At 36.1% G+C, this 144,179-nt stretch overlaps 4 protein-coding genes across 4 annotated transcripts; 1 reads left to right on the top strand and 3 right to left on the bottom strand.

Moving 5' to 3' along the window:
* Nucleotides 1-50,374: 50,374 nt before the first annotated feature.
* Nucleotides 50,375-78,977, bottom strand: LOC131636428 (uncharacterized). The gene is made up of 3 exons (XM_058907039.1): nt 78,524-78,977; nt 50,514-50,672; nt 50,375-50,421 (listed from the first exon to the last, which is right to left on the bottom strand). Exons 1-3 carry the CDS (start codon nt 78,975-78,977, stop codon nt 50,375-50,377), a joined length of 660 nt encoding a protein of 219 aa, XP_058763022.1.
* Nucleotides 78,978-90,306: 11,329 nt separating this feature from the next.
* On the bottom strand, nt 90,307-95,080 carry LOC131636426 (uncharacterized). Its single transcript, XM_058907037.1, has 4 exons — nt 94,674-95,080; nt 93,239-93,514; nt 92,784-92,921; nt 90,307-92,305 (listed from the first exon to the last, which is right to left on the bottom strand). Exons 1-4 carry the CDS (start codon nt 94,965-94,967, stop codon nt 90,749-90,751), a joined length of 2,265 nt encoding a protein of 754 aa, XP_058763020.1. The 5' UTR covers nt 94,968-95,080; the 3' UTR covers nt 90,307-90,748.
* Nucleotides 95,081-101,608: 6,528 nt separating this feature from the next.
* LOC131636425 (protoporphyrinogen oxidase 2-like) lies at nt 101,609-110,130 on the top strand. Its single transcript, XM_058907036.1, has 18 exons — nt 101,609-101,761; nt 101,991-102,030; nt 102,199-102,334; nt 102,984-103,049; nt 103,337-103,387; nt 103,530-103,586; nt 104,444-104,520; nt 104,670-104,706; nt 106,471-106,536; nt 106,685-106,725; nt 107,113-107,245; nt 107,385-107,552; nt 108,265-108,339; nt 108,501-108,624; nt 108,714-108,822; nt 109,124-109,198; nt 109,266-109,372; nt 109,771-110,130. Exons 1-18 carry the CDS (start codon nt 101,731-101,733, stop codon nt 109,884-109,886), a joined length of 1,509 nt encoding a protein of 502 aa, XP_058763019.1. The 5' UTR covers nt 101,609-101,730; the 3' UTR covers nt 109,887-110,130.
* Nucleotides 110,131-113,962: 3,832 nt separating this feature from the next.
* Nucleotides 113,963-119,416, bottom strand: LOC131636427 (uncharacterized). Its single transcript, XM_058907038.1, has 4 exons — nt 119,183-119,416; nt 115,121-115,194; nt 115,011-115,049; nt 113,963-114,107 (listed from the first exon to the last, which is right to left on the bottom strand). The coding sequence occupies exons 1-4, from the start codon at nt 119,414-119,416 to the stop codon at nt 113,963-113,965; spliced, it is 492 nt and encodes a 163-aa protein (XP_058763021.1).
* Nucleotides 119,417-144,179: the final 24,763 nt, after the last annotated feature.

Here is a 144,179-nt window from a genome sequence, read left to right as displayed (position 1 = left end):
TCACACACCACAGGTAATTCGCTACTCGCCACCTTTTCTTTCACATTCATCAATGCGAACAACATAAACACTGTTGCACCATCCTTGATAGCTTCACCCACTTGTCTAGCCGTCATCTCCAGATCATCAGAATGAACTTCTTCAGGAAAGATTACTGTCTTCGAAAAACAGTTGATGTGAACACGGTTAAATTCTAACCAGTTCATCTCCAGGATTACATCGAGTTGTTTCAATGGAAGGCACACTAAGTCCATCCCGAATTCCCTACCAAAAATATCAACCGGACAATTCAAGCATGCAGATGAAGTAGTTACTGACCCCGACGCTGGAGTATCAATAACCATACTTCCATTTATTTCAGATATTTCCAAATTCAACCTCTCAGCACAATCCAAAGAAATAAAAGAATGAGTTGCTCCAGTATCAATAATCGCAACTAAAGGTGTGCCATGAATAAAACACGTACCTTTAATTAGTCTATCCTCCGGAGTGGTTTCCGATCCAGACAAAGCAAATACCTTCCCTCCAGCTTGGTTCTTCTTCGGTTTAGGACACTGTGGGCTAATGTGACCCTCCTCACCACAATTGTAACAAGTCACAATCTTCTTCTTACAATCAGCGGCAACATGCCCCACCTCTTCACACTTGAAGCACTTCTTCTGATTCAGCTTGCACTCATTCCTACGGTGCCCGACCTCACCACAGTTATATCACCTGACAAAAGCACTGGAGTCTCCCCCACTAGGCTTCTTCCAACCACCAGTCTTTGGATTACCTCTACCATATGGCTTACCCTTATCCATAGGCTTCTTCCCTTTCCTGTCAACTAACTCGCGAGAGTGAGATGACTTCAGCTTGAGATTATCTTCCTCGAAGATCCTACTACAGTCCACCAAGTCTACAAATCTCCGGATTCTCTGATATCTGATACCCTGCTTAATCTCATCGCGGAGACCGTTCTCAAACTTGACGCACTTCGAGAATTCACTAGCTTCATCATTGTTGTAGTGGACGTAGTACTTTGCCAACTCAACGAACTTCGAAGCGTACTCTGGTACTGTCATGCTACCTTGAACTAGTTCCAGAAATTCAATTTCCTTTCGACCCCTTACGTCTTCAGGAAAGTACCTTCTCAAAAACTCTCTCTTGAACACAGCCCAAGAAATAGCCACACCATCAGCTTCCAGTTCAGTCCTGGTAGTCAGCCACCAGTCGTCAGCCTCTTCAGACAGCATGTGAGTCCCATACCTCACCTTCAGATTTTCAGCACAATCGATCACTCTGAAGATCCTTTCGATTTCCTTCAGCCACCTCTGAGCTCCTTCGGGATCGTGCGTGCCCTTGAACAACGGAGGATTGTTCCTCTGAAAGCTATTCAGCTGCCTGTCAGCACCAATACCAGCTCCATTGGCATTCCCTCCTAATACACCAGCAATCATGCCCAGAGCCTCAGCAATCGCGTCGTCATTTCTTCCTCCTCTTCCGGTCATTGTTCTGCTAAATATCAGACAATATTCATTAGAACAAGAAGTATCGACAGTGTCAACTTTACACTAATCGTATACGAAGGATTAACCGACACTAAGACTTTGACTCAAACGACCGACTATGCTCTGATACCACTATTGTAACACCCCTTACTAACCCCGCGGCAATTTAAAACAATTATTCAGAGTACATGAAATAAGGGTGCCACAATTCATAATATATAAACATCATTCAGTCATGTCATGCATTCACTGAGGTAATCATCATAAATTAAAACGGTTCATGTTAACACAGCGGAAATTTATCAAAACGGACTAAGTTTAACATCTTCAAAACTTATCCTTCAAAACATCAAAACATAACTAGAGTCATAATCATAAACTCTAAACAATCGCGTCCCCAGTGTTACAACTATCAGAGCATGACACCTGACGCTACTAAAACACTGACTCATGAGCTAATCCTCACCGAGTCGAACAGCCGCTATCCTCAATCTGAAAATGACAACATGTAAGGGTGAGTCTCATCATAATTAACAAATGTTATAAGGTTATAAAGCCATAACACATCACAGTTGTATCATTCACCCAATTGTTTCATAAACAAACATTCACAACAAGCAAACCAAAATCAATACATCATTAATATTTACAACACTGGAATACATCCAATCATGTTATAAATTATGCATATGTATGAACTGACACTATGCATGTGGTACCAATCATCATCAAATGGGGATAACCCATGACCGATCCAACATCGTCCAAGATACGGCCCTGCCAGCACAGATTCCACACGATGGGAATCATGCCCTTCACTGATCCAACACACCCTTATGGATACAGTATCATCAATGAACATGAATGAATGCAACATATACAACATACTTATACCATCATCATCATCATCATCAACATCATCATCATCATGCAAGTATGTTCATATATATTCACATCATTCAATCACAATTCTATCATCATCATATAGAAAACATACACGTATTTGCACCAATCATCATACTCAATAAGAATAGCATACATGTATTTTCATCATTCTAAAAACCAATCAATCATCATCATATAGATTATCCTACAAGGTTCGTTTAGCTCAAAACGGCGCATCAAACGGACCAACGGTTAAAAAGTTATGCATCTTTGAACTTTTAAAATATCTCAAAACACCAACAGCACGCGGCGCCATCACCCATTCGCGGCGCGCACTGAGCGTCCCAAAATTCATTGGCTCTCTGCCAAGCTGTTCGCGGCGCAAACATCCACACGCGGCGCGAAACGAGAAAAAAGGTACGCCTTCACGGCGCGAACACAAGTACGCGGCGCGACCTGAGCGTATCACAACTTCCTGGCATTCTGGCCACCTGTTCGCGGCGCAAACCCTATGCACGCGGCGCGAATCGGTAAATTCAGAAACCCCAACCTGCAGAAAACAGCATTCTATGCATTCCAAACACACCCAAACCATACCAGTACGAACCTAGAGAAATAGAATGCACAAACAACACAAAATACGTCTCATTATACACCAATTACACATCAATTGAGACCATAGCAACGCAGACATCATAGATTCAAACATAGAGATCAAACATCATACAATTGACTCAATCCCTAAACCTATCATATGACTCAATCGACCCGAATTCCACATCTATTCAGTATTATCAACCCCTAACCCGATAATAGATGATAATCAGATAAGTCCCCCCTTACCTTAGACAAATTCTTGATTCTTGGTCTCTCCCTCTACCGTTCTCCTTCACGTTCCTCGTTCCTCAGACTTCTGTTCTTTCACGTTCTTTCTTTCTTCCCAATTCCAATTATTTTATGAAAATAATAATAAGATTAGTAAAGGGCCTTCCTATATCACACCCCCCCTTTTACTATTTCTCACATGGCCCAAATGCCATAAACCATTATTTATTTATTATTTTTCACAAAATCCTTAATAATTCTAATTATTAATTCAATATTCTTAATTAAATTAATATTAAAATTATACGGGCGTTACACTATCAACTAGAATGTCAATATGTGGTAGGGGAAAATCATCTTTAGGACTTGCTCGATTAGAATCTCTATAGTCTACACACATTCTGACCTTGCCGTCCTTCTTGGGTACCGGTACTATATTGGCGATCCATGGTGGATAACTCACAACTTTCAAGAAACCGGCATTGAACTGTTTCTCAACCTCTTCTTTGATCTTCTGAGCCATGTCAGGTCTGCTTCTTCGTAACTTCTACTTAACCGGAGGACTGTTTTCTTTGATAGGTAGACGATGAACCACAATATCAGTATCGAGCCCAGGCATATCTTCGTAGGACCAAGCAAAGATCTCAACATTGTCTCGTAACATCTGAATTAACCTATATTTGACAACATCCTCTAATTCGGCCCCTATCTTGATTTCTTTCTTTTCTTCATCAGTACCTATATTAACAACCTCAATTGGCTCTTCGTGCGGCTGTATAGTCTTTTCTTCTTGCTCTAGTAATCTGGCAAGTTCTCTAGGAATCTTCCTCACCTTCATCCTCAGCTTGGTAGATCGGATTTTCAAAGTCATATTTAACAATAACAGAGTTGTTATCAATAGGATCCAGGGTGGATATGGATCTGCAGTGCATTATGTGGGTGTGTGTAAGAACACATAGCTATAGAAAAGTAAAGAAAAAATAAAATCGAACACACAATTTTGAATACGAAACGTCCAATGCTTTATTGAATGAAAATATGCTTATGAAATGACAAGCCCTAACAATGGACCATTGTGCCTCGGGCAAGACACATGGTTTTAAAGTTTATTGTTTATTGAAATACATAAATTAAAATTGGAAAACATAAAGGAAAATAAACAAAACTAAGAACGGAAATTACTCCTGACTATAGGAGATAGAGACAATGTCTTCAGTCTTCCAGTTGTTCAGCTCTTTGTCTGATGTAGGGAAGATCCACTTGTCTAGGTTGCAATTATCTTCATCTTCTCCAATGGCATTGACTCCTTTGCTGATGAAATGATACTTCAAACCTTCTAGACGAGGATGTCTTTCTCCACTTTGATCCTTAGCAGTGCAGCCTAAACCCCATTTGTTGGATTTGTACGGAATATCAAGGAGTTGCCCCCAGATAGTACAACCACCTTCTTCTACCACAGCCCTAGCGTCTTTCAGAGAAGCCATTGTAGGAGGAACTCTAGTAACTTTAGGAACAACATTGATGGGTTTAGTCTCAGGAACCACTTGAGGGACCAATTCAAACGCCTGACGGGGAGATTCAAAGGCTTCTCCAGTGAATTCAACATATTTGGTCTCATCTATGAAGCTCACCACATATTCTTCCTCGCCATACACAGTGACAATCTTGCCTTTCGCCGAATATTTCAATTTCTGATGGAGAGTTGATGTCACAGCATTTGCCCCATGTATCCAAGGACGCCCAAGTAGACAGGAATAAGCGGGATGAATGTCCATCACATAGAACACAGTGTTGAAAGTCTGGGAACCTACTCTGATCGGGAGCTCAACTTCGCCATGTACAGTACTCATTGAACCATCGAAAGCTTTTACTATCACATCACTGGATTTCAGCATGATTCCTTCAAGGTTGAGTTTGTCCCACACCAACTTAGGTAGCACATTCAGAGACGAGCCATTATCAACCAGTACATGGGCCAGAGTGGTGCCTCCACATTCGATGGATATATGTAGAGCTTTGTTATGATTCTTTCCACTAGGACTTAGATCAGCATCATAAAACCCAAGGTAATTGTCTGTCGTCAGGTTTGCAATACAATACTCGAGTTGAGTGACGGAAATCTCTTGTGGCACATGGGCAGCCTCTAGAAACTTCATCATGGCTTTGGCGTGAGTCTTGGAACAACTCAAAAGTGACAGCATAGAGATCTTGGAAGGAGTATGCCCCATTACTTCAACAATGTCGTAATCACTCTTGTGGATGATCTTCAGGAACTCATTTGCTTCCTCAGAAGATGGATTTTCAGTAACGGTCTCAACTGGTATCTGGACAGGTTCATGCAATGGTCCTTTACCTCGAGTATCAGCATTAGGAGTATTTGTAACAGTAGGTGAAGCAGTGTTTGGAGAGATCTCTGGAGAAAACACTCTTCCACTTCTTGTCACTTTACTAGTCCCGGAAATATTACCCACATCGGAATTGGCGTCTTCAAAAACTTTTTCAGCTATGAGTTCTTGCTTTTGTCAGAAGAATACGGAATTGGACCAGGCTTAGTGATGATAATGGGAGCCACACGGGGTTCAGCAAAAATCTTGAAAGGAGCCTTAGTAGGAATCTTCAGCGGAGCTTTGGAAATTACGGATACATCTTCGATCTTCAAGCCACGGGAGAAACCTTCGCACAAATTCTCAATAGAAGGAATCTTCTCAAATCTGATAGTGCCACGATCCATCCAGCCTTGAATACCTCTTTTCAGATTCTCACAACCATTGGGTTGGGATGCACAGTAATAACAGCCTGGGTCGCAACCTAGAAATAAACCAGCTTGCAGCAGCTTTCTCTTGATGTCAAGGAGAGGAGTTGACATATCTCTCACATCATAGACATGGACTGTGTCTATGATAGCGTTAACAGTCTGGTCGTGTTTCGGCATAGGGGCAGTGATGACATTAGGAGTCTCTAGAGCATCGAACTCGATTTCACCAGCTTCTATCATGTCTTGGACTTTGTTCCTCAGGGCCTAACAATTGTCTGCATGGTGCCCAAGAGCATTGGAATGATAAGCACATGTGGCTTTGGGATCATAAGTTGGATTTGTAGTGTTGACAAACTTTGGAGGGTCCTTCGGGGTGACCAAGTTAGCCTTCAATAGATGTTGTAGGGCTTGAGACAAAGGCATGTTGATCGGAGTGAATTGTCTTCTCGGTCTGTCTGTCTTGCGCTGATACCCTTGTTTAGGAGCTTGTTAAGGTGTTGGTGTAGATATGAGAACAGCTCCAACAGACTGATTCTGATCATTCTTATTACGGCCCCTCTGACTATGAATAGCATTAGACTCATTTCTTCCATGATATGGCTTCTTTGCAGTACCAGAAGATGCACCTACTTGAATCTTCCCACTTCGAATACCACTCTCCACGCGTTCTCTAGTCAATATGAGATCAGTGAAACCAGATGAGAAACTACCCAGCAAGTGACTATAGAACGGCCTAAGTAGCGTACCCATGAACATGTCCACCAACTCCCTATCAGTCAAGGAAGGTTGGACTCTTCCAGCTAGGTCTCTCCACTTTTGAGCATACTCCTTGAAACTTTCCTTAGGTCCCATAGACATGATTTGTAGTTGCATGCGAGTTGGTGCGAGGTCAGAATTATATTGATATTGTTTGTAGAAAGCAGCAGCCATGTCCTCCCATGTGCGAATGTTACCGCTCTCCAACTGATAGTACCATTCCAATTGAGTTCCAGAAAAACTCTCTTGAAAGAAATGAATCCATAGTCTTTTGTCTTCAGTATGAGTTTAGATCATCCTCACATACGATCTCAGATGCATCTTGGGGCAAGATACTCCATCGTATTTAGAAAAGGTTGGAGTCTTAAACTTTGGAGGAATGACGACTCCGGGAATGAGTCCCAGCTCTTCAAAATCCAGCCCAGGTACTTTCTGAATTTCCATGTTTCTTAGACGCATTTCTAGTAGCCTGTACTTCTCATCAGCATAGTCTTCTTCATGGAAATAGTCTCCCTCGTCATCATCTTGATTAGCAGAACCTACATTGCTTCCGGCGTTGGTCTTGATACTAGCATCATCATCTTCTTCTTCCTCTTTGGGAGTTTCAGCTTCTTCAGCCTTTTTGAGAGGGCCTTTGAATCTTCTTCCCAGATTGAGAACACCTTTGGGTTTCTTAGCTTTCGTCTTCTTAGTCAAGAGGGCTTTCAACTCGTCTTGCCCCTTGGACAAGTTCAGGATCAAAGCTTGAAATTCAGCATTCTGAGCTTGGAGATTCTTGACGGATTGTTCAAGATCCATTTTCTCACTGAAATAAACAGCGGAAAGATGAGGTATTTTATAAAACTTGTGAGGTAATGTTTATGAATGGTATGATTATGAATATGCAATGTTTTCAAGGACCTTGAAATTTAAATTTGTTTAAACAAAGAAAAGAAACAAATTTTATTAGTAATAATTAAATTGTAATTATGGTTCTTTGCCATTTTTAGGCTTACAAAAAAAACAACTAAATAATAAACAACTAGAAATAATAATAAAATAAAATAAAACTTCTTCAAGTCTCCCATGGACGCTTTCTCTTTGATCCGATGAAGTTGTTGATGCCTTGCTCCGCATGAAGTAGTTTCGTGAGCTCCAACACTTGCTTTTCTTTTGCACAGAATTGGGCTTCAAAAGTATCTCTTTCTTCTTTCAACTGAACCCATGACCTTTGTAGCTCTTCTAAATCAGTAGGCATGTCCGGATGGAGGATAACCAGAGGAACCTTTTCTTCACACTCTGGTTCCACAATCACAGGTATAACATAGGGATATGGCATGACAAAACGCTGAGCGCGAGTGTGCACCCATCTGAGATAAGGCTCTGAAGGAAGGGAGTTATTTTGACCCCAACTCTTGCTATCAACCTTGTACACTTTGTTCCAAGCGCGTATGAACTCTCGATGTTGGTTTTGAATATCTTCTTCGTAGCTAAAAATAACCCCTTCAATAATCATGTGATGAAGACCATCTCTGCGAGCATAACCAAACTGTCGTAGAGCTAATGAAGGGTTGTAGGTGATTCCCCCTCTAATGCCAAGGAGCGGCACATTAGGGAATTTCCCACAATGATCAATAATAGTGACGTACTCCTGAGATATAACGTGCCAACGGATATCTGAATGAGAAAGTGACATAATCCTTCGGGACCATTGCATCTTTTGATCATTTCTTAACACTGAACGAGGAAGGTGCGAAATAAACCACCTAGCTAGCAGAGGTGTGCAACACATAAGGGTTCCTCGCTTCTTCATGATACGAGAGTGAAGAGAGTGTAGAGTATCTCCGAGTAATGTAGGCACCAGATTGTGAGTCAAAAAGATCTTAATTGCATGCACATCAATGAACTGATCAGGATTAGGAAACAATACCAAACTATATATCAATAAAGCTAAAATATCTTCAAAGGCATGGTAACTCATGGCTTTCAGGAATTGTCGAGCTTTCCCAAATAAGAATTTGGCTGAGAGACCTTCGACCCCATTCTTGGTGTCCCAGTTGGAAGCAATGTCTGATCTCCTTAGGTGTAGCGCAGCAGCAATAGTCTCGGGTTTTGGAGTGTCCTCCAAACCAGTGAAGGGCAACTGATCAGAGATAGGTATACCAAGTAAATCCGAGAACACCTCCAAGGTAGGTACCAATTGGTAATCCGGGAACGTGAAACAATGATGCTCAGGATCAAAGAATTAGCATAAGACTCTCATCATATCTTCTTCAAATTGAGAGGTGACCAGTCGGAGTAGATAACCATGTCTTTCAACAAACTTGGAATCTCCAGGAACCTTTAAGACAAGCTCCTTAAGCTCAGAAGGTATCCCCACGAAGTTGAGACAAACATAATCCCTAGTAATAAAAGCCATGTCCTACAAAACAGTACAAAGGTAAATTTCTTGGTCCTTGAAATCGTTAGTGGATATGGTATGCCATGATGTCATGATGCCAAGTAAATAATAAACACAAAAAAGTCACACAATTGCCTTAAGGGTAGGCTTGCATGAAGTCCATAGGTATATACCCTCCTTCCTTTTGTTTAGTTGGTTCAACCTGTCCTAAAAAGTAACCGGGTTCTATGGTGCTCATATCCCTGATCTTTCTCGCGGGCATTGTCTCAACATAGCGCTCAATCAGCCAGCCAAAAGCATCCCTAGAGTCCAATCTCAATGAGTGTAGCATCGAGTATCAACCGACTTCAGTCAGGAATCCAAAGCCAGCCATCTCGCTACTTCTTATAAGTCAAAGTCAAGTTCAACTAAGGTTCTAAAGGCGAATTAGTGCTCATGACACCACGCGGTAGCCAAACGTCTCCTCGATCAGATTCAAGGGCAATCAGGACAAACCAAAGCATCGCACTAACAGTGGCCACCAGTTCAACCATAACGATACATGTCGTATAGCCTCCCTGGTCTATGGCCACATACTTAAGGTACACTAGATCCGGGTGTAGGATCTTTCACACAGCAGAATACCCAAAACAATCTTTAAATATAAAGCAAACAAATCAAACAATTAAAAACATTTAAGTGAATCCTAAGCTTTTAAGGTAACCCCTCTTTTATTAGAAAATTCTCCCCAGCAGAGTCGCCAGTTTTGTAATACGGTGAACTGAATTTATCGAAATGTCGCGGTAAGCAAGAGTCACCACCGACTTTTATTTTATCCAAATTAATTAAAGGCTAAAAGAACAGAAAAAACCTTTTTAAAAGAAAACCGAGTTCGGGGGGTAATTTATACAAAGGGGAGGTGTAAGGCACCCTTTGCATCCATCGTTTTCCATGGGCTCTTAATTGCTTTGCTCTTTTTGAAACCAAAAGTTTAAAAATGTAGAAGAAGAAAATAAGGACTTTAGCTCGTAAATGAGCGTAGCCTTATTGAAGTTTTTAAGAAAAAGGGTAGAAAAAAGAATTTAAACCAGAGCATGCAATTAAGGGCAAATTACCTTGATATTTGTAAAAGTGTTCTTTTAGCCTTTCAGGGCTATCCATACCATAAGAGGGTAGGAAGTCCTTTTATTTGGAGGTTGAAGGGTCGTCGCAATTATCGTTCACCATAAGACTGTCCCTGCCATAGCGGGGCAGGTAGTCTAAGGGAAGGATCAGAATAGCCATCATTTTTTAGGCAACCAGAGGACACCTCAGCATTTCGTAGGCAACTTCGAGGGATGATATCATATTAGCGAATCGAAGGCAGCATCATTGGGACTTATGATCTTAAGAATGAACCGAGGGCAACATTGCTGAGGTATCCTCGTATTCGAGGGACTTGGCTATTCTGCACTGAAAAACACAAGGCAACAAGGCAACAGGCAACCGGCAACGAGAGAGGTTACCATAAAAGGTGTGTGGGTGCACAATCACGTGATCAATTCAAATAATTATCTTGTAAAAATTAATGATTCTACATTCAGTTCATAAGTTATCACTCCCTATAATTACTAACCACGCAGTAATATAATGCATACAGTTTTAAGTGTCTTCAAGGCCACACAATACAACCCAGGAGCAGTTACATAATAAACCATGGGGATGGGGGGAAAAGTAATAAGAATAAAAAACCCAACAAGGCAAATGGTTTGACATAAGTAATAATTAAAAGAGAAAATAAAAAAAAAATGAATTTTAGGGTTACCGAACATTCGAGTTTTGACCGGTTGGCTAACCTTAAAAATTGAAAAAGGAAAAATAAACAACAAAGGGTGAGTGTAGGAGGAGCTCATTGTCATTTGAAAGTAAACCCTAATTTATTTTATAAGGCAAAAAATAAATGAATAAATAAATAATAATAAAATCAGGGACTTAGCTTTTGATCTGATACGGCGCGTAGTCGGACGAACCCTGATGGTAACTCTGAAAAACTGCACAAAGAAAAAAAGGAAAATTCAGTGTAGGCACGATCTTCGTAAACCCTGATTAGGGCGCAAGTTAACTATAGTTAATAGAATAAATAAATACCAGATTAATTAATTATTGGTTTTCAACCTAATTAATTAAATCGGCAAAAATAAAAGTTCGATTAAATCGGTTAATTCTAATAAATATTTTAGTTATCGGAAATGTTGATAATTATTTAAACAATTAAACAGATAAATTTTAAAAAAAGAAATATTATCAAAATTATAATTTTGTAAAAAAAGGAAAAGAAATAATAGAAGTTTATTAAATAAATAACATGAAAAATAGTTATTGGTCAAATAGAAATTGATAAATAATTTAAATATTAAAAAAAAGAGTAAAAAGAAACAATAGGTAAAAATATTTATGTATTTAAAAAAATTTTAGAAAGAAGACTTAGTTGATCATGTGTGATGCGCACCTGAGAGTCCATGGTATGCCTACAGGCTTGTGGACATTGGATCAATCCAGGTGGTGATCTGATGGTTGTGGTGAAGGACCTCATGATGCACGCGCACAACGCCTCCATATTGAATCACTGTATGAATGCTAACAAAGAAATTCAACAAAATATATGACCCCAGTGAGGATCGAACCAGCGTTTCATGCCTCCAACGCCTTTGGACACACCCTTCCACCACTCGGCCACTGCTTGTTTGTTGATTAACACACCCGTTCTAATAATAATATATATAACAATGGTGCCAGATTGGGAAAACGCGCCAATTTTTGAACGATCCAATGACATAGTGCCACCACATCATCTTCTTCATGGAAACCTGTAAACAGCCTTTTACAACGCTCTTTTACAGAGTGTTATGAAAACGCAAACTTATAACACCTGCCAAACGCTAGATCACACATATGTGCACAAAAATAAAAAATAAGGCCACTGTTGGCTTCGTCTTGGCCATGCGATCGTACCTATACCAAAATCAAGACCTGATTCTTACTGAAATGAAAAGCCCTAATCGGAAACCCTAATATTCGTCCATGGCTAACATCATCAAACAAGCATAATAATGTAATTAAAGTTCCAGATAGTATCAGCACATCCTCATGAACACATATATGCAACTAATTTTCATAAACAATGCATGAATGATCCTAATCGAACTCAGGTTTAAGAGCTACTTACCATGGCTTACAGGAGAGATTTCTGGGGGTATTGATGTCACGTAATGATCCACACAGGTTCAGTGAACTCCAAGGAATGTGATGGAACCCTTGAATCTCTTTGAAATCTCCTCTAATGCCAAAACCGATTTTGAGTTTTTGTTGAATTTTGAGAGCTTTGAAGATCACTTTTTGGTTGCAGAATTTTCGTCCTCTCTTCATCAAGGTTTGTTAAGTATATATAATGGATGGATTTTAGGTCATAACTTGAATCAAATATCTACTAAATCATGAAATTGGATTTTGAGAAATTTTATTGCAAATTTGTATTGAATCTTTCTATTTTTGGCCTATATTTGATTCCCTTTATTCCAATCATCACTTGGCTAATTAAGAGAATATATTTGATTGATTTCTTGACTTAAAATCAAAGCAAATAATATTTCTCATTCATTTTACTTATTTTATATAATTTATTAATGATTTAAAATGATAAAAAAACCATAAAATAATTAATAAAATAATAAAAATAACAAGACTCTTGTTTTGGGGCGTGCATGGGCTTAAGATGAAGATTGGATGAAAAGAATATAGGCCCATTTGGAAATATTTGGAGTTTTGGACCTTTTCTCTTCATGCATACCCTTGAAAATAAGTGAACTTGTGCACCTTGCCATTTCCTCATCTTTCAACATTTTTTCAAGTTCTTGGACTTTTTAGAAACCTTGAAGAGTCCTCTAACCAATGCTTTTGGTCCCATGTCAAAATAATTTTCCATGCTCCTTGTGTGCTCTTTTGAAAAAGATGACTCTTGGTTGACTTTCAAAAGGGACCTTATCTCCCAAATGAAGCATTTTTAGACTTGACATGTGAGAGACAAAGTTGTATAGAATTCAATTTCCTTCAAAATGAGCTTTGGATGGGAAGTTTCTGATGTTCCATGTGGGAGTTATGGCTGGTCAAAGTTCAGTTGACTTTCTCCTATGAAAACCCTAATTTAGAAACTTTTGGATTTATTGATTTCTGATCTTTTCTTGATGAACCATGATCAATCCTTGATCAAATGGTGAATGATACTTCAAAATGAGGTTGTTGACGAAAAATCAAGAGTTCTGACTGTACTTTGACCACAATTGACTTTTAGGTCAAATTAGTCGACTGTTGACTTTCTAAGCAACTGAGTGACCAATCCTTTGAATTGAGGCCTGAATTTTGTCATGGAGATATTTTGAAACCTCATAAGCCATATGAAATGCCTTGGGACCTTTGATTCATTGATTCTCTTCAGAGAAACAAAAACCCTGACACTTTGAATCATTGTTTAGGAGGGATGTCTTTGAGTCTTGAACTTTGATAGGAGTTTGATTTAAGAGAAATAAGATGGGCAAATTTTGGGGTATGACACCTATCTTCAACAAGGGGTTTTGTAAAGATATCAGCCCACTGATGTTCTGTATCAACAAAGTTTAAAGAAAGAACACCCTTCTGAACATAGTCCCTAATAAAGTGATGTTTAATCTCTATATGTTTGGCTTTAGAATGTAAAATAGGATTCTTAGATAAACAGATAGCAGAAGTATTATCACAGAATATAGTAATGTTACTCTTATATATCTGATAGCCTTCTAGTTGACTTTTCATCTAGAGCATATGTGTACTACATCCAGCAGCAGCTACGTATTCTGCTTCTGTAGTTGATAAAGCTATTGTGGCTTGCTTCTTGTTGTATCAGGAGATCAGATTACTTCCCAGAAACTGACAGCTTCCAGAAGTACTTTTTCTTTCAACTCTATCTCCAGCGTAATCAGCATCACAATATCCTATTAAATTGTATTCTTCAGATCTTCTGTAGACTAAACCAACATTAGTAGTACCTTTCAGATACCTAAGAATTCTCTTAACAGCAGTTAAATGAGATTCTCTAGGATCTGATTAGAATCTAGCACACAAGCATACACTGAATAAAATATCAAGTCTAGAAGCAGTTAGATATAGAAGAGATCCTACCATACCTCTGTAAATCTTCTGATCTACCTTCTCGCTTACCTCATCCTTACCTAATACACAAGTTGGATGCATTGGAGTCTTTGCTTTTTTGCTTTCAGTCAGATTGAACTTCTTCAGAAGCTCTTTGACATACTTGGTCTGATGAACATAAGTTCCTACAGAAGTTTGATTGATCTGAATGCCTAGGAAGTACTTTAGTTCTCCCATCATGCTCATCTCAAATTATGTCTGCATAGACTTAGCAAACTCCTTTCCAAGTGTAGCATTAGATGTTCCAAAGATAATATCATCTACATAAATTTTAAAAATTAAAATATCCTTTTTAAAAGTTTTACAGAAGAGAGTTGTGTCTACTTTTCCTCTTGTGAAACCATTATTCAGAAGGAGAGAACTTAATCTTTCATACCAAGCTCTGGGAGCTTACTTCAAAACGTATAATGATTTCTTTAATTTAAAAACATGTTCTAGAGACTTAGAGTCTTCAAAACCAGAAGGTTGGTGGACATAAACTTCTTCATCTATATAACCATTTAAAAAGGCACTCTTAACATCCATCTGATACATAGTGATGTTATTCTGAGTGGCAAAAGAAATTAATAAACGAATAGATTCTAACCTGGCCACTGGTGCAAAGGTTTCTGTATAGTCAATACCTTCTTGCTGACTATAGCCCTGAGCAACCAGTCTGGCTTTGTTTTTGATGACTTCACCTTTCTCACTCCGCTTGTTTCTGAAAACCCATTTTGTTCCAATGATATTAAATCCCTTAGGTCTTGGAACTAAATCCCAAACATCATTCCTCGTAAACTGATTTAACTCTTCTTGCATGGCAATTATCCTGTCAGCATCTTCTAGAGCTTGATCAACAGAAGTTGTCTCATTCAAAGATACTAGACCAAATTGACATTTTGCATTGTTCTTCAGGAATGCTCTTGTTCTAATGGGATCATCTTTCTTTCCAATGATAACATCTTCTGGATGAGCAGAGTCTAGAAGATCTTCTGAGTGTTGGCTCTTCAGATATTCTGAGATTTTCTAAAGACGCTGCAACTTGATCTTCTGCATCATCATTTCCCTTGGGTTCTTCATGATCTGAGTTAGATATATCTATATCTGCAAAATTCTCAAACTGCTTTGGCTTTTCATTGCCAAGCTTATCATCAAATCTGATATTGATTGATTCTTCAACTACCAGAGTTTCAGTATTGTATACTCTGTAGCCTTTTGAGCGTTCAGAATATCCAAGTAGAAAACACTTCTGAGCTTTAGAATCAAACTTCTTCAGATGATCTTTAGTATTCAGAATATAACAAATACATCCAAAAGGATGGAAATATGAAATGTTAGGCTTTCTGTTCTTCCACAATTCATAAGGAGTCTTATTTAGAATAGGTCTTATGGAGATTCTATTATGAATATAACAAGCTGTGTTAATTGCTTCTGCCCAGAAATGCTTAGCCATATTAGTCTCATTGATCATGGTTCTGGCCATTTCTTGTAGAGTCCTAGTCTTTCGTTCTATAACTCCATTTTGTTGTGGAGTTCTAGGACAAGAGAAATCATGGGCAATACCATTTTATCTGAAATAAATTTCAAAGAATCTGTTCTCAAATTCACCACTATGATCACTTCTGACTTTTATGATTTTACATTCCTTTTCAGATTGAATCTGATTACCGAAGTCAAAGAACATAGAATGTGACTCATCCTTGTGTTTTAAGAACTTTACCTAAGTCCATCTGCTATAGTCGTCTATGAGGACCAATCCATATTTCTTGCCTCTGATTGATGCTGTTTTGACTGGGCCAAAAAGATCAATGTGCAGAAGTTCTAGCGGCCTTAAGGAAGAGACAACATTTTTAGACTTGAACGCAGGTTTTGAAAACTTCCCTTTCTGACAAGCTTCACAAAGAGCATCTGATTTATGTTTCAGATTAGGGAGTCCTCTGACCATATTAAGTTTGTTAATTTGAGAAATCTTTCTCAAACTAGCATGACCTAATCTTCTGTGCCAGACCCACTGCTCTTCGTTAACAGACAGAAGGCAAGTAACCTTTTGATTCTTAAGATCTGAAAGATCAATCTTATAAATGTTGTTCTTTCTCTTGCCTGTAAATAGGATTGAGCCATCCTTCTGACTAATAGCTTTACAAGACTTTTGATTAAAGATTATGTCATAACCATTGTCACTTAATTGACTTATGGACAATAAGTTATAAGCTATTCCATCTACTAAAAGAACATTAGTTATAGAGGGAGAGTTACCAATACGTATGGTTCCAGAGCCAAGGATTTTGCCCTTCTGATTCCCTCCAAACTTTACTTCTCCAGCAGACTTAAGTTGAAGATCTTGGAACATAGACCTTCTTCCCGTCATGTGTCATGAGCACCCAGAACCCAGGTACCATGACATGTTTGTCTTTTGAGCTTTGAAGGAGATCTGCAACAGGAATTATCTTATCCTTAGGTACCCACATTCTTTTGGGTCCTTTGAGGTTAGTCCTTCTCAAGTTCTCATCAGAGTCTGAATCTGAAGTAGACTCTTCACCAGCATCAACTGTTGCTATGAGTGCTATGTTGGCTTGCTCATCTTCAGAGTCTGACTCTTGATCTGATGAATCTGAGTCATCCCATGTCGCCATTAGACCTTTCTTCTTTTCAAATCTTTTCTTGGGATTTTCCCTCTGAAGCTTTGGACATTCATTCTTGTAATGTCCAGGTTCCTTGCATTCATAGCACACCACTTTCTTCTTGCCAGATCTTCTGTGTTCAGAAGATTCTCCCTTTTCAGGCCTCTTGAAGTTCTTGAATCTTCTATGCTTTCTCTTCCAGGCTTGATTTACTCTTCTGGATGAGAGAGATAATTCATCTTCTTCTTCTGACTCTGACTCGTCAGATTCTTCTTCTTCTTCCTGAAAAGCGTTAGTGCATTTTTTATTAATAGATTTTAATGCAATGGACTTACCTTTATCACCATATATATATCGAATACTTAACGATGACTCGTATATTCATGTCAAATTAATTAAATAAATAATTATTCTAGAACTGGGGGTGTTACAATATGCACAAACAAAGGTAACCACCTGAATATTGTGAATACAAGACCACACTCACAAAGATGTTTTTGATTCATGGCAAACTCCACAAGCAAACAAGCAATAAGGCATCAGCAGAAGAAAGCAAGGAAAAGCAAGTATTGGCCACTCAAGACAAAGCAGGTCGACCTGCTCTGTATCTAGGTCGACTCAGTATACGCAAAACAAGAAGGATTCAGAAAAACAACAGATAGGTCGACCTACTCACAACCCAGGTCGACCTAAACTGGTGAAATTTACACATCCTACTGTTAGGTCGACCCACACAACAACTAGGTCGACCTAAACTGAAGAAATGTCTCCAAAACGTATCTCAACAAGATTCTGGTCGACCTAAGCCTTCAATAGGTCGACCTAACTGGAAGCAAATTTTTCCAGAATTAATTCAGCTCTGTTAGGTCGACCTAAGCACTACAAGAGGTCGACCTAGTTGATCAAAAGTGCCAAAATTTGCTGATCTGATATGCTCCAACTGATCAGCTCTCATATATATCATCTAAGGTTCATTATTGCAGTTCTCAACACCAACAACTGAAAGATACACAAAGGCTTCTCATCTTCGATCATCGACACAACTCCAACACAACTACACACAATCATTTTTGCGTTGAGGGTTTGCGTTCAAGATCGATAACATCCATGGAACGGAATTGAAGATTCCTAGTGGGTGAAGATTTGTGGGGTTTTTTGGTGAATAAAATCTGAGGGTTTTGTCCTCCAAGATTGGTGAATTTTGGGGGTTTTTATCAAGAGGCTTCATCAAGGATCCAGCTGAGTGTGAAGATTGAAGAACAAGTGTTCAAGCAATTCAAGACACTGCAGAAAGGGATCAAAGTGAAGCTCTTGGAAGACATTGATCTGGCTCAAGATTAAGGGGGAAGAAGATTCAAAGGATCGACAAATTTGGTTTATTGTTTATCGCTTTGTTATCTTCTTTGTATAAACTGCTTTCAACATTAATGGAAGATTTCCCAATTTCAGTTTGGAATTGGGGGCAGACGTAGTCGTAGCGAGGACGATCGACGAACTACCTAAACAAATATCGTGTTCTTGTCGCTTTTATCTTTTCATTTACGTTCTGTTCATATTTGGTTATAATTGCAAATTGATCAACGATTCGAGTGTTAAAATTGTGAATTAAGAACTTGTATAAACATCACAATTCATCACACATTGAATCACCATCAATTTGATCATTATCACCAAGTGTTTGTGCTTTTGCTTCTTTCATTATTACTGCATTGCAAATCAAAGTTTATCAAATCAGAAGTTAATCGATTTTCCATAGTGAAACATATTTATTCGATAACATATCATTTCATCGTTAATCTCAATTATCTTGTGGTTTTGTCACATATACGACCCTTGCAATAACGGTCCGGAATAGATGCAAGTCGATTCATAACCGCTTTCGCTTTAGTTCGAAATAATTCCGAAAAACTCTGTGAGATCTATTCACCCCCCCTCTAGATCCTTGGGCCAGCGTCTAACAAGTGGCATCAAGAGCTCTGGTTTATTCCGTGCTACGTGAAACACTTATTGGAAAGATGGCTTCCGGACCTAAAGGGGCTCACAATAGAGCTCCAGTTTTCAACGGTGAAAACTATGGCTATTGGAAGGATTGTATGTGTGTCCATATCAATGCAATTGATAGGAACATTTGGACAGCTATTGTCAATGGTCCCTTTCAGATCACCATGACAAATGCAGCTGGTGCAGTTGTTCCAAAACCAGAAAATACTTGGGATGCTGAAGATGAAAAGAGATATGGATACGATTGGAAAGCGAGAAACATTCTAATCTCAGCTCTAGGAGTTGATGAATACTATCGCGTTTCCCATTGTAGATCCGCTAAAGCTATGTGGGACACATTGCAAGTTGCCCATGAGGGAACGGATAATGTCAAACTACCTAGAATCAATACGTTAACTCAAGAGTTCGAACTCTTCCACATGGAAGATGGTGAATCCATCGAAAACATGCAGAAGAGATTCATTCACCTGAAAAATCGTTTAAATTCTCTTGATAGACCCGTTTCCAATGCAGTTGCTACTAACAAAATCTTAAGATGTTTGAACAGGGAATGGCAACCCAAGGTTACAGCAATAAAGGAAGCAAATGATCTAAACACCTTAGACATTACCACTCTTTTTGGTAAACCAGAGGAACATGAACAACATCTTAAATGCCTTGACATGCATGAGAAAAGGGCAAAGAAAGAGAAGAACATGGAGAAAGAGGTAGAGAAGAAGTCAATAGCTCTAAAAGCTTCAAGCTCCAAGACCTCAAGACAAGAGCTAGAGGATAGTGATACAAGTGATGATGAAGACTCCGATGATGAGGAAATGGGACTGTTTCTGCGAAGATACAACAAATACCTAAAGAAAAATGGAGCAAAACATTCCGACAAAGGCTTGATCAACTATAGAAAGCAATCAAACAAGCTCAAACAAGATGACAACAACAAAGGAAAAATCAAAGGTCCTTGCTTTAATTGTGGCAAAGTCGGTCACTACAAACCGGATTGTCCATACCTTAAGAAGGAAAAAGAGAAGAACCAAAGCAAAGGTCATAACAAATCTAGAAGAGCCTACATAGCATGGGAAAGTGATTCATCTAGTGAAAACTCATCAAGCGATGAAGAAGAATCAGCAAACTTATGCCTTATGGCTCATCAACACAAGAAAAAGAAACTTGTAAGTCATCTTAAACCTGAACTCATAGATAAGGTATCTCGTTCTCAACTAAAACTTGCTTTTGAAGAATTACATAGAGATGCAATTGAAGCTTTCAAACTTTTGGCCTCAAATAAGAAAATCTTTTCATATCTTGAATCAAAAGTTGAGAAAACCGAAAAGGATATGGAAGCTTTAAAACAATCTATGCTAGACATTCAAAAGGATAAAGTTGAGATAGATCCTACATCATGGTTTGGTTGTGAGACATGTCATATTTGGCAAAAAGAAGTAAGAGATCTAAAAGCCAAATTAGACAAGGCTCTACAACCAAAAGTGACTTTTGCGGTTGATCCAAATAAGTTCAAAAGGTCGTATACTCCTTTATATAGCAAATACACTTTTGTACCAAAAGTATCAACTAGCAAAACAGCATATTCTCATCATATTACCTGTCACTATTGTTGCAAAAAGGGTCATACCATTGAGAAATGCAAATTTAGGAGGATTTTGGTTCCTAAAGGAGTATTTCAATGGTTGCCTAAGTGCAACAAATTATGTACTCACTACCAAGGACCCAATGAAAATTGGGGACCTCCCTCTCTAAATTAATTTTGCAGGAAAAGCGTCTTGACATTGTCGAAAGGTTGTGGTTCCTTGATAGCGGATGTTCAAGACACATGACTGGAGACATATCTCTTTTCGTTGAGTTTCACGCAAAGAAAAAGGGGTATGTCACCTATGGAGATAACAATCGGGGAGCCATACTTGGTAAAGGAAGTGTAGGTAACCCTTCTACCACAACTATAACTGATGTACTGCTAGTAGAAGGTCTTAAGCATAATCTCTTAAGTATAAGTCAATTGTGCGACAAAGATTTTAAAGTAACATTTACAAATTCTGGCTGCACAATAGAACATACTAAGAAAAGAGACATTATGTTTAATGGCTTAAGAGTAAACAACATCTATATGCTAAACTTGGATGAGGTATCCAAGTCTAGTACCAAGTGTCTAATGGCTCTAGGCGAAGACTCATGGCTTTGGCATAGACGTCTCGCCCACATAAATTTTGACTTACTTAACAAGGTTGTCACAAAAGACTTAGTAATCGGTTTACCTAAAATGAAGTTTTCAAAAGATCATCTATGTGATGCTTGTCAAAAGGGAAAGCAAACAAAAATCTCTTTTAAATCAAAGAACGTGGTTTCAACATCACGCCCTCTTGAACTCCTTCACATGGATCTCTTTGGCCCTTCAAGGACTAAAAGCATAGGTGGAAACATCTATGGTTTTGTCATTGTCGATGATTACTCTAGATTTTGTTGGACAATCTTTCTACCTAGTAAGGATCAAACTTTTCCAGCTTTCACGCAATTTGCAAGATTATGTCAGAACAAAATGAGCACCAAAATAGTTGCAATTTGAAGTGATCACGGTGGAGAGTTTGAAAACTATCTTTTTGAAAAATACTGTGATAAACATGGAATTGAGCATAACTTTTCAGCTCCTAGAACACCACAATAAAACGGAATGGTTGAACGTAAAAATCGTGTTCTAGAGGAGTTGGCAAGAACAATGCTGAATGAGGGTAGTCTACCTAAGTATTTCTGGGCTGACGCGATTAGCACCGCGTGTTATGTTTTGAATAGGATAACAATACGTCCTATACTAAACAAAACTCCATATGAATTACTAAAGGGTAGAAAACCAAATGTATCTCATCTCCATGTATTTGGTTGCAAGTGTTTTGTTTTGAACAATGGTAAGGATAATCTTGGTAAATTCGATGCTAAAGCTAACGAGGGCATCTTCCTTGGTTACTCACAATCTAGCAAAGCATATCGGGTATATAATAAAAGATTACTTATAGTAGAAGAGTCAGTACACGTGTCTTTTGATGAATCTTATACAAAATATGTCGAGAAAGGTCTTTCATTTAATGGTGCAGGTCCATCCACTGAAGACATTGTCAAAGATAAGGAAGACGAGAATGAAAATATTGTAAAGAAAGATGCTGAGAAAGAGAAAGATGAGTCTCATGATGAAAATGAAAAAGAGAGCATCTCAAACAATGAAGAACTTCCTAAGGCCTGGACAAATGTGAAAGACCATCCAATTGACAACATAATAGGGTGTTAGAACAAGATTTGTTCTGATCAATTATCTTAGTTTTGATGATAACAATAATATGAATTTTGCTTAAGATAATATGGTACTCTAATCCAATGCAATTTCCTTTTCAGGAAATATATAAAGAGTACGCATAATTCAGCGCTCAGAAGCTTTGTCTCAAAGGGTTCAGCATGCAACATCAGAACATGGTCTGGCAAGACATCAGAAGATGGTCGAAGCAGAATCAGAACATGGGTCTATGGAAGCATCAGAAGAACAAGAGAACAGAAGCACTGAAGTTCTGATGGTATCACGCTCAGAAGCACTTCAAGGTCAGAAGATCAGAAGATGCTTTGCACCAAGCTGTTTGACTCTGATGATATTCAAACGTTGTATTCACAAACATCAGATCAGAAGAAAGTACAAGTGGCAAGCTACGCTGACTGACAAAAGGAACGTTAAAAGCTACTAAAGGCTACGTCAGTAGACACAGCGTGAACAAGGCTCGAGGTAGTTGACAAAAGCGTATAACATTAAATGCGATGCTGTACGGAACACGCAAAGCATTAAATGCACTCAACGGTCATCTTCTCCAACGCCTATAAATATGAAGTTCTGATGAGAAGCAAGGTTAACGAATTCTACATCTATTCTGTGAATATCAACTTGCTGAAACGCTGTTCAAATTCAAAGCTCAGAATCTTCATCTTCATCAAAGCTCACTACATTGCTGTTGTAATATATTAGTGAGATTAAGCTTAAACGTTAAGAGAAATATCACAGTTTGTGATTATCGCTTTTAAGAAGCATTTGTAATACTCTTAGATTTGATTACATTAAGTTGTAAGGAACTAGAGTGATCGTGTGGATCAGTATACTCTAGAAAAGTCTTAGAGGGTATCTAAGCAGTTGTTCCTGGAGTGATCAGTGTGTGATCAGAAGACTCTGGAAGACTTAGTTGCTGACTAAGTGGAGAACCATTGTAATCCGTGCGATTAGTGGATTAAATCCTCAGTTGAGGTAAATCATCTCTGCGGGGGTGGACTGGAGTAGTTTAGTTAACAACGAACCAGGATAAAAATATCTGTGCAATTTATTTTTATCTGTCAAGTTTTTAAAGCTACACTTATTCAAACCCCCCCTTTCTAAGTGTTTTTCTATCCTTCAATTGGCATCAGAGCGCCGGTTCTAAGGTGCAAGCACTTAACCGTGTTTAGAAAAGATTCAGGAAGAGAAAAACGCTTCAGTAAAAGATGGTTGATGAAAGTGAAAAGTCTACACCTGCATCTACATCTGGCTCTGCTGAGCAATACAACGGTAACAATGGTTATACTAGACCGCCGGTATTTGATAGTGAAAACTTTGAATACTGGAAAGATAAACTGGAAAGTTACTTTCTTGGTCTAGATGGTGATCTATGGGATCTTCTGATGGATGGTTACAAACATCCAGTAAATGCCAGAGGCGTAAAGCTGACAAGGCAAGAAATGAATGATGATCAGAAGAAGCTTTTCAGGAATCATCATAAATGCAGAACTGTTTTGCTGAATGCTATCTCTCATGCTGAGTATGAGAAGATATCTAACAGGGAAACGGCCTATGACATATATGAGTCCTTGAAAATGACTCATGAAGGAAATGCTCAAGTCAAGGAGACTAAAGCTCTAGCTTTAATCCAGAAGTATGAAGCCTTCAAGATGGAGGATGATGAAGACATTGAAAAGATGTTTTCAAGATTTCAAACTCTTACTGCTGGATTGAGAGTTCTTGACAAGGGATACACCAAGGCTGATCACGTAAAGAAGATCATCAGAAGCTTACCCAGAAGATGGGGTCCTATGGTGACTGCATTCAAGATTGCAAAGAATCTGAATGAAGTTTCTCTGGAAGAGCTTATCAGTGCCTTGAGAAGTCATGAAATAGAGCTGGACGCAAATGAGCCTCAAAAGAAAGGTAAGTCTATTGCATTAAAATCCAATATCAAGAAATGCACTAACGCTTTTCAGGCTAGAGAAGAGGATCCTGAAGAATCAGAATCTGAAGAAGAAGATGAACTGTCTTTGATCTCCAGAAGGCTAAATCAACTCTGGAAGACCAAGCAAAGGAAGTTCAGAGGCTTCAGAAGTTCAAAGAAATTTGAACGTGGAGAATCTTCTGATGACAGAAGATTTGACAAGAAGAAGGTCATGTGCTATGAATGCAATGAGCCTGGACACTTCAAGAATGAATGTCCAAAACTTCAGAAGGAAAATCCCAAGAAGAAGTTTCATAAGAAGAAAGGTCTTATGGCAACCTGGGATGAGTCAGAAGATGATTCAGACTCTGAAGATGAGCAGGCCAACTGTGCGCTGATGGCGACAGAAGATGACGGATCAGAATCTACATCAGAATCAGATTCTGAAGAGGTATTTTCTGAACTTACTAGAGATGAGTTAGTTTCCGGTCTAACTGAACTTCTGGAACTCAAGTCTCAGATCAGTCTCAAATACAAAAAGCTGAAAAAGCTATTTGAATTTGAAACAAAGAAGCTTGAGTTGGAGAATTCTGAATTAAAAGAAAAACTTTTAAAATTATCCAATAATGTTGGATCTCCTTCTGATTCAGAAAAATCCACTCCTAGTCTAAACCATATTCTGAAAGAATATGATTTAAGTTTCAGGAAGTTCTTATCTAGAAGTATTGGCAGAAGTCAGCTAGCTTCTATGATATATGCTGTGTCTGGAAACAAAAGAGTCGGCATTGGTTTTGAGGGTGAAACCCCATACAAACTTGAACCTGTTGATGAAATGAAATTCACATACAAGCCATTGTATGATCAGTTCAAGTATGGCCACTCCCATGATATTAGGCACACTTCACATGCTCAAAGTTTTCACATAACACACACCAAAAGGCATGTGACACAACCTAGGCAATATCATGAAACTCACATTAAAAATTATCATGCTGTTTCTCCTATTGCTTACAATGTTAAACCCAAGTTCAATCAGAACTTGAGAAAATCTAACAAGAAAGGACCCAAGAAAATGTGGGTACCTAAGGATAAGATTATTCCTATTGCAGATATCCTTGACTGCAAAAAGGACAAAGCACAACATGTCATGGTACCTGGACTCTGGATGCTCACGACACATGACAGGAAGAAGGTCTATGTTCCAAGACCTGGTGCTTAAGTCTGGAGGAGAAGTCAAGTTTGGAGGAGATCAGAAGGGCAAGATAATTGGCTCTGGAACTATAAAGTCTGGTAACTCTCCTTCCATTTCTAATGTACTTCTTGTAGAAGGTTTAACACATAACCTCTTATCTATCAGTCAATTGAGTGACAATGGTTATGATATAATCTTTAATCAAGAGTCTTGCAAGGCTGTAAATCAGAAGGATGGCTCAATCCTATTTACAGGCAAGAGGAAGAACAACATTTATAAGACAGATCTGCAAGATCTTATGAGTCAGAAGGTGACTTGTCTTATGTCTGTTTCTGAAGAGCAGTGGGTCTGGCACAGAAGATTAGGTCATGCTAGTTTGAGAAAGATTTCTCAGATTAACAAACTGAATCTGGTCAGAGGACTCCCTAATCTGAAATTCAAATCGGATGCTCTTTGTGAAGCATGTCAGAAGGGCAAGTTCTCCAAACCTGCATTCAAGTCCAAGAATGTTGTTTCTACCTCAAGGCCATTAGAACTCTTGCACATTGATCTGTTTGGCCCAGTCAAAACAGCATCTGTCAGAGGGAAGAAATATGGATTAGTCATCGTAGATGATTATAGCCGCTGGACATGGGTAAAATTCTTGAAACACAAGGATGAGTCTCATTCAGTGTTCTTTGATTTCTGCATTCAGATTCAATCTGAAAAAGAGTGTAAAATCATAAAGGTCAGAAGTGATCATGGTGGTGAATTTGAGAACAGATCCTTTGAAGAATTCTTCAAAGAAAATGGTATTGCCCATGATTTCTCTTGTCCTAGAACTCCACAGCAAAATGGAGTTGTAGAACGAAAGAATAGGACTCTGCAAGAAATGGCCAGAACCATGATCAATGAAACCAATATGGCTAAGCATTTCTGGGCAGAAGCAATAAACACTGCATGCTATATTCAGAATAGAATCTCTATCAGACCTATTCTAAATAAGACTCCTTATGAATTGTGGAAGAATAGAAAGCCCAACATTTCATATTTCCATCCTTTTGGATGTGTATGCTTTATTCTGAACACTAAAGATCATCTTGGTAAGTTTGATTCCAAAGCACAAAAATGTTTCCTTCTTGGATATTCTGAACGCTCAAAAGGCTACAGAGTATACAATACTGAAACATTGATTGTAGAAGAATCAATCAATATCAGGTTTGATGATAAGCTTGGTTCTGAAAAACCAAAGCAGTTTGATAATTTTGCAGATTGGGATATTGATATATCAGAAGTTGTTGAGCCAAGAAGCAACGCATCAGAAGTAGAGCTTCTCAGAAGCAAAGAATCTGAAGATCAAGTATCAGCTTCTCTGGAGAATCTAAGCATTTCTGAAGAACCATCTGTCAGAAGATCATCCAGACTCATCTCTGGTCATTCAGAAGATGTCATTCTTGGAAAGAAGGATGATCCAATCAGAACAAGAGCATTCCTTAAGAACAATGCAGACTGTCAATTAGGTCTTGTGTCTTTGATCGAGCCAACTTCTGTTGATCATGCTCTAGAAGATCCAGACTGGATAATTGCTATGCAAGAAGAACTGAATCAGTTTACAAGGAATGATGTTTGGGATCTTGTTCCTAGACCAGATGGATTCAATATAATCGGTACAAGATGGGGCTTCAGAAATAAGCCCAGAATGAGAAGATGAGAAGTTCTTATGAATGGGTATCTTCTGAAATGAAATTGTTTTTAAGAAGTTCTGATTGAAATCAATTAGAATTGTGATTCAGTTTTTACTAACGTTTCATTGTCTAAGCTGATTCAGAATCTCTTTAAAAACAAAACAGTTGTAACTGGCTATCCAGATGGTAAACACGTGTTCACTACTCCTGGACAAGCGTGCGTGCAGTTGAGGGGACGTCTACTTAGGTAACTGTGCAAATCACGTCCTTTGTCATTATTATCTCTCCTCACGTCACGTAACATTAAATGCTTTTCATCATTAACTCTCTTTCAGTTTTCTTTTTATATTCTTCAAACGTTTCTTTTCCCTCCTATATTTCTCTCACTTTGCATACAGTTTCTTTTTCGTTCTCTCTCTTTACATTCATATCATAAACCCTAGCAGTTTCCAATATCTGCAACTTCATCATGAATCCATCGTCAAGCTCTGGGAATCAAGATAATGATCGGAAACAAAAGAGAAAGGCAACTGCTGATCCAGAAACCAAACCGAAAAGAGTAAGGATCACCTCCCTTGACGGTACCCCTCATTCACCTCCCTCTTCAAAGACCTTCACCACCTCTTCCTCCTCATTCATCCTCTCGGAACCACTCTCTTCACCATCTGATATCTCCTCTCCTTCAACCCATCCATCAGATATTTCTTCATCTCTCTCACACCCCTTTCCCACCAGAACACCTAATCCCTATAGTGTTGTTCTTCCCAATTCCAGGTTCACTGTCAACCCTCCAACCCCTACCACTCAATCATATCTGGAGCTTTTACATTCTGATGTAAATGGCTGGTTGGAGATTCTGGGTGCTGCTCACCTTAACCATCTGGATGAGTATGCTACAAGCAACCTTTGGGATACCTTTCGTCAGGATTTTCTGGTTAGGGCTACAGACACTCAGAGAAGGATCATGTCTGAAGCTCCTGGTATTCGTGGTCTTCGGTTGGAAATTGGTGAAAGCAGCTGTCACCATCTCATCAGGAACAGAAGTGTTCTTGAGAAGAAGATACCTGCAGATAAGTTGGAAGAAGGAAATCTCTGCAGAGACATCGTGGTGTGGAAACCATGGTTTCCTGTGCTGACTGGAGATTTTCAGTGGCTGTTCAACTGGTTCAGAATGAACCCTTCTGAAAAAGCACCTCACATGGTCTTTCCAGTAGTGGTGTATCCTGCTGAAGTTGCTGGTCCTACTCCTCCAACAAACCTAGCAGCTATTCTTCAAGCATTGGAAGATGGAACTTCTGAGCTGCCTGAACCAGAATATGCTAAGGCTACTTCTGAGTCAGACTCAGATGAGGAAATGGAAGATGCACAAGCTGAAGATCTCCCAGAAGATCACCCTGCTGAGATTGCTGTCCCTTTTGGCAGAAATTCAGGTGCCTCTTCTTCTGGTGAAACCTCAGCTCTGATGGAGACCTTGGAAACTCTTCATCAGAATCAAGCTATGCTGGCTTCTCGTTTGGACGCGCAAGAAGCAGCCAATGCTGATTTTCGCTCCTTCATGGCAAGGCAAGCTACAAGCACTGACGGGATTCATGATGTTCTGGCGCGGATTTTGCGTAGGCTAGGATCTTAGTCCTTTGGTCTTTGTAGTTTTCTTTCCTTGTTGCATCTGTTTTCCTGCATTCCTCTCCTGTAATCCTTCTTGTTGATTATCAATGAAAAATTTTTTTTCATTCCAGTGATTTTATTTGTCGTTTTATTCATCTGAATCTTTTGAAATATTCTTTTTGATGTTATGACAAAAAGGGGGAGAAGATAAATGATAAATGATTTGATTAATCTATCAGTTGCTGGGTAAAGCTCCCACACATTCACTAACAAGAACTGCAAGTTCTATATAGTTTAAGTGTTTTGCAGGTATAAAGAAGTGAAGAGAATCTTCAAAGCAAACACAAGAAGCAAAACCATGGAAACTGAAGCAAGCTGAGTGCTATCAAGCTTCAGAAATCAGAAGCAAGAAAGAAGAATGAATCAGAAGCATTGATAATAGAATTTGATCCATATTTGTCTATTTGATCTGACAAAATTCTATTTGCTCTGATACATTATTTTAGCCTATATGGCTCTGATACATATAATGTGTTCGAATATATATTTTATGTTCTAACTCGTTCATGCTGACTTTTGTCGTTTAGTTTTTGTTCTGTAACATTTCAGGATGTAGAGATGCTCTGATGATGCTCTGGTACATTCAACAATGTTCTGATACAAATCTAGCATGAAGTGATGTTGGTAGAAATTCAAAGCTCTGAAGCTATCCGAGGGAAGCAGAAATCAGAAGCTGCGAATGTTCTAAAGATCCAGAAAACTCAAGTTCTGAAGCTGTCCTAAATGGAAGCAGAAATCAGAAGCTGTGAATGTTCTGAAGATCAAAGAAATTCAAGTTCTGAAGCTGTCCTAGATGGAAGCAGAAGTCAGAAGCTGTGAATGTTCAGAAGATCAAAGAAATTCAAGTTCTGAAGCTGTCCCAGATGGAAGCAGGAATCAGAAGCTGTGAGTGTTCTAGGGATCTAAAGAAATTCTAGTTCTGAAGCTGTCCAATGGAAGCAGAAGTCAGAAGCTATGAATTCTCTGAAGACAGAAGCTTATATGATCGTCTCTACCGAAATAATCAGGGAAGTCTTTTATTAAAGTTCTTCGAGTATTTATTTCAGGGGGAGATTATTTATCTCAGGGGGAGATTGTTAATCTCAAGGGGAGACATATTCATATGCTTATGCTATAGCTGTGTAATTTGTCTTTTGCCGTCTATTCTTTCTGATCGCAAATTCATATCATTTATATATGTTTTTGTCATCATCAAAAAGGGGGAGATTGTTAGAACAAGATTTGTTCTGATCAATTATCTTAGTTTTGATGATAACAATAATATGAATTTTGCTTAAGATAATATGGTACTCTAATCCAATGCAATTTCCTTTTCAGGAAATATATAAAGAGTACGCATAATTCAGCGCTCAGAAGCTTTGTCTCAAAGGGTTCAACATGCAACATCAGAACATGGTCTGGCAAGACATCAGAAGATGGTCGAAGCAGAATCAGAACATGGGTCTATGGAAGCATCAGAAGAACAAGAGAACAGAAGCACTGAAGTTCTGATGGTATCACGCTCAGAAGCACTTCAAGGTCAGAAGATCAGAAGATGCTTTGCACCAAGCTGTTTGACTCTGATGATATTCAAACGTTGTATTCACAAACATCAGATCAGAAGAAAGTACAAGTGGCAAGCTACGCTGACTGACAAAAGGAACGTTAAAAGCTACTAAAGGCTACGTCAGTAGACACAGCGTGAACAAGGCTCGAGGTAGTTGACAAAAGCGTATAACATTAAATGCGATGCTGTACGGAACACGCAAAGCATTAAATGCACTCAACGGTCATCTTCTCCAACGCCTATAAATATGAAGTTCTGATGAGAAGCAAGGTTAACGAATTCTACATCTATTCTGTGAATATCAACTTGCTGAAACGCTGTTCAAATTCAAAGCTCAGAATCTTCATCTTCATCAAAGCTCACTACATTGCTGTTGTAATATATTAGTGAGATTAAGCTTAAACGTTAAGAGAAATATCACAGTTTGTGATTATCGCTTTTAAGAAGCATTTGTAATACTCTTAGATTTGATTACATTAAGTTGTAAGGAACTAGAGTGATCGTGTGGATCAGTATACTCTAGAAAAGTCTTAGAGGGTATCTAAGCAGTTGTTCCTGGAGTGATCAGTGTGTGATCAGAAGACTCTGGAAGACTTAGTTGCTGACTAAGTGGAGAACCATTGTAATCCGTGCAATTAGTGGATTAAATCCTCAGTTGAGGTAAATCATCTCTGCGGGGGTGGACTGGAGTAGTTTAGTTAACAACGAACCAGGATAAAAATATCTGTGCAATTTATTTTTATCTGTCAAGTTTTTAAAGCTACACTTATTCAAACCCCCCCTTTCTAAGTGTTTTTCTATCCTTCATAGGGGACATCTCAAAGGGTGTTACAACACGCTCAAAGATAAGTAACTTCTGTCATCATTTTGCTTTCGTTTCACAAGTTGAGCCGAAAAACGCTAAGGACGCATTACTTGATGAGCATTGGCTAATGGCCATGCAAGAAGAATTAAACCAATTTAAACGGAATGATGTTTGGGACCTAGTTCCTCATCCGGGAGATCATCAAGTAATCGGCACTAGATGGGTTTTTCGTAACAAACTTGATGAAAACGGCGTTATTACTAGAAACAAAGCTAGATTAGTTGCCCAAGGTTACAATCAAGAGGAAGGTATTGATTATGAAGAGACATACGCTCCTGTAGCACGTCTCGAAGCTATTCGCCTCTTACTTGCCTATGCTTGTTCAAAAGACTTCAAACTATTCCAAATGGATGTTAAAAGTGCCTTTCTAAATGGCTATATAAATGAAGAAGTCTATGTTGCTCAGCCAGCCGGCTTTGAGAATTACATGTATCCAACTCATGTTTATAAGCTGAAACGTGCTCTATACGGTCTTAAACAAGCCCCTCGGGCTTGGTACGAACGTTTGAGCAAATTTCTTCTTAGCCAAGGGTACTCTAGGGGTAAAGTTGATACTACTCTCTTTATTAAAAGAAAAGATAAAGATGTACTCTTAGTCCAAGTTTATGTAGATGATATTATATTTGGGTCGACTAATGCAAAACTTGTCAAAGAATTTTCTAAGCTTATGCAGAGTGAATTTGAGATGAGTCTCATGGGTGAGCTAAATTTCTTCCTTGTCCTACAAATCAAGCAACTCAGTCATGGAACGTTTGTAAGTCAAACTAAATACTGTACAAAGCTGCTCAAAAGATTTGGAATGAGTGAAGCGAAGGAGATTGACACACCTATGGCAACAAATACTAACCTAGACAAAGATGAGAAAGGTAAAGAGGTTGATGTGAAATTGTACCGAGGTATGATAGGTTCACTATTGTATCTTACTGCCTCAAGACCAGATATCATGTTTAGTGTGTGTATGTGTGCAAGATATCAATCTTGTCCAAAGGAATCTCACTTAAAAGCTGTCAAAAGAATTCTGCGATATTTACGTGGAACTACTACATATGGCCTATGGTATCCAAAGGGAAATGAGTGTTATTTGGTAGGATTCTCCGACTCAGATTTTGCTGGCTGCAAATCCGATAGAAAGAGCACCAGTGGAACATGTCATCTATTCTCAAATTCATTAATAAGTTGGCATAGCAAGAAACAAGTATCGGTTGCATTATCTACTGCTGAGGCAGAATATGTAGCTGCCGGAAGCTGTTGTGCTCAGATATTATGGCTCAAGCAACAACTTCTTGACTTTGGTATTAAACTTGATCGTATACCTATCATGTGTGACAACACAAGTGCCATAAACTTGAGTAAGAATCCTGTCTTACACTCACGAACCAAGCATATTGAAATAAGGCATCACTTCCTAAGAGATCATGTAGAGAAAGGAGACGTTATATTTGAACATGTAGAGAGCGAGAAGCAACTAGCTGACATCTTCACCAAACCTCTAACAACGGAGCAATACTTCAACATTCGTAGGGAATTAGGGATACTCGATATCTCTAATTTGGGCTAATTACATTTGTTTCTCTTAAGGTTATTCCTTTAATTATATATATATATATATACATATATATATATATATATATATATATATATATTGATTATTCTCAAGCTAACATTTCTCTTAGTGTAAAGGTAGTTCATCATCAAGCCAGGAATCATTCCACATTGACTAAAGGCTTCCATTAAACGGTGACACCTACATATTGAGAAGGCGATAACATGGTTGTTGTTCACTTCCAAAAATATCATTGATGCTATAATATGCTATCAATTAACATGCTTATAGTGACTTCATACATATATCTTTCTTACTCATGTATGTGTTTCATCTTTAATCATAGCATACATATTCTAAACATACAAACAAATAACTAGGCATAAACACATCATATATAGAGCATTTTCACAAATATTTGGAATTTAGGTCGACCTAATCTGCCTCTGAGTCGACCTACACAAGTCATTTTTCAACATCTAAACTAAAATGCCCAGTTACGTCGACCTACCCATCTTTTAGGTCGACCTAATCTGCATTTTTTTTAAAGGCTTTTCTGTTAGGTCGACCCAGCCCTAAATTAGGTCGACCTACTGCTACAAATATTTCCCAAATTGGGTCTGTTGGTCGACCCGACCCATACCCACTCATACATAATCATCTCTTTTACCTCTTTTGCTCATTTGCATACCATTTGTATGGCCAACCCTAATTCCTCAAGTGCAAACTCTGTCACAAATCATCTCTCTCACTCTCCTACTCAACAAACATGCCTCCAAAATCAAGAAAGGGAAAGGAAGTTGCTACTAGTTCATCTTCTCAACCGGTAAGTGCTCTTGTTCATCCTGACTGTAGGGGAAATTTTGAGAAGTGGCAGATGAAACAAAAAATTGTTCGGCAATATATCTATAATCCAAATGTTGTCAAACGTATGCATATCCCCGATGTCGCTATGTGATATGTGCAATGTGATACTCCGTACTGTGAAAATACTGTCAGGGCCTTCTATGCAGGATTTATAAAAGGGGATGGTTGTAATTTCCGATTCAAAATGGGCTATAGGTCGCATGTTGTTGACAAACGGGCTTGGATAAGCATCTTTGGTCTCAAAATTGTAGGCGATGAATTTTGTATGGAGGACGGGGATGTACCGGGAAACTATGACCATGTGGCCTACATGAAATCTATCCTCAAAGACCCTTCCGTCTTTGACAAACCAAATGAAGCAATAACAGCCGGTCACCTAAAGCGAGATCCTAGGATCCTAAATTGGGTCATCTCAAGAGTCATTCGACCAAGAGCAGGAGGGTACTCAAGAATTGAACGAAATGAAGTTGTGCTCATGTATCTGCTGCAAAACAGAACGCGTACACATTGGCCTCACTTTCTAGCTGCCAAGTTTCATGAGGTACAACAGAAAACTACAGCCCTGTGTTATGGTTCAATAATTCAAACAATCGTCAACCATTTCGGCATGAGACTTGATCATTTGCCCTACATCCATATGCAACAGTCTCAAGACTTCTCACAAACAACTTTAACCCTCATGGGATATCATTGGGATCCAAATAGGAAAACCTACTATCTCATTCAAAAGGGAACCGGCAAGATTATATACAACTATGACGATCCCACGGAATTTGGAAATCTTGCAGGCAATGAAGAAGAAGGAAATGATCAAGACATCACAAATGATGATGATCACCCTATGGAAGATGTTCCACAAGATGCGGATGCAAATTGGAGATATGTTCCTCCTCAAGAAGAGGAAATCCCTTGGGGATACACAGCTCCTCCTCCGCCAGATCAAACCAACATCATTTCCATGTTAGAGAATATGCAACTCCTACAACAACAGCACTTCGACACACAGCAGCTCCAATTCCAACAAATGCAACAGCTTCAACAAGATCGCTATGACGAACAACAACGACAATATCAATTGCTATACAGCTTGGTTCAAGACCATAAAAGCGATTTTGAGACGTTTGCATCCAACTCGACCCTAAGACAGAATCAGTTTGAGGAAACTGCATTCCATCGTCATGCCAACATAAGCCAAAGCTTCAACACTCTCAACATATCTGTGCTTGATCTGTTGGAACAAGTTGAAGAAGATCGTCCTCATACATTTCAAAGAGGAAGAGGAAGAAGGGGCAGGCGTTAGGATGCATTCTCATTACATCATCTCATTGCATTTCATTTCTCTATCATTATGATCATTTGCTACATGCTCTAAGCACTTAGTGTTTTTTTTGGAATATTATGTATGCTGAAATGTAATTTTATCCCTGCTTGGTTCTTATGCTATAACTATCTACCTTTTATCTATTATACTATGAATGCTAGCGTTTTATCTATTTTTATCTCGTTACTCGCCTCTTCTGTTCTGTTGTATTTCTTTTGATGTTGTCAAAGGGGGAGATAGGTGCTGAGTGTACGGGGGAGCTCAGTATGAAGCAACTTAAGCTTACGCATACAAGTCCGGGGGAGCTTTTACCACTTATTGCTCAATACTCTGAATTATTAACTAATTAAAATAATTCTACTTATTATTCTAATTATTCTAAATTATTCTAAAATACTCTGAAATCGCTCAATACATATAAGCATCACAAAAATCACCACAACATCACATGAATCATCAAAACATCACATAAGTCATCATAATCTAAAACATCACAGATTATCACATTTTCAAATACTTCACAAAAATCACTAAAACATCATATATATCAAATTCTTCACGATAACTCACATAACCATCATATTCATCAAAACACATGAATCACCATAAAGTCTCGCATAAAAACACCAAAACATCATATATATATATATATATATATATATATATATATATATATATATATATATATATATATATCGAATACTTAACGATGACTCGTATATTCATGTCAAATTAATTAAATAAATAATTATTCTAGAACTGGGGGTGTTACAATATGCACAAACAAAGGTAACCACCTGAATATTGTGAATACAAGACCACACTCACAAAGATGTTTTTGATTCATGGCAAACTCCACAAGCAAACAAGCAATAAGGCATCAGCAGAAGAAAGCAAGGAAAAGCAAGTATTGGCCACTCAAGACAAAGCAGGTCGACCTGCTCTGTATCTAGGTCGACTCAGTATACGCAAAACAAGAAGGATTCAGAAAAACAACAGATAGGTCGACCTACTCCCAACCCAGGTCGACCTAAACTGGTGAAATTTACACATCCTACTGTTAGGTCGACCCACACAACAACTAGGTCGACCTAAACTGAAGAAATGTCTCCAAAACGTATCTCAACAAGATTCTGGTCGACCTAAGCCTTCAATAGGTCGACCTAACTGGAAGCAAATTTTTCCAGAATTAATTCAGCTCTGTTAGGTCGACCTAAGCACTACAAGAGGTCGACCTAGTTGATCAAAAGTGCCAAAATTTGCTGATCTGATATGCTCCAACTGATCAGCTCTCATATATATCATCTAAGGTTCATTATTGCAGTTCTCAACACCAACAACTGAAAGATACACAAAGGCTTCTCATCTTCGATCATCGACACAACTCCAACACAACTACACACAATCATTTTTGCGTTGAGGGTTTGCGTTCAAGATCGATAACATCCATGGAACAGAATTGAAGATTCCTAGTGGGTGAAGATTTGTGGGGTTTTTTGGTGAATAAAATCTGAGGGTTTTGTCCTCCAAGATTGGTGAATTTTGGGGGTTTTTATCAAGAGGCTTCATCAAGGATCCAGCTGAGTGTGAAGATTGAAGAACAAGTGTTCAAGCAATTCAAGACACTGCAGAAAGGGATCAAAGTGAAGCTCTTGGAAGACATTGATCTGGCTCAAGATTAAGGGGGAAGAAGATTCAAAGGATCGACAAATTTGGTTTATTGTTTATCGCTTTGTTATCTTCTTTGTATAAACTGCTTTCAACATTAATGGAAGATTTCCCAATTTCAGTTTGGAATTGGGGGCAGACGTAGTCGTAGCGAGGACGATCGACGAACTGCCTAAACAAATATCGTGTTCTTGTCGCTTTTATCTTTTCATTTACGTTCTGTTCATATTTGGTTATAATTGCAAATTGATCAACGATTCGAGTGTTAAAATTATGAATTAAGAACTTGTATAAACATCACAATTCATCACACATTGAATCACCATCAATTTGATCATTATCACCAAGTGTTTGTGCTTTTGCTTCTTTCATTATTACTGCATTGCAAATCAAAGTTTATCAAATCAGAAGTTAATCGATTTTCCATAGTGAAACATATTGATTCGATAACATATCATTTCATCGTTAATCTCAATTATCTTGTGGTTTTGTCACATATACGACCCTTGCAATAACGGTCCGGAATAGACGCAAGTCGATTCAGAACCGCTTTCGCTTTAGTTCGAAATAATTCCGAAAAACTCTGTGAGATCTATTCACCCCCCTCTAGATCCTTGGGCCAGCGTCTAACAAATATGTGATTGGTCTAACAAACATCATGATTGCTCTCATCAATCATTAGGAGATCTCTTTCACTAATACACTAGCTAGTCACTCTAACAATTCTCATAACATTGTCTCATATTGTTCCCTCGTGTTTCATATAAAGCTAATCTATTCATAATCCAACGATTACTTGACCATGATACACACCGAGGTATCATTACGTCCAACATATACTACCTAAATTATCTTCATAACCTAAGTTATCTTCCTAATTCTTTCACCTAGTTATACTCCTAGGTTTTTCTCACTTATTCTCATAAGATTTTAATCATGTTAATTCACAATCAACATATTCAATTAAATCGTGGCATACATAATATCATATCATATGTATTACATGGAAAACATATAATAACATAACATATACAAGAAAACACATGGTAGCACAATGAGTCACAAAACCCTAGAGAAAGCTTTTACACAACTAGCCTTATCCAACCCTATTCCACTTTAACTCCAAAAAGATAAGCGTTCGCCTAATCATCCTATGATCGGGTTAACCAGACTCAAAGGGGAGGGTATAGTGGAATAACTCACAAAAACATCTCTATATATCATAATTCTTAACGTTAGCTTCTTAACACTTTTGACTGCATCCAAAACGGAGTTACAAAATTCACTTAATTAATCATTCTGACCTAATCGAGATTTTAGATGAAAACATATTCATTATAAGTATTCAACAACAAGAGTTTTGGGCTAGTGGTAAGGCATGCACCATAACAGGGAGGTCTTTGGTTCAACTCCTACTAGTGGCATACTTTTCATTTTTCAAAGAATTAAAAACAAGGAAAGTACCAATCGATGGATTGTTTCAAGCTTCTGTTTGATAATTTCCCAAAACAATAAAGGAACCAATTGATTGATTGGTGATAGCAATCGATTGATCAAGCTATTCTATTACAATATTTCTAAATTTGGAAGAACCATCGATTGTCACCTGGGTAAAAATTATTTTTTCTTCACAATACATAACATAGTCCTTTGGTTACTCATGTTTCCATGCTCTTCTTCCTAAGACTTCTAATTTAAACTCACATCATCCTAAAATAAGTCAAAAAATTCATCAACAAGAACACATGAAATAAATCAACAAGGATTCAAGAATCAACCACTACCAACATATTATCAAGAGCTCAAACAATAACATAATCATGGTTTTTATCATAAATCAAGAGTTACTGTATGTTTATAACTCTATCAAACATACAAACACTGACTTTTTTTCTAGTAAAGATTCTAACCAGAACCCACCTCGTGAAGATGAAGATGATGAGATTGATGATTAAGATGTAGTGAAATGGTGGTGGTGGTGATGGTGTTTCCATGGTTATCTCCTTCAACCTTGAGCTTCCGTCTACTTCTTTTCTTTTCTTTCATCTCTCTTCCTCTATTCTCTTGTTTCTTTCTTATATTTGTTTTCTAATAAAGAGAAAGAATGGAAAGGTATGGTTGGAATAAGTAGCAAAGAAAATAAATGGACAATAAGAAAAGGTGAAAATGAATGGTTGGAGACAAAATTTGGGAAATGAAATATCTCCTTTGATATTTATTTGGAACATTTTTACTACTAGACCAATTGACCAATTATTAATGTTACCAAAATATCCCATCTTGTATTAATTCATCAAGGCCAATCTCTTTTAATAAGAATTGATCTCTTATAAGTCCACTGATTACTCTATTGGTCCCAATTGACAACATTTAGAGTACTTGAGGGTATACGGGGTATTATAGTTTGTATACCTTGCTGTCCAGGATTGTTAGAAGCAAGGGAGTGAAAAGGAGATGATTATTCTCTTTTCACTTGGTTGAATCATAAGGTGATTTGCCTTAGAGATTTGATTAGTAACTTGTGTATAGAGACTAGGATTAGGCTTGTAAAAGTTTCTAACACTATTGAAATCTCTTACATGTTGGAAGGGGACTATGCGTACTCTCGAACTGCGAGAGGAATTATAATTCCTCCGTGTTCTTTATTTTTCTGCCTTTACTGCCTTAATCACATACCCATAAACTAGAAAAATAATAACACTTGTCTCTAAAGACAATAAAAAATTTAAAGTACCTAATTCACCCCCCCTCTTATGTGCATTTCATACTTACAATAATAAGAATATATTCATAAGTAAGGAACGATATTTTGTAGAATAGAAATATAATTTTTTTCAAATATATTTTACAATTAAAGAACAATGCATTCATACACTGAATCCTAAATTAACTTAAATTTAAGAATTATAAATACTTATATGAGTTTTGCATAAGTATTTTAAATAACATGATTAAGAAACAAGACAAATTCTTTGGTACGTGGGAGTTTTGGTTGGATACCAATACCTTTATACAAATAAATTTAGAATTTTAGTTTATTTTAAAATAAAAAATATTAAAACATGACATAACATTGTTTAATTTGGAAGGTATTCGTACTTTCCTTTTATAACAATCCTTTGATCTTGATGTAACATTGAATATATGTAACACCCTGTATAATATATATCTAGAAAATGCATTATACATAGTATTAATTGGTATTGATACAATACAAGTGCCTAACGAAATCATTATATATACATATCCAAATATAAATACAAAATTATGGCACATGATATACAATAGTTCCTAATTAAAAACTATTATCTAAGTACAATATCAACAATTGTACAAAACCGACAACGGAAGATCGTGATCACACTAGTCTTAGAAATATCATCAGACAACTTCTCCTTGCCTTTAACCTGCTGCATTTTTTCATTATCAAAGCAAACACATAAATCCAAAAAGTAGAACCAGTATCAACATCAATTTACATGATCAAAGCAAACAAATAAATCCTAATTTTCCCATTTCATGAAAATTCCCCCAAAAGCTAAATCTATCTAGGAACTCACCTTAAAAAATTGATTAATGATGAAAAGAAGGAGTGTTTTGGTTTATTCTTCATACTATTCCAAAAAGATATCACACACTTCGTATAAGATTGTCTCACTTTCATTTCTACGGGAAGTTATCTCTCTAATCCTCCTTGAAACTGCATTGTACTCTTACGCACATCACTCTCTACTATGCAATCCAGACTTGAACACCGTGGAATTCATAGGTACTATTGTTAGCTGAAGATTTCGTTTTGCAAATATGATCCTTCGAAGGGTGAAGACTCGAAGGAGGATGGTTCCTGATGACCGTCTTTGAAGATAAAATGGCTCCTGATGGCCATGTTTCGAGGATGAAGAATTTTAAAGTCATAACGGAGATAGTGAATGTTGAAGCTAGTAGGAGTGTATATCTTCGAGACTTAGACAAATTTTACGAAATATGTTAAGTACTGGTGCTTAGTGTATTTTCGTGGTATTTTAATGTTAAGTTATATTGCCACGCGTCGAAGGAGGATTCAGGCGGGAGGATTTGAAATTCGAAGAAGTTTTCATAACTGTCCAGAGACAGGTGGCTTTCCGAGGATTCTCATGAGAAACGTGGCATTAGATTAGCGTAGGACCGTTAAGGTCGAAACTAGTATAAATAAGGGTTCTAATGTTAGGATTCAGTGTGTTCATTTTGTACAAATCACTCACATATTACTCAAGTATCAAGTGTTAAGAGAAAGAGTTTGCTGAGAAATGTACGTATGACACCACCACCATTTTAATACGTGTGTATTTTCCTTTATTTTCAAGTATCTTTCGATATTATTGCATTTCGTTTACTTCTTGCCATTTACATTCCTGCATTCTTTATTTTCATGTTATTTATCTTTGAAGTATTTAACATTTCTGCACTTTAAGATTCTTGCACTTTTACAGTTTTTGTCCTATGTTTTATCTTGACTTACTTTTCGCTGGAGTTATATTTACGCGTATAACTAAGTGATTTCTAACCTTTATCATTTTGATTGAGTAATTCTTATTTTCAAGACAAATCATAAACATGGATCGAATAACAATCTTTTTGACTATGTCCTAGGATCAATCTAGTCGATCCTGCGAGTAACCAAATCATATTTATTATAGTTTGGAAGACTAGCGGTTGTTTACCGGAAATCACCGTAAACAACTATTTAATAACTTATGAGCCTTCATAGAAGATATGTATTTTCCTTTGAGCACCTACCGTCCCAAAATAGTACTAGAACCTTGTCGGCACCCACCAGTATAAAACTTTCTTGCCGACACACAAAGGTTAAGGATAAAACCAACAGTTGACAGAAGATGGACACATAAAAGTCACACGACTACGACCATAAGAACTTAAAACATTCAGGATTACCCTGTGCTGGTTTCAATTAATCCAACTTAGCCTGACAATATATAGTTCTTGTTGCTATATTCCAATTCAAATACTCTATAGTGTTCTGACCCACTCTCTGCTTTTGCTGACACGAGATCTCTATTAATTGACAAAATAATACCATTAGGAAACTTCAAGTGATTGACGAGATAATGCTCCTAAGAAACTTTAACCAATCTAGGATGCAATTGTGAGTTTTCCAATACTACTCACAGAGTCACACAACTCGGTCACACTTCTGAAGGTGACATGACACTTTCTAACCAAAATCATTCATCTCGTTCGTCCTGCTCCATCATACAAAAAAATAATTCTAGCTCACGTTATCACACATACACAATTTGAAAACACCAAGCGGGAAAATGAATTTTGTTAATGATGAGATTTAGAATACATGGAAATTTAATTATTTTAATTGAATTCATCCTTTTTTTTAAATTATTTATTATTCGAAAATAGTAATAAGATTATTTATTATTTTTAACTTATTGGAGCTATAAAATTAGGGGTGTTTGCGTTGTGGTTTGGGCGGTTTTGACTTAAAATGTCATCTGAACCGCAAGAGAAAAAAGTGCGCGGTTTGGTTTGGTTTGGTTGGTTTTAGAAATAAAACCAAACCAACGCGATTTGGGTTTGTTTGGTTGGTTCAGTTTTTTACAAAAAAATTATTGAGCGATACATACACATATAGATGACAACATAAATTTGTATTTAGTTATTTATGAGTTATCAAATAACAACAAATTTTATCATATTTGGAGAACACCTTTACATTTAATAAATAAAAATAAAATTAGACAAAAGTGGAATAAAAAAATTATAATGAAATAGAAAAAACGGAGATGAAATATTAGAGAAAAAGCAACAGAAAGAGCATAAGATATGAGAGATTAGAGAAGAAGAGGTGCATTAAAATATAATTAGAAGAGAGAATAGTAGAATAAAATTAATAAGATGAATTTTGTTAATGATGAGATTTAGAATACATGAAAATTTAATTATTTTAATTGAATTCATCCTTTTTTTTTTTAAAATTATTCATTATTCAAAAATAGTAATAAGATTATTTATTTTTAACTTATTGGAGCTATAAAATTAGGGGTGTTTGCGGTGTGGTTTGGGCGGTTTTGACGTAAAAAGTCATCTGAACCGCAAGAGAAAAAAGTGTGTGTAACACCCCAATTCTACCCAGGCATATAGGTACAAATATCAGAGTATAAAAATTAAATTCATAAAAACAATTAGGGCGTTACACTTAAGTAACCACATAACCAAACATAACATACTCGCAAAAGATGCGTAACACAAATAATCAAAGAGGACGGATACACATAAACACCTGAATGTATTCATACTTATATATATGCATCGGTAAACAAAATATCCACAACATTCTTCCAAAATACATCGCATGAGAAGGTGTCCAAAATACATAATACGAATGCATCTAAAGGATCAAATATACATCAAAAGGATCCTATAAGCATTATCTACAAAATAAGTGTTCGATCCCCCCCTAGGTGTTACGTATCACGAGCGGACGACACCAAAACGGACGACTACAAAGAGAGCACCTACACTTGCGGATCACCTGCACATTGCCCACGAGTAGGTAACATTAAGGCAGAAGGGTGAGAATATAATTCATAATGAAAGCATGATCAATATAGTAATGCCCACAAATATCATTAAGAATCATATAACAAGATAATCCAATAAGTCAACCACAGTCAATATATAAGTAATGCGGTACATGAATGATAACATAAATTATAAAGACCGACGATGATGAATGAGACTCGACTATGCGTATGCATGTGGTACCAAATCCGGAGTAAAACTCCTCCTTGTCATTATGACAAATACACCTGCCAAGCATTATGCTGGGACTTTATTCCACTCAGGAAGCCCGCAGGCTGTCGTCATCGAGCATTTAGCTCCCACTGATGACCTCTTGCCACTCAGGCTAATATACCGTTACCGAGCATTAAGCCCCTACTGGTAACCAATGCCCGCAGGCCATCTGTTAACAGCATTCCGCCATTAACGTATTGAAATGTGATGCTGTGCATACAAACGACTCGATTACATAACAACAACAACAATAATATAACTCGGTCACATATCCACATCACACCAGTTATATTAATCCACACGGATACATCATCAAAATTGCCACTCAGGCGTTCATATTCACACAGCACACATATATCGTCAAAACATACTTGATTAGCAAATATCATTTCACAAAATACATTTATGAAAAATCATTCAACCACCAACACACTCCTCTTTATCATAAAGCATACTCAAGGGTTCTCATAATACTTCAAACGGCGCGTAGAAACGACCTACGGTTCAAAAGATACAACAAAACAAAGTTTGGAAAACAAAATTTCGCACAGTCCGCTTGAGCTCCGCTCAGCGGACCCAGACAGGAAATCATCAAAAAAAAATACAGAACCTCCGCTCAGCGGACCCTCACAGAGATTTTTCTGCAAAAGGACCTCCGCTCAGCGGACCCCCTCCGCTCAGCGGACCCCCTCCGCTCAGCGGACCTGCGTAAACCTAGAAAAATCAGTTCTGCTACAGACCTGCAAAACCCCATCCAATCCTCTCAAAACCTCAAATAAGCTTCCCTACACATCCTACACAATCCATACATGCCATATATTCACTCTATCAATCAATGATCCATGGCTCACTCACTAAATGTCAATTAACCTAACAATTTCTTCATGAGCAAGAAAACATGGAGAAATGAAAAACAAACATGATCCATGGGAATATCTATCATCATAGTACACATACACACCACAAAATCAAGTTTATAACTTCAAAGCTCACAAAACACCCAATTTACCATTGTTGATCAAGCTTAGAAAAGAGCAAGAACAAGAACAAAACACACAAAACTATAAGAACCATACAATCAAGATAAACTAGATTCATCCCCCTTACCTCGGTTAGATTCTTGGCTCTAGCTTGGTTTGGATTCCTACACTTCTCTTCTTCTCTTTGTTTTTCTCTTCTTTCTCTTCTCTTCACAAGCTCTCTTTCTTTCTATCTCAAAATATCTCTTTTTCTCTCTATATCTCTTTCTATTTCTCTACTTCTCATTTTCCCCCTCTTAACTCTCATTAATTCTAATTTTGGCCCAAATGTTACTAAACATTAATTCTAACCAATTAACACCCAAAACATAATAATTACACACATGGAAAGTAATAAGTAAAATATTAGCATAATTAATATTTACCGACTGACTCGACTCAAAAACGGTAAAATTTAGGAAAATGTAGCAAACATCACAATTAATCAGAAAAACACATTTATGGGCGTTACAGTGTGCGGTTTGGTTTGATTTGGTTGGTTTTAGAAATAAAACCAAACCAACGCTATTTGGGTTTGTTTGGTTGGTTCAGTATTTTACAAAAAAATTATTGAGCGATACATACACATATAGATGACAACATAACTTTATATTCAGTTATTTATGAGTTATCAAATAACAACAAATTTTATCATATTTGGATAACACCTTTACATTTAATAAATAAAAATAAAATTAGACAAAAGTGGAATAAAAAACATTATAATGAAATAGAAAAAACGGAGATGACATATTAGAGAAGAAGCAACAGAAAGAGCATAAGATATGAGAGATTAGAAAAGAAGAGGTGCATTAAAATATAATTAGAAGAGAGAATAGTAGAATAAAATTAATAAGATGAAAAAGAAAGAACATAAGAGATGAGAGACAAAATAAGAGGATACGAGATGTACTTCGAAAAGAAGATGAGAAAAATGCGTGATACACTAGGAAAGATTTGAGAAGACTTAAACCGAGACCTTACGCGTGAGGAAGAGAAAATCAGTCGTAATTGTAAGGCTAAGGCATAATAGGTTTGAGTTTAGGTTGGATGTGGGTTAAGTGAAGTTTGGTTTGTAACATGATGTAGTTTGGTTTGGTTTGTAAAATACAAACCGCAAACCGACCGAACCGCACGATTTTGTTAAAGAATGACCCAAATACATCCGAACTATTTACGATTTTTTGCAGTTTCAGTTTGGTTTGGTTCAGCTTTACAATTTTCTATTGGGCCGGTTCGATTTTGAACACTTCTAAATAAAATTTTAATAGGTTTGAGATAAAAGTATAAATATAAAAAGCAAAGTTATTTAAAATGATATTTTTAGTTTTGTATCATATTTAAATTTTCAAAAATTTGAAAAAAAAATCAAAATAAAAAATAGGGACTACAAGATATAAAGTCATTTAGACCATTTTATAAAATTATAAAAATTTATTAAGTAATTTAATATGACATATATGTAAAATGTTCAAAGATTGGACTGATAAGCGTAATTTGAAATAATTATATATAAAGACTAATTCGAGATTTACATTGGAAATGATAAAAAGAAGTAATTTCATTTTCTTATTTTATTAGGCAGAATTCAAAATTTCATAAACTTCACATTGATAAAAATTTCATAAAATGCAATATAATTTATATTTAAAAAGTTGAATTACCAATTTAAAATTACATTATTTCAAACAATTTATCTTTCATAGCATACTATTGGAGTAAGATTTTATAAGAAGGGTGAAGAAAAAAATTCCATGGTGGTTTTAACAATGACAATATTTTTGGCAATGAGTGAGTATACTTCGGCATGTTAATAAGGATTTTGAACTTAAATGAAGAGACTATTGTTTACCCTACCCACCCTTAATTTCTAATCCTTCATATAAAGGAGAATAACTATATTTCTCCAATTAAAAATACATAATTTTCCTCAAATCTAATATAAGGTCTTTCACCTAATATAAAATATTATACAAAAATATTCCAACAACTGACTTTTTAAAATTATTTAAAATATTAAATATTAAATGTAGATGTTACAATAAGGTGCATATCCTAACTTTATAATATTTGAATTATGTACTTACCTTATAAGAGTTTAATAAAAATTCTATGTATAAATCTACAAATTTGACTATAAATATGCCTGTTGTATATGTACTCTCTCTGGCTTGAATTATAAGCAAATTTTTTTTTTAGATTCATTGAGTAACGAATGTCTTTGGTCTACATAAAAGACCAGATACATTCATTATTCAATGAATCTAAAAAAAATATTTGCTTTTAATAATGGCTAGAGGGAGTATTTTGTTATATCTTACATACATATGTGTCTCTTCTTCTTCTTCTTCTTCTTCTTTTTCATCTCTTTTTTTTTTTATTTCATCATGGATATTTCTGTGTTGCTCAATTTCCTCCAAGATAATCCAGATTCTTCTGTTCCTTCTCCATGGCAACAAGTTTTTGATGTTGAGGTATATTATCCGTGTTTACTTTTTCTCTTTTCTATTATTAATAGATGAAATGAAACTGATCTATGTGTTTTGTTTGTTTTTGGATTTCCCTTATCATAGACTGGGCTAGTTTTCTACAAGCATAGCGAAAATGGATTCTTAATATATGATTTCAGGCCACTAGTCAATATTCGAAGAGGAATCTTCTGGGATAATTCTTTATGGTCTGCATCCATAGATTGTTCTAATACTCGACAATTGATAACAAATTTTCAAAATTCATACGGTTTCTCAAGGGTTTATCTTTTTCGCATTACTTGTTGCACTGAAATCACTATTTATTGTATCGTGGACCAACCAGTGTTTCAATGCATGTTATGTGGCTGTATAGTTGGGCAACTTCCATGATTTAGGCTATGTTTGGATATCACCAAATGAACGAAACGAAATGGAGCGGAGTGGAGTGGGATGAAGCGGAACGGAACGGAGCAGAATGAAGATTCCATTCCATTGTTTAGAAAATTTAGGACAGAATAAGATAAATTGTTCATTCTATCCAAATCGGAGGGGAAGGAATATGGTGGTAAGTGATGGAATGGAATCTGTATCACTCCTTTCCGCTCCGCTTTGCTCTACCCGTTTTTAAATTATCCAAACAATGGAATATCATTTTATTCCACTCTATTCCGCTCCTCTCCATCTGATTCCATCAATCCAAACAAAATCTTAATCATATAGTGTGAAAATGAATGAAAACTTGTTTTCGAAAACAATCATAACTTTTCATAGTTATCAATTATAGTGATTGGTTAAAGAGATGGAATATCAACATCTACATTGTAATATATTTGTAGTTTTAGAGAATAGATGTAGAATTTCTTAAAAAATAATTGAAGTTTTAAATTATTATCACATTTTGTGTTTCGTTTATATTTTTACATATTGAAATGTAAGTTGAAGTAAATATTTTGTATAAAAATTTATTTCAACAATTAAAATGTATAGAATTTAAAGTTTTAGATGCATATAAATATACAATTTTTGAAATCTTTTTTAACAATTTTTTAAATCCATAGTTAGCCTCTTAGAAGTTTTTCTATCATCAAATTTAGTCGTCACTTTAAAATTTTCACATAAGATATTATTCAGATAGACTAAAAAAAAAATTAATATATTAATAAATACCAAAATACATGTTAAAATATAATTATATTACTTATAAACATTTCATTTTATTTTTAACCCTCTATAGAGTGTTACTTTAATTTATTTAAACAATAAAAACTGAATTTGTTAATGGAAAATATTTTGAAAGTCATGTTTCAAAAATTTTTGTAGAGAGAATGAAACTTAATGGTACATATAAGAATATATTTTGAATACCAAGATTAAATATTAAATTATTTTAAGGAATTACATAGTAAAAAATAAGAATACATTCACAAGTAATGAATTGTATTTTGTAGAATATAAATATAACTTTTTCAAATATATTTTACAATTAAAGAACAATGCATTCATACATTGAATCCTAAATAACTTACATGAAAGAATTATTAATATTTATATGGGTTTTGGATTAGTATTGTAAAAACATAATTAAGAAACAACGTAAATTCTTTGTTACCTGTAAATTTAAACTTGTTTTGAGATACATCTTTTTTTAAAATTGTAAATTTTATTAAGTTTTAACTTCAATAATATATATATATATATATATATATATATATATATATATATATATATATATATATATATATATATATATATAATGTCATAATTAGTTTTTCAATTTATGATAAATAAATTTAATAACACAAATATATCAAGTTAAAGTATCCTATACCCTCCCTTTATTTTTAATCCTTCATATAAAGGAGAATAACTAAATTTCTCTAATTCAAGGTACATAATTTTACTCAAATCTAATCTAAGGTCTTTCACCTAATATATAGTATTACACAAAAAAATACTCCAACAATTGACTTTTTTTTAATTATTTTAAATATTAAATGTAGATGTTACTATAACGTTCATACACTAACTTTATAATATTTGACTTATGCATTTACCTTATAAGAAAATAATAATAAAAATTTATAAATCTCAAATTTTGACTATAAGTTTGCCAACAAAATATGTATTTTGTCATATCTTAAATATATATGTGTTTCTTCTTTTTCATCTTTATTTTTTTATCATGGATATTTCTAAATCGTTCAATTTTCTCCAAGATAATCTAAATTCTTCTGTTCTCCATGGCAACAAATTTTTTAGGGTTAAAAGTAATTCTCCCCCCTGTAATGTTAGCGAATTTTGCTTTTCCCCCTCCCTACTTTTAGGCAACGGTTTTTTCAAAAAATCGTTGCCAAAACCTGCCTTTGGCAACAGTAGGGGGTAAACCGAAACACGCTCATATTACAGGGGGATAAACTACTATTAATCCAATTTTTTATGTTGAGGTATATCATCCATGTTTAATTTTTCTCTTTTCTCTTATTAATAGATAACTAGTGGAAGACCCGCGCGTCCGCACGGATAAGACCATTATGAGCCATTAAGTTAAATGATTTTTATTAGCAAATGTAAAAAAAAAAAAACAATTACATTAGTCATAGTATAAAATAAATGACATAAATAAAAATGAAGACATAGTTGATTATATTCATACATTGTGCATAGATTAGTTTAGGAAAAAAGGACCATGGTAAATATTGTTGTTTCAATAGTAAAGTAACATTATTACACTGACATTGAAATAGCTTGTAGGAAATAGTGATGGAACAATGGTTGTACATAATAAAACAACAATAGTAATAATCAAAATAGTAATGAAAACTTAGACAGCATTATGAAAAACTTATTTGAATATCACATTAGTTGTTTGAGAAAATGGAACTTTGTCTTTGTCATGAATTAAGATCTTCAAACCATCCTTACTCTTGACTCTTAACATTGCGACATAAAGTTGACCATGACTGAAAACATCTTTTGGCAAATATAAACCAACAAAGTATAATGACTGACCTTGAGATTTGTTTATTGTCATTGCAAATGAAATAATAATGGGGAATTGTCTTCTAATAAGTTTGAAGGGCCAAGGAGATTGAGAAGGAGATAGAGACATCCTATGAATGTAAATAGTATTTCTAGTATGGATACCTGATAAAAATGTCGTAGAAAAAATTTAACTCTTGACTATTAAATATATATTGGTAATTTTCAAATATGGTCGCAAAAATATAACTCAACTTCTTTTACTATAAACCAAGCAATTGGAATCATTTTAAAGATGTGTCGCCTAATGTGTGTGTCTGTGTGTGTGTGTATATATATGTATACATACATATATATATATATACATACATATATATATACATACATATATATATATATATATATATATATATATATATATATATATCAAACTATCTAAGATATGTATCACTTACCTGATATAATTTTGGCTTCAATCACATGATTTTCTAGTCTCGTTACCGTCAATCTTGTACCATTACAAAGTCCTTCGCATTGATCCAAATTCCTTATCCACATGACACATGTCCCAATTTTTAGCTTCAATGAATAATTTGGCAACCCAGAAGTTTTCAAACAACTTAAGAATTCAGGAGTTAAATGCTTAAAACCATCATTGTCGTTAGCTTATGATCTGTCAATAGAGTCACTACTCAAAAATTCTTTTGCATCACCTAAAAGATCGAAATTAAGTATTTAGCATAAATGGATGAAATTAAGACATCATAAAAAGAAATGGAGTAAATAATGTAAAACCTGATATTACCTGGTAGAAGATTTATGATGTAATCATTGATTTCATCCACAATCTCAATGGTTGATGCCAATATAGCTCTACTTTGAAGGAAAGTACTATTTGTGTAATTTTCAAGAATATTAGGATAAGTACTTTTAACAATCATCTCTATTGGGTCATCAAATTTTGCTAGAAGTAACTCATGTGGAATACAAATTTCAGCATATCCAGCATTTGGTTCAGATATCTTTCCATCTTTGTCATACCCCAAAATTTTTCCACCATATTTCAAAATAAATTGGCTCAGGCACTGAGATCTCCAATTGTTCAAAGTGGTACAATAAACAATCACATTTATCCTTCTCCTAAGCCAGGGTCTCCTAAATTAGGGTTGCCATGTAATCAAGGAAAATTGAACCTATAAGGCCTCAAGTGGATTTCATGGTATCTCATATGATTCAAAGTATCTTCATACCAAGTTTCAAGCCTTGATTCACATGATGGCCTAGTCAATTGCTCAGATGATCAACAGTCGACTAATTTGACCTAAAAGTCAATTGTGGTCAACATACAATCAAAAGTCAAGATTTTTGGTCAACATCCTTCATTTGAAGTGACATTCATCATTTTATCAAGGGTTGATCATGATTCATCAAGAAAAGTTCAGAAATCAACAAAACTCAAAGTTTCTAAATTAGGGTTTTTTAACTAAAAGTCAACTGAACTTTGACTGGTCATAACTTTCACATGCTTCATCAGAAAATTTTCAACCAAAGCTCATTTTGAAGGAAATTAAATTCTCTACAACTCTGTGTCTCACATGACTTGGCAAAAAATGCATCATTTGGAAGATATGAGTTCAAACATTACAGGTCCTTTTGAAAGTCAACAAAAAGCTGTCTTTTGTCAAAGCCAATATCATCAAGATAAAATATCCAAATGCAAAAAATGCTCCAAAGTGGGTTATAGAGGACATCTTGTACTTTCCAAAAAGTCCTAGAACACTTCCATACCACAATAATTGAAGGAGTTATGCATTGATGATATTGGCCAATTTTTGAAGGAGTGCATGAAGCAAATAAGGTCCAAAATTGATTTTCTTGCAAATAGGCCTTTTCTTTTATGACTCAAACTTGCTTATAAGGTTATCAAGAGTGTCGAAGCCCAATCCCACGATTATTTGATTTTTATTCTATTTTTATTCATTTAAAATGCAATTTAAATCAAATAATTGAAGAAAATATAAAAGATTTGATTTGGCTTTTGTTTCCAATCAGAATCAATCATCAAACGTCATATGTTTGATACAAATTTCATGATAAACAAGATTGGAAAGAGATGGAATGAGATTGAGCCAAATTTAGAAAGATCGAAAATCAATTTTCAATCAAATTCCAATTCTATGATTCAAAGAGATTTGATGCAAATTTGTTAACCTAAACTCTTCTATTATATAAGCATAACAATGCCAGATGCCTAGGGGATGAAAATTTGGCAGCCTCCTGAACCGATTCAAGAAGAAAAAATGCGGGACACAAGGAGTTGGCAACCAAGGTTAGAGACCAATTCAAGCCACCACAAGTATCCAAGAAGGTTCCTCGCCCTCTTCTGAAGCTAATTGCATCACCACCGTTGATCGTAGCACTCGAAATCACCAAAAACGTTCACGGTTTGAGCCTCCAAACTTTACAATCGATTTCGTTCATTCTTGCATTATAAATAAGATTTGAATGTATGTTCATGTTTGTGATGATGTTTGCAAAGTTTCTGGACCGTTTAATTTGAGTTTAGTCGCAAGTACATGGATATGCCATTGTTAGGGTTCATAAACTCTAAATTGGGGGATGTTAGTTAGAGACCGAATTAACCCAAATTGATTGCATTTTTGTGCTCAGGGGTGAGGTTTATTGAAACTGGGCTAATGTTTGTGATTTATTCTATTTATATGGTGAGTATGAAACTTGCAGGATTTAGCTATGGTAAAAATCATAGCTAAATGGAGGTTGAGTCGTAGCAAAATTCAGAAAATTCAAACGAAGAAGATGATAGGGGCTGCGCGTGCGTTTCGTTTGAATTCCATTTTGTTTGTTTGTTTATATTGCATGTGTGATGTTTATTTGACAGCGAAGGAAAAGTGGCCTGGTGGTTAGCGTATCAATCTTAAGTGCTTGGCATGCAAGGGCAGGGGTTCGATCCCTACCTCTTTTGCGTTATTTTTAAATTATTTCTTAACATAACCCTACAGACAGATCCAGTGCGCGCGTTCTCATCAGGCGCACGGTACACCCTCGCGAATCCACCTTCAGAGCCTCCCCAATCTAGATTCCAGCCTTTGCCTTTTTGGTTTTCCTTTGTTTTTTTTTTTGTTTTCCTTTTCTTTTTTTTTAAGTAATTAACCATCTTTTATTATTAATCACTAATTTAATTAAAATCTAACACCTAATTTTTTGACCATTGGCTAAATAAAAAGTAATTTGTTTTAATATTAGGTTTTAACTAATTAGGGTTTTATTTAGGTGAATTTAATTAATTTAGTTTTAGGGTTTATTAAATCAATCTTTGATTAATTTTAATTAGGACTAACCTTTAATTTTAGGGTTTGTAATATAGACCTTAGGTTAATTAATTAGATAATTTGTACATAATAATTAATTTAATTAGTTAATTAATTTATAATTAGTTAATTAGGATTATTTTTTAGTTTAGTTAATAATTATAATTAGGTTAAAAAATAATTGTCTAACCCTGTTTTTTTCCCTTTAAATCCTAAATTTAATCTTCTCTCCTCTCATCTCCTTTACTTCTCGACTTCTCGATTTTATTTTTGGTTAATTATTTTTATGTAATTGTTTCAAGGTTGTAATAGTAATTAGGCTTTTATTTTCCGCATATTCTTATTATTATGTAACTGCTAATGGTTTGTAATAGTTTTAACTAGGACTTTTACTCTTCCGCACTCCCCATTTTTGGATATGTAACCCTCCATCCCGAAGCCTTGTAATAGCGTAGATTTACTTTTTGCATTTTTATTTTCCGTAAATATTAACTGCTAGATGTATGCATAGGATTGTATGGCAAGATAAAATAAATTGCTAGCTAATCTTAATTCAAGATAATATATCTGAATCTAACACACTTCGCACACACTCACCTTTAGGGTAACCCACTCTTGTTGCCTTACGAATAAAATGGTCAAGTCCCTCGAGTGTCGGGATACTCTTAACAAGGTTGCCTACGAATTAAAATAATCATAAAATATCATAAGACCCTTCGAGTTTCCTATGATAAAATGATCTTGTCTCTCGATGTTGCCTTCGGTTAAAAGATGATCGTCCCTTCGAAATGCTAAGGTATCCTCACATGTTGCCTTCTATGGCCATACGACGACCCTCGATGTCCCTTAACGTCCAATGAAAGGACTTCCCACTAACTAATGGTGCGGATAGTCTCTTTCCCTTAACGAAAGGAGAAGAACAAGAAAGACCGACTTAGGGTAGGTAGTTCCTAATTGCTTGCTCAACTAAAAAACTTCAAATGCTTTTTACACCTCCTTTTTCAAAAAAATCTTTTCAAGACAAGTACTTTGTATATATTCGAATGATGAATCATTACAAAGTCAAGTTCTTTCACAAACTGTTTCTCTAAACACACACCACACTTTCAAACAATTCAAAACCAATCAAAGTGAGCTAAGCAATTAAGAGCCCATGGATAACCATGGATAAAAAGGGTGCTCATACCTTCCCTTTGTATAACCTACCCCCCGAACCCAAGTCTTTTCAAAAAGTTCTTTCCTGTTCTTTTAGCCTTTCCTGAATTGGATAAAATAAAAGTCGGTGGCGACTCTAACTCACCGCAACATTTGTTTGCGAAACATTTAAAAAGTCAGTTCTCCCACCGTATTACAATCTCCAAATTGTAAAATCCATTCAGAAAACCAGTGTATCTTTGCCGCATTGGTTGGATTTGTCCCAACTCTCAAACGCGTATTTTTGGTTAGTTTTAGAACTTTGTAATGATCCCAAATATATGATGCATTTATTGTGGAATGCACAATGTCAGACCTGGTGTGGGCCTCCGTTTTCGGCCATACCTCTCGCGGAGAGATACGTGAACTGACTCTTTTTATTGTTTCTGCTTTCGCATTTTTGAAAATTCAGAGAGTCGCCACCGACCTTTTATTTTATCCAATTAAGGAAAGGTTTATAAAAGAAACAGAAAAAAGACCTTTAAGAAATTCTGGGTAAGGGGGTAGGTTATACAAAGGGAAGGTGTTAGCACCCTTTGTATCCATGGTTATCCATGGGCTCTTTAGTTTGCTTAGCTCACTTGTTTTCGATCACTTTTCAATTACTTTAAAATGCTCATATGTGGTTTCAAATACCTTTGTAAATTGAATTTGTAATGATCCTTGTGCGGATGTATACAAAGTGTTTTTTATCTTTCAAAGATGTTTTTTTTTTAAAAAAGAACGTTAACTTCGTAATGATCCTTGTTTGGATATATACAAAGTATTGTCTTTTTGGAAAGTTTTATTTTGAAAAACAACAGTGTATGAGAATTTTGTTTGTTTTGATTTGAGCAAGCAAATTAGGAGGTCTACCCTGAGTTGTAAGGTCTTTATCCTATTTCCTTTAAAAATCTATCCTTTCACCGGATACAAACAAAAGGTTCGATTTTGTACTCGAAACAGTAGAATTTTGACTTTGATTTTGAAAAGAATGAGAAGGGATTACCTTAGGAGGTGCAAGTGTGATTGTGTTTGAATTCAGATATTTTATCTTTTGGAGTTAGTGATCTAACGGTTCAATTTTATCTTTGACATACACGCAGTTTATATGTGCTGGAATTTAAAATGCGGAAATGTAAAATGCGGAAAGTAAATCTACGCTATTACATCGATTTGTAGGAAATGTAAACTACGCCTATTTACATAGATTTGACAACCTATACATTTATCTAGGAATTTAAATAGCAAGAAAATAAAGAAATGTTTTTGGATTTTTTATGATTTATTTTAATTATGATTAATGCATGATTAATTTAATTAAAATGAGGAAAAGGTGGAAATAAAATTTAAACCTAAAAATTAAGTTCAAAATATGTTCAAAATGTTTGCGAATTAATTTTAAAACAAAACTAATTTTTTTTGAATTTTTGAAATTGATTTGAAATTTATTAAGTTAATTAACACATAATTATGCAAATAATTACACAAATAATTAAAACTTAAAGATAAAATTATTCAAAATATGTACAAAATTAGCTTATAATATATAAACAATATTTAATATGAAGAACAAATTTTTTATGATTTTTTGATTAGTTAAAATAATTAAAAAGCAAATATATAAATATAAACTAATTAATTATGCAAAATATTGAAATTATGAAGAAAAATAAAATATTTTTATGTTAGAAAATAAAATATTATTTTAGAAACTTAAAAATATTTTTTGGGTTTTTTTTGGATTTTTGAAACTATTTTTAATTAATTTTGCAAGAAAATTAAAATAAAATAGAAAAATAAATAAGCAGTGATCAGATGTGGTGGGTTATAGAGTCTATAGCATGGACTGGCAAGGCTAGAGCGTTGGATGAGGAGATTAATGAGATCAGATGGTGGAAGGCCTGAAGGCGTGTGACACGTGATACACCTGCAGCACACTGGATTAGAAAAATTAAATTTAAAAAAGCGCGCGCGTGTGAACCAATGGGGTGAGGACACGTCTTCGTCTTCAACCTCCAGACACCACTTTTAACAGCGCTTTTATGCAAAAGCGCTGTAATTGATGAACCCTAAATCTGCAAAAATAGCGAACAGGGGTAAACGTGCATAGAAATTAGGCGCGATAGGTCCATTCAATTCGTCTTGTTCCACTGAATTCAACCATGCCCTTAATTTGTTCTAATTTTGGCTCTAACTAAAAACCCTAAATTTGAACTAGAAAACCCTAAAATGGTAGATTCGTGTGCAAGCATCCAAAACTCAATTAAACTTCCAGAAATGATCTACACATCAAACTAAGTTCAAATATATGTCTACATCTTGCTAAGCATGCGTGGATTATGAGATACAAGTTGATTTTAGTTCGAACCAATCGTGACCTGTAGTACTTGGTTCAGTGAGTTTCAAGACTTGGAAATGATTGGAATATGTTCAGTGATGCTTAAGGAAGGTGTTTGAATGCTTAGTTTGTATTGAAAATGACTTAAACTTAAAATTCGAATTTCAAGTTTCTTTGAAACATTTAAGTGATTACAAGTGTGTTACAAGCAGAAGTTTGGCTCTAATTTCGTGCTCTTTCATTTGTGAAGTGTTATAGCCTTTATATAGGCTATGTTGTGCTTAGAATTGAAGCCAAGAAGCCTTTAGTTGCCTTTGTTGAATTCTTGATTTTTTTATATTAAAACCTTTGAATTGTTGACCAAGTCTTGCTTCTCTTCAATGCTCTTGCCTTGTACCTCAATCTTCTGCAGAAAATTGAAGATTCTTGGATGACTCATGCTTAGAAACTAAGCTATCCATTATCCTTCCATTTTCTTTTTTCATTTAATCTTAAAATAAGATAAAATTAAGCCAAAAATGGATAAAAATGGTGTGGGCTTTGTCTTGGTCGTGGGAGGCCCATAATATCATGGCAAACATGTTTGAACCATGAAAACTTGGCCCCATTTGGAAAAAATACATTTTTGAGCAATGTTGGTTTTATGCATTTTCCCAAAATTTAGCCAACTTCAACAAGGTGTAAATCCCTTAATTTTTGTCATATGAAGGAGATCTTGCACTTTTTGGAAACCTAAAAGAGTCCTCTAACCAATGTCTTTGGTCTCATGTCAAAATGATTTTTGATGCTCCTTGTGTGTCCTTTTGAAAAAAGTGTCTTTTGTTGACTTTGAAAATGACCTGTAATGTCTTTGTTCATATTTTTCAAATGGTGAATGTAATGACCATGGGATCAATTGAATTTGAAAGATAATTGAATTTCCTTAAAAATGAGCTTTGGTTTGAATTTTTTGGATGAAGGATGAGAGAGTTATGGCCAGTCAAAGTTCAGTTGACTTTTTAGGAGAAAACCCTAATTTTGAATCTTAGGGTTTTGTTGATTTTTGATCTTTCCTTGATGAATTATGATCATCCAATGATCAAATGATGAATCTTTTGACAAAATATGGATGTTGACAAAAAATTTCATTTTTGACTGTCTGTTGACTTTTTTGGTCAAACGGGTCGTCTGTTGTCTGTTTAAGCTGCTGACGGTGCGTCTGAGTGAATTGAAGTCTGAAAATTTGTGTGATGGTACTTTGAGATATATGGATGTCCATGAAATCCATTTGAGGTCTCAAAAACTTGTTTCTCCTGTAAAAACAAGAAAACCCTAGTCAGGGACTGTTTGTGTAGGAGACAGTTAAGCGTACCTGATTTTTGTGCAGTGTTGAGCCTCTGCTAATCATGTGATATTCAGAAGACTTCTAGGACAAAAATCTTGGAATTTTGAATTGTAAAAGATTGATTTGATTGATGGTACAAAACACTGAGAATTGTACTGCCAGCAGTTTGACTGTCAACTGACTGTTCAGGTATTAATGTAGCAGTTAGAGTGAAAAATCAACAGTCAAAGTTAATTTTCTTTTTGTTGTTTTTTGTTTTATGTGAAAAATTAAAGTTTATTTACATGACTTGTTAAAAACACAGACATAATAAATAACTAATATTTACTGTACGCGAGCAAAATTACCGATAACAACCCTGAAAATCATTTAATGCACAGAAAAATGAATATTTGACTGGCATAAAACACACAAAATATTATCTGAATAATTAAGCAACATTATGACAAATAGTACAACATTTAATACTGATAGTACAAATATTACATACTATATTGAACAGTACGACGAATAAACGGTACATTTAAGAAATAAGAAATACGGTAAATTTTAAGAATGACGATTAATAACCCATGCTACAAATAATAACATGTAGATGATTGGGAGTGCAAGCATCCCAGGTCCACAGTGTTCCGGGCTATGTAGACAGAAAAAAGACATGATCACCGTAGCAATGGTGATGACCATAAGAAAACACGTTTCCCACCACTTCGCCATTTTGTCGGGGAAGAAGAAAGGATGGATATGAAGTAGAAATTTGAGAGATGAGTTAGAATTTGATGTGAGATTTTTATGGAAAAATGAGAGGTATTTATAGAATGGAAAGAAGGATAGAGACGTTGGGGAATGAAGTGATTCCGTACAAAAGGAAAATTTGAGTGGAAGTAAGATTTGAAAGAAAGTGTATGATAGTGTTGGGAAAAAGAGAGATGTATAGAATAATGTTAGGATTTGATTTTTTGAAAAAGAGATTTGAAAAGATTTTGAAAATAATGGAATATAGTACAAAAATTAATGGGAAACAAAAGATAATAATAATCTACTTGTTACCAGTACAGTCTGAGTTTCCTGATTCTGCGCCTGCAAAAGATTTAACTCTGTACCAATTGTGTCAGTATTATTTATCTGTAAATAAATAAATAGCATGTGTGAAGTAATAAACAGTATTTGGCGTTTGCGTAAGAATAAATTCAACTGCAAGCCAAAATACTGTATAAGAAAAATTCTAAAAACTAAGTATTTCACATGTCAGGATATTTATTGAAATAAAAATCCATGATTATATGAGACTCTTAATTTTTAGATTGGAGTTTTCTTGAAAAAAGATGCGGGCAAATTTTGGGGTATAACAGTTGCCCCTATTCAATCTTCTTAAACCTGAAGAGATTGTCTGAAATCTGAAGGTAGAAGATGATTGAATATTTAGATGCCCTGAAAATTTGCACTTACCTTGACCAGAAGAGATGTTGGAAGTTGCATTTGAATGTCGTCTGCGAAATGTTGTTGGCAGATTGAAACATTACCTGAGATGGGCTTTCAGATGCCACCTGCCAATTGTATTTGATGGTTCGTTCATCAGAATGAATCCATTGATTATATCTTGATGAAGGATTTGAAAGTCTTTGTGTTGACTGTTTCGGAACCGTCCAAGGTTACCGCTTTAAGTCTAGGAGGATGATCGTTACGGAACTTGTCCAAAGTTTTTCCGCTTTAGATTTTGAAAGTTGATCATTGTGGAACCGTCTGAGGTATCAGCTTTAGATCTTCGATGTTAGATCGTTCTGGAACCGTCTGAGGTATCAGCTTTAGATCTTCGATGTTAGATCGTTCTGGAACCGTCTGAGGTATCAGCTTTAGATCTTCGATGTTAGATCGTTCTGGAACCGTCTGAGGTATCAGCTTTAGATCTTCGATGTTAGATCGTTCTGGAACCGTCTGAGGTATCAGCTTTAGATCTTCGATGTTTGTTTTTGAGTTGATAAGTGATCAGAATGAATCTTCAGCTTGATTATATCTGAGAGAACCGTTCATGGAATTCAGGTGAACACTGCATGTGATTGAGAACATCTTTGTTGAAGATATCCGTCTGCCTGAAAAAATCAAGTTAGTGATATGCAATGTTTATGATGCATGTAATGTGAGCTAAAGGAGAAATATGCATGTTATGTTGTGTATGAATATGTGTATGAATATGCGCATGATGCATGATGTATGATGTATGATGTATGATGTATGATGTATGATGTATGATGTCAAGCTTCTATTTGGGAAAATAAATTTCCGCCAGTCATCTGGATATGACTATATTGTGATTGTTGATGATCTTTTGTCTTGTTTGAGTACCCTCGGCTGGGGAACTTCTTTGAGAACCATGGTACTCTGTTGAAGGATCTTTGACTACCGCTTGGGAATGAAAGGTAGTTGGAAGTTCTGATTTTGATGCCCTTTTAAGTGGGAATGAGGAAGATGCATAATCCTCCGATGCACTATCTGACCAAGTCCGGGTGTGGAGATCACACCTTCTGAGGATAGTAATCTGGAACAACCCTGCTGGGGGATAAGACTTCTTTTGGAGGGAAAATCTTATTGAGGAATTTGCTGAGAAATGTGTTTCTCTTGGGGATTTTTCTTCTGATGGGATGATGTCCAGATAATTGGGACATTACCTGAATGCTATTCCTGTTTTTCCTGGTAAACATCAATCATATTCAAATGCACATGTTCATTCAGAATTATCATTGGGACGTTTACGTATTCAAAACAGAAAAAGTGAAAATAGTGATTTTGAGCCTAAACTGCATTGATTTTTTGAAAAAGAGCCATGATAGGCTGATTAGCACAGGGAGACAACAATCCTAGAAGTAGGAAATTGTCATAAAGCTTTGGAAAATATTTATAAAGATAAATAGCTATGTGAAAACAATCCAGTCAAGTTTCAATTCTGCTATGGCCAATCTGTCTTCGAGCATCTCATCCCTCACTTGTTGGAAGAAAGTGATTGGACTGATCGGTGTCTTTGATGTGTTGAATCTTGACGGTGAGTAGGCAGCTGAACGGAACACAGTTGTAAGCTTTATTCCCTAACTTTTGCCTAGGCTGCCTTTTCAGGTTTTCAGCCTACCGGGATAGTATTTGTATAGTCTCTAATTTTTGCCTGGATCGCCCTTTCGGGTTTTCAATCCACCGAGATGCTCATTTTTTGCCTAAGTTGCCCTTTCACGTTTTCAACTTAGCGAGCTGTTTTTTTTTAAGCGAAGTATTTTTTGACTATGTCAGCATTCACAGGGTGTGGGAAATCCTCGCCATCCATGGTGGTAAGCAACATGGCGCCGCCGGAGAATATTTTCTTGATTATGAATGGTCCCTCGTAGGTGGGAGTCCATTTGCCTCTGGGATCACCTTGTGGTAAGATGATGCATTTGACAACCAAGCCACCAGTTTGGTATGCTTGACTTTTGACTTTTTTGTTGAAGGCATTGATCATACGCTTTTGGTATAGCTGACCATGACAAATAGCTGCGAGCCTCTTCTCATCAATCAAGTTTATCTGGTCCAACCGTGTTTGAATCCAATCGTCTTCATCTAGATTGGCTTCTTTCATAATCCTTAGGGAAGGAATCTGAATTTCAATTGGAAGAACTGCCTCCATACCATAGACTAAGGAGAATGGAGTTGTCCCTGTTGAAGTACGCGCAGATGTGCGATAACCATGAAGAGCAAAATGTAACATCTCATGCCAGTCTTTGTAGGTTACTGTCATTTTTTGTATGATTTTCTTGATGTTCTTGTTGGCAGCTTCCACCGCGCCGTTCATCTTTGGTCGATATGGAGAGGAATTATGATGCTTGATCTTGAACTGTGTGCAAAGTTCAGTAATCATTCTGTTGTTTAAATTTGTGCCATTGTCCGTGATAATCCGTTCAGGGATGCCATACCGACAAATGAGATTGTATTTGATGAACCGGGCCACCCATTCTTGGTGACAGAAGCAAATGAAGCTGCTTCTACCCACTTTGTGAAGTAGTCAATAGCGACCAGGATAAAGCGATGTCCGTTGGAGGCAGTAGGTTTGATTTCTCCAATCATATCAATACCCCACATTGCAAAAGGCCAAGGAGCCGTCAGGACGCTTAATGGAACTGGAGGTACATGTACTTTGTCAGCATATATCTAGCATTTGTGACAGGTTCGGGAGTGATGATGGCAGTCTGTTTCCATGGTAGACCAGTAATAACCTGCTCTTAGGATCTTTTTAGCCATTGTATGTCCACTTGAATGAGTACCGAAGGCACCATCGTGTATGTCTCCCATGATCTGTTCTGCTTCCTTCTTGTTTACACAACGAAGTAAAGTCGAGTCATGGTTGCGTTTGTATAGGGTTCCATTACTTAGAAAGAATTTGGCTGCAAATCTCCTTAGAAATTTTCTATCGTTAATGGATGCCCCTTCAGGGTACTCCTGAGCTTCGAGATATCTTTTTACTTCATGGAACCATGGTTTTTCTTCTGTTCCTTCGGTATCGATCTCATTGCAATAGGATGGTTCATCTTGTCTGTAAATGGTGATCATCGGCGCCTCGTTGTCCCACCTGACTTTGAACATGGACGACATGGTAGCTAAGGCATCAGCTAGTTGATTTTCCTCGCGTGGGATATGTTCGAAAGTGATTTCTTTGAAATAAGGAATCAAACATAGCACATATTCTTTGTAAGGAATTAGATTCGGGTGCTTCGTGTCCCATTCCCCTTTGACTTGGTAGATTACCAAGGCCGAGTCTCCGTAGACTTCCAGGAACTTGATTTTTAGATCAATTGCAGCTTTAAGACCCAGAATACATGCTTCGTATTCGGCTATATTGTTAGTGCAGTTGAAGCATAATCTGGCAGTGAATGGTGTATGACCTCCTGCGGGGGAAATGATCACAGCTCCGATGCCATTGCCAAGTGCATTAGAAGCTCCGTCAAAAACCATAGTCCAACGGGATCCTAGCTCGGGTCCTTCTTCTGGTCCTGGTTGTTTGTAGTCATTGACTAGCATAATGTCTTCGTCTGGGAAGTCAAACTTCAGTGCTTGATAATCATCCACTGCTTGATGAGCCAGATGATCAGCTACCACACTTCCTTTGATTGCTTTTTGTGAAGTGTATTGAATGTCATATTCTGTTAAGATCATTTGCCATCTTGCTATTCTTCCAGAGAGAGCAGGTTTTTCGAACACGTATTTGATAGGATCCATCTTGGAGATTAGGAAAATGGTGTGATTTAGCATGTACTGTCTTAGTCGGCGAGCCGCCCATGCTAAGGCACAACAAGTTTTTTCGAGTAGTGAGTATCTTGTTTCACAATCGGTAAACTTTTTGCTAAGATAGTAGATTGCGTGCTCCTTTCGGCCGAATTCGTCATGTTGTCCTAGTACACACCCCATTGAGTCTTCTAACACAGTTAGGTACATTATCAAAGGTCTTCCTTCCACAGGTGGCAACAAGATTGGGGGTTTTTGGAGATATTCTTTGATTTTGTCAAAGGCTAACTGGCATTTGTCATTCCACCTTTCCACTTGATCTTTCTTCAACAGTTTGAAGATCGGCACACAAGTAGTAGTCATGTGGGCAATAAATCGGGCGATGTAATTCAGACGTCCCAAGAATCCTCTGACTTGTTTCTCGGTACGAGGTATAGGCATTTCTTGAATGGCTTTGACCTTGGCGGGATCAACCTCAATACCTTTGCTGCTGACGATGAAACCTAAGAGTTTGCCGGATCTTACTCCAAAGGTACACTTATTTGGGTTCAGTCGCAACTTGTATTTCTTGAGTCTGTCAAACAACTTGTGTAAATGACCCAGATGTTCTTCATCGGTGTTGGATTTTGCAATCATGTCATCGACATACACCTCTATCTCCTGATGAATCATATCATGAAACAGCGCTACCATTGCACGTTGATATGTAGCTCCTGCGTTCTTTAAACCAAAGGGCATTACTTTGTAACAAAAGGTTCCCCAGGGTGTTGTGAAGGTTGTTTTTTCCATGTCTTCGGGTGCCATCTTGATTTGATTGTACCCTGAGAATCCGTCCATAAAGGAGAATACCTTGCATTGTGCGGTATTGTCAACCAGTACATCGATGTGTGGTAAAGGGAAATCATCTTTGGGGCTTTCCCGGTTCAGATCTCTGTAGTCCACGCACATTCTGACTTTCCCGTCTTTTTTAGGTACAGGCACGATGTTAGCTATCCAAGGAGGATAACTTACAACTTTTAGGAATCCGGCATTGAACTGTTTTTCAACCTCGTCTTTGATCTTTTTTGACATATCAGGCCTACTCCTTCGTAGTTTCTGTTTGACTGGAGTGCTACCTTCTTTGATTGGCAGGCGATGAACTACAATGTCCGTGTCAAGGCCTGGCATATCTTCATAGGACCAGGCGAATATCTCGACGTAGTCTCGCAGCATTTGAATCAGTCTTTGCTTGATGTTGTGTTCTAAATCAGCCCCTATTTTGACTTCTTTCTTTTCCTCGTTGCTGCCCAAGTTGATGACCTCAATTGGCTCCTCGTGAGGCTGTATGGCCTTGTCTTCTTGTTCTAGCAGCCTTGCAAGTTCTCTTGGTACTTCACAATCTTCCTCACTTTCGTCCTCAGTTTGGTAGATCGGATTTTCAAAGTCATGACGGGCAATAGCAGAATCGTTATTGACTGGATCCAAAGTGTATGTGAATCTGCATTTTATTTATGTGAGTGTGTGTGAAAAAAAAACATAGCTATTTGAAAGCAAAGAAAGAAAGAAAAAGGATCACAAAATTTAAATATGCAAGCGTCACATGATTTTATTGCATGCACATGATCATGATATGATAAGCCCTTATAAAAGGACCAGTGCGCTTCGGGAAAGGCACACGGCTTTCAAGCTCATGGTTTGATAGTTCAGGAACCATTTTTATCTTTGCACAATATACACAAAGAAAACAGGAAATGGCATTTACTCCTGGTCAAAGGAGATCACATCCTCAGCTTTCCAGTTGTTCAATCCATTGTTGTGAGCAGGGAGTATCCAGCTGTTCCATTTGCAGTTGTCTTCTTCATCTTCCACAGCAATGATTTCATTAGTGGGGAAATGAGCCGGTGATCTTTCGGGATAAGTGATATACTCTGCTAGATACGAGAGCCCAGGCTGAGATATCTCTGTTGGCTGAGCAAGATGCTCGATAAGGCCGTCCCATGCAGTCGGGATGATGTTTTGAATAGAGACTTGTGCATCCTGGTGAGGAGTGTATTCTGACAGAAAGCAACCCTCGTTATTTGGTATTTCCCTGGCTTCTTCAAGAGTGAAATTGTCATCGTAATGTTCATCCCATCCAGTTGGGACAATGTCCTTCATAGCAATTTGTGAGCTCGGAGGAGCGGAATATTTCACCATATAGTCATATTTGCCACTGGGTTCTCCTAGCGTATCCCATACTTCTTTGGGTGGATTTTGATATTGCTCAGCGACGGGACTTGTGAAACTTTTGTCATTTCCAAATTGATCGCCCCATCCAGTCGGGGTAATGTCTTCCATAGCAATATAAGAATTCTGAGGTGCGGTATACTGATAATTATACCCACCACTTGGTTCTCCCACAGCATCCCACATTCCCATGGAAATGGGTGGAATTTCATCTGGATATGGCTGAATGATATGGTTCAAGAACACTCCTTCATCTTCAATGGCGTTTACTTCTTGGCTGACGAAGTGTGACATTAATCCTCCAGAACGAGGACTTTGATCATTCTTTTGATTTCCACTATCATAGCCCAGGCCTAGCTTGTCGGACTTGTAGGGTATATCGGGAAGCTGTCCCCATACTGTGCAATCACCTTGTTCAATCATAGCTTTGGCATCTTTGAGAGAAGCCATAGTTGTAGTTGGAGTAGCAGGAATATGCTTGGTGGTAGAGACATCTGGAGAGACCACCTCAAAAGATTGGCAGGGAGTTTCGATGAATTCGTCCTCCAACTCAACATATTTGGAATTGCTTAGGTGACTAACCACATATTCCTCTTCGCCATAGACTGTGACAATCTTTCCTTTTACTGGATATTTTAACTTCTGATGCAGGGTAGAAGTTACAGCGTTTGCCCCATGTATCCAAGGGCGTCCAAGTAACCAGGAATAGGCTGGGTGAATTTCCATTACGTAAAAGATAGAATCAAAGATCTGAGAACCCATTCTGATTGGGAGATTCACTTTTCCGTATACCGTTCTTGTTGACCCGTCAAAGGCTCTTACCACAACATCACTTGGTTGTAACACAATTCCTTCGAAGTCAAGCTTTTCTAGTACTGTTTTCGGTAACACGTTCAAAGAAGAACCGTTATCTACTAGCACATGAGATAGAGTGGTGCCATTACATTCAATGGAGATATGTAGGGCTTTGTTGTGATTTTTTCCAGCAGGGGTTAGATCCACATCAGAGAAACCGAGGCCATTGTTCACGGTTAAATTGGCAACACAATTCTCAAATTGGTCGACTGAGATCTCTTGAGGCACATGCGCAGCTTTCAGGAACTTCATCAGAGCTTTGGCATGAGCTTCTGAATGTTTTAGCAGAGATAGCATTGAGATTTTTGAAGCGGTGTGCCCTAGTTGCTCAACAATATTGTAATCACTCTTGCAGATGATTTTCAATATTTCCTCCATTTCTTGCTTTGATGGATCCTCAGCAGTGATCTCCACCGGGGTTTGAACTTGTTCAACTTGTGGCTCTTTGCCTCGAGCGCTGTCATCTTGATTAGGAACTGGGACTCGAACTGGACCAGCAGCAACATTTGGAGAAATTTCTGGTGAAAAGATTCTTCCACTTCTCGTGATCTTGCTGGTACCCACAATATTATCCACAGTTGGAGTAGTTAACTTTGCGGCCTCTTCAGTCGAGGTACCCTGCTTAACTCCATGAACATAAACATTAGTGTCGTAACCCCATGGGACAGCTTTGTCTGAGAAGTATGGAAATGGAGTTGGGCTAGCAATGACTACTGATGCCACTTTGAGTGTAGCAGAAATTTTGAACGGAGCCTTGGCAGAGATTTTGAATGGTAAACTGGAGATCACTGAGACATCCTCTATTCTTATCCCGTTTGCAAAGACTTCGCATAACACGTCCATAGAAGGGAGCCTCTCAAACATAATGATACGGCGATCCATCCACTTTTGAATTCCCATTCTCAGATTTTCACAACCATTGGGCAGGTATGAGCAATAAAAGCAATCGGGGTCACATCCTGGAAAGTAACCAGCTTGGATTAGCTTTCCTTTGACTTCGCAGAGTGGAGTTGATAATTCGTTCACATCATAGATGTAAACAGTGTACAGGATAGCGTTAACAGTTTTGTCATGCTTTGGCATAGGTGCAGTGATGACATTTGGAGTTTCTGGAGGATCGAACTCAATTTCCCCAGCATCTATCATATCTTGTATTTTATTTTTCAGGGCCCAGCAGTGATCTGCGTCATGTCCTGGACAGTTTGAGTGATAGGCACATGTTGCATCAGGGCGATAACTCGGAGAGGAAGTGTTGACATTCTTTGGAGGACCTTTTAATGTGATCAGATCTGCTTTTAGCAAATGCTGCAATGCCTGAGAGATTGGCATGTTGATTCTGGTGAAATTTCTTCTTGGTGCATCTGGTTGACGCGTATATTTTGGCTGTTGATCTTTTTGAGGCGCAGATGCGGAGATCAGAACTGCCCCTACAGATTGATGCTGCTCATTTTTGCGACCTTTCTGAATTTGCATTGTATTGACCTCATTTCTCCCGCTGATGGGCCTTTTTGTAGTACCAGAGGAGGAGCCTATTTGAATTTTTCCATTTTGAATGCCACTTTCGACACGTTCTCCGGTCAATATCAGGTTAGTGAAACCTGATGATGAGCTTCCCAGCAAATGACTATAGAAAGGGCCAGTTAAAGTGCCCATGAACATGTCGACTAGCTCGCGATCAGATAAGGGTGGTTGAACCCTTCCAGCCATATCTCTCCACTTTTGCGCATATCCTTTGAAACTTTCTTTTGGTGCCATGGACATGCCCCTTAGTTGAGTACGGGTTGGTGCAAGATCAGCATTGTATTGGTACTGTTTGTAAAAAGCAGCAGCTAATTCTTCCCAAGTATGAACCTTGGTATTTTCCACCTGGTAGTACCACTCGAGTTGTGTACTCGACAGACTTTCTTGGAAGAAGTGAATCCACAATTTGTTATCTGTTGTATGAGGTTGTATCTTCCTCACATAGGATCTCAGATGTAGTTTTGGGCAAGAAACTCCATCATATTTTGCAAAGACGGGAACTTTGAATTTTGGAGGGATAACAACATCCGAGATGAGTCCCAGATCATTGAAATCTAAGCCAGGTATTTTTTGTATCCCCATAGCTTTCATACGTTCTTCCAGCTGTTGGTACTTGTCATCATCCGGTTCGTCCCCAGAATGATCATCTTCTTCATTGGAAGAGAGAGAGGGTTTAGCAGAACCCTGGTTGCTGTGATTGTCTCCTTGTTCATCATCACCGACTGTTTCAGGGATCGGTGGCTTTTTGAACTTTTTGACTGGGATTTTGATTTTCCTTTTCAGGTGACTCAAGCCTACAGATCCTTTGATCATCAGAAGATGAGAAATCCGTCATGTGAACCTGTTATGCAATGTGTATGAATGGATGCAATGTCTATGAATGCAATGTATATGCAATGTAATGAATGCAATGTATATGAATGAAATGTGTGTGCAATGTTTTCAAGGATCTTAGAGTTTAGATTTGTTAAAACAAAGAAGAAACAAACATTAGTTAAACAATTTATTTCTTTTTTTTTGCTTTTTTTTCTTTGCCTCATTTGGGCTTACAAAACAGAAATAAAGGAAATGAATGATCCCTCAGGTCTCCCATGGACGCTTTCTCTTTGCCCCCAGGAATGTGTTGATCCGCTGTTCTTCTTGCAGCTGTCCGGTGAGCTCCAATATCCTTCTCTCGTAGTCTTGACAGTGTGCCTTGAAGGTATCTCTTTCCTCTTTTATTTGAACCCAAGATTTTTGCAGCTCTTCTAGGTCAGTTGGCATATCCGGGTGTAGAATAACGTGGGGTTCGTCTCCTTCGACCTCTGGCTCAATAGTCACAGGTAGAATGGCGGGATATGGCATGATGAGTTTCTGAGCATGAGTACGGATCCATCTGAGGTAAGGTTCCATAGGGATAGAATTCCATTGCCCCAAAGTTTTGCTTTCTATTCTATAGACACTGCCCCATGCATGTATGAACCTTCGTCGGTGTCTATGAGAATCATTCTCGTAATCAAACACAATGCCACGGATAATCATGTCATGAGGACTGTTGCTCCTTGCATATCCGAATTGGCGTAGAGCCAAAGAGGGATTGTAAGTGATGCCCCCTTTGATGCCAAGGAGTGGCACATTAGGGTACTCTCCACAATGATCAATGATAGTAATGTCTCTTTGAAAGAAGTTGTTCCACCGGATATCTGAATGAGACAAAGACATAATCCTGCGAGACCATTGCATTCTTTGTTCATTTCTCAACACTGATCGGGGAAGATGAAATGTAAACCACCTAGCCAGTAGTGGTATACAGCACATAAGAGTTCCTCGTTTCTTCATGGTACAAGTGTGTAGAGAATGTAGAATGTCTCCCAGCAATGTTGGTACCCCGGGTTACGGGTTAGGAAAAGGTTGATGATGTGTACACTTATGAACTGGTCGGGATTAGGGAATAAAACCAACCCATAGATCAAAAGGGCCACAACCTCCTCAAAAGCTGGATAACTTTTGTTTTCTAGTAGTAATCGAGCCTTTTCCATTAAGAACTTAGCAAGCAAACCCTTAACTCCACTCTTTGTTTCCCAATTGGACTCGATTTCTGATTTTCGCAAATGTAAAGCAGCAGCAATGACTTCAGGTTTTGGAATCCTTTCTAAACCAGTGAAAGGTAATTGATTTCGAACAGGTAATCCAATTAGTTCAGAAAATTCTTCCAAAGTGGGTACCAACTGGTAATCAGGAAATGTAAAGCAATGATGTTCAGGGTCAAAGAACTGGAACAGGACCCGTATCATGTCTTCTTCAAATTTTGAGGTAACCAAATGGAGTAGGTGACCATGCCTTTCGGTGAATTGAACATTCCTGGGGAATTCTGATACTAAGTCTTTTAGTTCAGATGGTACCGTTGAGATGTTGATTCGGATGTAATCTCTGGTGGCGGGAGCCATTACCTGTAAATAAACAAAGGTAAACTCTTTGATCCTTGAAGTGCTTAGTGAGAAAATGATATGCTTATGATGCTTATGATGTCAAACATGTGGCACACAAAAACAAATCAAACAATAGCCTTAGGCGTAAAGGCCTGCATGGAGCTGATAGGTGATACCCTCTCCATTGAAGTTGAGTTGGTTAAAACCTGTCCTAGAATAGTATTCGGGTTCTATGATCCTTGGAGGTAACATCTCAATACGGCGCTCGAGCGGTCGATCAAAATATTCCTCGAGGATAACTAACTTCGATCAATTTCAAAGATAGCCACTTAATAGGTCATAAGTCAAGTTCAACTAAAAGGTTCTAAGACAAATTAGTGTTTAATGACATTTCGGAAGCCTAATATACTCCTTGATCGTTTTCAAGGGACATCAGTATAAACCAAAGTATCGCACTAACGATGACTACCAGATCAACCGTATCGGTACATGCCGTACAGTTTCCTTGGTCTATTGTCATATACTTAAGGTATCTCAAGATTCGGGTTAGAATCTTTCACACAAGCAAAATACCCAAACAAACCTTTGAAAAATAGAGCAATCAAGTCAAACAATTGAAAACATCGAAGTGATTTATTCTCTAAAGGTAACCCCTTTTGAAAACATTTTGTTTTTTAGAAAGTAAGTCCCCAGCAGAGTCGCCAGTTCTGTGGGCCTCCGTTTTCGGCCATACCTCTCGCGGAGAGATACGTGAACTGACTCTTTTTATTGTTTCTGCTTTCGCATTTTTGAAAATTCAGAAGGTCGCCACCGACCTTTTATTTTATCCAATTAAGGAAAGGTTTATAAAAGAAACAGAAAAAAGACCTTTAAGAAATTCTGGGTAAGGGGCTAGGTTATACAAAGGGAAGGTGTTAGCACCCTTTGTATCCATGGTTATCCATGGGCTCTTTAGTTTGCTTAGCTCACTTGTTTTCGATCACTTTTCAATTGCTTTAAAATGCTCATATGTGGTTTCAAATACCTTTGTAAATTGAATTTGTAATGATCCTTGTGCGGATGTATACAAAGTGTTTTTTATCTTTCAAAGATGTTTTTTTTGAAAAAAAGAACGTTAACTTCGTAATGATCCTTGTTTGGATATATACAAAGTATTGTCTTTTTGGAAAGTTTTATTTTGAAAAACAATAGTGTATGAGAATTTTGTTTGTTTTGATTTGAGTAAGCAAATTAGGAGGTCTACCCTGAGTTGTAAGGTCTTTATCCTATTTCCTTTAAAAATCTATCCTTTCACCGGATACAAACAAAAGGTTCGATTTTGTACTCGAAACAGTAGAATTTTGACTTTGATTTTGAAAAGAATGAGAAGGGATTACCTTAGGAGGTGCAAGTGTGATTGTGTTTGAATTCAGATATTTTATCATTTGGAGTTAGTGATCTAACGGTTCAATTTTATCTTTGACATACACGCAGTTTATATGTGCTGGAATTTAAAATGCGGAAATGTAAAATGCGGAAAGTAAATCTACGCTATTACATCGATTTGCAGGAAATGTAAACTACGCCTATTTACATAGATTTGACAACCTATACATTTATCTAGGAATTTAAATAGCAAGAAAATAAAGAAATGTTTTTGGATTTTTTATGATTTATTTTAATTATGATTAATGCATGAATAATTTAATTAAAATGAGGAAAAGGTGGAAATAAAATTTAAACCTAAAAATTAAGTTCAAAATATGTTCAAAATGTTTGCTAATTAATTTTAAAACAAAACTAATTTTTTTTGAATTTTTGAAATTGATTTGAAATTTATTAAGTTAATTAACACATAATTATGCAAATAATTACACAAATAATTAAAACTTAAAGAGAAAATTATTCAAAATATGTACAAAATTAGCTTATAATATATAAACAATATTTAATATGAAGAACAAATTTTTTATGATTTTTTGATTAGTTAAAATAATTAAAAAGCAAATATATAAATATAAACTAATTAATTATGCAAAATATTGAAATTATGAAGAAAAATAAAATATTTTTATGTTAGAAAATAAAATATTATTTTAGAAACTTAAAAATATTTTTTGGGTATTTTTTGGATTTTTGAAACTATTTTTAATTAATTTTGCAAGAAAATTAAAATAAAATAGAAAAATAAATAAGCAGTGATCAGATGTGGTGGGTTATAGAGTCTATAGCATGGACTGGCAAGGCTAGAGCGTTGGATGAGGAGATTAATGAGATCAGATGGTGGAAGGCCTGAAGGCGTGTGACACGTGATACACCTGCAGCACACTGGATTAGAAAAATTAAATTTAAAAAAGCGCGCGCGTGTGAACCAATGGGGTGAGGACACGTCTTCGTCTTCAACCTCCAGACACCACTTTTAACAGCGCTTTTATGCAAAAGCGCTGTAATTGATGAACCCTAAATCTGCAAAAATAGCGAACAGGGGTAAACGTGCATAGAAATTAGGCGCGATAGGTCCATTCAATTCGTCTTGTTCCACTGAATTCAACCATGCCCTTAATTTGTTCTAATTTTGGCTCTAACTAAAAACCCTAAATTTGAACTAGAAAACCCTAAAATGGTAGATTCGTGTGCAAGCATCCAAAACTCAATTAAACTTCCAGAAATGATCTACACATCAAACTAAGTTCAAATATATGTCTACATCTTGCTAAGCATGCGTGGATTATGAGATACAAGTTGATTTTAGTTCGAACCAATCGTGACCTGTAGTACTTGGTTCAGTGAGTTTCAAGACTTGGAAATGATTGGAATATGTTCAGTGATGCTTAAGGAAGGTGTTTGAATGCTTAGTTTGTATTGAAAATGACTTAAACTTAAAATTCGAATTTCAAGTTTCTTTGAAAAATTTAAGTGATTACAAGTGTGTTACAAGCAGTAGTTTGGCTCTAATTTTGTGCTCTTTCATTTGTGAAGTGTTATAGCCTTTATATAGGCTATGTTGTGCTTAGAATTGAAGCCAATAAGCCTTTAGTTGCCTTTGTTGAATTCTTGATTTTTTTATATTAAAACCTTTGAATTGTTGACCAAGTCTTGCTTCTCTTCAATGCTCTTGCCTTGTACCTCAATCTTCTGCAGAAAATTGAAGATTCTTGGATGACTCATGCTTAGAAACTAAGCTATCCATTATCCTTCCATTTTCTTTTTTCATTTAATCTTAAAATAAGATAAAATTAAGCCAAAAATGGATAAAAATGGTGTGGGCTTTGTCTTGGTCGTGGGAGGCCCATAATATCATGGCAAACATGTTTGAACCATGAAAACTTGGCCCCATTTGGAAAAAATACATTTTTGAGCAATGTTGGTTTTATGCATTTTCCCAAAATTTAGCCAACTTCAACAAGGTGTAAATCCCTCAATTTTTGTCATATGAAGGAGATCTTGCACTTTTTGGAAACCTCAAAGAGTCCTATAACCAATGTCTTTGGTCTCATGTCAAAATGATTTTTGATGCTCCTTGTGTGTGTAGCGGTAAAAATCAGACTCGACGCGTTTCGCGCATTCGAAGTACAACAGAGTCGCCACCGAACTTTATTTATTCCAAAAGGAAAGGGAAAATATCGATAAAACCCACGGATAAAAAGAAAACGGATAAGATGGTCATCGCAACCAAATTTTAGGTTCGGGAGTCGGTTAAGCAAGGGGAAGGTGTTAGCACCCCTCACTTCCATCGTACTCGATGGGACCCATTTAGTTAGTTTAGTGTTTGAGTGTTAGCGTAATGTTTGTGTTCTTTAGCTTAGTTAATTGATAAAAGATAAAAGAAATGTTTTTTGGGGTTTTCTATTATTGTGAAGAAAAAGAAAAGGTTTTTTATTATTATGCTCGCCAAGACGTTTGTATCTTGTGCCTACGTATTCCCTAGTGCAATGGGAAAGTCAGAGCAATCGTAGTTCGGACTAGGAACCACGAAATGTTTGTTGGTTGTTTTTAGCGAGAGGTACTCGATCGCTTTCAAATGGAAATACTATGCGCACATGGATATGATATCACTACAAGAATGGATAACTAAATCAAGATAATACATGATTTTGGCCATCATCGCATTCGAGTGGAAGATGTTCGATCTTCACATGTGGAAGTATGTTCGTATTGAAAATTGGATAAGTGTCTCGTTTATGAAAAGAGTTTTAAAAGCCCTAAGGCAAAAAGGTTGAATTAAAATGAAGTTGTGTTTTTAAAGGGATGTTTTTGCGGACGTTTAGCAAAGGATTGAGCATAGGTGTGCACCTAGCGCGTCTTTACCCAAGGTATTGAACATGAGCTAGCCCCATTGTCACTTGTTGTCCTTATTCAAAAGATCGAGGTATTCAAGAGGTGTGCACTTCTTGTCACATGATCTTTCGGTTTGATTATGCTATTTTGATTCGAGAGATCAAGGTATTCAAGAGGTGTGCACTTCTTGTCACAAGATCTTTCGGTTTGATTAATGTGTTTTTTTGATTCAAAGGATCAAGGTATTCAAGAGGTGTTCACCCCTTGTCACAGGATCACTTTGATTTAATTAATTTTTTAAGAAAAAGTTTGATTCAAAGGATCGAAGGTATTCAAGAGGTGTGCACTTCTTGTCACTTGATCACTTTGATTTTATTAAGGTGTTTTGATTCAAAGGATCAAGGTATTCAAGAGGTGTTCACTTCTTGTCACTTGATCACTTTGATTTTATTAATGAAAGGTTTAAAAAAGGTGTTAATCCAAAAGAATCGGGGTATTCAAGAGGTGTACACTTCTTGTCACTCGTTCTTTCGGTTTGATTAAAGGATTTTTGTAAAGAAAACTCGACGTTGGATCGAGAAATTATTGAGACGACTTGGCGTTGGACCAAGATTTATTTGTTCTTGAATTGAGATAGTTATCTGATTTTTGGTATTTTTAAATAATAAAAGAGAAAATAAAAGTCTAATTAAAACATTTTTATTATATTTATAATAAGAAAATAAAATCTAAATTAGAAAACATATTTTTTGTATTTTTAAACTATATTTATAAACAATTAATAATAAAAACTAAACAAGTGACAAGCAATGGATTCCAAAGAAAGCAAAATGGGGGTGTGCTGGATGTAAAAGGAAGTTGGAGCCCAGGATGTTAGAAAAACTTTAAAAAAAAAAATTAAAAAAAAAAAAACAAAAGAAGCTCTGGGCCGGGTCGGGTCAAACCCGGATCCGCCCTTTCTTTACTGAACAAGGAGTGGGTTCAAAAAACCCTAACATCACCAAAAAGAGGCAACGCCTCTGATGCATCTCTCCCTCACGTTTTTTCTCTGTAAACGGAAACAACAAAAATGTAAGACAATCTCCCTCGTTCCTCTCTCGTTCTCGATTCCGACTCTCTCTCATGGTTCAACTCTCAATCGCTATCTCTCTCAATTCTCACGATGAAACAAAAAAACCCTAAACTAAGTGAGGGACCGCCCCTCTCTTTCAACGTAGCCTCTTTCTCTTTTTTCGCTAAATCCGCCATTTCCTCTGCAGAAGAGAAAACGCATCCTTCATACTCTCACTGTCTCTCACGCTCAAAGTCTCTCGGTCACTCTCTCGCTGTCAACTCTCTCTCTCTCTCGCGGTTCTCTAATCTCTCACGGTGAACAAAAGACAAAGACAACTCTCACCTCTCTCATGAATCTCTCGGCTCATTCATCTCTCAGTTCGCAAAACAAATGTTCAAAGCATAAGAACATGAACAAAGTAACAGCAATGAAAAGGAAAACACATTCAAGACAAAGAGGAATCAACAACAATCATCTGAACAAGCAATGCATCACGACAAATTGCAATAGAAAATGAACCGAGTTACCCACTCGTACGTTAACGAGGTGAAGATCTACGCCTGTCCGATTTCTTCGCTTCTGACTTCACTTCTATTCCGCTCTGATGAAGAATCTGCGAGTTTGTTGACGTGCTGTTGATTGTTGTATGGATCTGTTGTTGGTGATGATGGAAGTTGAGGTGCGGTTAGAAAGGGTTTAGCAGAGGTTTTGAGAGGTAGATGGTGAGGTTTTCTGAGTTTTTGTTCTGTGTGTATGGAGAGTTTAAATGGAGGTGGGTTGTGATTTGGTTTCAATGAGCTGGAAGGTTTGAGTATGGGATTTGAATGGTGGAGTTTAAGAATTCGGGAGGAAGCTTATTGTGGATTTTCAAGCAGAGTTTTTGTCGTCTCTTTTTCCTTTTTTTCTCCCCCCTTTTTTTTGCTGTTGCGAGCTTGTTTTATAGATGGATGAATGGTGAGAAATGGGGGGAAAATGGAATCAAATTTGAACATTTTTTGAGCTCTGACTTTGTTCTTTTTGTGTGCAGAATTTGTGTAGAGCATTTTGGTGATTGTTTTGGTTTGTATAGGCAGCAAGATGGAGCAGATTGTTGGACAGTTGTGTTTGGCATGGTTGGGACAGAGTATAGCAGGATGTGGGATAGAGAAACATGAAGGAGATCCCTTTTTTTTGTATTATATATTTTGTGTATATTTGACAAAAAGGATGAATAATAATAATAATAATAATAATAATAATAATAATAGATAATAATAATACTAATAATAATAATGATAAAAAAAGATGTTAAGAAAAGAAATAACAATAAAAGTAAATTTAAACTAAAAAAACATAATTTAAATCTAGACTAAAAATAAAAATAGTATAAAGCTAAAAATAATCTAAATTAAACCTAAACTTAAAAATAAAAATTAAATTTAATCTAAACTATTAAAAGGCTAATTTTTATTGACTTTAATAAAAGTCTGATTTTTTTTTAATATGCAACGATGCAGTGTATGAACAATGAATACAAATGAAATGCGACAGGTCAAAAATAAATGAAAATGCGTGGGTCAAAAATTGGGGTGCGACAGTGTGTCCTTTTGAAAAAAGTGTCTTTTTGTTGACTTTGAAAATGACCTATAATGTCTTTGTTCATATTTTTCAAATGGTGAATGTAATGACCATGGGATCAATTGCATTTGAAATATAATTGAATTTCCTTCAAAATGAGCTTTGGTTTGAATTTTTTGGATGAAGGATGAGAGAGTTATGGCCAGTCAAAGTTCAGTTGACTTTTTAGGAGAAAACCCTAATTTTGAATCTTAGGGTTTTGTTGATTTTTTATCTTTCCTTGATGAATTATGATCATCCAATGATCAAATGATGAATCTTTTGACAAAATATGGATGTTGACAAAAAATTTCATTTTTGACTGTCAACTGACTCTTCAGGTATTAATGTAGCAGTTAGAGTGAAAAATCAACAGTCAAAGTTAATTTTCTTTTTGTTGTTTTTTGTTTTATGTGAAAAATTAAAGTTTATTTACATGACTTGTTAAAAACACAGACATAATAAATAACTAATATTTACTGTACGCGAGCAAAATTACCGATAACAACCCTGAAAATCATTTAATGCACAGAAAAATGAATATTTGACTGGCATAAAACACACAAAATATTATCTGAATAATTAAGCAACATTATGACAAATAGTACAATATTTAATACTGATAGTACAAATATTACATACTATATTGAACAGTACGACGAATAAACGGTACATTTAAGAAATAAGAAATACGGTAAATTTTAAGAATGACGATTAATAACCCATGCTACAAATAATAACATGTAGATGATTGGGAGTGCAAGCATCCCAGGTCCACAGTGTTCCGGGCTATGTAGACAGAAAAAAGACATGATCACCGTAGCAATGGTGATGACCATAAGAAAACACGTTTCCCACCACTTCGCCATTTTGTCGGGGAAGAAGAAAGGATGGATATGAAGTAGAAATTTGAGAGATGAGTTAGAATTTTATGTGAGATTTTTATGGAAAAATGAGAGGTATTTATAGAATGGAAAGAAGGATAGAGACGTTGGGGAATGAAGTGATTCCGTACAAAAGGAAAATTTGAGTGGAAGTAAGATTTGAAAGAAAGTGTATGATAGTGTTGGGAAAAAGAGAGATGTATAGAATAAAGTTAGGATTTGATTTTTTGAAAAAGAGATTTGAAAAGATTTTGAAAATAATGGAATATAGTACAAAAATTAATGGGAAACAAAAGATAATAATAATCTACTTGTTACCAGTACAGTCTGAGTTTCCTGATTCTGCGCCTGCAAAAGATTTAACTCTGTACCAATTGTGTCAGTATTATTTATCTGTAAATAAATAAATAGCATGTGTGAAGTAATAAACAGTATTTGGCGTTTGCGTAAGAATAAATTCAACTGCAAGCCAAAATACTGTATAAGAAAAATTCTAAAAACTAAGTATTTCACATGTCAGGATATTTATTGAAATAAAAATCCATGATTATATGAGACTCTAAATTTTTAGATTGGAGTTTTCTTGAAAAAAGATGCGGGCAAATTTTGGGGTATAACACCTGGTACCTCTAGGAACTACGGGTAAAATTTGTCTAAAATCGCCACCAAATACCACAACCTTTCCTCCAAAAATTATCTTAGAAGCAACTTTGTCATCATCCATTATATCTTTCAAAGATTTGTCAAGAGCTTCGAAACAAAATTTGTTTGCCATAGGAGCCTCATCCCAAATTATCAAATTTGTAACTTTCAACAACCCAGCTAGATCTGTTTTTTTTTCAATGTTGCAAATTGATGATTCTAGGCATGGTACTGGAATCTTGAATCTGGAATGTGTTGTTTTCCCTCCAGGTAAAAGAAGGCTTGCAATTCCCCTTGAAGCAAAATTTAAAACAATGTCACGATTAGAATGTAGAACTGCTGAAAGTGTGTTCCACATGAATGACTTTCCAGTTCCACCATAATCGTATAAAAAAAGATACCTCCTTTTTTTCTTCCACGACGTGCATGATTTCGTCATAAATTTGGTGTTCTTCATCTAGCAAATAATGGAAACAAAACAATAGTAACGATTAGCAAAATATTTGTCATTTGTGATGGGAAACTGTTTAATAAAAAGAGAAATAAAAAATTTAGATACCATATTATCAGCCAAATATCATTTACATTATTGTATCATAAGCTCAATTTAGATAAGTGGCAGTAACACTAAAACATAGCAAAATTCAGTGGGAACATTGACTGCGACTAATTATATCAGTGGCAGCCCCAATATGTATTTGAAGCATACTGGCAGCAACAATCTTAGCGGCCCAATGTATTTCAACAACAATATATATATATATATATATATATGTGTGTGTGTGTGTGTGTGTGTGTGTGTGTTTCATGCATAATATTTATATCAGTGGCAGCAACCCTATTTATAATAAGTGGTAGCAACAATTATTAGTTATTGCAAAATTGAATGGTACAACAAAGAACAACATGAGTGGGAATATCAGTAGTTCTTTTTTATACATATGAGTGTTATAGTATCGTTCATAATGGCTAAAGAAACTTATCATTAATTGAAACATTGAATCAACTAATTCTTTTTGAGCTGAAATCTTCTAGTTCAGTTACTGTTCATAGAAATAAAAGATATTAATAAGTTTTGTAGATATAATACCTTTTAAAGCTTGAAACATTGAATCAAATAATTCTTTTTGAGCTGAAATATCATATTGTCGTTCATCATAAATCAGTCTATTTCCAAGAAAATCCAGTACAAAATTATCCGGATACGGCATAGGCTTAAACTCATTCAAGATCCTTTTGTTCTTTTTAAGATGTTTCTCAAATTCAATCAATGTGAGTTCTTTGATTTCTTCATCAGATAGGGATAACTCTACAATAAAAGCGAAATACTATTATGACATACCGCCACAAATGTTTTACATCAATACTAAATATTAGGAATAAAAAATGTGTTCGAGTAACATTTAATAGTGCCTGGATTTTTCGATAATAATCTTTGTTCATATAGAATTCCATCTGATAAGTATCTCCATGTGTTACGCCAAACATGTTCCAGTCGATTTATTGAAGCTGATAACAACATGGTAACAAAAAGTTTGCGCAAAAATACACTAGAACCCCAATTGTAAGCCTCCTTGATTGCCTCAATGAACTCTCTATCATCTTGTAGAAACCCCATTGCAAAGCATAACTCTCGAAAAGTTGAATTCTTAAAACCCTCAACTGTTTTGAGATCATCATAACTTGTAGGCCCTTTCTTCACATTCCACAACATCTGCATATAATATAATTCTCCGGTTGATGGAGGGACCCAAATGAAGCGACCAATTGTGTAACCTCTTTTCTAGGTTTCCAACATCTTTTCTTTTTGTCATAAACAAACTTTGACACAAATTGACCATATGTCAATAGTTTGGCCTCATCATAGTCTCTATTTTCCATAAACCAAGAAGTAAACATGGATTCTGTTACACTTTCCTTAAGAAGTACATTTCCAATTTGTTCAAAATCTTTGTAGTAGACCGAGTTCTCTCCTTCCATGTGAAAAAACAATCTCTCAACAGTCGGTTTCCTTCCATGAATAGAATAGAAAAATATTCTCCAACATGCTTCACTTGGTGATACATATCTGCAATCAAGGTATTGTTTGATTTCGTCAATATTTCTGTCACCACCAGTTGCATTTGGAATAATAACTGTCAATATTTTATCGGAACCCTTGTTGATGTACTTGAATAGATACTCTATTGAAGTACTTTGATTGCACCACTCCATGTTAGTGTGTGCTTCATACTTCATTAGCAAATGTGGGTTGTGGGGCACAACATGACCGCTATGAAGCATGATTCCATTCTTCTCAATGATATGGCTGTTATCTCTCCTTCTATAAACCAGATAACCTTCTTGATCAACTATTGTTATATCTTGGAACTTCTTTGGAAAATACTTGGTACACCTTCCCTCTTTCATGCATGGACATTTTGGGTTTACCATCCCACAAGGCCCATGTACCATGTGATTCTTCACAAGACTATACAACTTTGACTATTTCAAGGGATCAGGAACCCCTGCAGATATAATTTTGTCAATGTCTTCAGGTGTTGGATATTTGTTGGAAGGATGCAAGAAAATTAGAATGTGTGCATGTGGTAAACCTCTCTTTTGAATATCTATGGTGTACATGTCTGCATTGAAAAGCATAAGTTAAAAGAACTGTAATGTAAAAAACAGGTCAAAACCGTTAGTAAGATAAGTAGTAAATACTTACAAGCAAGAACTTTGCCTAAGCATCCTTTCTTTGTTACGTCAGCTAATAGGCTATCAAATTTCATCTTAAAAACTCTAGTAATGATATATGGTCTATCTTGTGGCTTAAGATTTAGAGGATGTAAATCTCTTTGAATTTCTGGCCAATTTGGGTTGCAAGTGAATGTAATGAAAAGGTCTGGAAAGCCGACTTTACTACAAATTGTCATGCCATCATAGTACAATTGATCCATAAATCTCCGACTTCCAACATAAGATGATGGTAAGATAACTCATTTTCCCGTGCTTGACCCTTGTGTTTGGTTTGGGTCTCCTTCTTTAGTAAGACTTCGATACTTTGACACTCGAAGGTTGGATTGATTGTTACGTAAACATTTTAATCTCTCTTCCTCTAGCATGGTGAAATCGTCAACCAAAAATTGTTGGAACAATCTCCTCGATGATAAAAGAGTTTTACCTTCTTCACATCTGGTTTGGATACGAAATGCCAACCACTCTCTAATAGTAAGTCTGTTTCTTGGATTATCATCAAAAATATCGAGATCTCGGTGAGCCACATTCGGTCGATAACCATCTTCTCCATATGGAAAAATCAAAGGATATTGGTAAGCCAAATAGCTTGCATGAAATTCATTAATATGTTTAAGTGACCCACCTTGTCTCTGCATAATAATGTCCCTTTCTTCAACTGTGTCAACATCACCAACTATTAAAGCAGTCACCTCAGAAACTGTAGGTTGGTTGTATATTCTCCCATCTATAGATCTATTTGCAATAAGTTTGAGTTTCAAATTGTGGACATTGTCTTGATTAAGTCTCTGTCTAGCCATGCGGAAGCTCTTTGCATGTGTGTTATGTTTGTATAACATTTTTGATAGACTTTGAACGATTTTTGGATCAATTTTAATTTTGTCCCTAAATTGATAAAAATAAGTTAGTATATGAACAGTTTAACAAAATAAATATTGGAAGGCATCAAAAATATATATCATACCGAAGCCCTTCCATTCTATTAGCGATTTCATTTTCCGTGTCATATATGTAAAGTTGTGAAAACTTGGGTGATTGTCCTTTAGGTGGCAACAAACTCCCAATCCGATGGCAAGGTTATCCTTGGATTCGTATTGTAGGAGGACCACGACCATTATTTAATTTGTTGTCCAATTTAGCGTCGGGTGAAGTGAAAGCAAACATCATGTTGTATGTCCTTAGTTGTGATTGAAAATTCTTGCTATCGTTGGCTTCATAATTAAATAGTAAATGTGATAATAGTCTAGGAGGTTTTTTCAAGAAAGATAGCTCAACTTTGCCATTACCACAACATATTTGATATTTGGGATTTGCTGAATGTCTATGTTTGTCCATCCTCTCTTGATACCACATTAGCGCATTACAATGTATGCACTCAATCATTGCATCACCCAAATCGTAATAGGCTAGACAAGAATGAATTATATGTTAGTAATGTATAAATCATGTAAAGCTTCACCAATGATATGGTAGGTAACATGTGTACCTTGAATATCAGTAGAGTTATGGGGAGCAGCGGAAAATGGTGTGTCACTATCGTCATTTTCAAAGCTTGAGTCGTCATCCGATTCATGTGTTGTTTAAAAAAGAAGGTTGTCAACAATGTTACCAATCATGAAATGAAAGTACTAATGATTGAATGATATTAAAAAGAATATTGTCAACAATGTAACCAAAATATTTCCTGATATGTAAACATGGATTGATCAGTGAAAGTGTTCAACCATTTTCCCGTGAAGCATTTGTGTCAACATACCTAAGAACGGGTTGTAGTCTGAATCTTCATCATCATCGTAACTTTCAAAATCCAAGTTAGTTGCAGGTGTAAACACGGGGCATGTTGTCACTGTTCTGGTAGTATTTGTTGTTGGGTTGACCTCACTAATCTGGGAAACGTCTCTAACAGACCTGTCAAATACATTTAGCAGAAGTTAGTCATCCACAAAGAAATGCATAGTTGAAAGTGATTGAATCTTTAGAAAACCTATTTCCGTACGTAGGAAAAATAGGAGGTTGGTGTGAATTTGTAGTTCGGGGTGGTATTATATTTGTCTAGTCATTCCTAGTAAGGTTTTAAGCTCGATCAGGCACTCCAAGATTCTTTTTTGGACGACCCCTGCTTCGTTTCAGACTTTGTGGTGGATCATGTTCCCATTGGAAAATTGAACAACTGTTAAAAGAAGGATTAGTGAAGTATGCAGTATCTATGTAGCTTGGCTCTTTTAGCTGAATGTTTTCTCCGAAAAAGTTGTTCGTCAGTGACAGCATGTTGTGTAAACATCCTATAAGTAAGTGACAACCATGGTTAAAAAGTATGAACGGTAAGCATCGATATACCTATACAATGGTATAGATGTCTGAAGCAGTCAATTTTGCAGAAAATGAAGAAACTTAAGTATGATTTATCTAAATTGGTGTTGCCACTGTTATCACATGTTGCGTATAAAAAGTGCCAATGATATAGTTACTGCGATATATATAAATGCTTCCTATGATACAACAAAGTGGACTAAATTAGCATTGAAATACATTGTTGCTTCCACTGGCATAAAGCTTATTGGCATTAAATATTCCCAATAAATTCAACTTATATTTCAATGATTATGATACTGATCTAAATATTGCTTATGGCTCAACAATGTGAACTAAATAATGGCTAAACTATGATATCAACATTTCTTAATTCTTGTTTTCATTAAAAAAATTCATATCAAGTATGACAAATTTTGGGTCGACATTAATGTGAATGTGTCAAGATATCTCTGCTATAACGGGTTGACATTAATGAGACAAATACTACATCTTGAGATTGCACAGAACAAACTACATTAAATGTCAAGCAACTTCTAAAGACTAATATTGAATAAGTCCTAACATTTGTAATTAAATATCACTAATTGATATTATTCCATGACATCTTTCAATATATGGGTCTATTGGTATTCTAGATTTTTCCATGACAACTTAAACATATTAACTTAAACATTGTAACTAATAGTGTGAGGCAACAACACAATTATAAATTCCTTGATGTATACATAATATGTCTTAATGGTATTAGACTATTAAAATACAATATGGAGTAACTCCTTTTATTGGATGGAGAGACATTGTCACCCATTTATCAAATACTTCAACAAAGACCTGTAAGCAAAACCGAATATATCATCAATAGAATTTATAGATAGAAGGGTAGCAACAACATAAACAATTTCAATGATGCTAGATATTAGATGACTATTGAAATCTAATATATGTTATACAAAGGATCATTCAGTATGGATGAACTTCTCTTAGTTTAAGGAAACTTCATGTCTCATTGAGGTTGACTATATTTTTTGACAGAAAGCGTTAAAGTCAAAGTTGAAGCCTTAAATATTCTGTTCACTTTTAATATACTTTTTAAAATGGAGCATTTATTTTAAATGAAATATTATATAGTAAATTAAAGGGTGTCACTTTCATGTCCTTGTAATTGAATTGAATTGCCAATGGAACTTTGAGATGGAACTATCTTGACAACTGAAAATAATACCAGACCATTAATTATTTAGCAGTACAAGATTTCTCAATCTGGTGATATATAGCATGTACAACCGAAAAACTTATATGTATGATACATTACCATGTTTAATTAATATTAAAGTACACTTGAGTTGCTGATGAAAGTGACAATACATGCAGTAACCTTTCAAGGAGCAGGTATTTGTGTTAAGGTATTGTAAACTTAGAAGCATATTTTTTGACACAGCATAGGAAAAAGACAAAACCGTACATGTAAAAGCCATAAGCCCAACTGTTTGATATTGTCACATCCATAAGGATCTATAAAATGTTATCCTACTTCCCCTGAGAACCGGCTGAATTATGTAGTATGTTCAACAGTCAATAGCAAGCTGTCTTTGCACATAGTACGAAAGTTCTGCATAAACTTGATTAATAAAAGTTGTAGGAAAAGTTATGGTTATAGAAAAAGAAATGGAACTGCATAAAAGTACGGCAGGCTCTGCAGAAACTTGAGTAAGCTGTCAATAACAAAATTTGTAGAAAAAGTAATGGCTATAAAGCAGTCTAAACAACATTTGAAAATCTATGTTGGTACCATTGTCAATTTTGTGAGATATTTTCCTGTTGTGAAAAAAGAAGAAATTGTTGACAAAGTTTATTGTTCTAAATTAGAATAAATCACAATGCTTTGATTCTATAAGCTATATACTAGTGAGTAACCACTAACACCCCCTAGTATCACTAATTTATATACACAGTCACAACAAAGACATTCAAGAAAATAATATCCCTAATGATAAACATTCAATATAATTTTATCATAGCCACTTATGAAACACCATTCAAATTTAATACATTCTAGATAAGAGCATTCAATTCAAGATAATTTATAAAAATTACATACAATGAGACTTCATGTAATTTATAAAAACTCATGTCATATATAGAACATATGCAGCCCCATATAATTTGTAAAAACTCAATGTTTCAAATGCAATACTTTCACTATGTATTCCATTTAATTAGAAAGATAAATCTAACACTATGTATTATCGTACATCATGTAGACAAATTATCTCTCCAATTGATTGGACATCTTTAGTAAATGAGAAAGCCCTTTCTTCAAAAGTAGCTTGAGAACCAGAATGTAGGGACAGTGCTTGTGAAACGCAGGGATTTGTGTTCTCGGCATCAAATCTGAAATTGTACGAATTCAAGGATAGTCATTTTTAAAATGCAGAATAAAATAATCTGCTTGATTTGGAAAGAATAGAATTCAGAATTGCATACTTAGCCTTAAAATCAACTACTTGGGGATGGTCAATGTTGAGTAGTAGTTTGGAACCGTTTCAAGCGTTTGAAAGATTAAGCTTCCCTGTGGCTGAAAGCATGAAAAGAGTTTACTTCAAGTGAAGCGTGTAAAGGACAAGGAATGAATGTAACATAGAATCTATGAAGGAATGAACTTGAACTTTGGCGACACCAAGCATGAGTAAGTATGACAACCGGTGGACCGTTGTCTTTAGTAAAAGCCATAAGTTGGTTGGCATACGTCTCTCAAAGGGTGAGATCAATCTCAGCTCCACTAACAAAATAAAAAACAACGAAATAGTATGAAGCAATGAAGCATATAGTAGTTAGATGTGAAGTTGTAACGTGACATACCACTCATCGGCTAAAATTATGTTCACGCACGATTTTTTCCCAGCACCTCCAACTTGGGTCCTAACAACTTGTTGCAGGACACCAATAATACCTGCATAAAAAAATAAAGTTTTGTCAACATTTAGAGGATAACTTGTATCGATAGTGCAAAAAGACTTGTAGTAATTTATACCGTATAAGCGATCAACATCGAAATCTCCATTCAAGAATTCTGCAAAGGGCTTGAATTTGAATTTGTGCATTGGAATTTCAGGCATATCAATACAGGTTATTGCAGTGGTACCATTAAAAATAAACTTCATCTTATTGTCATAAACTTTTAACGGCAGGTCATTGATCTGAGGTTCTCCGTTATAAACCATATATGTCTGATGTTCTAGCAAGTTTTTTTCCACATATCAAGTTCACGGTTGCGGGTTATGACATGAATCTGATTCTCCTAGTGAAACAACAACGATATGTATGAGTAAGTGATAAATTCAAATTCATATGAAAATTTGGATAACACAATAATAAAAACCTTGGCATCTTGTAAAATTGCTTCTACATGTTGGTTTCCATTTTGTTCTTGGACTATCCAAAGGTCGATAACACGGGCCGCAATTTTCCATACATTGACATCAGGCTTCAAGTCAGTGATAAAAAGTGGTGCTCTTGACATGATGTCCAGCTGGTCTGAAATCAAGATGATGAAAACCTTATTAACGAAACCACGAACTTCATAAAACCAAACCAGATATCAGATAAAAAATAGAATAGCACAAAACAAAAGAAAAAATTAACAACAATGTTTAATGTGACTTTATATAGGAAAAAAATGAAAAAGCAATTGGCTAAATAAGTATATTAAAAATGTATATAAAAAGCAGTAGGCTCTAGAAAATATGATATGTAAATGTTTATGGTTTGATATCAAGTTAATGAAAACAAAAAATGAAGCTTAAAAATAGACGCCAAGAAAGTGCAGATCAAAGAAAATCATAAAACCAAAAGCTAGAATCATGAAACACGCATTAAACACACTAAAATGGAAACCGAAAAGTCTGGAAAAAACAAACAGTATATATACACACAACTTATAACGTAGGAAAAGCGAAAAAGATGGTGTTCATCAATATATAAATAATCAAATGTAAAAGACGCAAAAGAGAATCAATATACACAAAATCGATACAACATAGAAATCAGAACTTGAATGAAGATATGTTGCTCTGCACATGAATGAAGCAAAATGTTGGTGTTCAGTTAAAGCAAAAATGAAACTTGAAGAACAACCAACATTTAGCAGAACAACCAAGTTTCTGCAGATGAGGAAGTCACTGCCATTAACAACAGCGGAAAACTAAAAAATATGACGAGAGGGAAGACATTCACCGTGAAAAGCACCGAAGGAAAAAGAATGATATGAGACTGAAATATTCCTAGTGAGAAATGGAAATGAGAGTGAGAAGTAAAGTGAAATGAGAGAGAGGAGTATTTGGAAGTGTTTGATATTTGGGTTGTTCCCGGGTAAAACCAATATCTTTCAGATTTTGGGTTGTTCTGAAATAAAATGAAAAAGGTTGGCCACTTGTCACATTAATTAATTCTTATTGGCCAATGAATATCTATTTAGTCAATTACAAGTATGGGCAAAGTTTAGTGCAAATTAAAAAGTAAGACAAGGGTAAATTAGGGAGTTTGGATTTAGTTTCCAAGTTTAGTTAGGTAGTTGATTGTTTAATTTATGAAAATTTTAAACTTTTATCTAATACAAGTTTTAAGAGTTTTTATTTTTAATCATATTATTCATTGTTGTTTATGTTTCCTCTTCTATATATATATATATACATATATATATATATATATATATATATATATATATATATATATATATATATATATATATATATATATATATTACTATTTCAATTTAAAGTTATTTAAGTTTTTTTTTAAATTTCTATTTTTATTATGGTTTGAAAATAAACGAGTGTCCAAAACTATATCCCGCCTTAAGACTTATCTCGTGCATACAAACGGATTTGTTACTAGTTCGAGATAAAAAGTATTACACTTTCGTTATTATGGACAATCAACTATGATAAATAAAAAACATTTTTCCAACACATTGTGTCGTCTTTGTTATTACAACACAATGATTTGACATTAATGATATTTTATGTAAAATTTTAAGTTTTGATTTAAATAATCATATTTCTCGTAAGTGCATGTATTTATTTGGGTATATGTTAGTAAATATACTAAAACTAACAAATTTATTGTTGTGGAATATTAGTAGAGAAATGATAATCTTACATTTATTTGTGATACCTACACCGTATAAATTACAATTTTATTTTTTTATCATGTTTAAAAATTATTTTTCTTTTTTTTTTGACATACTTAGGTTGTATTATTTTGAAGGGTGTAAAGATAGGGTATTGAGTTTTTTTTACAAATAGCAGCCCTCATATTATTAATGTGAGTTTATGGCGCCAATAGTGCATATCGCTGAGACCAGTGGCGGGGCCAGAAAATTAATAAAACCTGGGCAAAAATTTAGAGACCGCAAATCAACCAACGATTGATTTATGTATAAAATTTATTGTAAAAAATTATGGTAATAATAAAAACATCTTTTGCATAGCCCAACTAATCAACCAACGATTGATTTATGTATCAAAAAGATCAATTTAACTGAACAAAAAGACATTCTCAATCTATTTTTATTCACATGCTTTAAGAAATATAGTTGGATTTGGTTTCTCTGCTGCAACCTGTATGAAAAAGGCATATCATTAAATGTAATCAGTTCTTAAATCAGACATGGAATAGAAAAGGATGATTATCTGCTTGTAAAGCCTTCGCTTAACAGCATGTGTCACAAAATCATTATTCAAATGCATTGATGCTCAAATATATTTTGGATTTTGCTTATAAAGCTTTCGATAAACATTTCGCATCACAAAATCATTATTCAAATGCATGGATGTTCAAATGTATTTGGGATATGATAAATAAAATGAAATTTGAAATAACTGTCATGGGGATTTAACAGGACAACAAGAACATTCCATAAAATCTACTGAATAATTAATGCTAAAGAATTCTTATTATACTACCAAACTTTATTTTGGCCATCAAATTTTCCATTTAAATCTTCACCTAATTTATTTAAACTTCCCCCATTTACAAGAAAAGTTTGACACATCTCCAACACTAAGGGTAATGTAACTCTCATGTAAATCCCCTGTTCATATGCAAGCACGGTTAGTTCAATTGAAGAAAAGCTTTACAACATAATTCTGCAGCCCAGACTCATGCTTTACAACATAATTCTACGGCCAGTAACATAATATTCATTTATTGTTCATAGAGAAATTACAAAGAAAATCCTTCTATAAGACACACTATAATACACACAGTCAGTTAATCAAACACTTTGTGTGATACCCTTCTAACCAAATTTCACAACATTGTGGCTCAAATTTCATAGAAATAAGCAGAACAAAGATGATAGGTGAGATAGGGAGAGCAAGTGATAGAGTGGTATAATAGTATTTATATTATTATTATTAGCATTATTCTTAGTATTATTATTAGTATTGGGCTTTAATTGTATTTGGGCTTTTAGTTTTATTATCCATTATGGAGGTTATATAATGTAGTGTCTTTCACACATTTAAGATATCAATGAAAGAAATGAAGAGTGGTATAATAGTATTTATATTATTATTATTATACCACTCTATCAGCAAGTCTCACTCACCGATGGCGGAGCGGAGCTGTGACCGAAAGAGAGGGAGTTTCAACGGTGTGTCTGTGGTGATGCTGCAGAGCAATTCTCGGTGGAGTCGGTGTTGTCACGTTTCAAAATTTCGACGGCGTTGTACTTTTTCACTTCGTTCTTCTCCTTGTCTTCTTCGTTCCAAATGCTTTCTTTTACATATAATTTGCCCTTTTTATTTGTTTTTACTTCTGATTTCAAAAATTAATTGGACTAGAGCCTGGGCAGTTGCCCAGGGTAGCCAGGCCTTAGAACCGCCCTTGGCTGAGACTAAAGAGCGACTAAAGAGTAGTTATAATTTTCTTTATCTATGTCTTGTGAATTGATTTGATTGTAGTGTTACAAGCTTTATATATTTAGTTTATCTAAAATGTTACTGTAATTTCATGAATTTTGTGAGCTCTCGACACACCAAAAACGGATCAAAATCTTTACAATACAAAAATGAGACTAAAAATACTTCGAAATGAAGTATTGCCTCAAGCAGGAAACATCTATATACATACATCCTACTATCAAATTGATGCTACAACTTACATGTCTCTCTGCTTATGAAAAATAGCCTCTCTGGTTACAAGTTTAATACCCCTCACCCAAAGCTCAGCAGCTTCAAACCCTCCCTCACAGACAAAATGCACTTCCCTGTTCTTATTAGTAAGCACCCTAAACATTCCAGGTTCTACTGCATCACCTTTGTTGTACCTATTTCTATTTCTACGCAATATGGAGCTTGGCCCTAACACTGCCTCACAGCACACCACATTTCTCCTGCTTGACTTACCCCAGCAAAGAACACCTGCAGAACCCAACATACGTAGTTGTTTTACATGTGGGGTTCCCTTACCACATTTTGTGTGTTTCTGAACGTAGGCACCATCTAATACCAATTTACGAGCAAACTCATCAAGTATAACATCCTCTGCATCGTTTTTCCCTCCACCGAATTTCCTTGCATGTAAAAGTGCGGTTTCACCTCTTGTATTTTTAGCATTATAATGAGCACCGTATGAAATTAAAACCTTACAAATGGATGCATGGCCTTCCCTTGCTGCTAACATGAGCGGAGTGTAGTCTTCTCCATCTAGAACATTGACATCAAAACCTTTGTTGGTCAACAGTGTAACAGCATCCAAATCCCCACGACGAGCTGCACAGTGTAGAGCATAGAAGCCACCGCTATTTTGATTACCCTTTTCAAGTGTGAATTCAAGCATGACCTTTTCAAATAAATCACAGTTGTTATTCAATTCAGATAGCATTATCGCTGTTTCACCAGATTTATTGCATAGCTTTACATTGGCTCCGGCATATACAAGCAACCGAAATGATTCAACATGACCTTTCACGGCTGTATGCATAACCGCTGAGAAACCACTATCATCTTGATAGTCAAGATCAAACTCTCCCGATTCAATGACTGTTTTCAATGCTTCAGTATCTCCTGCCTTGGATACAAAAATCAAAGGGTAAAATGTGGAAGTATTGCTGGATTTGGGTATCTTGCCGTTTTTAATCACACTCAACACTGCTTGTTGAAAATCATGAGACCACTTGTACAACTCGGCAAGTGAACTTGCAGATTGACATGCAATATTCGCCAAGCCAAAATCAGCACCAGCCCTTGTTAGTACTTTAAGACACTCTTCTTGCTTATATTTTGCACAAATCATGAGAGCTGTGTCACCAGAATCTGTTAAAGAATTCAAGTCACAGCCAAAATCAATAAGGCATTGAATTATTGCTGGTAAGCCTAGACGAGATGCCATGTGTATAGGAAGGTACTCGGTCTTGCTGGTTGTATTGACTAGGGATTCTACATTCGCACCACATTCTAAGAGTATCCTAACAGCCTCGACATTGCCACAAAGGATAGCATGGTGTAGAACGGTTCTTCCATGGTGACAAATATTTGAGGATACATATTGCAAGAGCAAGCTTAATATAGCACCACTATTTTCAAAATACTCAACTGCACACCAGGTGATGCCATATGGTTCTCCCAGTCCAGCACCCACACGGAGTTCTTCACCAGTTGAAGTGTCCCATGACCAAGCTCCAAGCCTTACTTCAAACTCTGTCGTAGCACCATTCTGTAGTTCATTTGTAAAAAAATCCTCGTGAGGCTAGCATTTAACAATTAAAAAGATGGTTTGTGAGAAGATTGATGCAATTATGAGCACAATTAATTACTCAAATATTAAACATTAACAATGAAGATCGTATTTTATGTTTTCTAAATTTCTGTTTGGCTGTAGAACCGGCCTAACGACATTAAAAGAGACCGCTGCCTTGGCAGACTGATGACAAAATTTTCAGCTTTAACCAGATGAGGTCACTGACTTCATAGTTCTTACATGATGATTAGAGTTTGATGGGAATTATTTAGAAAAACTATAATTTGTTTGAAAAATGTAACAGACCATAGTTCACAAATGGTAAATTACAAGAGCAAGAACATATTGACTGTACATGACTAGGATTCTGCAGAGATGTGTGAAATATTCTCGCAAACTAAACCAAACTGTACTGGTAATCGAAGACTTGAAGGGGGTCAAGATAAAAGTTTACCTGAAGGAGCAAACTGACAACATGGACCTGCCTATGAACTACAGCTGCAACTAGTGCATTACAATCCACATTTGTATGGAGAGAAGGCGTAAGTGACTCTAAAAGCACCCGGTCTGTCGCACTTGCATCCACACCACACTGCCGTTGAAAAAGAGATCTCGAATTTAGCATATTACACCAAGTATTTACCAATAAGTGTACGTTAAAATTACCAATAAAAGTCTATAGAGGAAGACAGCTAAATAATAGTCAAAGGTGGGAGTAGTTTTGTAATATTATGTGAGGACTTGTCGGCTGTAACTCGTAGGGAAGTCTCTAGGAAGAAGAAATTAGCATGGAGCTAACCTCTTAATGTGCCAGATAATAGCAACCATGCAATTGCTGATGCTGATCATATATCAGTTAACAGTTGTCATTACAAAATATCTAGAATCATGCTGCAGCAGAACACGAACCTTTATAAGTGTCTTAACCACGTCGGTAAACCCCCGGCAGCATGCGGTCACAAGTGCATGTACAGCAATATGAGGTCGGACCAAATCAGAGCTCATGAGCAATTCCACGCACCCTTCTTGTCCATGACAGCTTGCCTCTATAAGAGCTTCTTCACAAGCTGGCTGTGATGCCCCTGATTTAATTAAGACCTCAAGAATATCAACGTGGCCCTCCCTCACTGCTGCAGTAGTTGCAAAGCCTCTGAAGAGCTTTTGATTTACATCAGCTCCCACACTCTGTCATACCATAAAAAATTAATGGCCTGTAGTCATTTATATCCTGACAAAAAATAAGTAAGAATACAACATCGTAGCAAGTACAACATGGTCAGATATCAAGAACTTCTTATTCATTTAGAATGCCTTCCACATTTCAATTGATTTTGTTTTCTTCTTTCTTTACTTTTTCGCAGTTAACTATGCGGTTTAAATTAGTTCAACAGACTAAAAGTGCCACCATAAGTAAATCAGAAGATTAAAGTGAACCAAAACCAATCAGAAATTTTTTATCATCATTTTTCTAATTTTATGTGAGTGGGGCCTAAAGTGGGATGCACCATGCTATATCAAGTCTCAAAATGTGTGAGGCTATGTCACTATAATCAATGAAGGTATCCAAATTAAATGCAAATTTCTTATCTCCCAGCCTTACAATTCACCCTTTTTTTTTTAATCAATTGAATCCATAGAAAACATGGAGAGTTAAAGAGAAGTATGTGTGGGGGTGTGGGTGTCTTCATTTGAATATTTCCAAGCCTAGCTTTAGATTTAGTAAGAAGTGAAAAGTAGAAAAATGTCATGAGGAAAAGGGGACATATAATACTCCTAATAATAATGTTAAAGACAAACTATAACAATAGAAAGGGAGAAAAAGTGAAGTGGGGACCAATCACCATAAATAAAAGTGTAACTCAAGATAATTAAACGGGAAGGTTTCAGAAAATTCAAAATAGATGTTACTTTTTCTTTCCCCCCGTAACTTTCAAGATTAAATTAAATTCTCTTTAGTTTCAAAAAAAATTTAAGATCATAAGATACGTAGATAATTAAAAAAACAGTTACTATTTCTTTATAAATCAAAACTAGAAAGAGTAGAGTGAGACCGGTTTGAATTAGCTATTCCTTCTGATCTCTAACTTTCTATGAAATGAAGCACAAACACCTCTCCTCGAACAGACTCAACACTAACACGGAGACACCGATAATAATTTGAAAAAATAAATAAATTAAATATAATCACATCTGTACGATGAGAAAATGCATTTGAACAGATTCAAAAACGGTAACAAACAAAAACTCAGTCAAGGAATCAAGGAAAAAAAAACCACAATAACAACAACAAAAATTCAATAAAACAGATAAATGATGAGAAAACTAGCGTTTCATTGGTCATTACCAGTAACTTCCTGACGAGTGAAGCGTTTCCGGCATGAACAGCAAGGAAAAGAGGCGTAACGTCAGAGACAAATTCCTTGAACCCGAAGCTGACCTGGCTGGATGATTCGGGAATCAGAAGTAGCTCTGAGCATCTAGTTTTCAAAGTGACGGCACCAACGAAATTGACGTCAACTGAGGGATCGGAAATACAATCTATGACCAAAGACAGATCGCCGGAATGAGAAGCTTCTAGAAGGCGACGCGAGACTTGGCCTTCGTAGTCTACCGGAAAAATCTGTTTGATAGAAAACATGTCGGTATAGGGAGGTTGAATCGCTCTTCTTTTTTTTTGGTACACGATGTGGGAATTGAGAAAAAGAAAAATTGAAAGAAAGAAGCGCCAGGGAGTGAGGAAGACGAAGAGAGAGAATGGTTGATTATTTATAGTGAGATACAATACAGTTGACTGTTTGTTAATTTAATAGTAGTAACATTCAATTTTCTTTACGAGTGTAGTGTGTTTCATTTTGCGAGTTGAAACTAATTTTTAATAAAAAAATATTTTTTAGAAAATCATTTATATTTAGAAACTTTAATTAAAAACTAGTAAAATAGTCTAGGTATGATATGCACGTTTATTTTTAAAATGTAATAAAAATAAAATGATAAAAAAATCAAATTGTTTTATCAAATTTTTTTTATTATATTTAAAAGAGATAATAAATTAATGCATATAACTTTTATCATATAAAAAATATTTAAATCAACTATATTTTTTTATATAAATATTAATTTTATTTTAATATTATTTACAATTTTTTTTAAATTAAAAAACTTTATTAAGATAAAAAAAAGATCAATAAGTACAAGCGATCCCAAAACGGATCCAGCCAAACCCAACAAACCAGCCGACTAAGAAAGATAAAACGAAAGCTAATACCCCTTTATCATTAAGATAGTTATGTAATTTCAAAGCTTTTTGTTATTCCACCCCCTATATATCAAAGTATCTATGATTCTCTTGCTTATCTTTATAATATCAACAGGGTTACCAAACCTTTTATTGTTTATAGCTTTCCACAATTCATATATTGTTTCAGCCGTCGCCATTTTGAGAACAGCAGCCCGCATACTCTTCTCTTTCGTTTGTTGAACAAGCCAATTAGTCTCCTCATGCCAATTTCCAGGAATATGAGTAATTTGTATCCAATGAAGAACTTTCATCCATATTTGCTTCATAGCATCACATTTCAAAAAATAAGTGCCTTATCGATTCTTCCTGTACACAAAAATAATAGGTGATGTTATCAATCAAACCAATTTTGCATAATACATCTTTTGTCGCCAACCTTTCGTGACAAGCTAGCCAAAAAATAAAATTGGCTCGGGGCATCGCATTATTTCCACACAGCAAATTTTTTCCACATAACTTTATGACCACAGTCTTGAAGTTTCCTATAGGCCTTGCCCATATTGAACTTCTTTTCCTCTATGATGTCTTCAAGAGATTCCATATCAACCAAATCTGCTCTCTGGTCCAGCACACCTTTTATAATCCATCAATCATTTGTTTTAACTTGAAACTCCATCAGATTATTATGCTTAAGGTAATAAGCTTGCACCTACTTAACCCACAGAGAGTCTTCCTTACCACTTAAATTCCACAGCAGCTTCATTAAGCTCACTTTAGTCCACACATGCTTCCAAGCTACAAGGGTTTTACGGCTTCCCTCATAACCACCATTCCAAAGGAAATTACGGCAAATGCACTCAATTTTCTGCAGCACTCCTTTCAGAAACGGGAAACAATTCATCCAGTAATTCGTGATCGCAAACAAAACACTGTTTATAAGCTACAATCTTCCCGCATATGTTAGCAACCATGATGTCCAATACTTGATCTTACACATAATTTTGTGTATTAACGGCAAGTATTGGGTCATAGGAAGCTTCTTACTTGTCACGGGAACTCCTAGATATTTAAGTGGCATTTGTCCTTCCTGAAAACCCAAAGTTGCCAGCAGATCTATCCTTGTCACTTCATCAACACCAGCACAGTACAAGCGACACTTACGTGGGTTCACCACCAAACCTGTTGCCTTCGAGAATTTTTCGAAGGCTATCATCATTAATTCAACTGACAGTTTATCTCCTTTAGAAAACATAAGAAGATAATCCGCGAAACACATATTAGTGATTTTTAGTTTAGCACATTTTGGGTGATAATTGAAATCACTATTATTTTTCATCTTGTACAAGTATCTATTGAGACATTCCATAACAATGACGAACAGCACAGGCGAGATGGGATCACCTTATCGCAAGCCTCTTTTAGCTTCCATGATGTCCGTGTGGTACCCATTCACATTAAACCTGTATGAAACAGTAGTAACCGCAGTCATGCCACATAGTAAAAGGTCGCGGGCAACCAACCTCATTTAACATATTTTCTAACGCATTCCAATCCACCGTATCGTAACCTTTTTGGATATCCATTTGCATGAGACACCTTGGAGATATCCTTTTCCTGTCATAACCTTTAATTAATTTATATGTGAGCAGAATATGGTTATGTATTTTTTGCCCCTTCACAAACGCCGCTTAGTTCTCCCCCACTATCGCCTCTAGCACTTTACTCAAATATTTAAATCAACACTAAATTTGTTTTCGTTATTATTTAATTTTTTATCATTAATTTTATATTGAATAATTTATTCAAAAGAATATGAATAAAAATAATTATTTTAATTTGATATTTAAAAAAAATGATAAATATAATTTGGTCAAAATTTATTTTCTATATTTGATCCGATCAAGGTCATAAAAAATATGAATAACAATAAAAATCTTAAATTACAATTAAAATTATATATTAACTAGTTAAAAAAACTGAAACAACAATATATTTATTTTTCGTATATAATATTAATTTATTTTTGAAATTATTTATAAAAAATACTTATATCAATAATAAACTTATTCTTGTTTATAGAAATTACACTGATTAAATTAATTAATTAATTATATTCTTTCGGTTTTTAATATTTTAATTAATAGTTTTATTTTTACCACTCTATATAAACTAAATATAACACGCAAATTGAAATAAAATACTAATATTATATATACAACTAATAGTGTACGTAAATGTCAAAAAATACAACCCGAATACAAAAAAGTCAACAATAAAAAATAAGAGTAATGTTATTCTTACACCATATTCATACACCAATACTTACACCAAACACTGCTCACCGTATTTATACAGTGAACAATGTTTTTTAAAATAAAATAATAATATTTATAAAAATATTTTTTATTTTTAAAATTACGGACAACACTGTTCATGTATGGACGTGCATTAACCAATTTCATTACTGCATTAACCATGTTTTTATACTACATTAACCAAGTTTGATGACTGCTAAAAGTTATTTTTTAATATCGGAATGCTGCATTAACCAACTTCATTACTGCAATGACCAGGTTTTTACACTGCATTAACCAAATTTGGTGACTACTGTAAAGTACTGTTCATGGGTGTAAGAATAACATTACTCAAATTTGGTTAATGCAGTGTAAAAACTTGGTTAATGCTGTAATGAAGTTGGTTAATGCAACATTCAGGTATTATTAATTTTTAGCAGTCACCAAACTTGGTTAATGCAGTGTAAAAACTTGGGTAATGCAGTAATGAAGTTGACTAATAATGCAACATCCAGGTACTAAAAATATTTTTTAGCAGTCATCAAACTTGGTTAATGCAGTGTAAAAACTTGGTTAATATAGTAATGAAGTTGGTTAATGCACGTTCCTATATGAACAGTGTTGTCCGTAATTTTAAAAAGGGTTAAATATGTTTTTGGTCCCTATAAATATCTCAAATTTGACTTTTAGTCCCTATAAAAAATATATTGACTTTTAGTCCCTATAAAATTACTTTTGCACTCAGTTTTTGTCCCTCTACAGGGACTAATACTGAGTACAAAAATAATTTTCTAGGGACTAAAAGTCAATATACTTTTTATAGGGACTAAAAGTCAATTTGTGTAATTTTATAGAGACTAAAAATATATTTAACCCTTTTAAAAATAAAAATATTTTTTATAAATATTATTATTTTATTTTAAAAAACACTGTTCATCGTATAAATACGGTGAACAGTGTTTGGTGTAAGTATTGGTGTAAGAATAGCATTACTCAAAAAATAAATAGGCAACTGCTACTGAGTATGCCTAACCCTAACCCCCTGGGACCTCCTCTGCCCCGTATATGCCGCCGCACTGGACGCGTTATCGATCATCCTCTCCACGATGACAACTGCCTCTGGACCGTTCCGTCCAAGCATCTCTATCCACTGGCATATCGGCAGGAGATCAGTGACATGGTCATCCTTGGCCTGCTGGTTCTCCAAGATCTTCTTGTGTGCTGGCCTGGGAGCTCCGGAAGTGTCGGGTGTCATCAGAGGATGTGACACCAGATAGAACCATGTCACGTACCCCTCTACACAATGTCATTCCTGGATGGCCTGCATACGCCGATACTCCTCCGGGACCAAATGACGCGCCTAGTCCTCAAATATGGCAGTGGGCTCCATTCGGATAACTGTGTCAGGAGCAACCTCAAACAGTGACCTCGGTATCATCTGCACACGTGAAAACTGCCTCATACACCGCTCTGGGAGATACCTCACCATGGTGTTGGTCCCGCATGCCAACCATCCAGAGTATAACACGATGAGGTCGAATGGGACAACAACATGGTAGTCGGTGAACGACGTCCAATGGATGTCATCGTGAGTTGTGCGGTCGAGGTACACGCGATATGGTGGCACTGCGTTGTTCCCCCTTTGGAGAACGTATCGGGCGGCCCTGGGCATGGCATCATTGTACGCATGATTAATGGCGAAGCCGTGGATGCGGGGGAAGTACTAGATGATCCAGCCCTGAAGCGCAAATATGATAAAATGTAAAAAATAAATATGAACCATAAACAAATGTGAAATAATTAAAAAGAAACGTACAGTCAGGAGTGTGAAAGATCCAGTCAACTGTCTGGTCCTCCAATTGGAGGCTTCATTCAGCTTCTGGTATAGGTATACCAGAATAGCTGACCCTAGTTCTACTAGTTAATGGTACTCGGATCGATAAAGTAGCGGAGATATGTCATGTCAACGTAGATTGCACTCTTGTCCACAAAGAGTGTAGTGCCGACCAAAAACATGAACCAACACCTCAGAGCGCAGGCACGATGATACTATGTAAAAAGCCTGTCACCCTCTTACTCGGACTCTGCTGTCGCCACCAAGTGGTTCTCATACAACTCTCTCAAGCTAGAGAACCGGATATGAGTCTCATTCGTCGCCCGACACTCATAATCAGCCATGTTTGGGTCCATACTCAGATAGTCGACCATACACTCAATCGCCTCGATCCTCTGTATTTGGGAATGGTGCAGTAGCCTCCCTCTGATCGGCAGTTGGAGCAGACACTGAACATCGTGCAAGGTGATCGTCAACTCCCCAAGAGGAAAGTGGAAAGAAGACGTCTCTTTGTGCCACCGCTCCACGAAACCCCCTGCATGCCGTGGCTGATAGTGGTATACCCGGTCATGCACAACCAGCCGAGCCCGGAACCAGCTACCACATCATTAAACCATTGGGCTTGTGGTTTAAACAGATCAAAAATCTTCCGCGCGTGGTTCACGAATTTTATCGCCGACCTTTCCTTTTACAACAAAAACAAAAACAAAAAAGATTATTAGTTAGACCGTTAGGAGAAAGTGGAATAAAAAACTCAATAAAAAACGGTTAAATTATAAAGTGTAATTAAAAAATACCTCTCCCTCCCAGACACGTCGAGCGACGTGGTAGTGGTAGTAAATCAGTAAGGAAGTGTCCTTAGGCCCTCCCGGGTAGCCCTCATCCTTCCCGTGTGGAGGGTCAGCATTAGGTATCTCCTCCTCCTCATCCTCCTCCTCCTCCTCCTCCTCGTGTCTCACCTCCTCCCATCCTCCCGTACCTCATCCTGACGGGAAGAAGACACCGAGCCAGCTGACTCCTCGATCCAGATGAAGAACCAGCCTCATCCATCTGGACGAGTACTCGTACTCTACCCCGTCCCTGTGTCGATGCCAACTATAATGCCCGCTCGCGTCGAGCTGACTCTGTTTGGGTCTCTCTGCCCTGTTTAAGTCGTGCGGGGTTGCCTGCCATTTTCCTGAAAAAATTGAAATCCGTAAGAAGGCGAAACAATCAAGAAAATAAAAAAAACAATTCAGGGTTCATTTCGGAAGTGCATTTCCGAAACTGGTCATGGAGGTGTTTTCGGAAATGCCCTTCCAAAACCCCCTGCGAACTCCATTTTTGCATAACATCCACATCTTGCCCTAAATGCTTCAAAATCAAATTTTTCCTATCTAAACATACTCAATGACATATAATAACTTAAACCTACTACATTATACTAATTTCCAACACCCCTAATATCATTTTCAATCCTAAATTTAAAGTTGTGGAACTTACAGATTTGACGTGATGTTGATGGTGCTTTAGAAGTAGTCTTTAAAGGTTGGAGAGCAATTTGATGTTGTTTTGAAGTAGCCTTTGGAGTGTGTTGGCGCAAATGCTTGGGAATTTTGAAGTTTTGGTGTTTAGGGTAAGCTGAAAATGGGGGGAGGCTGTTTTGTTTAAACAGCAAAACGCGCGTTTTTTTGGAAATGCATCTGCGAAATGTTGTTTTCGAAGATGCATATCTAAAAACACCCTTTTTTTACTTAAAAAATGATTTAAGAGATACATCTTTAAAATCACCCTTTCAAAAATTTCACACGGATTTCTAAGAAGCTTGGGGGTTGGATAAAGAAATTGTCAAAGATTTTATCATTCAAGAATAATTAAAAAAAAAAAATGGGAACCAAAATAAAAAACTCACTATCTATTTGACATATTTAAGCCACAATAAAATATTAAAAAAATGGTTCATTTCATCCTGCTGAACCTCTCTAGCATTCCTCAAACGTCAAAATCCCCGCCGTAAGCTAAACCAGTCTGGACGGAAGCTGAGTCGAAGAGAAAGATGACCTCCTCCGTCAAACACAATAACCAAAGTAACTTCTCTTCTTTCTCTAAATTCATTCACATTTCCAAATTTTCTCATTATCAATTTCTTCATAGGTAAAATGAATAGAAATTCTGTTTAGGTTCATATTTAAAATAGGTTTGACTTAGAAAATGTGTAATATTTCTTTTGTCCACAAAATTCTCACTTATAAAGATGTTCATATCAAATTCCTTGAATTTTGATAAACCCTGACATGATACACTTTGAGTCTGCAGGATCTGTTAAAAGAGTTGCTGTTGTTGGTGCTGGGGTAAGGTAATGTGCTTGCTGCACTTCTTCATATCTTCAATTATTGTTAATTTAATCAGAATGGTAATTTGGATTATGTTTCGTTTGGATGGATTTAGAATTCATATCATTGTTAGATGCACTTAACTTGAAATTTTTGTTATCTCGGTCTAAATTTGTTTTTCGGGTATAAAGTGGGCTTGCTGCGGCTTACAAATTGAAATCACATGGTCTGGATGTAACTGTATTTGAAGCTGATGGAAGAGCTGGAGGGAGGTTAAGAAGTGTTTCTCGAGATGGGCTAGTTTGGGATGAGGGAGCTAATACAATGGTAAGGTTACTAGTATAAACGTAGATAGTTATTTAAATTTACAGTGCTTGCAAGTAAATGTTGATGATAGATTCAATTCTGAGAGTAGATTTGCCACCAATCCATAGATTTTTGGATCATATTACCTAATGGCCCGTACTCAGTGAAATTTCATTTCCAAACCGTTGATTTTTTCATCCATGATAGTCTTGTGCTCTAGTTTAACGAGCATCTTCACATTAGAGGAAGATTTCCAACAAGTCGAATTTAGTTTTGGGAAAATTAAGAGTAACCTACCCAACATTTCTGCCATTTTTTAATTTAATACATAACATACAATCCTCCTGGCTTTTAGGTTAAAATAAATCAAGGTTGTAGCTTATGACATCCCATAGGTAGGCTAATAGTGAGGCATGTTATCTTGCAAGCTTATCAACCCTCTACTTTCGAAGGCACATGCTTCCTACATGACTAAGACAATGAATCTAACAATTTTAATTATTTTTTTATAAAGCTAACCCAAACATGAAGGGGTTATGTATTTCAAAATAAAATTCATGTATACAAATTGTAAATGAATTATGGGGTTTATTTGTAATTTACCCTTTTTCGATACATGCTTTCAACATACCCACATATGTTCTTACTTTTCCTGTTTTGTACTCTGCAGACTGAAAATGAAACAGAGGTTAAAGATTTGATTATTTCTCTTGGACTTCAAGAAAAGCAACAATATGTAAGAATTATTTTGCGTCTGAACATAATGTTCGAGAACATCTTTTCCCAAAAACATAAAGCAATTTCTTTTCATTTATCTTCCTCTCATGACTTCATTCTAATCTTTTGAGCTGCTAGAGCTTTAGCTCTTTGAATTGAATTATGTTAAGAGTCCCACATCGGACAATATATGGCCTGAACATTGTCAAATCACATTTCTTAACAAATTATAATATTGGTGATTGGCCTATCGGGGATTGCATATCTGTTCTGTTTATAAGATTGATATTTTGTTTATTGTTACAGCCACTGTCACAACATAAGCGCTATATTGTGAAAAATGGGACACCGCTTCTGGTATGTCTTGCCAGTAACTTCTGTCATTCTAAAATGTGTTTCTATTTTTCAATTTTGAAATAATTGAACTTCGGAAATAGGTTTTCAGTTTTTACAGTAATTTGTCTCAATAATTATGGAATGTGATATCTTGTTAAATCAGGTACCTGCCAATCCTGCTGCACTGTTGAAGAGCAAACTGCTTTCTGCACAGTCAAAGGTTTCTTTCTCACATCTCTAAGGATCCATCAGCTTTTTGAGCTTTAGTAGTTTTCTCTTTTAATGTCACAAAATTCTTTCTATTTGATTAATGTGACTTAAACATGTTTTCATTCACACACTTCTCAAGCACTCCCTTGCACCTCCCATTGCTGAAAGCCCTAATGCTTACAATTCAATTAACAACTCATCCTCTTATCTCTTCAGTTCTCTATTTACTTTGTGATCCTCCTTAATCTCTATAACTACACGAGTCTACTAATTACCTATCTGTCCAAAGAAATCAGGTTTGATTGCTTCCTTTAATTTTTCCTTTCCTCCATAAATAGTACAAACTCGATTACCACTATTAATGACACAAGGGCCAGTATTAACTACAGATTGGTTCTAATTTGAATTTTAATTATACACACTTCCTTGTTAATACAAACTATGGTCGAAAACTGATAATGCTAGATTCCCTTTTGACACCCCCCTCAAATTGATGCGTCTGGTCAGGAAGCATGGATTTGCTAATGAGAAATCGATGACAGGAACTGCGTTGATGAATATATCTGTGTAGAAAATATTTTTGATATATTTCAATGTTGTGAATAGGATACAATATTTCGTTTAAATAGGAATGGGAATTTGGAACGAGATTCACTCAAAGCAGTTGATGACAAACTTTAAATGATTTTTTTTTATTATTATAATTGTAACAACAATTGTTATTATGCTCCAAATCTTATGTATTCCTTATTATTTTTTAATTCTGTTTGTGGTGTTGATTACGTCTTCTAAAAATAACTACTTAATGATATTCATTTATCCTGCTGATAAAAGATAGCTTGCACACTTACCTTTCTAAACTTGCAGATCCAGATCTTTTTTGAACCATTTTTGTGGAAAAGAAATGGCTCCTCTACTGTGTGTGATGAAGATTCCGAAGAAAGGTTCAATAAACCTTAATAATGACACCTAGTTTTACAAAACCTTGCTCTCTGCATAGTTTATATTTTACTAAGCAAAAGTTGTTGGTTATTGTTGTAAGCAAAGCAAGCACAAGTGACATCTTTTGCATTCTTTCTGTTTTGTTTTTCAGTGTTAGCAGATTCTTCGAACGTCATTTTGGGAAAGAGGTATATGTCACATTACCTTGAAATCATTCATTTGCCATTTTTCTGCTTATGGCTAATCTATTCCATGCTTACAGTGCTGCATATGTTTTCCAACATTTTATTTATTGAATGAGAGAGAAAAGACATTATTGTGAAACCGTGTATTTCAACAACTCAGAGGAGTCTATTTTATATAGGTTCGAGGGAATACAAACAAATGGAATATATGAGATATTATTCCTATTTGCATGATATCATACAATATAATATATCTACAGTAACTACAAATATCATAATATAATTTCAACACAACCCCTCAAGCCGGAGCAAATAAACCATATGCACCGAGCGTGATGAAATGAAAAATAACCACATAACATGTGAATGAAAGTCATTTTGATAAAAATAACAAATGGTTAAAAACGAGTGAATTAGTAGAAGGACCCTAAACATTCGATTAATATAATGAACTAAAACATAAAGGGACGAAGCTCGTTTATTGGAGAAGTTCGATACCAACTTCTGAAATTTATGGTAAGAGGGAAATCTGTGGTAGAACAAACACGGGATATGGTGGATAGTTGGTAAAAACCTTTAGACCCATATCTGACACCAATAGTCGTTCCCAAATTTAGGTCTGCAAAATAACAGTGGCTTTAGTAAAGGTAATCAAACAATCATTAGAACTAGTTAACTGACTTACTAAAAGTAAATTCAAGGGACACCTACGGAAATAAAGAACATAACTCTAACTGTTATGAAAGGGAGTGGAATGGAAGTATGAATCCCTTGGGATAGAGTTTGAGCGCCTTTAGCTGAAGTTACTATAAGTAAATAACCAGATATAGAAAGAGAAGAGAAAATATCCTTACTACTAGAGATATGGTCAGATGCACCTAAATTAAATCAAGAACCTAATGACCAAGAGGGAGAGATTGCGATATGCCGACAAATGAATTGGTTGTGAGTGTGTGACCAACGGTAGTTATTGATCCGGAGAAATGAATAAACAAATATGCAAACCACTCAATGAAATCTTCATACTTCGGAAAATAGGCCTTCAGAGGATCTGTACTACCGAAGGAAACCATGATCGGTCCAAGGAACAAAAAAAAAGTGGCAAAAATTGTATTAGAAATGACACGTGCAAAAGTCAAAGGTGGTCTGTGTGGGCCAGAAGTTACAGGATTTGGGACTATCGAGTGATGGTGTTTACTGCATTTTGAAATGCAACAAGAACAGTGGTTGCAAGGTCTTTCACACACCTATGGCGGTTGCTAGATGCATGGAAGCGTACGAGTGAGCGTGTGTTTTTGGGTTTTGGCTGATCTGGGCGGTGCAATTCTGATGGTGAGGTGCTCGGCTAAAAAGGTAGCGGGAGACAATGGGTGCTGACGGTGGGAGAGCGGAAAAAGTGAATGGTTTAGTGTGAAAGTGATGGAATGAGGTCACCACCACAAAGAGGAAGGATAAACTGCAGTTGGAATACAGTTTCCAAAAATAAATCACCAAAAGGCCCTATAAGAACAGATTTAGGGTTACCTCTATTAGCTCTAGATGCTATGATGAATGAATGAGAGAAAATATATGCATAATATTGTGAAATTGTATTTCAGAAACACAGTGGAGTCGATTTTATATAGGCAATAAGTAAGGAGATATTATTCTATTTACAGAATATGATATTATATGCCTATACAGTAACAACAAAAATCATGATATATTTTCAACAGTATTATTTCGTCTAGTATTTATTTCTTCTTTTTTCTAACAAATTATTTGTAGATTGTGGACTATCTCATTGATCCTTTTGTTGGAGGTACAAGTGCAGCAGATCCTGAATCTCTTTCTGTGAGTTGCTTCTCAATGTTTTAAATATGTCTGATATTTCATATTAAATTATATATTATGTAACAATTTTCAAATATGAATTTTTGTCGTATTAATATTGGGCAACCATATAAAGTGTTAATTTCCTTCTTTCATATTTTTCAAACAGATGCGCCATTCTTTCCCAGAGCTATGGAATTTGGAGAAAAGGTATTGCTTGCAACTTTCATATAGGACTTTAAATTAAATCAGCTGACGATATTCAAATTTTTTAGTCTTGGTTTGTTCAGTTGATATCTTCACTTGAGTATGGGAGTTGTAGAGGAGTCTGTTAGGTACCGGATATTGACATATAAGCTGAACTGATATAAATATGAAAATACTCTTAATAATGGGAGTAAAAATCCTGTTACAAGCTCAAATTAGTAAACAGAAAATAGAAGAATAACCCCTGTTCTGAGAAAGGGTCAACTTATTCTCAATTAATATCCCAAATTACACACTTATTCCTCTTCTCATTTGCCTCTACACTGATCGCCACCTCTCCTTTTATATAGAAAATGGTTACTATATGGTGGATCCTCTCTATGTTTTCAGGTTTGGCTCCATTATAGCAGGGGCTTTACAATCCAGCTTACTTGGTAAAAGGAACAAAACTGGAGAAACTAAAAATGCACCAAGAAAAAACAAGCACCAGCGTGGTTCATTTTCTTTTCATGGTGGGATGCAGGTATTGAATCATTGTGCAAATATTTCTCCTTTGAGGAAACTTTGTCCTGTGCTTGATTATAGCTACTCACCATTTGAATATTGTTTCCATTTTAATACATATCTTTCATCTCATTTGTTTAACTGTGTATCCAGCACAGACACTGACTGATACATTGTGCAAAGAGCTTGGCAAAGACGACCTTACGTTAAATGCAAAGGTTTTGACACTAGCTTACAGTCATGATGGAAGTTCCCCATCGGAAAACTGGTCTATTACTTGTGCTTCTAACAAAAAAACACAAGATGTTGATGCAGTAATTATGACGGTTAGTATGGTTTCACTTCTTTTTCCGTTTTGTTCTTCTTAAGACAAAAATCATGGTTGGTTTCAAATAAATTAAAACGTATGCTTGGATAAGTAACTTCTAAATAGATAAGCTTTATAAGATAAAAAAGAAATTGTGAAAAAGGAAAGAAATCGTTAAGAAACAACAAAGTCATATTGAGGCATACTAGTTTGCCTTTGCAACAAAAGCTAAGTCATATGATTTTTGTCAACTTTCCTGGGGAGTTTACAAGTCTACAATCCTATGTTGGTTTGACCTAAATCATATGACTTGTAAACTCCCCAGGAAAGTTGACAGTTTACCAGTTTTATCGAAGCTTACATGAAGTTTTATGAGTTTTCCAAAGAGAGAGTTTATATGTGCTAAATGCTAATCTGTTTTTGGGACCTAAGTCATAAACTTGCCAAAACCATGAATCTTTTACTCATGGAGACCTGGGTCAAAGTTTCATTTTTGCAGTTTAAAATCTGCATAGTCTCTAACAGCTGCACTGACTTTTATGCAACATTATTCAAGCAGGGAAAAAAAATAATCAAAGATGGCATTATTCTGCTTTATTTTTTCATGAAGCGCGTTATGAGCCTTTCGTTGACTTGGTTTTCAAGTTTTATTTCCACGCAGAGTGATATTCTCGTCTTACATTGTTAATTTCTACCGCTGATAACTTTTGATGTTTTTTTTGAGGACACAGGCTCCTCTAGGTAATGTCAAAGACATCCAGATCACCAAAAAGGGAACCCCCTTTTCACTTAATTTCCTTCCCGAGGTATACAGTTTTCAGCCTGACCTTGATTTCAATTGATTTACTTCAAAATTTATTGATTACATCTCATGCTCGTCGTATACAATTACTACTTGGTAAGGATAATAAAAAATGCTATAGCCTAGGTCTTGTTTTTTTAACAACAGAATCAACACCTATTGTAGGTGACCTATTTGCCACTTTCAGTCTTAATTACCACCTTTAAAAAGGAGAATGTAAAGAGACCTCTGGAGGGATTCGGAGTTCTCGTTCCATCAAAAGAGCAACAAAATGGTTTTAAAACTCTCGGTAATGCTTCTATAAGTCTATGGCTTAAGAAAACTAAAACAGGTCACAAACTGTTTCTGCCATAACCGCTGACTTATTTTGCACAACAGGTACACTTTTCTCCTCTATGATGTTTCCAGATCGAGCACCCAGTGATATGCATCTCTATACCACCTTCATAGGGGGAACTCGAAATAGGGAACTTGCTCAAGCTTCAACGTACCTATATTATTTTACTCTGGTTCTAATCATATTTTTTGCACACCCATATACATGTCTATGACTATTGTGTTCCCTATGCTTGTAAATTGTCATTCTCATCTAACTAATTTTTATGTAAGAAATCAAACAAAGTAGTTTAGTAAAATTCTACAGAAGTCGATTATATATGAATGGTACATTGGAGTGACAATAGACACTCCGGAAAACCATATATGCTGTCACTCTCTTGTTTCCCTGTCTTTTGTTTCCTTTTCATTACCACCTTATCTTTACTAATTTGCTTATTTACTCACTGCAGCGATGAACTTAAGAAAATTGTCACTTCTGACCTGAGAAAACTGTTGGGAGCTGAGGGAGAGCCCACATTCGTTAAGTATGGCATCAATTTATTTTCAAAACTTTCTCTACTTTAATATTTTTCTAATGCTACTCATTTGCAGCCATTTCTACTGGAGTAAAGGCTTTCCTTTATATGGTCGCAACTACGGGTCAGTTCTTGAAGCAATTGACAAGATGGAAAATGATCTTCCTGGATTTTTCTATGCAGGTAAGTTCTTATGCAATGGTTCATATACAACTTAAGCTTGATCCCTGGTTAAAGAGTACTAACAACTCACTCTTGAGTTAGGCCTAACCACATTTCTTAACATGGTATCAGAGTCTCGTTTAAGATCTGGTGGGCCACCTTCTATGGTTTCCGCTATCGGACCACCCACCATTTATTTCCACGCTCCAGTTGTCTAGCCCTGGACGTAAGGGGGTGTGTTAAGAGTCCCACATCGGACAATAGATGACCTGAACATGTGTTTATAAGTGGGGGCAATCCTCACCCTACAAGCCGGTTTTGTAGGGTTGAGTTAGGCCCAATCACATTTCTTAACAGTCATTGAGCATACATATACAAATTAAGTTCTTATGTTAGTAATGAATGATGAAATTTTGTAGGTAACCACAGAGGTGGAATTTCAGTTGGTAGAGCAATTGCCTCAGGGTGCAAAGCAGCAGATCTTGTAATTTCCTACCTCAACAATGCTTCAGACAACAGTGTGTCTGATAAATGATCATATAGATGTAGGAACTGCATGCATTCTGTTTACTAGGTTTCCTTATTTCAGGATCTGTAAACAATGTCATGAAAGTACATCTAAATCAAAGTCCAATGGTGTTTCTTTTCTTTCAATTTTAGTTATTTTAATAAAATTGTTTTTCTATTTTGCCTTTTTAGACAAACTGATTTTTAAGGCATTTTCAATTTGTTTCTTTGAGGTTATGAGTATTTCAATTTAGTCACCAATAAAGTAAAATGTTTTTCAATCTTGTCTTTTTGTTAATGTTTGTTAAATTTGATGTGGACATCCACAAATTAATTCTCTGACTTGACTTTGGTAAGACACTCTTGGTCCTTGGAGATATAGACATTTTTCAATTTAGTCTCAGACACTATAAAACTTTTGGGAATTGCTCAAGACACCTTAAAGCTTTGCTTCTCCATCCTAGTGAAAGATTAAAATTAGTTTTAAAATTTTGCCTCTCCATCCTAGTGAAAGATTTAAATTAGTTTTAAAATTTAGAAATGCATCTTCGGATGCACTCTAATTTCATATGATTTAGAAGTTTTTAAGCCACGCAACAATTGTATGAATAAATATAATCGCAAATGCATCTCCCTATATGTTACAAAAATGCATTTTTAGAACCTATTGAACTAGAAACAAATGCATAAATGAAATAGATGCAGAAATGAAGATAAATAAACATAGATAATTGCTTTGACATACATTAAAAAATGAAAGATTACATAGATGACTACATAGATAACTGTTAACATAAATTGAACAATAAATTTATATACATAAAAAATAAAATAGTACATAGATAACCGTTAACATAATTCGAACAATACATTTAAACATCAAGTATGTCGTTTCAAAGCTTCAACATCTTTAAAATATTCTCGATTGATCTCGCAATCGTCACATCCAACTCGATCTGATATTTTGTTTCATAACAGGTAAATGTATTTTAGTTTAAAATTGCTAAAATGGATCTTCCTTTGGTTGTCAATCGAGGGTGAAGGGTAAATGTATTTTAGTTCAAAGTTGCTAAAATGAATCTTCCTTTGGTTGTCAATCGAGGATGAATGGTACTCGAGTTTCACAATTATTCGATTGTCTGAGTATTGTAGGAGCATCTCAATCATGGATTGCATCAAAATTTTCTTTTTTCCCATATAACCGTGTGTATGATTCTTTATGGCCCCTTAATACATTGATAAGTTGTTGGCGGACAAATATATGATCCTCCTCTCCTTTATTGAGCAAAGCATAAACAACTCAAAAACTCCAGTTATCGTCACCCTTAGCATTGAAGATCTATTCAATGTATTTGTTCATAAAAACCGGCATCTCGTCGATGAATTGAATTTTTGATAAAGACTGTGATTTGCTAATGCGAGCTCCTTTGACAACACTTTTTTTGAGACTTTGAAGATGGAGAATCCGGACAAAGTTTGTCAACAAGTTCAAAATACAAACAAGACCGCATTGTTGAATTATTTGAAAATTGTACTTTCAACATATTTTAATAAATTTGCATATTTCTAACACACCTTCCTGAAAATATAATGACATCAACATATAATTCTTACGTAGAAGAATTTATTATAACATTCCATACATCCATTATTATTTCCATAATCACGCTAGCTTTAACCATTATTCCGTCTTCATCCTTAATTTGTTCGGTCCCTACCGATGGTTTAACTCAACTTCTCACATTCTTTGTGATGTGATACCTACAAAGTAATGCGTATGAAGTAGGAAAGACCTTTGCAACTGAAATCATCAATGCGCTATCACAATCGGTGACAATGGATTTTGGCGTGTCTTCTTTATCCTTTAACATTGCCTAACACACTTCTAAAGCCAAAGTAATGTTTTCCTCTTTTTCTCTCTACATAAATGCAAACCTAACAGAATAAGTCTTCTCCGTAGAGGTAACACCATCAATTTCCAATAGCGGAAACTTGCACTTGTTGATCTTATACGTTGAATCAATGATGAGTACAATAGAAACAGTGTTGAACAACTATATAGAATTAGGACGATTCTAAAATATATCTCGAACGATTACTCCATCCTCGCACATTCGGTACCTAGATAAATAATTGTTATCATCCAAAAGTTTCAACAATTGTTGCATTTCAGTTCTATCCCCCCTTAACACCTTGTTGTTAAGAACACAAATATTTTATACTCTCTTGATATTTGAGATATTTACGGGCCTTTTACTTTTCCAAGTTGCAAGTATATTTTTGGGATGCACCATATTCAATGTCATGTTCGAAATGATTCTCTTCTCTTCCAACAAAAGGCGACATGCAACATGATGACCGACTAAATTCTCACACATGTAATGGTTATGTAAACCATAAATCACATGAAATCTCCATTTTCTATTTGACAAAAGATAACTCCACAACTTAAAGGGGCACTCACATTTTCTCGAACCAATGTCATCTTTACCCAAATTCTGACATAAGTCAGACAACCCCAAGTTCTCAAGTAAGACAAGTTTGGTTGTCTTTTATTTAATATCTCATAAGGAGAAATCTTACTTTTTAACTTGGGAGCTCTATTTAAGACATAACAACCAGTCAATAAAATTTCCCCCACCAGTGAGGTGTAGCACCAGAATTCATCGTGATTGCAACAACAAGTTCAGTAAGAGTTCCATTCTTTCTTTTTGTTTTACCATTCATTTAAGGAGAATATGGAGCAGTCGTTTCATGTACAATTCCATGTTTTTTTTATAAAATTCATTAAATAACCCAGGATCGTATTCAGTTCCCCTATCACTGCAAAGTCTCTTAATCTTCTTACTCAGTTGATTCTCAATTTCAATTACATACATCTTAAACATGTCAAGTGCTTCACCTTTATTCTTCATTAAGTATACATAAGTATAATAAAAACAATCGTCAATAAAAGTGATAAAATAACATTTACTATTTCTAGTTTAAGTTCAATCTAATTCACATATATCAAAGTGTATAAGATCTAGGGGATCAGATTCTTTAGTAATGGATTTATGCGAAGTCTTAGTTATTTTAGCTTGACTAAATTATTCAGATTTATTTGAATCATTTACATTTAATTTAGGGATTAGGCATAAGTTTTTTGCATTAGAAATAACTCGCTTATTAACGTGACAAAGTCTAGCATGCCAAATATTAAAATCACACAAAGAGTAAACAAAAGGAGAAATTTTATTCAAATCAACATTCAACTTAAACATGTCATCAGTAAATACCATTTTTAGTGATGGTGTACAAACCTGTCCCTATAGTTTGACTAAACCCTATCTTATTTAAAAGATAACCAGAAACAAGACTCTTCATGATTTCAGGAACGTGCATGACGTCCTTCAGAATCAAAGTCTTTCCAGAGGTAAAATTCAGCTCCACGTCTCCAATTCGCGTAAAATTAGTAGTGTGAGCATCTTCCAACAACACTTTCTTATCTTTAGCATTCATATATGTCTTGAACATAGCATGATCATAACAAACATGGTGAGATGTGCCAGTGTCTATCCAACAACCATCAATTCCACCAACCATGTTGACTTTAGTGACCATAGGAATGAATTGTTCATCAATAAGGTTAACTTGTGTATTTGAGCCAGCAGCAGGGTTAGCCTGCTCTTACATCTCTTAGCTATATGACTCGTTTTACCACAATTGTAGCAAGTGAAAACCAGAGCATAATTTCATTGACGTGGTGGTTGTGGCCTAACAATCAGAGCAGATGAGGCCCTAGAGGGATTTCCATTCTTAATTCTGTTCACAACATTGCGGTTGTGATTCTTTAATGGTTTCCCTGTAGGCTTCAGAACCACATCAGATTTCTTTTTGTTGTTAGAAACAACTAAGACTTCATCTTTCTGATCTTGTCTCCGAGCTTCCTCTTCAATTCAGAAGCGTGTAATCAGACTCTCTATTAAAAACTCTTTTATTTTATGACGAAACACATTTTTGAAATCTTTCCAACCAGGGGGCATTTTTCAATGATAAAAACAATTTGAAATTGTTCATTGATAGTTATACTTTATGTAACGATTTCACGAGCAATTTCTAAATCTAGTGTCTATGAGCTTCCACAGAACTTTCAACCACCATCTTATAGTTCAAGTAGCAGTTGACAACATATTTCTTTGCACCTGCTTCTTCAATATCATATTTCTTCTGCAAAGCTTCCCATACATGTTTAGCAGTATTGTAGTTACTATAATAATCATACAGATCATCAACAAGACTGTTCAGAATGTGATTTTTTCATAGGTAGTCATTCTCTTGCCATAGGGTGATTTATTTTATGAGATGTAAATTATCTGCTGCGGCTTTAGCTTTTGGAGCAGAGTCTAATTCAAACGAGTTAACAGTTCCGTATGTATTCATAGTTTTGTTACCATTAGTTTATTCGGTTGATCCAGAAGGAACAACAGGAATGTCCTCAGTCAAAACGTGGGCAACCTTCTTTAAGGTCAGGAAAAACTTCATCTTAGCTTGCCAACGTTTGAAGTGAGAACCCCCAAACTTAAAAGGTTTGTTAGAGAGACAGCCGCATAATTACCAATAATTTCTTTAGCAGCCATGGAATTTTTTTGAAGCAAGTTCAATGACCCAATTTCTTCAAAGCAACGATTCATTCCTAGTTTATTTTACAAAGCATCAATATGTTAACTATTTCAGAATCATCATCATCATCATTATTTTAATCGATGATGATGATGATTATTATGATGACAACGACGAAGATGATTTGGAATATTTCAAAAAATTTGATGTTTTGAAAAATAAAGTAATAGAGAATGAACTGTTGCTTTGAAGAATTTGAGGCAATAAACCAAGTTCTACATGTTAAAGTATGATATATAAATTATGAGATGCATGCAATTCGAAAAACATTGAATGATCTAAGTTTCGTTTAATATAACTTAATTTTCAAATTACTATTTTCTAAATCACTTTAAATGAATGCATGTTCAACGAAGTGTTAATGAAACAAACAATCTACATATAGTAAAATCAACAATAAAAACAACATACAACAACAACATCAACAAACAACAACATATATCAATAACAACAACAGCATCAACATACACCAACAACGTCAACAACATACCTTTTATTGAAAAGATCCGTGGAATTATCTGAAGTATATCTGAATAAACCATTTGTGTTGCTATGAAGACGAAATATAAGGCGGATGAAGTTTCCAAAATAGCTTCATACCTATTATATTTCTTCTCCATAGCAACATAAATGTTATCAACTTTCAAAATAGAAACAGCCTTCAGAATGTTAACCTGTGTTGAAAACATAAGTTAGCATTAACATCATCTTAACATAAACGGAAACATAATTAAGGATGGCAACGAGTAGGATCAAATACGGGTTTCACACTATCCAAACCCCATCCGAAATCACCACCCGAACCCAAAGGCTATTCAGGTGGCAAAATAACACCCACGCCCACACCCGTTGGGTTTGGGTTTTTTCACCTGAACCAAAACCCGCAACACTTAACACATTCAATAACAACAAGATTCAACAATAAAAATGTATTATAGAATCTATATAAGTTTAAGTGATACAATTTGTACAATTTTACAGAATCTAAAACAATCTTGCAGAATTAACATAGTGTCTCACCAAAATTAACATAGCGTCTTATAAAAATTAAAATTCATGTGTACAAGCGGGTGTGGTTTCGGGTGCGGGTTTCACACTATCCAAACCCGCACCCGAAATATCGGGTGGCACCTGAATTCATTCGACTCAGTTTTTCACTCGTTGACTCGGGTTCGGGTTCGGGTTTGGGTCTACCTGCCATCCCTAAACATAATCCAAAAAGGTATAAAAAACTTTTTAAATAAGAACCATCGTCATTCATGGAAAATATATGAAAAATATAATAAGATTAATGGAGAAGATTATCTTTTAGTTTAAATAAAGTATTCAGGACGAGTTCACTTCATTGGAAGATATATATGTTAGGATTTTGTTTTGAGATAAAAGGAAGAAAATGTATCACTAACATGGAAGAAAGATTATGAAGATGAATTTGATTGCCTTTAATTTTGAAGATGATATTGAGGACTTAATTACCTTTATGTTCGATGGATGTGGAAGAGAGCATAGTTAAGGTTTTGTTAAGAGACTGACGATTATTCTAATGGAAAGCTTGCTAACCTTGCTTTTAATACATATCTTGACATGGCAGTAACACAAATAATATATAAACCTTTCACCTATCACTTCCATTCTAGAATATCCAATGGTTTATGTCACTCCCGCCGACTTATAATGTTTAACCCTCGACTCCTAACAAGTCATACACGCTTACCAAATGGCACCGCATCACGCTTCGGCTGCGTTACTCTGATCATCTGCCTTAAGTAACTGTCCTCACTTTGATTTCCATCAACTACCAGATTTACAAGTTTCACGTTTAGCTTCTGATTCTCTTTAATGTCCACCAGAACATCATTGTTCCCTTATGATATCCTCAACCCGAAGGTACGAAAAACACAATAAGGGGGGTTGGATTGGGTTTTTGATAAAATAATGACACCTTTGATTATCCTGGTTCGTTTGAACTCAAATTACTCCAGTCCACCCGCCAAGGTGATTTTTCCTCTCTCTTACGAGGACTTAATCCACTAAATCAAACTTGATTACAACATCATTCACAATGACAACCGTCAAAGTTTTCTTGAGATAAACCACAACCCGGTTTCTCAAGGAACAATAACAACAAAACTTAATCTTATGTGTTTACAAAAGTGCTTCTCATAAGCTGTCTCACAACTGTGACATATACATAATGTTTTAGAACAATGCACAAAAAACACTAAAAGAATGAATAGTAAATTGAGATCTTTTCGTAATGGTTTGTGCGTGAGAAATTCTTGTCTTTAGCTTCAGTAGTGTCCTCAATATTTAATGAAGCTTTTGAGCCGTTTGAGAGACACACTTTTCACTTTTGGAATGTTGAAATAATATGATTTAAGACCTTTCCAAAGATAGAGATTTTGTCCATAGAATTGATGATCCATCCGTTAATAGAAGATCTTGAATTTAATACTTCGTAACGGAAATGAGTATCAGAGTATTATGTCAGCATTGGTGCAAGAAGCGTTTCTATATCAGAGCTTTATCTGAACTTCTGCTTTTGAGAAGTCATAGTCAAAACCTCAGCAATTGACAACCTTACTTCTTTGATCTTGGAGAGCTTGTTGTGATGGCTTTCAGAACATGATCTTCTTAGAACGGATATCAAATGGCAAATACTTATTGTTCTTGTGGACTTCCTTCAAAGTCATCAGAACTTCGTGTTTCCATAAAATTCCTTCATAGATTAGATCTTCTTATTCTTGTAAACCCCTTCTTTTGATGAAGCTTTCTGATACTGAGAGACTAATGTTCAGACTATCTTCTTCTTATAAGCTTCCCTCAATGCAACCTTCTGCTTATGAAAATTCATTGTTTTCTGCTTCAGAACTTCGGAAACATAAATAACCGATTAGGGAGCATATATGTTCTTATTAAAAATATGTGTTTGTTATCATCAAAACTATTTCAAATATGTAGAACCAAACTTTGTTCTAACACAACCTTCCACACTGCAGCGTTAGCTCGTATACAAACTCAAGTCTCCAAACTGTTTAATAAGTCACAACTCTTTCCTAGCCAATTTCGTATTAGGTTCACAGAAAATAGTGAACGACTATCCTCTCGATAGAACGTCAAATACTTTACACACCATCAAGTTGGCAAGTCAAGTCAATCCCATCCAACACGGTCCCGTCTACTATCAACAAGAGATTATGGGTGATTAGTTACTTAATTTGTCAATAGGTAGCCGACAATCACAGTGAGGTATAAACCATCATTACTAAGCTATAATAGCCTTCCTTTCGAACTTGTACTCAAAGTCACCTAAAGCACCATGGTCCAATAATCTCCATTGAGGCTTACAAATGCTTCCTCAATTTCCTTCTATTCGATCTTGTCGATGAAACACCATCGCACAAACACATTACATGGTCTACTTCACACTTACTCAGCATCACGCAAATTTCAAGTGTCCTCTAACTCAAGAAATGATAATATACCAAATACATTACAATTCATTTCGTTCCAATTGAAGTCTTCTTCCATGTAGAGGACTTTAACAACATTCATAACTCTTTAGTTTTCCTTTAAATCTAACCACGATGAGGTCCATATATTTCCACATTCGTATCTCATTCCAATCGTAATCTAAATAATACCATCCCCTCATCCGGTTGATGATAGAAACTCTCCAAGTTCTCCCAAACACGTGTCAATACTTTGCCATTACAAACATGACTCTAATCTTTTTTGAATATATTCTTTCCTTTACCATTACCTCTCTTATCCTCAATTCTATCATCACTCTAATCATTAGTAACCGGCATAAGTTGCATCTCCATGCGCTCCTTTCACATCCTTCCTAATACCAAAAATCTCATTCCATCAACTCATTCATTAACAACATATCGTACTTGACATCGTCTCAAACAAACTACAATAATAACCAGTTAATTCCAAAAGTTTCTAGTCTTCGTAACCAACTTCGGAGCCTTCCAACGTAGAAACGCACTTACTTTGGATGGACTTACAAATAATATCACCCGAAAAATATCTCCTTTGCTTCGAATGGTGCAGCAAACGAGTTCATAAAACTCAAGTTATAAATTTTACACATTTTTCCAGTTCAGGGAGCATTCGCCCGGTGAGCTTCCTCATTCGCCCGGCGAACCAAGTCAGTAACCAAACTCTCAATTTCCTCAAGTTCTTCGCCCGTCGAGCTCCTCTTTTTCCCGACGGACACACGCTCGCCCGAGGCTCGCCCGACCAACTCATGGGCGAATCATGTCAGTAGCCTCTGCCTCCTCTCGCCCCTCTCTTGCCTGGCGCTTCCTAGACGAGTCCATTTGCCCTGCGACCCAATCGATTAGCCCGACGAATTAGTGCGGATAGATAAATTTTGTTGCCATTTTTTTGCACAAAACCCAGTCTAAATATTACGATTTCTCCATATTACAAGTCCTAAATTATCGTCTAAACTCAACATTTCATCATATAATCACAACTCAATGTATTAAACATTACGGGTCTCATTCTATTGCAAATTCACACCTCTAATTCATCAATATCCTTCACATCATCCATAATTCATTATAACCCAAAATCCCCAAAACCAATTCTACAAATCTGAAAGTAACCTGACCTCATTCTGATTATACTAAAGACATACTCGTCTACCAGTTGGTCCATCAAATCGTCAATCCTTTGAAGGGGATACTTAATCTCAATAGTCACCTTGTTCAACTTCCTAGGGTCCACACATAATCTTATACATCCATCTTTCTTCTTAACTAACAACACAGGAGCACCCCACGGGTAAACACTCAGTCGAACAAACTTCTTCTCAAGAAATTCTATCAGTTGTTTTTTTAACTCAACCAATTGTGACACCGATGGTTTGTAAGGAGCCATTGGCATAGGACTCATACCTGGTACAAACTCAATGACAACTCTACTTCACGCTCTAGAGGTACATCACCGATGTCATCTGGAAATAAATCTTGGAAATTCACACACAAGGTGTAACTTACTACTACTCCTTTATTATTAGTATCCAACATAGCAACACTATGAACACCATCACTTCATCCTTCACAAATTCCTCTACCTGCTCAGCAGATAAAGACATCAATCTTCCACTGTCATCAAAATCAAATCTACACTCTGGAGACAAGCTGCAAATATCTTTAGGAAAAACATCAAGGAATACACATCACTAGCATATCACTAGCCGTCAGATTCCTCTCCATCCTTCGAGAAGTAAAAATCAACAATACATGGTCGTTCTCCCTCAAAGAAATCCCAACTTGACTTGTAGATAAGAATCTCGATTCCACTCTCTCTTCGAGTTTAATAAATAACACAGCTTCAATAACACTTGTACCTTTACAATAGAGGCGCACCAAACCAACACTTCACAACAGAAACATCTTAGAGAAGCATAAGCTTCTCCCCCACTTGTTTCAGATCAACCCCGGCAGACGAATAGTTAGAAAAACACTCAAGCACCGACAGTGTTCCACACACATGTCGCATACCAAGAAACAAACAACATTAGACAATCTGGCCGGACGAACCAACCTGCTCTGATACCATTAATGTAATACCCTTCTACACAATATATATTTCGCGAGAAATTTTAAATCAATTTATTAAAATAAAAGCATCAACAAGAGTGTCAAATCGTCATGAAACATCATACATGTATATCATCCTGCTCCGTAACATGGGTTCTCTACATAATAACAATTAAGCTCTCTTTTGAAACATCAACATAAATTCAAGTATCATGCAGCGAAATCTCAACATTAAAATAAAGTAACAATTATCCGTCATGTTTCATCATTCGTAATTTAAGTCTCAAAATAAACTTCAAACCATTAACGGTAACTCATAGAATCATGTTCTCAAACAATTAAAATATTAAAATTATACGATCCCAACCCGATGTTACATATCAGAGCAAGACCCATTATTCAACGGAAAACTAAACGACTCTGGAGCTATCCTTACTCCTTAATAAGCTAGTCCTAATCACTTACGCATTATCCATTTGGAGGTAAATTCAAACAGAAAGGGTGAGTAGATCATAATCATTATAGAAAGCATAAGTAATATATATGGTAGTCATGGCATAGGGACAACAACAACACGGTATCATCTATTACATCTATAGCAAATAAAAAATCTCCAATTCTTCACATCAAACACTCCAACTTAATAATAACATCAAGTACATCACTTAATTCAAGTATTATACAATTCCACAATTAATGAGATGCAACATCAAAAGACTCATGCACGTGGTACCAATTCATCATCACGGATGATGTAACACCCCATATTTTCTAATTTTAATTTAATCGGAAATTAAATTATTATTTAGAATTATTTAATATTTTCGTTGAACTAATTGGAGGAATTATGGAATATTGGTCTTTGGGCCAATTGTAGTATTTAGTAATGAGGGGGTGTTAAGTTGTTGAGCCCATTACTAGATTATGTTATGTTTTCATAAAACAAGGAAATAAGAGAATATTGAACTTTTGGGGTGTGAGGGGTAATTAGGGGGTGTATGGAGTAAAAAGCTATACACTTAGTCCTAATTCTATTATTATTTTATTATTGGGAAAATAGAAAAGAAAGGAACAAGAGAAGAGTTGGGAGAAAAGATTTTGATCGTAAAAGTGAGAAGAGCAAAGGAAGGAGGAAAAACCCCAAAGTTCAAGGATCAATTCAAGAATCTCCATCAAGGTAAGGGGTGACTATTCTTTATTAACTAGTATTATAATTTTGATGATGGTAGAATAGATTAAGAGTTGAACCTCTATTTATGATGTTAGGGTTTATGAAATTCTGACACTGACATGCCCAATTTGATGAATATGATGCAATTGGTTTGTCATAATTGATGGATGATAGTTATATTGCATTATTGTTGTGTTAGAATCATGAAAGCTGATGAAAATTGGTCACTATAATATGTGGGTTCGTATTTGGTGTTGATAGTGAAAGTAGGAATGAAGAAAAGTCATAAAATTGGGATTTTCTGCTGCTGTTCATGCAGGAACCGGGTTCTGTCTGGTGACAACCCGAGTTCCAGTACAAAAAACTAGAGAGGTGTTTCTAAAGTATTTCAGGAACCGGTTCCCACATAGGGAGGAACCGGGTTCCACAGATTTTTCTTAAATTTTACTTAACTTTAAAAACTTCTAATTTTCAAATCGTAAGTCCGTTTTAGACGCCGTTTTGGACGTTGTTTCTTAAATTAAATACTATACCATATAAAGTAAAGAAAACAACGATAACTTGATTTTATTTTGAAAAGTATCGATTTTTCCAAATGTGGTTTATTCTTGTTTTGCATAACTGATGATGTGCAATGGTTTGTTGTTTGCATAATTGAATATATGCAATGATGTGTGTTGTTATAATGTGATTGCTTCTGCTTGTTATGCAAATGGATGTTATTCATGGTAAATGTTGTTATCATGTGTTTTGATGAATGATGTTGCATGCTTGGTGGTTTGCATGCATATGCATCTTGGTGACACTGGTACCTATTGTGTGGAATCGGGTGTGTATTGTCAATAGCCAAGCCCGAGATATGGGAGGTGAGACTGGATTCTGTTCTGGTGACGCGGACTAATCTATGAGACTGTATCCAATTGAGGGATCAGTGTTGGTAACATGGTTCACTTGTCGTTGGTACCACATGCATAAGAGTTTGCATAGTCTTTGTATAAATTGTGACATGTCAGGATGAAATCCGGTGTTATGATTGTGTTGTGTTATTGGCGCATACTCTTGACTTGTGCTTGTGATTGGTATGAATTGATTAATCTGAATATGCTAAGTAGGGTGGATAACTGCTTATGAATTTTATATCTGACGATTTATAATGCTATTTAATTTATGATGTAGTCTCATCCTTACTCTTATTTTTTAGATTGAAGCTAAGTGGCTTAGGTGTTTTGTGAGGATGGCTTTTAGGGAGTTATCGCTTTTAGGCTAATAATTAGGTGTTGGTGTCATGCTCTAAATACTTGTAACACTGGGAACGCATGTTTTTAGAGTTATCATACTCTTTTATTTCTTATTATTTGGTTTGGATAATTCTCTTTTGTTGGAATAAAAGGCTTAGATCCTTATGAATGATGTTTCATGGAGTATCCAAATATTATTGATTTTTCCGTTGTGATAAAACATGAGTTTGAATTAATTATATGTTGTTTTCTCAGTAGAGCATGGTTACACATGGAATGTATAATTGTTTTAAATTGTGACACCCTTGAATTCATGTTTAACTCTGATTATGCACTATGTTTTTCGGGGTATTTAGAAGGGTGTTACAGATGACATAATCATCTTCCTCCAAAGATCCCCAACATAGGATTGATTTCCGCTTGAAACTAGAGAACAACACAAAACAAACCTAATCCACACAATGGGATTAAGGATAACACTGGACATCAGTCCTAACATCACTGGGCATCTTCCCTTCCATCACTGGACAATATTCCTACAAATGCTATGAATTCAATATGCACAACAACACACAACACGACTAGTCAAAACACATCATCATTCATCATATTCATCATACATCATCACATGCTTCATATTACACACATCATCATAATATCATCAATTCATCATGTTATTTGTAACACCCCAATTCTACCCGCAGAATTTAAATAAAATCAGAGTATAAAAATTCACAAAAATAAGTAATTGAGGTATCACATATTCATTCTCAATGACAAATCACCTCGTCGCATAAGCGGATACATAGCATTCACCAAATACGGAAGAACCGACAACATCAAAATAATAGACTTTACATGAATCAACTTCCACAGAAGTGCAACGGAAACTCAACAATTAGTTCAAGGATTCATAGCATCTTAATTCAACGATTAACACAATTAAAGTGGCAATCTCAAATAAACAACTCAAGTATTTGCCAAAACATAATAAATCAATAGCAAGTAAATTAACGCGTTCGTCCCCCCGAGTGCTACGTATCAGAGCGACAACGACTCAAGACCATTTCGGTTAACCTCTTCTCAATGCGAATCACCCGCACGTTACCAATATAAAGGCAACGGCGAAACAAAGAAAGGGTGAGATATCAATTCATATAATTGAGCGTATGATACACTATATATCAGAAATTAGACATATTCGGTTAATCGCATTAACAAGTATTGATATCCTCATATTATTCACCAAGTCATTAATTCATAATTCAAATACTTCCGTCATATAACTGTTGCACCCCAAAATTTGCCCATCTAATTTTACTTCTAACTGGCTTATTGCTTTATAATCATTCGCATATTAGGTCATCTGACATCATGCATCATTAATTAATAAGTCTGGTTAGGGATCAAGGATCTTGAAATATCGGGATTTTAATTGTCCATTGCTTAAGCTTATTGAGTTTAACCGATTAAAGATGAGATTAAGGTCTCATATCTTCAAGTTTCATCACCAAGGAAATTTCTTAAGGGGAATTATTTATGTATCAAGATTATCTGTCATAATTTGTGGATCCTTTGTAATTAAGGCAAGTTCGGGTGAATCGGTAAATTGATTTGAGCTAAGAGTTTCTTTGAAGAGACAAAATAATTAGGAAATTATTCATTGAAGTTCGAAGTGGATCCGAGATAAAAAGTAATCAAAGTTATTTAGAGTTCTCAATATTGCAATATGGAGAGATATTGGAGAATTTAAATAGATGCATATTGAAAGGAAAAGACATTGCATTATCAACTATTGCACCAAATAAAGTTCGTGACATCTTCATTACACTTCCTCATGATTCAAGACCATATTACACTTTCTACCATGTCCAAAAATCAAAATTCTATTCAAGAATAATTTTATTACACATACAAGAATTTGGTACAAGGAGTTCTCATTGTACATGTTTCAATACATTACATCAAGGATTTACCCTCAAGTTATCCATTACAATTCAAGCCTGTTACAAAAGAAAATATACAAAAATTGACCAAGTGACTTTTGACTTTCACGTCACCAATCTCTGAACTTCTCTTTATTAATTCCGCTTCACATCTCACCGCCAAGAGCTCCTCATGATATCGGTTCAGCAGCATACGATCTTGATAAGTCCATCACCACGACCACACTTAAAAACTGCAATATACAAAACAGTTACACATTCAGTTCATATTCCAGCCACACTTTAAAACAATTTCATCATCCTGCACAACCAAAAGGAACGCATCAGTTTCAAGCAATGATCCTTGTTCTACTAAACCAAAACTGCCAGCCCCAGTTTCAAATGCAAAAGCTCCATACATCCACATTCCCCTACAGTCAGTTCATGAACTAATAAAAACCTGCAGCAAAACATAATCAAGATGGAATTTATTTCAAAACAGCCCTGTGTCCATACACTTTCCAAAACTCACTTTCAAACCACTTCCCAAACCAACCCTTTAACTTATCCCAACTGTTTTAATTTACAGCTAACCCTCTTGTTAACCTTCAGCCCTTATAACTATCAGGACTAACTGTCAAAACCTCCCTAACTAACCTAACAAACTCTACAATTTCTATAACTAACTTTCAGTTATAACCTAACAACCACTTAACAGAACTTTAACTACCTAGTACTTCTAACAGTTACAACAGAATTCTAACCTCTGACTAATTTCCCTTCAACCAACTTACAACCATCATAACAACCCTAACAGAATAACTAACTACCTAAATTCTGTTACAAACTAACTCAACTACCAACTAACAGAAAGAGATCCCTAACTGAAATCTAACAGAAAAAATCAGAGATGGAGACTAACCTGTGAACCTATATATTCATTCTCCACCTTCATTCAAGGGTTCCCACGATTCTTCATTCATCTTCACTCTCTTCACTCCACCATTTTCAATCATCATCTTCATCCTATCTCTCCTCCTCCATCATCTTCACAACCTTCACACACTCAGCTTTCTCTCACACACCATTCTTTATCAGTTTCAGATTCTGCAACCATTGTTCATATTCTTCAACTTCTCTCAGCCATTCTTCACCCTACACACACACACACCTCTTCACCATCTTCATCTTCATCAACTTCATCCCCTTCTTCAACTATCACTCTGCATCATCACCTTCTCCACATTCTCCTCATCATCTTCATCACTCAAGCACTCCAATCGCCTGCAAGAGACTCTCCGTTATCCTCACCACGCTACAACTTCAATCAATCTCATCAACACGCTTCGACGACGTCTTCAATCTTCGTCTATCAAGAACCTCCAACCTGCAATCAACGACCTCGCACCATAACAACAACAAACCGCGTTAAGGTTCACGCATCAGAGGCTCAAGAAAGGGACGAAGAAGTGAGAAGAAGGTTCGCTGTGCACGTACCTGAGATCGTATTAGGAGAATCACCGGTAGAGAGATTGGGAATATGAAATCGGAACCGAAAGAAGAAGGATAAGAGGTCGACGGAGATTGCTCGCCGGAGAGGAGTTCTCCATTTGCACCACCGCCGCCGCATCTGAGTCGAGAGAGAGAATCCCAAAGGTCACATGTTTAATAACCTAAATCCCTTTTCAATTTTATCATATGGTTTGATTTTAAATGTGTCATTACATTGATTTAATTAGAATAAATTAGAATTAACAGGAAATCTGATAGGTTAATTAACATTATATATGATATTAACTTGGATAAAGTTTGGGTATAATTGAAATCTAATGGATCAACAAAAGACTCTTGGGCCGAATTCATAGACACACCTCCCCTTTGGCCCGTGTCACGTTTTTTTGCTATAGAAAACTGAACTTAAACATAACATTTGGGCTTTTTCATGTTTTGTTGTTCATACCCCCAGTGAGCCCGCTACACATCCTTTTTGTACAAAAATTCTGAACAAATAAAAACTCTGCTGGGCTCAGCGCCTGCTCCTTGCACCCTTAATTCAATTTTACACCCCTCTGACTTACCCTTTGTCTTTTAGATTCAATAGTTTTCACTTGATATTTTTCTAAGTAATTTTTAGGTTCTTAGACAATAAAATTATTAAAATTTGTTAGACTTTTAATACAATATTTGACATATTAAAATGTGCATAAAGAATAGTAGTCTAGGCTATTTGTTTTAGTCTTTCACTTGATTTGTAATTCAATTTCCTTCATAAAAATCAACATAAAAATAATAGTCCTTTAATTCACTTTTGGTACTATATTTTGCATCATTTGCTTCCATGTTTTGTACCATATTTCAAGTCATTCTTTTAGTCATTTTTGCACTAATTTTGTATCATTGTTTACTTGTAATTTTTACTTGTAATTTTGATCTTTGCTTGTGCTTGTAATTTCGTTCATTTACTCCTAACTTTAGGTAGAAACCATGACAACATTAGGACTTAGAAGTTCCCTTCATAATACTTAGACTAGTTATTCATTTTAGGCTAGTTTTCTTTCCCTTTTTCTTTTCAACTTTAAGACATTTAATAAAGGAAGAGGCGAATCACACTTCACTAAAAGTGGGAGAGAAATGAGTGGGATCCATTCCCTAATCTGTTTCTCAATCACTTAGTGGGAGAGAAATGAGTGGGATTCATTCCCTAATCTGTTTCTCGATCACTATGTAGAGAAATGAGTGGGATTCGTTCCCTAATCTGTTTCTCGATTTCTATGTAGAGAAATGAGTGGGATTCATTCCCTAATCTGTTTCTCAATCATTATGTAGAGAAATGAGTGGGATTCATTCCCTAATCTGTTTCTCTACAATTTGTGTGATTCAACTCGCAGATTAATTCCCCTTAAAAATCACCAATCAAAAACATCTAAAACACTTAATAAAGGCTCAGACCTAAATCAAAGTAATGAAGTGGTGCGGAACCTTGTATTGGGTTTTGTTCATCATGGACTTACACCTAAAAAATACAAACCAATCGTCTCCCTTCTTTCTTGCCTCCGAGGCATTCTTTCCCTTGCCTTCAGGGCATTCTTTTCTCCTAATCGGACACGTTATTTCCGCTCCATTCCCAGCTTAAGACTCCAGAGGTCGAGCAGCGGAGTGCGAATGTAACTGTTCAACTAAAAAACACAAAAACAAACAAAAACTAAAGAGCCGAACTACGGCGCTCTGATTCCTGAAAAGGATACGTAGGCATTAGGTCGCGGGGCCTAAGCGAGCACAACTATTTATAAACCTTATTTTCCCCGTGTTTCTTCTTTCATTTGCATGCATTCCCTTAGTAATTAAGCTTTAAATTTATACACCCTTAGAATAGAACAAACATAGGTGGATACCATCGAGTACGATGGGCGTGAGGGGTGCTAGTACCTTCCCCTTGCGTAACCGACTTCCGTACCTTGATTCTCTGGTCGAAAGACCTTCCCTTATCCTTTCCTTATTCCAGGTTTTCTGATATTCCTTTCCCTCCTTGGGATAAATATATTGGTGGCGACTCTGTTCATCATTTCGCGAGCGTGCGACAGCTGGCGACTCTGCTGGGGACCTAGCTTAGTCGATCCTAGCTTGTGTTTGTTTTCTTTTCTTTGGGTGTTCATTTATTGATTTATTACTTTACTGCTTTATTGCTTTATTTCTTTATGCCTTGCATATCATGACTATTTATTGCTCGCATATCATGTTTATTTTCTCGCATTCTGGACTATATTATGGGTCCCCGTGGGGGCCACATATTTTCTCTGTTTGCAGGTTGGGTGGGAATTCTATGAGGTAAAAGGCCCAATACCCAGGCCAGAGTGATACTTAGGCTACCTAGGATAGAGTGGATAGTCATGACGCCAACAGAATGTCAGGTTCTGTTGATTGCGATCATGAGACCCACGACCAGTTGAGGTTCAAATGGGATACCATTGTTGGCATGTATTTGCAACGATGATGGTGTCTCAGGAGAACTGTTAACGCTGGTGACCTTTTTGACCTACCATATACTAGATCCTACCTGTGAGAGGGGTTGGGAAATTTTGGTTTTGCAGGCAAACAAGCCTCCATCCCACCCTGTGCCCGTTCAGACTATCTATCATAATCAACGTCGAACCTCTGAATCTGGAGGGTTTGACCTTATGTGACTTATACAAAGGTTATCTATCAGAATCAACGTCGAACCTCTGAATCTGGAGGGTCGACCATCCTTGACTTATGCACAAGTTACTTATCAAAGCAACGTCGAACCTCTGAATCTGGAGGGTTCGACCATATCTTATTGACCATGAGAAGCTGTTATCCAAGAGGCCTCGATCCTTGATCCTGATTTATGATACATTTGCATCTCCATTAACATTTTTGCATTCATGCATATGCATCCATGGTTACCAATACTCCTACGTTCTTCCTCTCCATCAGATCAGACAAGACAATTCCTCCACACCGATATCTGACAAAAGACAACAGACAAGAATCATGGGGAATTACAAATAAGATCAAGCTAGCATCAGAAAACTCCATGCCCCCTAAAGGGGGCACCCTCCACCCGTGGACCATGAAGACTTTATGTTTGTCAGAAAACATTTCATTTGCATTAGAATAAGGCCAAGCTTGCCATTGTATAGATTTCTTTAGTATTTTCAATTGTATTACTTTTGTTGTTATCAAGTACTTCTCATTGTAAGAAACTCATTCTGTTTGAATAAATAAAAATAATGTAATATACATGTTTTTCTCAAATCATTTCATCTTTGTCATTATGTTCATTGGTGTTTAACTCATTTGTCTTAAGCAACTAAAAAAGGAGAATGATGAAAAATCAAAAATACATGAACTACTAACTGTATGCTTTTTGGAACAAAGATCCTGCTGACGATGTACAGGCATTGTTTCAATTCCTAAACACTGGAGTTATAAGGGAGTGAAACCTTCGTCAACCCCTTTGAGCCTAAGGAGTAGTAGTTTCTTTTCAAAAAATACAAAACCCTCAATCTTAACCAGGGGCAGGGTAGTCTTCAGTTAGTGCGACCGAGCGCTCAACTTTCAGGTATTCCATCAGAGGATCAATCAAATTCTATCTCTCGCAACAAAAAAAGGAAGAACACAATCCACAATGGATGTCTCTCAGAAGAAGGCAGTCACAACCTTTTCATCAAGTCAATCACAAAAGTCATACAACTTGTTCCCGAACGAGACAAAAAATGAAAGAAAGTTATCAAAAAAAAAAAAAGAAGACAATAGCCCGCTAAGTCAAAAAAGGAAAAGCTGTAAAGCAAATGACTTAGGCAAAAATTAGGGCATATCCCGCTGGACAATGAAAACCAAAATCAAAAGAAACCTTTTGTCCAGGCAAAAATTAGGGAAAGCAAAAGACAAAGCAAAAGAAGAATCCTCCAAGGGACAAGTTGTTGTGACTATCAACAAAAAGCACCAAAGGGTGGCTGCCACCTCCGTCAAAGCCATAAAGGATCCTCATCCATCACAATCCTTCCTGAAAGGCGAACACTCGTGTCAAACTAGCTGAACGTAGGACTGGAGAACATCACGAAGAAGGGGTGGGTTAAGTAGAACTTGAGCCTTTATCCTTTGTTTCTTAAACCATGAACCCGGCCACGTTACAACCCTCGAAAGTCCTAATTGAAGCAGGGTTCGTTCCGAAAGCATACAAATTGTAAAAACATGTCAAACTGACTCCTAATGTTGCTGCGTCACTTGTGTTAGTATCAATACAACATTTTGACAAATAAAACTTTTCTTTGAGATTAACATGTGCATTGCATTCTCATTATCCTTTTCAAAACAGAATTGTCTCCAACTTGAAAATAAGTACTTGATACCAAGGAAAGTTCAACATTGAAATTCCATCGAGTAATCTTACAAAGGCAAAGGTTGGTCATCCACAAAGCAAATATCTGAAGAATCCATTGTGTGGAGGAATTCCTTTCAATCTGGGGCAATCATTCCATGATCAACACTGGGACAGACCATTTCAAATCTCCATGATTCAAGCTTCATCAAAGTTCTATCTCAAAAGATCATACAAGCTGGGGCAAGATAGAAACAACTCATTTCTTCATCCTCAATCAAGTGTCAGATATCGAGACAAGTGTCGAGGAGTCAAGACAAACACCTCACATTCACAAGTTCTATCCTTCAAGCAACAACCTTTCCACAAGGGCATCCTCCATCCACTCCTTATGCCTTGGAAGCAATCATTCCATTCATAATCATACAATCATCACGCATATCATTGCATCCTCATTATCATTTTTCCCACATGATCCGATCATCAATAAAGCGGGGGCATCCACCCTATCTTGAATCAAGCAAAGTTCAGAACTCCACCTGATTTATTCCACATCGAAGCAGAAACCCTGAAAAATCAATCAGTACACTGCATATAGAATTCATTTCATTGCATCTTCAGAAGTGCATAAAACAAATCAAACATTGCATATGAAGCATAGGCCAAGTTACTCATCAGATGAGGTCCCTACAAGTACAAATTGATATTCTACTGGATCACTCAGAGTTACCATTGTGGTGTCATCTCCCAAAGTCAATCATGTTCATCTTTCTTCAACCCAGAGTTGATGTTTTTGTGTTCAACCCAGAGTTGACTCTCCTTTCATCTTTTAACCCCGAGTTAATTATCTCTTCCCACTCAACTCAGAGTTGACGGTTATGTCTTATTGATTTCTTTTTCCCACTCAACCCAGAGTTGACGGTTATGTCTTATTGTTTTCTTTTTCCCACTCAACCCAGAGTTGACGGTTGTCCTTTGTTCAATCCAGAATTGATTCTTTTTTCCTCAACCCAGAGTTGATGGTTACCTTTTATTCAATCCAGAATTGATTAGTTCCTTTTTCCCACTCAACCCAGAGTTGACGGTTGTCCTTTGTCCAATCCAGAATTAATTCTTTTTTCCTCAACCCAGAGTTGATGGTTACCTTTTATTCAATCCAGAATTGATTAGTTCCTTTTTCCCACTCAACCCAGAGTTGACGGTTGTCCTTTGTTCAATTCCCACTCAACCCAGAGTTGACGGTTATATTTTTCTACTCAACTCAACCCAGAGTTGACGGTTATTCCTTGTTAATTTCCTTTCCCACTCAACCCAGAGTTGACGGTTACCTTCTTCCGTTCCCACTCAACCTAGAGTTGACGGTTATCATTTACCTTTTTCCACTCAACCCAGAGTTGACGGTTAGCTTTTGTCCTTTCCCACTCAACCCAAAGTTGACGGTCACCTTTTCTATTTCCCTCTCAACCCAGAGTTGATGGTTATCCCTTGTCTCTTCCCACTCAACCCAGAGTTGACGGTTATTTCTAATTGTTCATCTACCCTCTTTCAACCTAGAGTTGAATTACCTTGTCTCGACCCAGAGTTGATACCCATATCTTGTCCCATTAATACCGATTTCCCTCTCTATTCTCAACCCAGAGTTGATGTTTACCTCTTATTCAACACAGAGTTAACTTTCCTTTATTCCTCAACCCAGAATTGACTTGCTTTTCCTCCTCGACCCAGAGTCGATGTCTATCTCATGTTAATATAATTAACCCAGAGTTAATATCTTTTTCACCCCAGTGGATTCCATCTTTCTTCAGGCAAATTTTCAGGTTCACTTGGTATTTAATCTTCTTCTACCTTGAATGCTCGAAAGGTTAGCGCCAATCTCTCCTTCAGGTTTAAGACGATTAAATAGGGGCAGCTGTTGCACCCCAAAATTTGCCCATCTAATTTTACTTCTAACTGGCTTATTGCTTTATAATCATTCGCATATTAGGTCATCTAACATCATGCATCATTAATTAATAAGTCTGGTTAGGGATCAAGGATCTTGAAATATCGGGATTTTAATTGTCCATTGCTTAAGCTTATTGAGTTTAACCGATTAAAGATGAGATTAAGGTCTCATATCTTCAAGTTTCATCACCAAGGAAATTTCTTAAGGGGAATTATTTATGTATCAAGATTATCTGTCATAATTTGTGGATCCTTTGTAATTAAGGCAAGTTCGGGTGAATCGGTAAATTGATTTGAGCTAAGAGTTTCTTTGAAGAGACAAAATAATTAGGAAATTATTCATTGAAGTTCGAAGTGGATCCGAGATAAAAAGTAATCAAAGTTATTTAGAGTTCTCAATATTGCAATATGGAGAGATATTGGAGAATTTAAATAGATGCATATTGAAAGGAAAAGACATTGCATTATCAACTATTGCACCAAATAAAGTTCGTGACATCTTCATTACACTTCCTCATGATTCAAGACCATATTACACTTTCTACCATGTCCAAAAATCAAAATTCTATTCAAGAATAATTTTATTACACATACAAGAATTTGGTACAAGGAGTTCTCATTGTACATGTTTCAATACATTACATCAAGGATTTACCCTCAAGTTATCCATTACAATTCAAGCCTGTTACAAAAGAAAATATACAAAAATTGACCAAGTGACTTTTGACTTTCACGTCACCAATCTCTGAACTTCTCTTTATTAATTCCGCTTCACATCTCACCGCCAAGAGCTCCTCATGATATCGGTTCAGCAGCATACGATCTTGATAAGTCCATCACCACGACCACACTTAAAAACTGCAATATACAAAACAGTTACACATTCAGTTCATATTCCAGCCACACTTTAAAACAATTTCATCATCCTGCACAACCAAAAGGAACGCATCAGTTTCAAGCAATGATCCTTGTTCTACTAAACCAAAACTGCCAGCCCCAGTTTCAAATGCAAAAGCTCCATACATCCACATTCCCCTACAGTCAGTTCATGAACTAATAAAAACCTGCAGCAAAACATAATCAAGATGGAATTTATTTCAAAACAGCCCTGTGTCCATACACTTTCCAAAACTCACTTTCAAACCACTTCCCAAACCAACCCTTTAACTTATCCCAACTGTTTTAATTTACAGCTAACCCTCTTGTTAACCTTCAGCCCTTATAACTATCAGGACTAACTGTCAAAACCTCCCTAACTAACCTAACAAACTCTACAATTTCTATAACTAACTTTCAGTTATAACCTAACAACCACTTAACAGAACTTTAACTACCTAGTACTTCTAACAGTTACAACAGAATTCTAACCTCTGACTAATTTCCCTTCAACCAACTTACAACCATCATAACAACCCTAACAGAATAACTAACTACCTAAATTCTGTTACAAACTAACTCAACTACCAACTAACAGAAAGAGATCCCTAACTGAAATCTAACAGAAAAAATCAGAGATGGAGACTAACCTGTGAACCTATATATTCATTCTCCACCTTCATTCAAGGGTTCCCACGATTCTTCATTCATCTTCACTCTCTTCACTCCACCATTTTCAATCATCATCTTCATCCTATCTCTCCTCCTCCATCATCTTCACAACCTTCACACACTCAGCTTTCTCTCACACACCATTCTTTATCAGTTTCAGATTCTGCAACCATTGTTCATATTCTTCAACTTCTCTCAGCCATTCTTCACCCTACACACACACACCTCTTCACCATCTTCATCTTCATCAACTTCATCCCCTTCTTCAACTATCACTCTGCATCATCACCTTCTCCACATTCTCCTCATCATCTTCATCACTCAAGCACTCCAATCGCCTGCAAGAGACTCTCCGTTATCCTCACCACGCTACAACTTCAATCAATCTCATCAACACGCTTCGACGACGTCTTCAATCTTCGTCTATCAAGAACCTCCAACCTGCAATCAACGACCTCGCACCATAACAACAACAAACCGCGTTAAGGTTCACGCATCAGAGGCTCAAGAAAGGGACGAAGAAGTGAGAAGAAGGTTCGCTGTGCACGTACCTGAGATCGTATTAGGAGAATCACCGGTAGAGAGATTGGGAATATGAAATCGGAACCGAAAGAAGAAGGATAAGAGGTCGACGGAGATTGCTCGCCGGAGAGGAGTTCTCCATTTGCACCACCGCCGCCGCATCTGAGTCGAGAGAGAGAATCCCAAAGGTCACATGTTTAATAACCTAAATCCCTTTTCAATTTTATCATATGGTTTGATTTTAAATGTGTCATTACATTGATTTAATTAGAATAAATTAGAATTAACAGGAAATCTGATAGGTTAATTAACATTATATATGATATTAACTTGGATAAAGTTTGGGTATAATTGAAATCTAATGGATCAACAAAAGACTCTTGGGCCGAATTCATAGACACACCTCCCCTTTGGCCCGTGTCACGTTTTTTTGCTATAGAAAACTGAACTTAAACATAACATTTGGGCTTTTTCATGTTTTGTTGTTCATACCCCCAGTGAGCCCGCTACACATCCTTTTTGTACAAAAATTCTGAACAAATAAAAACTCTGCTGGGCTCAGCGCCTGCTCCTTGCACCCTTAATTCAATTTTACACCCCTCTGACTTACCCTTTGTCTTTTAGATTCAATAGTTTTCACTTGATATTTTTCTAAGTAATTTTTAGGTTCTTAGACAATAAAATTATTAAAATTTGTTAGACTTTTAATACAATATTTGACATATTAAAATGTGCATAAAGAATAGTAGTCTAGGCTATTTGTTTTAGTCTTTCACTTGATTTGTAATTCAATTTCCTTCATAAAAATCAACATAAAAATAATAGTCCTTTAATTCACTTTTGGTACTATATTTTGCATCATTTGCTTCCATGTTTTGTACCATATTTCAAGTCATTCTTTTAGTCATTTTTGCACTAATTTTGTATCATTGTTTACTTGTAATTTTTACTTGTAATTTTGATCTTTGCTTGTGCTTGTAATTTCGTTCATTTACTCCTAACTTTAGGTAGAAACCATGACAACATTAGGACTTAGAAGTTCCCTTCATAATACTTAGACTAGTTATTCATTTTAGGCTAGTTTTCTTTCCCTTTTTCTTTTCAACTTTAAGACATTTAATAAAGGAAGAGGCGAATCACACTTCACTAAAAGTGGGAGAGAAATGAGTGGGATCCATTCCCTAATCTGTTTCTCAATCACTTAGTGGGAGAGAAATGAGTGGGATTCATTCCCTAATCTGTTTCTCGATCACTATGTAGAGAAATGAGTGGGATTCATTCCCTAATCTGTTTCTCGATTTCTATGTAGAGAAATGAGTGGGATTCATTCCCTAATCTGTTTCTCAATCATTATGTAGAGAAATGAGTGGGATTCATTCCCTAATCTGTTTCTCTACAATTTGTGTGATTCAACTCGCAGATTAATTCCCCTTAAAAATCACCAATCAAAAACATCTAAAACACTTAATAAAGGCTCAGACCTAAATCAAAGTAATGAAGTGGTGCGGAACCTTGTATTGGGTTTTGTTCATCATGGACTTACACCTAAAAAATACAAACCAATCGTCTCCCTTCTTTCTTGCCTCCGAGGCATTCTTTCCCTTGCCTTCAGGGCATTCTTTTCTCCTAATCGGACACGTTATTTCCGCTCCATTCCCAGCTTAAGACTCCAGAGGTCGAGCAGCGGAGTGCGAATGTAACTGTTCAACTAAAAAACACAAAAACAAACAAAAACTAAAGAGCCGAACTACGGCGCTCTGATTCCTGAAAAGGATACGTAGGCATTAGGTCGCGGGGCCTAAGCGAGCACAACTATTTATAAACCTTATTTTCCCCGTGTTTCTTCTTTCATTTGCATGCATTCCCTTAGTAATTAAGCTTTAAATTTATACACCCTTAGAATAGAACAAACATAGGTGGATACCATCGAGTACGATGGGCGTGAGGGGTGCTAGTACCTTCCCCTTGCGTAACCGACTTCCGTACCTTGATTCTCTGGTCGAAAGACCTTCCCTTATCCTTTCCTTATTCCAGGTTTTCTGATATTCCTTTCCCTCCTTGGGATAAATATATTGGTGGCGACTCTGTTCATCATTTCGCGAGCGTGCGACAATAACAAGTCACAAAAATGCAATCACAATATAGTCACAAAACGTCAAAATGTATAATTCACATAAGACACATGGGACATGACTCATCTATATGCATGTGGTACCAATCGGAGCTTTAGTCCCCGTCACCAAATGCCATTTGGCCCGTCATGTTTGCCATAGTTTTCAGGCCGTCATGTTTGCCATAGTTTTCAGGCCGTCACAGAGTATATGCAAATGTATGTGACTCGATGAACCGAACATCACACAACATCATCATCATCATTTACTTCACAAAATATTCATCACAAGGCACACACCCATATCGCAATTATCATTATTAATTCAAGTAATAACACTCACACATTTTACGACATCATCACGTAAACAACGGAACAATTCCGGCAATTCATCAAATCAACGAACGATGCCATTAGCAAAAGAATCACAAAGATATTCACAACAATCACATTCACGGTCAAATTCACAAGATACCGTAATTTACCGCTAAACCGAATAGTTAATCTAAGTTCAATTTATTCTAATTAAATAGGCTTATTAAAAATTAATTCAACTATTAATTTAATCGACCGATTAATATCCCAATTTCAAAAAAAGAACATCACCACGTTAATGTACTAATTAAACTTAGCTACCACGTAATTTTTCACCAAATTCCGGACAACTAAATATACCGCTTAATTCGGCTATTTCGATCAAACGGAACTGTTTATTAGATCTATAATCACTACGGTTAACTAAGCATTTGTTCTACTCACACTACATAATTTACAATTCCTTAATCCTACTGTTTCCAATTTATTGTACCATTATGCATTTGACAATTATAATTAAAAAATGGAGAAACATCTTTATTTAAGTACAATCTAAGTATAACTAATTTTGACCTCTCAAAAAAACAGCTAGACAATTGTTTTTGTGAGCATTAGCTAGCAATGGTGATATACAACACTCACATTTTGCTGTCTCATCATAAGTTGATATTTTCTTTTTCTTTTTTTTCCGATGAAAAGTAATTGAATTTGAGATTTCATTGATTAGGAAAATCTAGCAAAAATTCTACAAGTACCCCCATCTAAATATTTATATATATAACATACTAAGCTGTCCAATGCCAAGCTTCTATGATGTCATGCCGCCAGTCATAACGTAGTGGCAACCGTCGGTTGGAATGACGTAACGGTCGCGTGCCAAGGGACTAATAGCGGCAACTTTAACTCAAACAGTAACAACAGCAACGGCAGAAAATACAAGATGATTCTATCTAACCAATTTAATTTATAATTCTATGTAAAATCAATGAACAACAACAACATGTTTTATACTTCCTATTTCACAGAACAATTTCAAACAACAATGATAAACAGAATCAACATAGCAAAGCAAAAAAAACTAAATCCCCAATCCCTAACATGCAATTAATCATAAACCCCATTATAGGAAGAGAACCCCACCCTTACCTCTTGTTTGGATTGAAGAAACCTCTACAACTCTAGCACTTGGATTGAGACTCCTCTTCTCCTCTTCAAAACCTAGCTTCCTCTCTTGGTTTCTATTTTTTTTTTCTTCTGATTTTCTACCATTTGTTCACTCTAACATTAACACTAAAAACCTATTTTTTCTACAATATTGGGCCTAAGAGTTAACTCCCCCTTCACCAATCTTTACTAAATCAAAAATAGGCCCAAATAACTTATTAACTCAAAATAAATTAAAATACTATTTTTAATAATATTCCACTATCATTCCATAAAAAAATAATATCTGATTATTTAATATACCGGGTTAATACTCAATAATTCATATTTACGGTCTAATCTCAAATACTCAGAAAATTCCCAAAACGCTACATATTAGCTTATTAATATTTTTAATACTAAAAATATTAAAATTTCTGATTAAATATCGATCCGCTATCCCGAACTAATACCGATTAAATCACCCAAAAACGCAAAAATTTCAATAAACACCACAAATGTCTAAATCAAGCGAATAATTATTTTTCCGGGCGTTACATTATTCATACCTCATCACATGTTTCACACATACATATATCATCACACTAACATCAAACATCATAGTACACAAGTCAAGTAACGACATGACATAGCTAAGTCAATTCACAATAGAAAGCATTTCATATTGGTATATCACCACATGACCTAATCACCTCTTCATAGGGAAAACACACATCATCATCACAATAATATCATATCATCATAAGGAAAATACACATCAAGTTATATCATGACATGGTTACGTCAATTCATAACAAAACGCATACTACTATGTTATCACCACATAGTCTCATTACCTAATCATAATACAAGCACTAGAAAACTACATCCTATTAATAATTTTATTATACTAGGGTATAGTTTATTGCTTTAGCTTTCCAACACTTTGAACGGTACATCAAACAGAGTCCAAAAACTTAAGTTATGGCCTTTACAAAATTCTGATTCTAACTCGGTTCGCCCGACGAAGGGAATGGATCGCCTGGAGAATCAAGACAGTAGCTAAACTTCTCGAACCACTCGCTCGCCCAGTGAAGTTGGAAGCACAACAAACCAAAAAATTGTGATTTTCTCCATTGGAGGCCTTTCGTACCTCCGAATTCGATTCCGTAAAAAGTCCTGTTCCAGAATTCAAAATCCTATGATTATATAACATTTATATCACTCTATAACACCTATTTAGAGGTCTTAACATCATATATTCATCAATGATTCATCCATCCATATATTCAAATACACCAATTTCATATATCTTCATCATAGGTTCATAAATTCCACAAAACTCCAAATACAACCTACAATTGTCTAATCACTTAAGCCAATTATAATAATCTATATAGACTCCCCTTACCTTAAGATTATTTCTAGCTTCTGATTCCTTTTCGTGTCCTACAATTCCTCTTTGCCTCTCTGTGCCTTAGCTTTTACTCTGCCTCAGGCTCTTTACCCCAAAACTATTGTATAGAATGAGCGCTTCTAAAATTATAATTCTCTTTTGTCTCATTTTATCCTTGGACCTTTTCTATGATCTTCCCATCTTGCCCTCACTTACACTTTACAAATGACCATCCTTACCCTTATTATCTCTAATCCTAACATTATTCTATTTTACTAATTAAAATAATATTAACTAATTTTCTTAACTATTATATATCATCTAAAATACTCTATAATTCTCCAACACATCAACATCATCAAATAAATCAACAAAACATCATATCATACCTCATCTTCATTAAGTCATCACAAATTACCACAACATCACACGGATCATCAAAACATCACATAAGTCAAATACTTCACCAAAAATCACTAAAGCATCATCTATATCAAATGCTTCACGATAACTCATATATTCATGCCAAATTAATTAGATAAATAATTAATCTATAATTCAAGGTGTTACAGTCATCATTCTCATTTGGTACAATTTGTGGATCGAAATCTTGAGCTTAGCTGGTTCACCCGTATACTTACCATGCTAAATCTTAGGAGCCCAAAATTGAAATTCTGGCATTCAGATTACAGGTGTCCTAAAGGATGTCGATGTTGAATAAACTTTAATGTTAGTAAGTGTGTTTTTATTGATAAGTTTGTGAAAAATAAAGAGTCTCTTGTAGTTGAAAGGCCAAGAGTTTTGTACTGGAAAAGCCAAGAGATAATGGCATATTAAGAGTATTTATTTGTTTTAATTTCCTAGTATAGCAGAAGTCTTTTAGGTCTATATAAGACTTGTTTGTATTTTCATTTTCAACAAGAAAGTAAAAAGTGCAGTTTTAAAGCAAGTCTTCCACCAGTGGAAGTATAGTGTTAAAAGTGTGAAAAAGTAGCAGTCAGTATTTTACAAATTGGCATCAGAGCTAATGGCGAATATGATGAGTCAAATGCCGCTACCACGATTAACGAAGGCAAATTACGAAAAATTGGAGTATCCAAATGAAAGCTCTTCTTGGATCTCTAGATTCGTGGGAGACAGTCGAAACTGGTTTCATAGAACCAGATAATACCGGAGGGTATACAGCGGCTCAAACCAAGGCGTTGAAAGAGACGCGTTCGAAGGATAAGACGACATTGTACATCTTGTTCCGAGCTGTTGATGAATCAGGCTTTGAAAAGACTGCAGGTGCAACGACTTCGAAACAAGCATGGGACACGTTAGAAAAAGTATACAAAGGAGCTGACCGAGTCAAGCAAGTTCGTCTTCAAACTCTTCGAGGAGAATTGGAGAGAATGAAGATGAAGGAGTCGGAAACTGTATCAGAATACATCACGCGTTTGCAAACAGTGGTGAATAAACTCAATCGTAATGGAGAAACGATGACCGATGCTCGTATTGTCGAAAAGATTCTCAGATCTTTAACCGATAACTTTGAGAATGTTGTGTGCGCGATAGAAGAGTCGAAGGACCTTGCAACGCTCACAGTCGAAGAGCTAGCTGGTTCTCTCGAGGCACACGAACAACGTAAGATCAAAAAGAAGGAGGAGACAAACGACAAAGCAGTTCAGACCAAGGAGTCCACCAAAGACGAAACGGTGCTCTTTTCTCAAAACTTTCGAGGAAGAGGACGTGGCCGTGGAGGTCGTGACAGCGGTCGAAGTGGTCGAGGCAGCACCTTCGAGAGAGGACAGTCAAGCCAGCAGAATTGGCGTGGCAGAGGACGTGGTCAAAGAGGTGGTCGGTCGAACTACTCCAACATAGAATGTTACAAGTGTAACAAACATGGTCATTATGCAAAGGATTGTAACTCCTACAGATGCTATAACTGTGATAAAGTGGGACATCTTGCAAAATATTGTCGAGTCGAAAAGAAGGTAGAAGAAACAACCAATCTAGCTTTGGAAGCCAAAGCGAATGAAGGCTTTCTGCTGATGACTCAAAAAGAAGTAGACGCGAATAATGATAATATGTGGTATCTTGACTCAGGGGCAAGTAACCATATGTGTGGTCACAAACACCTATTTGAAGAAATGCAAAAGATTGAAGATGGTCATGTGTCTTTCGGAGATGCATCGAAAGTGAAGGTCGAAGGCAAAGGTACGATTTGTTACTTGCAGAAGGATGACTTGACTGGGTTAATCCAAGATGTGTACTATGTACCAGATCTCAAGACAAATATTTTGAGTTTGGGGCAACTCACAGAAAAAGGTTATTCGATATTCATGAAAGATCGGATATTACACTTGAAGGACAAGCTGGGGCATCTGGTTGCTCAAGTCGAAAAGGGAAAAAATCGAATGTACAAACTAAACTTGAGAAGCGTTCGAGGAAAATGTTTGCAAGTCAATGTTGAAGACAAAGCGTCGTTGTGGCATCTACGTTTTGGTCATCTACATCATGCTGGTTTGAGAAGGTTAGCAAAGAGGAACATGGTGCACGGGCTACCAGACATGGACTATGAAGAAAAGTTTTGTGAATAGTGTGTGCTTAGCAAACAAACCAGAACCTCATTTCAAAAGAAGGCAGAATATCAATCTAAACACATTCTCGAACTGATTCACACCGACATATGTGGGCCAATCACTCCAGAATCTTTCAGTGGAAAAAGGTATTTCATTTCATTTATCGACGATTTCTCACGAAAGACCTGGGTTTATTTCTTGAAAGAAAAATCTGAAGCATTCAAGGTGTTCATAAAGTTCAAAGTGATGGTGGAGAAGGAAACTGACAGACACATCAAAGCGGTTCGATCTGACAGAGGTGGTGAGTATACTTCGACAGCCTTTATAAAGTATTGTGAAGAGCAGGGCATAAGGAGATTTCTAACTGCACCATATTCACCTCAACAAAACGTTGTGGCTGAAAGGAAGAATCGAACAGTTCTCGACATGGTTCGATCAATGCTTAAAAGTAAGAACATGTCAAAGGAATTTTGGGCAGAAGCTGTACAATGTGCCATTTATGTTTAGAATCGATGTCCACATTCAAAGTTAGAAGATCAAACACCACAAGAAGCATGGAGCGGACAAAAGCCAACATTTTCTCATTTTAAAGTATTTGGTAGTGTGGCTTATGCACACGTACCGAATCAACGAAGAACAAAACTTGAAGACAAAAGTCAGAAATACATATTCATTGGATATGATGAGAAGACAAAAGGGTACAGGTTGTTTGATCCCATAAGCAAGAAGGTGATAGTGAGTAGAGATGTTCGAGTAAACGAAATGAGCAAGTGGGACTGGAATAATTCGACAGAAGTTATCGTCGAAGTTGGAGAAACATCAGTCGCTGTACCAATAAGCAATTCAACACAACTTGAAGATTCTGACAATGAAGATGAACCTGTACAACCCAGAATGCGAAGTCTGCAGGATTTGTATGATACAACAGAAGAGGTGCATCTTGTATGTCTTTTGGCAGATACTGAAAACATTAGCCTCGAAGAGGCGATGCGAGACGAAAAATGGAAAACTGCCATGAACGAAGAGATCAAGGCCATTGAACGCAACAACACATGGGAACTAGCAGAATTACCAAAAGGAAGTCAACCCATCGGTGTGAAGTGGGTGTTCAAGAAAAAGATGAATGCTCAAGGCGAAATAGAACGGTATAAAGCGCGGCTTGTTGCGAAGGGATACAAACAGAAAGCTGGAATTGATTATGACGAAGTATTTGCTCCTATTGCAAGAATGGAGACAATTCGATTACTTATCTCACAAGCTGCTCAATTCAAATGGCCGATATTTCAAATGGATGTCAAGACAGCATTTCTAAATGGTGTGCTCGAAGAAGAAGTTTACATCGAACAACCACCCGGATACATGAAAGTTGGAAAAGAAGAAAAAGTGTTAAAGTTGAAAAAGGCGCTTTATGGGTTGAAGCAAGCACCGCGAGCATGGAATACACGCATCGACACATACTTCAAAGAGAACAGTTTCAAGCAATGTCCTTACGAACATGCTCTGTATGTAAAGAAGAATGGAGGTAACTTGTTACTCGTTGCTCTCTATGTCGATGATCTAATTTTCTTGAGTAACAACAGTCAGATGATAGAAGAATTCAAGGGTACAATGACACGTGAATTCGAGATGACAGACTTAGGTCTGATGAAATTCTTTCTTGGTCTGGAGGTTCGACAAGAAGAAACAGGAATTTTCATTTCACAGGAGAAATATGCAAAAGAAATCTTGAAAAAATATAAGATGGAAAACTGTAATCCAATTTCGACGCCAATGGAACCAGGTGCAAAGTTGTCAAAATTTGATGGAGGAGAACGCATCGAAGCAAGCAAATATCGAAGTTTGGTAGGAAGTCTTCGATATCTCACATGTACAAGGCCAGATCTTTCGCTTAGTGTCGGAATTGTAAGTCGTTTCATGGAGGAACCAGTCTATACACATTGGAAGGCATTGAAAAGAATTCTTCGATACATCCAAGGAACTGTGTCACTTGGAATGTTTTATCCAAGAGCAGAAGATTACAAGTTGATTGGTTATTCTGAAAGCGATTGGTGCGGAGATGTAGACGATCGGAAAAGCACCTCAGGATATGTGTTCTTTATGGGAAATACTGCATTTACATGGCTTTCTAAGAAGCAGCCGATTGTAACACTCTCGACATGTGAAGCTGAATATGTGGCAGCATCTTGGTGCGTTTGTCATGCAATATGGCTTAGAAGATTGTTGAGTAAAATGGAGCTAAAACAGGAAGGTGCAACAGTAATACAAGTGGACAACAAATCAGCAATTGAGTTAGCAAAGAATCCAGTGAATCATGAAAGGAGCAAACACATCGACGTTCGCTTCGACTTCATTCGAGAACATGTGAAGGAAGGAAGTGTTG

The sequence above is a fragment of the Vicia villosa genome, unplaced genomic scaffold (genome assembly GCF_029867415.1).
Source record: "Vicia villosa cultivar HV-30 ecotype Madison, WI unplaced genomic scaffold, Vvil1.0 ctg.001730F_1_1, whole genome shotgun sequence".
Lineage (NCBI taxonomy): Eukaryota > Viridiplantae > Streptophyta > Magnoliopsida > Fabales > Fabaceae > Vicia > Vicia villosa.
The sequence above is the reverse complement of the archived record's forward strand: the minus strand, read 5'-3'. Positions and strand labels throughout refer to the sequence as shown.

Coding starts and splice junctions, on each gene's coding strand:
- LOC131636428 (XM_058907039.1), bottom strand. CDS start 78,977: ATGACGAAATCATGCACGTCGTGGAAGAAAAAAAGGAGGTATCTTTTT. Junction 50,673..78,523: donor TTTACCCGTAGTTCCTAGAG/GTACCAGGTGTT, acceptor AGTTACTTCTAG/CAAAATTTGATGACCCAATA. Junction 50,422..50,513: donor CATCATAAATCTTCTACCAG/GTAATATCAGGT, acceptor TCGATCTTTTAG/GTGATGCAAAAGAATTTTTG.
- LOC131636426 (XM_058907037.1), bottom strand. CDS start 94,967: ATGTTTTCTATCAAACAGATTTTTCCGGTAGACTACGAAGGCCAAGTC. Junction 93,515..94,673: donor CACTCGTCAGGAAGTTACTG/GTAATGACCAAT, acceptor ATGGTATGACAG/AGTGTGGGAGCTGATGTAAA. Junction 92,922..93,238: donor TGGTTAAGACACTTATAAAG/GTTCGTGTTCTG, acceptor TTTCAACGGCAG/TGTGGTGTGGATGCAAGTGC.
- LOC131636425 (XM_058907036.1), top strand. CDS start 101,731: ATGACCTCCTCCGTCAAACACAATAACCAAA. Junction 102,031..102,198: donor GTTGTTGGTGCTGGGGTAAG/GTAATGTGCTTG, acceptor TCGGGTATAAAG/TGGGCTTGCTGCGGCTTACA. Junction 106,726..107,112: donor CTATGGAATTTGGAGAAAAG/GTATTGCTTGCA, acceptor CTATGTTTTCAG/GTTTGGCTCCATTATAGCAG.
- LOC131636427 (XM_058907038.1), bottom strand. CDS start 119,416: ATGGCTCCTTACAAACCATCGGTGTCACAATTGGTTGAGTTAAAAAAA. Junction 115,050..115,120: donor ATGGAGAAGAAATATAATAG/GTATGAAGCTAT, acceptor TGGTTTATTCAG/ATATACTTCAGATAATTCCA. Junction 114,108..115,010: donor ACGGATCTTTTCAATAAAAG/GTATGTTGTTGA, acceptor TGATTATTATAG/TAACTACAATACTGCTAAAC.